Here is a 122,406-nt window from a genome sequence, read left to right on the forward strand (position 1 = left end):
GTTATATGGGTTGGTGATGGTGGCACTGACCAGAAAACAGGAGACAGAGCTGGAAGGTGGCAGAGTTAAAGATGCTAAGATTTGCACTGGGTGTGACGAGGATGGATAGGATTAGAAATGAGTACATTAGAGGGTCAGCTCAGGCTGGACGGTTGAGAGACAAAGTCAGAGAGGTGAGATTGCATTGGTTTGGACATGTGCAGAGGAGAGATACTGGGTATATTGGGAGATGGATGTTAAGGATAGAGCTGCCAGGGAAGAGGAAAAGAGGAAGGCCTAAGAGAAGATTTATGGATGTGGTGAGAGAGGAAATGCAGGTGATAGGGTGTAACAGAAAAGGATGCAGAGGACTGTAAGATATGGAACAAGATGATCCGCTGTGGCAACCACTAACGGAAGCAGCCAGAAGAAGAAGTTTAAATGATCTTTGTTAACACTAATTTAAATACACATACAAATGGTGAAGATAAGCTAACTGCCTACCTTTTGGTGATCCATAAACCCATTGCAAGGCACAAACGCCCAATCCGTTATAATTCTGAACAGTACATAACAACAACATTATGGATTACCGTTTTGTCATTCCTTTTAATTTGTGCATGCGTACTTGATACGTGCATTTCCAGTCTCCAAGGACCCAACTGATTCTGTCCTCAATTTGATTATTTGATATTCCAACCACATACTGTTTACCTGCTGTATCAATGAAGCGCAAAGCTGCGCACCTTACCGGCTGTAACAGATGGTCGAACTTTTAATACTGATTGAGTTTGTGACTCGTGGATATCAAACACCTTCATTTTCTGCTCGATCTTTTGACATTTGGCAGCACTGTGGCTGTAGATTTTCCAGCATACTTAGCAGTAGTATCGGTAACAAACCATCGCTAAAGTGAACACAGTTAGCGGCAGGGTTTTCACTCGCCTTTGGAGCGTCATCGAAATGTTCAGGGTCAGGATCAGCCTCTGGAACTTTTTGTAGTTCTGCTTATATCCTTTCGCTAGTAAAACCTAAAAGGGAGATATTGTTCAAACCTATCTAGTCATGTTCACATTTCCCCTCCAATGAGACCTATCTCTAGTAATAAATTCATTGTTACTAGTTGATAGTCTCTCCCTAAAGTCGTGAGTTTTGAGTGGCTCTGACTGGTAACATTTAAAGTCAATCTTATTTTCTAAACTTCGTTACTCAGATGTATCCTGTATAATCGCTATCAGAGATTTATTTATTCCCTTTTCAGCCACAATTCTTCCTCCATATATTCCAAATAATTTTAAAAGTTTAACTCTTCCAGTGATAAAGTTAACACTAGTGATTTTGCTATTTAAGTTTATAATCTGATATTTTAATAAACTATGTGGTTTAGGTTAATTTTCATTTAAGAAAAAAAATCAGAATGGGTGGGGTGGGCGCTATGGTGACGCCACGCCTGCTCCACACGCTCTTGCAATTTCCAGCCGCTGCAATGCTCCACCTCACGCTTTGTACGTTCTCTTTAGCTGCTTGGCCCCGCCCCTCTGGTTAATTTCGCGCATGCCCGAGGCTTTCTCCATCTCTCTCTCTCTCTCTCTCTCATAATCACTCCACCTCCGCAGCAAAGGTTTTTCCATCCCGGGCTTTTTTTTTTAAGTTGTGGTCCTTTATTTCCAGTCCGTGTTTTCACTCCCGCTCCCACTTCAGTTTCTCGGCCAGCCGCCGCGGTAGCGCACTTGTGCACCTGCCAGGATTCCGGCTCTTCAGCATCAGAACGGTTGTACGCGAAGATGAAGGCGTGAGTGGCGGGCGGAGAGATTCACGAACATGGGGCACGCACGCCTGTGGACGGGCTTCTGCGTGTTAGCCCTGCTCGGCCATTTGGGCAGCACCGGCAGCAGATATGGTAAGAAATAATAATAATAATAATAATAATAATAATAATAATAATAATGAAGCAGGAGCCTGCAGGGCGGATGAAGGGGCGCCTACTGGGGACCGTATGTCACCGAACCGCAGCAAGTGGCAGGGCTGTTAAAGGGCCGGAGTCTGGGGATGTGTCTCAGCGTAGATGGGAATCTGCACAGACAGACATTACCAATTCTGTTCAGTTTACAATCCACCTTTTGCGTGACCCGTGTGCATCCGTGCTGATTGGTAGCGCAACTCTTTAGCGTAGACATTCACTGACTGTCTCCTTGGTGACTTATTGAATGAGAGCAGGGATTTAAGTGATGAAAGGCAGAAGATGCTGGTGGGCCTGGCCCACAGTACCTGCTACCCAGTGTTGTCCCATCAATCCCCCATAATCCGGTGCCACTGACTGAAGTAGCTTAGGTGATGTGACCCTGCCAGCTTTGGTGAAGTACACAACAGATGGCTTTTGTGACACCTGCATGCTTCCCAGCCCTACTCCTCCCCTTGTTCCTTTACACCGGTTTCTACACCTGGGATACTTTTCTTTTCAGAGCAAAAGCAAACTCGGAATCCCTTGGATGTTAAGTCGGTTGTGCCAACTTTTGATGGTGCCAAGGATCGAAAATGGCTTGTGTGAATTTTGGAACACATGGGCTATGAGTTCACTTACTTTGATGATGATGCTGCATTCCTAATCAGTATTTTAAGTGAACAGAGAGAGATAACTTGCTTTCTAATCTGACAAATGTAATTGCATGACTGACCTACCCTGTTATCACCAAAACTCATATTCCATTTCAGGGTGGTGGGGAGGAGAAACTATACTGTTCGCGCTATGTGCCAACTGTTGGGTACGCTGTGTTGTTCCAGTGGCCCGTTGCTGTCTAAAATTATGTGTAACTGGAGTGTGATCTGGAAGCTACTTGAAGCTGAGCGTCAGTACGCGAATTAAGGTGACTAGTGTGGAGAGATGTGATCCGTACACCCTTCACAGTATAGCCAGCCCCTAATGACTGTGTTTATATTGGATTTTCTGTTTTACTGAAGATAAATGGAGCAGAAGGGTTCTGTTAGGTTATACTTGGGCAGCACTGGACATTCAATTTCTTATAACCTGGCAATTTATTATTGCTCTTCTTGCTCTAAATCTCAAACTACTGCTGCCATAGGGACATAAACCCTGGATTTTTATCTCTTCCATGTTGTGTTGTGCCATCTTTAATCATTTATGTTTTGAATGTCATGAGGTTGACCTGTAAAGTAACTCACTACATGGCGCTTTCTAGGGCTGGACAGGTTATGAGTATGGATTTCAGAAAGTAGCACATTTAAGCAACATTGACTGTGCCATTTTGGTTCACTATATTCAACTGTTGTCCTACCATGCGATGCGTGGGGTATGAACATAAACCCCTGGAATGAAAATTTCTGTTCTTTATCTAAGTTAGAATATACAGTACATGTTTGTGGTGGGTGTTTGAACATGTGCATTGGTGGCTAAGTTAATTGTCCACTTTACCTCTGTCTAGTTGTTCGGTTTTGGCCTTTGTGCAACCACCCTGCTCATTATACTGTACAGAAACTCATGCTTATTCATTACATTAGTTAATGGAAAACATTCTGTTTATATTCTTTTGATTAATGTACAATGGGATGGTGGATAGCACTCCTGCCACATACAGTAGCTCTTGAGTCCTTCGGGCACTGTCTCTGTGTCATTTGAATGTTCTCCACCAGTCTTTCTGGGTGCTTTCTCATTGTGCTCCACTTTTCCTCCTGTGTGTTAATTTAATTGATATCACTAAATCTGCCTAGTAGGAGTGAATGTGCCGGCAGTAAGCTGCCATCTCCTTCAGATCTGATTCCTGCCCTGTCTTTTCAGCGTAGTGTATTTCAGTAAGGTGGTTTGGAAAATAAATGAGTAAATCAATGCAACAATTTATGTTGAAATATATTTAAAATTTTAGTACTGAATTGGAAAGTTAAAAAAAAATATAGTGTTGAAGATATTTTGGTGTTTTTAAAAATGTCCCCTAACAGATATTCGAATGTGTCTGTCTTTATGATTAGATCTAAATGCTGTATTTCATTGTATTTAAGATGCCGTAGCAGGCAGAGTGACGCAAGCTGGTTTTGAATGAAGGCCATCGGCTTCTCCTCGCTTGTCAGGCTTGTGCAGCGCCAGTCTTTGCTTTCTTGCGTATGTTTGATCACGACTGACAACAGAGAGGGGAAGGGAGAGCGGCAGAGAGAAGACAGAGTGTGTGTGTGTGTGTGTGCGTGCGTGTGTGTTTAATGGACCTGGATGGCCTTGACGGGAGGTCTGGACTAAAGTAGTCCTGGGGTACTGCTCAGAAGGACAGCTTCTCATTCTGCATAGGTCTTTTTTTTGTATTTTTAGTTGTGGTTAATACTGTAAACCTGTTCTCTGACATGAAAGGTGCTATATGACCTGTTAAGCATTAGCTTAAACAAGGGAGGAAAACTACTTTGATTTCTTTGTATCCACAGTGTGAGAACATAACATTCCATTTTCATTGCCAGCTTTGTATTGCCCTGGTGGCATTGTGTTCAGAGTCGCTTTGTAGTTTTGCCTGAACAAGATGCTGAGACCTCTTTGGTGGAGGATCAGAAGCTAATATTCTGCACTCTGCTCACCTCACTGGAGTGCACTGCCCTTGGTTTTGTGAAAACATCAGTGGCTTGCTTGGGGCCTTTCTTCCTTGAAGCCTTGAAACACCCAGAGGTGGGCTCCTCTTGCAACTAAGGCATTTGTTTCGGGTGTTTACCAATAAAACACATAGACAAGTGGCTGAATCCTGCATTATGCTATAACTGTATCAGAACAAGTGGTTTATTTAAACTGGCACTCTGTATATCGGTAAAGAATTGTTTTTGCAAAATGATGGTGGATCATCATCTTGAACACATTGGCTCTGATCACCATGTAACAGTGTGTGAATATTTCTTCCAGAAGGTGTCAAATGATTGAGGGTTGTGATCAGATGGCTAGGCACATACTGGCAGAACTGAAGCAGAGTGTCTTAGCGGCTGTGGCTTTGAAATTTAAACCACAAGTTGTCAGCTCCGTCACCACCCTTCGCTTACTATGTGTAGCCCAGAACAAGTCATTTAACCCACTTGTTAAAAAAAAAACAAAAAAAAAACTTGCATCTATACTGTATCTCTGTACTTGGAAAGCAAATTATAGCAACATTTTATATAAAATAAGATTATACAGTATACAGTATATTTGAATGGGCTTCTGTCCACATTCTGCAGCAATATGGAAAGAAATTCTTTGTGTTAAGCTGATCTGTACTTATTCTGTACAAGATCAAGTGCCATGCTTTCCAACATCATTTGGTTCAAAAATGTAGGTGGCCTGCCCTTTGCCAGGGTCCATAGAAGTATCACCTAAAATTTTACACTTCTTTTGGAGCTTTATAAAAAAAAAAAAAATGAAAGCAAATGGGTTGTGGGATTTGGACAGATTGTTGGTCACATACAGGCAAAGAGCCAAATGTTTATTGACATCTGCTTGTTTGTGCTTGTGGTACTTGGGATCCTGGGTATCTGCCTAAACTGAAATCTAGAAACAATATGCAAATAAAGGTCATTTTCCAAGTGTAAAAGTTGCCTGGAAACGTTAATTAACTGCAGCCATATATTTTTATTTACAGATGGGTGAAAATTTGTTCAGTTTTACAGGAGAATTGGAGAATTGGAAACTACAGTCTTTATATTGTGCCAGGGTAACCAAGGACGTTGCTGAGCCAATCCTTTTTGTCGTCTGATTTTCCTTTAGGAGTCTCCTCATTTTTAGGTCAGGTCATCATTTGGGACCTTCATGTACTAGTCACAGACAGTCTTTATAAGACAAGGTTTCCAAATTGCTGTAACCATCTTACTTTACTGTATGGATGTTTTTTACTACTCCACAAGTCTCCTTTTTCAGTCGCAACATAAAGTTCCACTTTGTTCTCGTCAGAGCGCATAATCTTCATCAAATACAGTACATGGAGCGTTTCTTTGCATAATCTATGTAGAATGTCAAAATGCTTTTATTTGGCTGTGCCATGCTTCTTGCCGTCTTGCTTTGCTGACTGTGTTTTTGGGGTAATCTTGGTCAAAGGTTAGTCTTGATACCAGTGTAGTTGTGTTAGAAGCCTGTTAGTACTCTTTCTATTACACCTGTTTTGCAGTGATGGCCAGCAATGGTTTCATTTGACCACAATGTACCTAACAGTGACTCAAGAGAATTTTGGCACAGTCTTATTCTACTTTGTACCTTTTATTAATTTCATTCCAGACTTCCTTCTGCACCTTGTTTGTCACCATGCTTGAATACATAGTTTGGTTCTTTATCTTTTAGTATTCACATCAGTTGAGCTATTATGTGTAGACACTGGGGAACCATTAGCAATTAGATTCATAATCAACAGCTTTTTCAACTTTAATTTACATTTTAAATATTTCATTGACCATTTTCTTTTCAGTTGAATGTACAGATTACATAAATAAGTGGGACATGATTCTATATTAGGGCTGATATTTCATAGGCAGCAGTTTGTAAAGCCTTTGATAGATCCTTGTCTGCCAAATACCATTCATATTTGTGCCCTCCATCCTTGTGCAGTGTCCTACCTGTGTATTGAATGTGCACATTGAATTCTGAGGAACCTTTCTCTTTTTGATCTTGAGCTTGTCTGTCCAGACTCATTTATAAATTGTTGGTTAATATGACATACGGCCATGGGCATGCAGACATTTCAGAGCTACTTTTACATCCTAGATGTAGTTTGCAGGTTGTCTTTGTATCAGTGTGAATCTCCCATTCCCCAGATGTTTGTGAATGAGTGCTCTGCCATGGTCTAGTGTCTCACCAGATTTCATTCTTGGTACATTGCTAAAGTAGGAACTGAATGGATCTTTCTTCAAGGAAGGGTGGGTGTATTTATGTTATAGCAACATAGCATTCTCAAACATGCTGAATCTAATTCAGGTTCATTGGGTGATGGAGACTATCCCACCAGTGCTGAGCTTAAAGCAGAAAAGAGCAGCCTATACAGAATGCTAGCCCATCACAGGCCCACTCACACATGCACTTCATGGGCAAATTTTGAATCGCATACATGTTTAGGATGTGAGAGGAAACTGGAGGAAAATAATATAAAGAAATGATAATTCTGTTAAATGTCAACATAAACAAAAACTCAATGGCCACAGCTAGTTGTACATGGTGTTGAAAGTGTACATTTGCGGTTTTACACAATGTGTTCATTCTTAGGGTTTGTACATATTTTCTCAAGTGTAACATTTTTGTTCATGTTTAATCAATTTTCTCTTCCTGCACAATGCATATGATCTTAGTCCTTTGTTTTTTTGTCCTCAGATTCATATGTATTTGTAATAGCAGGGGTTCCTGGTGCACTTTGGGTGGGGGCATCAACTAAATTTCAGAATGAAACATAGCCTATGGTGTTCTCCTGTACAAATGAGGAATAGCAATGCACAATTTGGTGCATATAGGTTCAACATTGTGGATTTGTGTACAGGACAACCACACATTTAGATTTATAAAGTACATTATAATGCTTATGTAGCACCTGATGGCATTACAGAACTTTTCAAGCCATTGAAGGAACATGGAAAAGGGGGAGAAAAACCTGTGTGACCAATGGTCACACCAGAGGGTGTCAATGATAAATTATCTTATGGACAGGTTATAGGTAACTTCAGGCTTTGCCAATTTGGTGACCCTGGACACTTCAGGCTTTACAGTTTCTGTGACCCTAGAATTGTCAGTTTGATCAGCATGTCTCATGAGGATGATGATAATTCAGCCGTATAGTTAATTTCATTAAAATTCTGAAGTCTGTATGGTTCTAGGCATCTTCAGTTTTAATTAGCAGGTTATAGGAGTTTATTTGTAACATCTTTGTAGTTGGGACTGTGAGACCCCTGATAGAACTGGCTGGATCAGTAGGTCTATGGAAATCTGTTGCAGAGTTAGCCACACAGAAAGTCAGTAGCATCTTGATTCTGAACATCTGGTACTTCTCTGTAATTGTATGTCTGGCCCGTAGGTCTCAGGAGTTTGTTAATACCTTTAGCACTATGTGTTGGTATGAGAGATCAGTGATAACTTAGTTTCAAAGGTTAGGCCAGCTGGATACCTGATACTGCTACTCTTGGCTAGTAGTAACATCAATATTATGGTCCTGGGTGGGGGACAAAACGTATCATTATTTTGATCAGCAGGTGTGAGGAGGCCTATGGTACTTTTAGCTCTATGTTTTGGTCAGAAAGGGATCACTGATGTGTTCATTCTATTGTTCTGTTCTGTGGGGGATCCAGGTGTCTTCAGTCTGATAATAGATCCCAGTAAGCTGGTGATAACTTTAACCCCACAGGTAAGTATGAGTGATACACCAATAATATTTGCTTAAGAGATGAGTCTCAGATAGGCCAATGAAATCTTCAAAGCTTTTGACCTGTCATTATGGCCACTAGTATATTTACTCCCTAAAAAATGTCTTAGGCAGGCAGGTTTGGACATTTATATCACATGTCTGTGGAAGTTATTAGTAAATGTTGTTCTGTAAAAGAAGTTAAATTCTCTAATATTAATTTTGCAGTACTAATTGTTATTTGCCTTGTCTTCTGTTCTTATTGGAGATGAGTAAATAGTTGTGTGATCTGGTGGCAGGAGCATGTCAGTGTTGGACCTGAATACTGTCTGTATTTGGAGCCAAAGAAGCCACTTATGTGTGATTTCTGCCCTGTGATTCAACTTTATTATTGACCACTCCAAGTAATTCAGTGGGCTGGTACATTTTGACAATGCTTTTCGTACTCTTTCGTTGTCTCTCTCTGTGTCTTTTCTTACATCTTCATAGGAAATGAACATTAAAGACAAAAATGCTCCAGTAAGCAACTGAGGTACTGATTTCATGCTCCCTGTGCTCTGGGGCAGGTATACTTTACAGGCAGAGTAAGTGTAGAGCACTGTCCTACAAGATATGGGTGCAGGTTTACTTTTGGTCCTGCTTGGGATTTTGTACTTTTACCAGTGCAGTGTGCCAAAGCTATTGACAGCAAGAAATGTCTGTCTTTTGGCTGTCCTTAAAGGGTCCATACCGGTCAGTAATAATGAGATTTCCTAGTCATTTAGCCACAGCAGGTCATGTCTCTTTAATTCACTTAGTTGTGGTTTGCCTGTCAATACTAGAGCTTGAGATGCAAGGGAGAAAATTCAATTGAATTTGAAGGGATTGCTCATATGAGAAAAGATGACAGTCTCAAGGTGTATACAAAGGTGTAAAAATACAACATATAACATGACATTTACAATTGGGCAAAATTAACATACACAGGTGAACACATTTTTATAGAAAAAGGCACTAATGATTAAAAATTGGATTTAAATTTTGAGACTAACTGGAGGTTCTTTACATTGGTAACTGTGAATTAAGATGGACTGACTTGCACATCTTTTTATCTACTCTTCTACTTACGGTTCCAAGCTCAAAATGGACACTTTTACCACTGTGTCGCACCTCATATAAGGTGTCTGTTTGCTTTATTTTATGAACTACCAGCACTTTTTGCTTCTTCCTGAAATAATACAGTGCAAATTCACTCCATTGAGTCGATGAAGTCATTGTCTGCTGAAATATCTAGTGTCTCTTGAGCTTTGAGAGCTCTGTACTTTAAATTGCACTGTGAGCCTAGTGACGCAGTTCAGGGCCCCACAAAGACTTAGTAAGTAGCTTGACTTTCAAATGCTGGGCAAACCAGAGATATATTATAGAAGATAGTGGCTGGGCCAAGAGTAAAATAACAACATTCAGCTGACAATAATGTATGCCAGAGGCAACTTGTTGCTGAATTGCTTAAATTATTTATAAAACATTGCCATCTGTTAAACTAAAAAGTGCAGGACTAATGTAAAACTCTGCATGTTTGAACACTTTGCTCAAGAAAAGAAATGCAGGCCTGCTCACTGCGTACCAACTATAAAAATACTGTCCTCATCACTAAAGATAGAAATACAGTCCTCCTCTCTGAAGGGTAGAAAATAGGAAAACAGGTCTCCTTGCCAAGGGGTAGAGTACAGAAATACAGATTTTCTCTCTGAAAGGTAGAAACACAGACCCTCTTGAAGGGGTAAAGAGAAGCAGAAATTGAGTTTTTTTTTTTCCAAGAGAGTAGAGTTAAGGGCTACAGAGTATAGAAACATTATTATGTTCATAAAAGCAGGGTGAGAGGTAAGGAGTGTATAATGTAGAAATACAGGCCTTTTAATTAGATGTATAGAGTAGGAGTGATCCAGGCCTCCTCTTCGAGGACTACAAAGTAAAGAAATGTAGAGCTTTTAATGTAAAAGAATAGTGAACAAATGCATGCCCTTTTACCTGAGTAGGAAAATAGACTTCATCATGACAGATACAGAGTATAGAAATTGAGCCCTTCATTGTGAGGGTATAAATCTGAAATACAGGTCTTCATACCAAAGAATACACAGCTAAAGAAATATGAACCTTCTTACTAAGGGTTACAAATACGTAATACAGGCCTTCCTCTAGGGGGTTACAGAGAAGTAAAAATATAGTCCTCCATGTAGGGTGCACTAACTGGAAACAGAGCCCTTCTTAATTATGAGTTGCATAGTAGAAATATGCACTTCATCACTGAAGGGTACAATGTGAAAATTTAAGCCTCCACACTAAAGGTTCAGGAAAGAAAAACAGGCCTTTCATTCAGCGTTCCAGATACAGTATGTATTAACAATAAAGATTCTTTGTGTAGGAGGTATACAGTATGTTTTGTCAGCTTTCAGATGTTCAGTCTTCACTCATTTGTAATATCCATTGAAGATAATGAGTGACTTTGCCTGGGTTCAGATCTGGCCTGTTAATCTGATTTCTGTTCTTGCTGCTTTAAGTAAGTATACCTCTGAAGTCAGAGGAGCAGACTTGTATGGGACAGGCAGTAAAAAGTATCTGTGCCTGGGTAATTGGACTGTACGTTTGTTCTAAGCCATCTGCAGGATGTAGTTGGTTTAGTCATTTAATTCAGTGTGACCCAGGAGAATGCTTCAACAATAACGGCACAGCTCTGCTCAAGTATTTCTGTCAAGAAGAGGAGTGCAGAGCAAGAGAGAGGTGCTCTGTATGTGGGTTATTGGGACCCTATTGACTTATTGTGGCTTTGACATATTCTTTTTATGCAAATTCTACATCTGTGACATCTGTTCCATTTTGAAATCTGTTTCTGTAATGCTGAAGTAGCCCACGAATCAATTGAATTTTTATCAAACTATTATCAGTGGAATAATATAGTCACCCTGTTTGCACGACTTACTGGTTGACCTTTATCCCAGCATTTAATGATGAAAGGAATGTCCATCTCCAGTCCCCCCAAAAAAAGCAAAAACGTAAATGCAGTACATGAGAGAGAGAGCAGCCCACGCACTCCTGCGCTCTCAGGGGAGAACCTGAGTCAGCAGCTGACGTCTATATGCGCATCATTCTGCGGCCTGCCATTTCTCTTTTTTCTTATGCTATCAATTGAAATGATTCACAAAGCAAAATGAGTGAAGTGTCAAGAAGTGATAGGCTTACCTTGAACAGTAAGGCAAAAAGCAAGTCATGACTGAATTCTTTGCATTTGGAAGTTTAGAGATTTTTCAGTGCATATGCATGGCCAGATGTAAAGGGACTGGGCACATTGGGAAACACTTTTTCTTTTTTGAACCCAGGCAAAGTAGATAAAACTACTTTGAAATCTTTTTGATAAATTAAATTAATACGAGATGGTACAGTGGTGTAGTGGTTAATACTGCTTTTCTCACTGTATTTGTGTAATTAGACAGTCAGTGTTCCCATAGGATTTTTCAGGGTATTCTTGTTTTCTCACAAATTCTAAAGATCTGCACATTAGTTTACTTGGTGAACCTAATTTGGTCCAGTATGACTATGTGTATTTATTTGTGCCCTACCATGAGCAGGTGCCCTATCCTTTGCTAGTTCCAGTGGGGATAGACATTGTCCTCCCATAATTCATAGGTGAATTTGTAAAATGAATGTATGTGAAACATTTTGAGCATTTGTGATATGAATAGTAGGTATTAAGTATTCTCAAAATATTTACTGTATTCTGTCATCTATAATTATTTTTAAAACTTATGAACTGACACATGGTATACTGACTGCTGGTAATACAGTGAAGTTATTAGCTTTTGTGAGAGCAGCAATGCCCTTTTAGAAATCTTTTTCCTAGATGGACTTACAAGATAAGGCATGAATTAAAGAATTGTTTTTATAAATTAATTTCTTCATGCTCTCCTTATGTAGTAAATCTATAAACTGAATCTCAGTTCTTCCTATAAAAGTTATGAGTAGCTAATCAGGTGAAAGGTGTTCCCTGTCAAACTTTTCACATTGAAAAGGTACATGGCGAGTAGTGAGCATACAGTATACATTGTTAGGACTTAGGTGTCAGCTGGCATTCTTCTCCATAGCAAGTGATTCTGACATACGTCTCCTGCAACTTTTCATGCAACTTTTCACTCTTTTCAGGCTGTTTATTAACCATGTGGTCCCATCCTAATTCTTGTTAAATTTGTTTTCTCTTCTTTCAGCTGCCATTTTTAAGTGTGTTCACATATAATGCAAAAAATGTCTACTGTTGACATCTTGTCTGTCTGTCTGCCTTACATCATGAAACATCTTGCTCTCTCCAGTGGGTCAATGAACGTTATATTTTCATTGAGATATCTTGAATAGTCCATGCTCTATAATATTTTTAAATTGCAAAAATTCTCATAGGAACATATTGGCAAATTTTTACATTTGTCAGTCTTAAAACAAGCAAAGATTATGTACAACTTCAATTGTAGATTGGTTTACTTTTTTAAACTTACCTTGAGAGAGGTAGCTGCAACTTGTATATTTTCCTCTTTTACTTATCTGATATACATTCCTGATGCGCAACAGGTCCTTATCCTAATAGGGGATAGTAAAGTGCCTGGAGGGTCACATGCATGGTTGGAAGCTTGGAGTTACATCAATGGTTTGTGCCTGATGTTGCCTGTAAAAGCAGCTGAAGCAGCTTATGTGAACATCTGTCACAATAGCTTATTTCACCCACCACTTGAAATTGTACCAGGTAAATTACATGGTCTTCATGGCTGTATAAATAAGAGATGCAAGCAACCAGCTTTATCCAAACATGAATGGAAGAGGAAACAAGCTTCGTAATCATGGTTTTGTGACTTTGTAGGCTTGCAGTGAATAAACACATACTCACTATTTATGTTACATTAAAAACAACCTCACTGCTGCATTATCTGCACATTATAAAGGATTCAGTATTTCTTTGACAGTATAATTCATAGGTTCTTAAACTGTGTGTTGTGCTGTCTGAATTTGGGTTGCGTAGGGTCGTGATTCACAATTGTACTCAATGGGAAAGGGTTGGTTTACAGAGTGACTTGTGATGAGTTGCCTCAAGCAGTTTAAGCAAATAGAATTGCTCCACTATGACCTACATCGACGATTCTCTAAGACGGATGGGCATGATCATTGGTGGCAATTATCCAATACGGGATGACTGTCGGAGGCAATCCGGGGTCTTGAAGACACAAAAAAATGCAAAATTGCATCACAAGAGGAAACAGGATGCTACAGTGACTTCATATACATTACACACAACCAACAACTAACAAAAGTACATCAATTAATGCAATTGTTACATTTCTTGACAGATATTTTAGCCAGCAAAAGCCTGTTTTGCCACAATTTTAATTATACCTTTATAAAGTGCTGTAAAAAACATTTAATGGATGTACTCTATTAACACATAGCATTACATTCTACTCTCTTTGTAATTTTTGAATATGACTTATTGTTATTAAAATATTGAATAAACAAACATACTGGTATGATAACTGATTTATTGATAAAGTAACTGAACAAAAATTAACGTTAGAGTAAACGTTAGAATAGTTAAGTCCCTGAACTCATCTGAATGTTACACCATGTGTATATTTTCTAACTTGTTTTCCTTTTTGTTGTTCAAACTAAATTAGCTCTTTCTGTTTTAGAATGTCTAAGACCAGTGGTTGAACCATTTGTTGATTTAACCTGGCATTGTCAACTTGCCATTTTATGCAGCAATTTTTTTTAAGCAGTCAAAAACATGTACTTGTTTTATTGAGCATCTCTTCATATCCTATGTTTCTGCTCTATATGTTACAATTAAGATTCTGTTCTGTTCTACAGGCTCAATTTTGCTTGAAGATGGATCATTTTATGCTTCACAATGGTTTGTAACTTTATGAATGTACCAGTGGCTTTCCCAGTATTGCATACACTATTTGATATGTGTTGCCACCATCTTGCATGTTACAGCCCAAATAACTTTAGGCTCAGCAGTACTGTTGACTGATTTCCTGGGATTTCCAGCTACCATTATCTTGGTGTTGTGTCTGTTTAATATTGAGCTACTGTTTGTCTGCTTCACACAGCAGGTTATTAAACTCTGCTCCACATGTATGTTACCTGTAGTTATAAAAATGTCATTGGCATAATCTAGGTCTGTTAGTTTTGAATCTTGACACATTCTGTCCCAATTTTGCTCAGCATCATGTTTTACTTCTCAGTCTATGAGAAGAGAAAAGAGTAATGTGGAGAGAACACATCCTTGTTTCACATCATTTAATATTTTGGACCAGAGTGACAGTCTGCCTTCCCTTTAATGCAATTCTGTGATCCTTTATACAGGTCTTTTATTCCCTCAGTCATTCGATGTGGAACAAACCATTTGTCACACTACTGGTCTGTGCAGGCCATGAAAGTATTTCTTGAATTATGCAAAACTAATAGTTGATGTAACTCCAATGCTTTTTTAAATCATTTCTAACATTTAGATGTGGTCAATGCTGTTTTGGCTTACTCTGAAGTATGCTTCCTACTCATGTAAATTCCTGTACTAAAGCTGCAGTCGTTATTCTAAGCAACATTATACAGTAAAGTTTTGTTGGCACAGACTGCAACATGATTTTCCACCAGCTCCCAAATTCTGTTGCATCAATTTTCTTAAGAATCTGAATGATTATGCAGGGGGTCCTCGAGTTACGACACAGTTCTGTTCCTACAACAGTGATGTAACCCGAATTGTGGTCTCAACACACCCTAGCCTAAGTCACTTACCTATCCTAACACATTTGCAAAATCATAATCTAGAACATAAAAACACAACTAAAGCCACAGAAAAAGGAAAAAGACATAAATATTCTGTACTGTACACTGTACTGTAGTAACAGAAAAAATGACAAAAAAATGAGTGTAAAAAAAATTCCTTACCTTTATTCCTTCTGATCTCTTTACAATGTCTAATTTCACTTCCATCGTGATGGCTTTCCTCTTCTTTGAAGCACTACCATCTGAAGGCTCTGACTTTCATTTATGAGCCATAAGGGCCACAAAGCCGCCAAACAAAGCCACACAAACAGAACACTTCCTCCGCGCACAAAGAAACTAGTTTGCCAACTCCCTCACTCATACGCTGCATTACTGTGTATTCTTCCGCTGCGCGCAACCAAACTAGTTCGTCCACGTAGTCTATACGTACGATGCTAATGGCGTAAGCCGAAACACTCATGTCTCAATTTTTTTAAGTTTTTATGGGATTGAGCGTTGTAAACTCGAAATGTTGTATGTCAAGACATTGTAACCCGAGGACTCCCTGTATTTTGTTTCCAATCAGATGGGCATATGCATCCAAAATGCATTCTGATGAAGAAAATCAGTTAGACGTTTGTCTATAGGACTGCTTCCCTATTTCAATATCACAGTGTGAATGCTGTTTTATATCTCCCAGCTGACATTCCACTCTAGAGCTTTTTCAGTGGTCATGCAACTTCTTAATCTTTAATGGGCTTTGAATAGAGGCATATACAGTATATCCAATTTTGATGTTCAATGGACATGAAGGTTCTGCACTGTTTAGTAACTGTTCAGAATGCCCCCCTATCATCTCTCGTGTCTTTAATATTTTAATGTTAAATATTATTTTTGTCTTTAATATCTTTCCATTTGCATTCTTGGTTTATGCAGTTTTGCTCGCCATACCCCTTTGTGTCATCTGTATGCTTCTAGCATGTCTTCTGGCCACATGTTATCTGTTTTCTACTAATATTCAACCTATTTCTGTTTGCCTCTTCATGCACTGCATTTTATGTCATTGGTTTTGGATCTTTATAAAGTAATTTGAGTTTTTTTTGTTCTAAACATGGTTCATTGTCTGTTTCACTTTATGGCTCTGTTCTATGAGTTTCCATTCCTTTTCACTAATGTACTATTTTTCAGTATTTTACTAACCCAAAGTGTGGTCTCCAGCTTAATGTACTGCATCTAGGAATGTCTCCCATTTATATATAATGAGAACCATTTAACAAGACTAACTATCTGACAGTACATGCAGCCTATTTTTCATTTTAGTATTTAAAATTCAAAAAGAACTCTATTGATTACCATATTATAGGTTATTTAAACACATCCCTAAGCTAAAGTCTCCTTTTTGCATTCAAGTTTATTAAAAGCATTACTGTTTCGGACCTGAAGGTGAATGAAATAATTAGCAAGCTGACACTTTTTTGGCAGTAATGATGTCAATACTTAAGTGAGATTCCCTATTCCTTGCAAATGGTGGACTCCCTGGCAGCACTTTGGACAGGGCCTTCGTGATAAATTACAGAGCGTAGCTGCTGATAATAGTAAATGAGAATGCTTTTACAAATCCTATAATTCTAATTACGGTTGTACTGTTGAATTTCAGAAAGTCTTACAGTCATATTTGTCAATCGACTGGGTGTCCTCTTTTTTATGCTTTTACTTTCAGCCACTTGATTGCACCTGGCAGGAAGGTTAGTAATACTAGCGTGCCACATTTCTATTTGTTGCTGCATAAATAACCCAGAGGATCCAGTACTAGATAACCAAGTGATCATGTCCTCCTAATTTTAGCAAATTAGATAAACTGGATGAAATCCAAATGTACCTAAGTGTCTGAACAAGATTTGTGTTATATGAGAAGTCCTGGCACCTCACCCCATAGGAAATGCAAAGTGGCTTCATGGGTTGGTCCACTGTTTGGTAGAGATGTCTTCAGTTTTCACATGTGGCATATCAGCAGCTGGCTAGGAAACCCTTGATAAACACACGCAGCAAGTGCCAGGTGTACTCCAGATGCAGACAGTGAATAGATGAGGTACTGTTTTTTTTTTTCTGACAATGACAATCTACCATTAAATGAAACTCCTGCAGTGTCTTTGGATGTGCATTCAGAAAAAAAAAATGTCTGGTTGATTAATTAGCTATTGTGAGAATTGAGGAGCAAGACATGAGCTGTTGCAGCTTTTCTAGCTATAGACATGCAAAACTTTGATTTTGACTTTCCACCTTTACCCTGATATATATAGTATTCTTTAGTTTCACATTTGTTAATCTTTAGTAAATAGACAGTTATACGAGATTTCACAAGTTTGCTGAGTTTGAACATCTATGTGTAGTTGATTTACTTGTTTTTGAAGAATTGCATTGCCTATAAACATTTCTAAATAATAGGATCAGAAGCTGTTAAAATTTCTAGCCTTTTCAAAGAAACACCTTCCATTTTGGGGTTGAATGATGTAAAGTCATTAGACCTGCTGCTTCACTGCTCTAAGCACCTACGTTCTACTTATGGTCTTGCCAGTGTCTATGTGGTGTTTGTACATTATCCTCACAACCTTGTAATTTTACTCCGAGGACTGTGGTTTTATTCCCCATTCCAAGCATATGCATGTTGCGTTAATTGGTGACTCTAAATTAGCAAAGTGTACAATAGTTGTTTGTAAGCATGGTCTACCACAGTGGTTCTCAACCTGTGGGGCGGGCCCCCCTAGGGTGGTGCGAAGTAACAAAAAGGGGGGCACGAAGATGTGAAAAAAAGAAAACAAGAATGAAAAATATGAAAAAAACATCTGTTGAAACCAAAACAAATTAACTTAAACTACATTCTGATACTAGAACAATAAATATAGAGTTAGATAAATGTCGATAAAAGTTAAGTAGGTATAATAAAATAGGCATCTACATTTCAAAAAAATGTTAGTGGGGCGCGATTAAAACTGTTATAAAAACTTGGGTCGCAAATACTTCAAGGTTGAGAAACGCTGCTCTACCATCTAAGGTTGTTTTCTGACAGATTACACTGTCCTCTCTCTCCCTCTGTAATTGTGCAATGAAATAAGCAGGCTCAGCAAATAGATAGATAATTGAAGCCTAGACGTCACAAACCTGCAAACCGTAACTAGGAGATTACTACATGGTGTTACTCCACATACAAAATTATGCCACTAAAATCCCAAAGAACTGGTGTGTTCATTTCCAAAACACCCAGAGAAAAAATACAATGAAATGGTACCACAAATAAAATCCTGCACCCTGTCTGGGGACACACTTCTCCAGTATCAGGAAAAACACTGTTTGCTGCCATCTCTTTCTCTCTCAATCTTGGCATCTTTTTTCTCTCTTTAAAAGAGTCTGGCAGCAGACCTCTAGTGATGAACCCCTCTGTGGCTCCTCCATATGCAGGACTCTGTAACATAATTTAGGGCCCTATAACTGGAGGTGTGAAGTGGATAGTCTTGGCAAAGGGCGATCTTGAAAATGCTAAACAAATGCTAAAACATTTGTTTAGTGGATAAATGCACTTGTACATATAAAAGCAGAGAATAAATAAATAAATAAATAAAATATAAATGAATAAATAAATATGTGCAGCTTCATTTCACTAATAAAACTTAATATCTTAAATTAATGATTGTATGACTTCAGTAACAAAACACAGTTTACTGTTTCTACAATTGTACAGTAGCATGAATTTTTAAAACTGTTTGCATTGCGTGTAAGTATTGTCATGTTAAATATTGCATAATATTTCGATGTGATGAAGCCACAATTTATAACCTGGCAATATTCTTAAAAGGTAAATAAATATACTGTGATTATTTCCATACTTCTGTGGCTGAGAGGTGTCTGCCTCTGGATGCCTATGGGCAGACACTCTCGACTTTTTGTTATCAAGTTTCATACCAGGATTTGTTGCTATGTTTCTTGAGCATGTGTGGCAAAAATATTAAAGATGGTGTATTTAACAAAGTGAATTTCAATGGAACATTGTCTTACAGAAATATTATAGTATATTTAATATAAGAGTACTTTTAGATACTGGCTGGTAAAACATGGGCAATTTAACTAGGTTTAAAGAGATTTCTGTTACGATACAAATGTAGAAATGCCAAACTATTTTTTGCTATGAGGCTGTTCATTTGTTAATTTATGACATTAGGCTTTATTTGTGTAAAGTCGCTACACTTATTTATTTTTTTATGGTCAGCTTCAATATCTGCCTTTAAATGCATACATAACTTTATCCACCAACCGAATGTTGTATTTATTAATAACTACTTGCAACACATTTTCAAGATAGCTTTGTGCCAAGATTCCCCAATTCACACTTCTGGCCGCAGGCTAATGAATCATGTCTACCAATGGAGGTCTGCAGCCATACACTTCTGTTTCATTCAGTCAGGTTTCACTCCAACTCTCCTCCTGACTCCACACTGGGATTACTTCTAGTTACAGAAAGTTTTGTGGTTATCAAATCACAGTGTCTTCTGGCTGTCTCTGAAACCACAACCCTCTTCAACTATGCTCCGAACAAAAAGACCATAACTAAAAAATTGTAAGTGGGCCTCTTGTACTCTTAAAAGTACTATAGAACACTGACTCCCCAGTTCTACTTCCCGGAAGTGTGTGCTACCACTCCTGTAGAAATTAAATTGGTTTACTGCCTGCTCCCCAAGTCCTCCCTCTTTCTTAAGCTTGCCTTTGGGAATATCAACAACATCTCTTGTCTCTACCACCCTCTGGTGGCTGCTTTTTGCCCACATTACATCATTCATTTGAAGAGAGATTTCTGTTGACAACCAATTTGTGTTTTTTCTCATACTTTTCTCTCAGTATATCTTGGCATAACCATCCTTTGTTTTGTGTTACCTTGATATTATTTGTGTTTATGGTAATCTGTTGCCAGCCAGGTGATCTTCAATAATATGTTCTGACACAGTCACCTCAACTTGTCTTCAGAAACTATTAGTCTTTATACAGTATTAATTGAAATGTTCAGGTTAGTTTAATTATGGAGTCTAAATTAGAATTCAGTACAGAGCTACTCCCTAACTTATGGCATACAGTATATTGTAGTTTAGGCTGCATCTCCACACTATTAATTAATAGAAAACGTGAGTCCAGAAAAAAACAGAGGGAAAGATGGACCTTTGATTTTGCTCTTGCATTATAAGAACTGAACATACCTTTGTGGAGCTTCATTATTGTCATGTATATGGAAAGGATAGGTACATGGAACACTATAATCTGTTCACCATTTGACTTTCCCACCAACTCAATCCAAGTCAGGGCAAGACCTCACCACTGCTCATTCAAGGGCAGTTTTTGGTGCCAATTCAACTTTTATACTTATCTGTAGGATATGGGAGGAAAAGTGCATACTCTGTAAAAATATGAAATAAATAAATTAATCTACAGCTATACCTGAAATTGAGATTCAAAACTTCTGAATATCCTACTGTTTCCTTATATTGCCCAAAGTAACAACTGTATGCTCTGTTATATTTCTGATTAACTGTTTGTTAGTTTTGTATTATGTTTTCAAATACGTATTTTATACTGTATGTCAGTTTTGTCAGACGAGTGCTTATTAATTTGATGCTTATACTTTTATTTTCCGCCTATTTTTGTTAACTATAACACCCAGAAACACAGTCATTGTCTTCTCTTTGATATTGTACTTTGCATTAAAACTCCCTAGGTGTCACAGCTATTGGAGTGTCATTTTAGGCAAGCAGGACATGTCTAGACTTTGGCAGGTCTAGTATTTGAACAAGTAACAATTTCACTGCACTGGGCTAATGACAGAACACGTTTTATACTCTATAGTCCTGTCCAACTTAAAGAAGCAACTGCTTTATAAAAAATATTAAGGCTTCTTAAAATTAGATGAAAATTAGAATCATTGATTTGATGAATGCACATTTTTTATCTTTATTGCTTTTTAACCTTGATGGCCTTCTCACAAAACATACATATAAAAACAGATGATGGGGCGCATGGGAAAATCAATACATTTCTTCATCGAAGTACACATTGATTATTGATTTTTCAGTGTTGAAAATGTTCCTCCCGTATTGAAAAATAAATTAGAATTACATTGTTTAAAATGTCAGGTCTTAACAATACTACATCTTGCAACATAGTTTAGAAAAGGAAACGCCTCTGTGGATATTTTGAAGAGATAATATCAGTAGAAGTAGACAGGGTTTGCTAACAATTCTCTTTCAAATCGACTACTTCTCGATTATGAAGTAGATTTGGCCTTTTAACTCTTGGTCTATGTGGAGCATCATTTTGAAATAATGGTTTAATTGTTTTATTGTTTTACTTTTATCAGTGCACATCATAAATACAATTTCATTAAAAACATAATATGCAGTTGCAAGTATTGCGAACATAAGTGTAATGGATGTAGTAACCCAGTTCCTTCTCACTTTAAAGACATATGCGTTAGATGCATTGGTAGCTCTAAATATTAGTATGCATGTGCATAGCAATCTACTTTTATGCCATTCAAAGCTGGCTCTTGCCTTATACCTGAAGATACTGACGGACTCATGCATTCTGTAGGAATGTAATGGAATAATCAGTTTTGATAAATAGGTGGTTAGTGACATTGGCATGTCAATGCCTGCATGCACGAGATGCAACCTATCCACTTGTTCACCCTATGGTCTTCCTCAGTATTTCCAAGGCAAAACAGGAGAAGCCTCTTCAGTAATCACATCTTTAAATAAAGTGAGATTTAGTAAAATGGTAGTAGTCTTCTTTCATACAGGTCCCAAGGCTCAGCAAATACTTCGTAGCAGCCATTTTAAGGAATCATTTCTGACTGAAATTTTACCTCCTACATCTTAAATATTTGAGGTAGCCCACATGGTTGAAGTCCTTATTGGCATGACAGAATTACAGAATGAAGGTTCTCCCTGAGAGCCAGTAAAGGGTGATTGGCTGTAGCTTCTAAAGAAATGTGTGCTCTTAAACCATACTGAGAAATTGTACCCTACATCATTGTAGAGTCCATAGTTACTGGAACTGTAGGCTTGCTTTGGTATATTCCACATGTGCATTATTTCTGTTGTAAATGAAATTATAATGTTTGAACCAGATTACTTGAGTAGTCCAAGGTATTTTCTCTGTGTTCTGTTGTAAGCACAAACATGCATTTCTTCATGTAATGAGTGGTTTCTTTATTATCATACAAATATTATATCCTGGGGCCTCATGTATAAACGGTGCGTGTGCACGTTTCAATGCACACTTCGAGATGTATAAAAACTAAACTTGGCGTAAAGCCACATACATTTTCATGGCAGGGTCCCTCCTTGTATATGTATGTTTCTGCTAGGTTTTGCAAACTGGTGGCACCCAGTGTCAAATCAGAGCTACTGTTTCTGTGGTCTGCTTTTCTTTTTTAGATTCACACCTATGAGGTTTTTTGAAATACACCACAATTAATTGCATATTGTTTACAAATTTCCAGGACACCCCTTTGCTTTATGTTCAGGGGGGCAGCCATGGACTGTACAATACCTCCCCCTGGAGGCTAGATGGCCACCCCCCTGGGTTCGAGCGATGCCTTGGTTTCCCACAGGGCTCCATGGGGATTGGAGTTGGGTGCAGCCCTGTTGGGTCCTGTATGCGCCGCCAGGGGGTGCTGCAGCTGGGACATCTGAACCCGTAAGGGCAGCGTATTCGCCACACCCAGAAGTGCAGCCAGAACTTTGCAATCAACCACCTGGAGCAATGCTGGGTGTACTATAAAAGGGACCAGCAGCCACCACTCATGGCCAGAGTCAGGAGGAGGAGGACGAAGCTTGGAGGAGGAGTGGTGGTGCCACAGAAGAGTGTGTTTTGAATGCCTTATTTGTGTACTGGGGACTGTGTTGTGCCTGTGGGGGCCACAGGGAAGATGTGCCCCACAGGTGAAGAAAATGAAAAGTTCTTTTGTTTTTATACGTGCCTCTGGGTGTGAGTCTGTGTAAGGTCAGGCGCCTATGTAGCGCCTTTTACAGTAATCATTCTGTAACGATATAATGGTGCGCAGAATGGCCAAACTATTCCAACCACCATGGCTGCTTTAGTATTGTTAGAAGACATTGCGAATTAGAAGAAGAATTAGAAGAGTGTGTATTTACAGTTGATGACGACTGGGTTCTAGGACGATTTCAATTTCCAAGAGCTATCCTCATAGAGCTGTGTGCTGAACTGACGACAGCTTTACAATGACCGACTTTGAGGAATTGTGCTTTACCTGCTCAGTTGCAAGTTCTGTTCATTCTCGGGTTTTTATCCACAGGAATTTTTCAACTTGAACTTGCTGACTGATCGGTTATTTTACTGTCATCACTGAGTCACACTGTGCCAACTGTATGGGATAGTATTATCTGCTTGTCATCCAGATAGATAAGATTTCCTTAGACTGTGGTTGAACTAGCAAACATAAAAGCGCAATTTGCAGCAACGTTCTTTTTTCCAAATGTATTCAGAGTGGTCAGCTGCATGCACATTGCTGTTGCAATGACGCCGGACAAGTTACATTAGCCAGGGATGAATCACCAAAAGAATGAGCTGACATCACATAATATATATATACGTGGAACATCTAAAAATGGCAGCTCCGCACAGTCACAGGTGCTTTTTCCAACTAGTGCAGCAAAAGGCAAGCAGTCCTTTTAAGAATAACGAGTCACCAGAAAAATGCCACATAAAAAGCTGAGAATCAATCCCTTGAGGTGCTTAGCATTGATGCTACAGTATGAAAGTGCCTTCAGAGAATGAATCTGGTTATGTAAATAGAAAGCTTTTCCACTCAATTAATGTGTTGCTCTACAGTCCAAAGAAAGTGTGTTGCATTGTGCATCAGACAGCGTTACAACTGCCTTTGAGTGTAATTAGCAGAATGTAAAAACAGATAATCAGATACAGCGTTTATTTTTTAACCAACTCATTTAATTTGTGGTCAATATCACATAGTACAGCCTTTATAGTCCTAATTTAATTAGTCACATCTCTTACAGCATCCACAATTGCATTTTATGACTCCTGAACAATGTCTGTCAGCACACAGCCAGAAGATTGCCTGGCAGTTTCTGAGGCAGAGGTGTGTGCGTAGCAGCATCATTACTGCATGGATTTGTATCCTCAGCACAGTGGTTAGATTTTAGAATATTGTCTGAAAAAGAACAAACAGACGGTGGGCTGCAACTTGCTTTTTACTTTCTAGTGTCTACCGTATTATTCCATCAATTTTCTTTTGTTGTTTATACCACTGCTTAAGCCAACAATAGTATGTTTTTCCTCACCTCCACTTTGCATTTGCTGAAATTCTTTTTTTCCATGTGCCTTTGCCATTGTCTTTTAACAAAGCACTGAAGAAAAGGGGCTATTTAGATTGATTTGCATACTAAAATATTCAAAATTCCTGGAAGATTCAGGGTGGGGCTGTAGGCACATGTACGTGCATTAAATTTCATGTTCATTGGGATTTATAAAGGGGGAACATGGCATACACACATTCCATTTATTTGTATGCCATGTTTTACTGTGAATAATGTGCATGTCATTATACATGAGGCTTCTGGTCTGTAGAATTCTCAGTTCTTAATGAAACACCATACTCAAGGCCTAGAAATTCACAGCTGGGTGATTTAAGCTGTTCCCGTGTTTTATACTTGAACATTGTGTTCCAAGGATATGCTGTATAATTTGCCTTTTGACTGTGATGTCTTCACCTTAGATGCTGTTCATCATGAAACATCAACAAATTGAGCCATTTTGAGTCCAGAGCTCCTGTAAAACATGTTCCTAAAGTATCTCATTTGCCAAAGTTACATAAGTTAATCATAAGTAAATTTTGAGTGGATAAATATGACTGCATTTTGGGTATATCAAACTTATCAGGTAGATGGCATAATTCTGTGATCACACCGGTAAAAAGATATTCAGGCAAAATGGATTCATACATTCTGTGTGTAATATTTCTGAGTTTTTATCACTATATTTAAAGTTTTAAATTCCTTGCTTTATTTATTTTCACTGTTTTCTTGTCTACATTTTGTTTTATATTTCGGCTGCAATTTTGTGATATTTTCTGGCCATAATGCGGTAAGTGTTCTCGTTGCTACTTTGTGATGATTGGCAGTGATATGTTGTGGCATTATCACTTGAAGGATATTTAAGATAACATCAACTATTTTTGGCATCCAAGATTTTGATGGTGATTCTTAGTTTCTAAAAGTCTCTAGCATATCTAACTTTTGCAACTTTGATTATTTGGTTAGTGTTTTGAGGTTTGATGCATCGTTATAGTTTGACATCCTGGTTTTGACCTATACCTGTTTCAGACCTAGATTTTTTTCTGCTTTATTTCCTGGTCACTTTGCCTCAAGACTGCAAAAACTGTTGTGGCAGTGCACTGAGAAGGAAAGAAAAAAATAGACATGGAACAATGATTCTGTCTGCTTTGCGCCCTCCTCCACCATAACCTATGGTCTATGGGAATAAAGTGAAAGCTTTAGATCCATCAAAAATTTTGATCTCTGGTTTTTGATGGATCTTAACATTTTAGGGTCCCCTGATACCGAAAAACATTGATATCTTGATGATGGGTGTGTGTCTGTGCGTCACAGTCTCATGAGGATGGTCTAAAGCTAAAATGGCTGGACGGAAAAATACCAAGCTTGAAATTTAAGCCTGGTTTGAGATGACCATGTACTGATTAGTTTTTGAGCCAAATCGTTTCCAGTAAAAGACGCACTCTAGAGGAACCCTCAAATACCGTAATTCTGCAATTAATTATGTCATTTAATTATGAATCTGTTATGATCAGAAAGATCAGCATTAGAGCAGTAAATAATTACAGAAATGTTATAGAATAGTTCGGGTAACTTGGTTCCTAGGGCGCAAAACCTACTGACGGTCACATCCAAATTTCTTTTATTTATTTCTTAATGCAAATCACACATTTTTTCAGTTTGTGCAAGGCCAGTGCAGAAGTAATTAGAGATGACTTGCCTTCTTTATTAACAGAGTATAAGCATAGTTCAGTAAAATTTAATACATAAAATAAACGTTGTTATGGAATGAATTCCTGCAATCATGTCATATATCCAGTAGCAGTAGATGTCATGGGCATGACAGGAACAGAGGCCCCCTTTAGAGTCAAGATTTCTTGATAGCGTCCTTACAATTTCACTCTCATGATTGACACAGAGTCTTGAGCTAATGTTCCCATTTGGAACATTATATTGTATTTGTCTGTTTATGTCTAGTACTAAAGTTGAAATCAAACTCTTGATTACAATCCTGAAATAGTGTTTCTGGGTTATGCAACCCCGGCTGAGTATACTTTCAATGCAGTAGGCATTAACAGTAATTAACATCATGTATTCATAAAAAGTAATGAAAAACAGGAACTTTTACTGCTTGTTGCCATCTGTCATGTCCGGGATTTGTGAGTCAGTCAGCAAAGTGGCAGTGGAATACAGAAATGTACTGTATGTATACATGTGTGTAAGTGATTATATTTGTAGGTGTTTAATATGTGTTTACTTGTGTGAGATCCTTGTATCCTTTGTATACTGTATGTATCTACTCCAACCAGGTTTTTGCGGTTTGATAAGGTATTAAAAGCAGTGCCCCACTCACTGCTGTCCTTGGTCCTGAAGCAAGTACAATACTCACTCTTTTTTCCTTTGCCTCCCTTACAAAACTTTACTAGGAATAAAGGTGCTTTTGTTTTGATTTCCTACAGCATTGTATTTGCTTCCTGATTTTCTATGTAACATCTATGTGCTGAGCATTTTATGTTAGTCATTCACACAGAATCCTATGATCTTTGTCATTGGCCAACCACTGAATTTGCATCTACTTCAAAATCTAAGATTCTAGAAAAAACTGCTCATTCAAACTATTGATAAAATTAGTACTTATTATTATTAATCAAGTTTTATTTACTATTATGTGTTGTTGGTAAAGGACCTCCATGGGTTCAAATATAAGGTGGGTTGCAGTGGTCTCTGTCTTCTACGGAACAATAAATAAAAACAATTTAGAAGGCATCTATAGAAAAAAATCTTTGAAGAGGAATCCAGAATTAGGAGGATGTTATGGTGAATGAGCCTGAGATACGCCCAGTCATTCACTTCTGTCACTGCAGCAGATGTTCTGTGTTTATTTTGGAAAAAAAAAACACCTCTTGATGATGGGGTTTTCCAGCTTGCTACCTTTCCTTTTCCTTTTCTACATTCAGTGCATTGATATGAAATTACTGTGTATCAGAGACTTGTTTCAATTAGTTAACAAAGATGTTTTCCATTTGCAGGTTGTCTCTTTGAGAAACGCTTGTGCTCACGACAGGAGATCTGTCACAATGGTAAGAACAGATTTTTATTTAAATATGCAAGAGATACCTAAATGCTGTGGTATAAGCTTGGAGTAAAACCATGAGAAGACTGCTATGACTATGCCATCTGCTTCTGGTCATGCTCAGTGGTACACCCCCCTTCCCCCCAAAAAACCCCCATATAACACTCTAGTTAGATATTATACCTTTATCCTACAGTGCTTGACCCTCTTGCCTTTCAAGACACTCTAGTATTGTCCCTTTCAAATATTTCTCCATCTGCTTTGACCAAATGACCCTATGGTGACAAGCCTTCCAGTGGGACCTCTGTGCCCATGTGATATTCACATTACCTTTTCAGATGACAATGTAGTGAAGAATTCTAAAATTTTTATTATGCTGTCTTAAGGAATTGTTCTGTTGTGTAGATTGTATTGTATTGACCCCCTACTTTTGACACCTACTGCACGCCCAACCTACCTGGAAAGGGGTCTCTCTTTGAACTGCCTTTCCTGAGGTTTCTTCCATTTTTCCCTACAAGGTTTTTATTGGGAGTTTTTCCTTGTCTTCTCAGAGAGTCAAGGCTGGGGGGCTGTCAAAAGGCAGGGCCTGTTAAAGCCCATTGCGGCACTTCCTGTGTGATTTTGGGCTATACAAAAATAAACTGTATTGTATTGTAAACTGTAAGAATCTGTTAGCAATTCTAGCCTCTGACAGGAGCAGCCGAAAGAAGAAAAAGTGTTGAGCCTTGAAAAAGGAAGGCCTGCACAAAGTCACAATAGGAAATGTGTGAGAACTACAAAAAAGGACCTGTCAAGTTTAATTTATAGGACAGCAGTTTATATAATTTATATGGTTTATAGAACAACATGAGCCCATTTACCAAAAAAAAGTATGAAGACATAAAAAGGAAGCATAAGAGTGCAGTGTGAATGCTAGTGTGGAAATTAAGAAATGATTTTAAATAATTAAAACTTGTTTGTGCAAATGCCTTTGTGTTGGAATTTGTGACTAGACACACTTGAGTTAAAAAGAAGGTTAAAGGCAGAAGTCTTCTTGTACTGTTTTGTTGAATGTGAAACGTTCAACATGTTTTTGCTTACTACATCACTGCTGTGGTCTCATTTCTTTCTTGTTCACTTCAGTGTTCCTCAAAAAGACATTTGCGCCCAAGTTGTGTTAATGATAGCTCTGATTACACCAGTTCTTCTCTCTTTACCCTGTTCATCCAGACCTTCTCTCGAACTTCTTGTTGATCTTGACCCTTGCTATTTCTCATAAGTCCTTTCTGCCCTGTGCTGCTTATCCAACTTTCCCAATTCTTCTCTTGATGCTCTGTGGTCTTCCAACTGGTCTACTGTCACCATTCTTCTTGTTTCTCTGTACTCAAATGGGCACCACTGCCCTAATGCCAAGCATGCCTATGAAAAGGTCATCTCTGACAAAGGAGCACTGGAGTCATTGGGTAGAAAGGGTCCTTTCATCAGATTGGCCAGCCTACCACTGACTCAGCTGTGGAATGGCCAGTAGGGAGGAGCCAGCTTGTTGGCTGAGTTCTCCAGGACTCTGAACCAATCTGAATTGTCAAGTGTAAAATTATCTTCTCTTGCATTTTGTTTTGTAATTGTACTATCGCTATTGTACTATTGTATTTCTGAAGTGGCAATGAATAGATTGGCCATCTAGATCTTTGACGAGGATTACTTGTGTTCTGGTCCGTATATTGTTTTGTATATTTTTTGACACCCATTGCACATCCAACCTATTTGGAAAGGGTTTATCTCTCTGAATTGCCTTCCTCAAGATTTCTTCCCTTTTTTTCCTACAAGGTTTTTTGGGAGTCTTTCCTTATCTTCTTAGGGAGTCAAGGCTGGGGTTGGCTGTCAAAAACAAGGCCTGTTAAAGCCCATTGCAGTACTCCTTGTGCAATTTTGGGTTATACAAAAAATAAATTATTGTTCTTGTTTTAATATTATTTCCCTGCTTTCTTTGCCATTCTTGTCTTGCCCTTTTCAACCATGTTCTGATCACCCCAGATCTCTTTTGAATTTGTTCTAATCCTGATGTGCACTCCTCAATGCAGCTCTTCATACCATACCCTTTCACGCCACCCCATCTTTTCAAGTCATGTTTACTATTGCTCTGACCTCTGCTAGCTGTACCTTAGCTAAACCAGCACTGCTCATTCAGCATTTCTTACCTTTGTTCCACTCACATTCTCCTCCTGCCCTTCTGCTCTACCTACTTTGTTGCTTCTCACATTGTCCTCCTAACCCAGACCTGCTTAGTCCTGTTTGTCTGAGACACCATCTCTCATGAACTATTTCTTACCTATGCTGTGCGCTCAGCCCTCCTCTTCCTACTGATAATGCTCTATCCTGCACCCCTTGATCTGCTTTCCTGCATTCCCCCTCACCTGGCACTTTTGCACTACTTACTCCAGTTTTTTTTTTTTTTGGTGCTGAGGAGTCGTTGGCTTTTTCCACCTGCCAGCTTACATGAAGTGTTTAACCTGTGCATGTTTTTTTAAGGACACAGCAGATGCATAGTGTGTTCGAATTCTATCTTTCTTTCTCTCTCTCTCAAAATAATAAAAGGTTCACATAGTTAATATTTTTGTAGCTAACTGCTTTAATCTGAGGTCTTTTACTTGTAGCCTCCCCTAGAGGTTAGTGCAGCATTTCCCCTTTTTCCCAGTCCTCTTTTTGTGGAGCTGTTATTTTGCCCGTAAGAGGTGTGAATGAGCAAGTTGGTGTCAGCCTGCAGGCCAACATGACAAAGGACAGACCTGTCTAATGGCACTATTCCCTTGGGAACAGAGCAGCCGTGCTGGAGTACTTTTGTCAAATAGATATTCACATATTACCAGCTGCTCTTTCACTGGGTCTCCCTGGCAACAGTGACATCAGCAGGCTCCCACTCAGTTGACTCAGCCTGCTTAAGATGACTCACTGGCCAGGGTACACCAGAATTGGACAATAATTTAAAAAAAAGGCAACTGGTGACCGAGAAGCCTATCATTCAGTCACAGTACAGGAGTACTTAACAGAAGTGTGTGTGTACAGTATATATATATATATATATATATATACACACCTGTATTGACCTCTATGTATGTATGTATGTACCTGTATATATATCTTATATATTCTCAAGCTGCACTAGCAGTCAGGGCACATGACTGGACAGACATAGTGTGGGGTCTACTTTGGCTAAGAGGACTATCAGTGAGGCCAACAAGCACTGAGGCCTGAATCCTTTACAGAGGTTGCCAGATAGTTGTATTGCTCCATTGTATAATACAGTTGTGAACACAGACTACTTTTAAGGATAGTGGTCAATATTCATCTCCTCAAAGAAGCCACTTGTCAGCACATTTACAAAGCCTACATCGAGTAGTCATGTCCAGGCACACTTGATCAATGCATCAAAGTGAGCAAAAATGTGTCTATGGACTTAGCAGTTTACACATTTTAGGACATACAGTATGTCCAGGCAGTAACTTGGCCCAATGGATAGCACATAATAAATATATATATTGATTGTGAGATGAGCCTCGGACACAGACAGACGGACAATGTTTGGTCACCCAACACACACATATTTATTTACACTACAGTTTCACAGTGCACAACCCAGTGCCTCTGCACCAATCCCCAAAAGTCCAGGTATCTCTCTCAAGTGCGTTTCTTAAAGCCGCCTCCACTCCTCTCTCGCAAGACTCCCGTCCACTTCCAGTCGACTCCAGTCCTCATATGGAGGGAGGCGGCCCCTTTTATACAAGCCCAAATGGGCTCCAGGTGCTTCCTGACACTCCCCTGTGGTCACTCCCCTGTGTGGCGGAAGTGCTGGCTGCGCACCCGGAAGCCCTCCGGGTATCCCCAGTCTTCTTCCCCCCAGCACTTCCTGGTGTGGCAGAAGTGCTGAGGTCCAGGGTGGCTGCCCCTACATTGTCTGAAATGGGCGCACGCCCTCTTCTGGTCCTCCAAGGCTATATATATATATATATATATATATATATATATATATATATATATATATATATATATATATATATATACAAACACACACACACACACACACACACACACACACACACAGTGCATCCGGAAGTAATGTTACAGCCTTATTCCAAAATGGATTAAATTCATTTTTTTCCTCAGAATTCTACACACAACACCCCATAATGACAATGTGAAAAAGTTTACTTGAGGTTTTTGCAAATTTTTTTAAAATAAAAAAAACGGAGAAATCACATGTACATAAATATTCACAGCCTTTGCTCAATACTTTGTCGATGCACCTTCGGCAGCAATTACAGCCTCAAATCTTTTTGAATATGATGCCACAAGCTTGGCACACCTATCCTTGGCCAGTTTCGCCCATTCCTCTTTGCAGCACCTCTCAAGCTCCATCAGGTTGGAAGGGAAGCGTCGGTGCACAGCCATTTTAAGATCTCTCCAGAGATTTTCATTTAGATTCAAGTCTGGGCTCTGGCTGGGCCACTCAAGGACATTCACAGAGTTGTCCTGAAGCCACTCCTTTGATATCTTGGCTGTGTGCTTAGGGTCGTTGTCCTACTGAAAGATGAACCATCGCCCTAGTTTGAGGTCAAGAGCGCTCTGGAGTAGATTTTCATCCAGGATGTCTCTGTACATTGCTGCAGTCATCTTTCCCTTTATCCTGACTAGTCTCCCAGTTCCTGCCGCTGAAAAACATCCCTGCAGCATGATGCTGCCACCACCATGCTTCACCGTAGGGATGGTATTGGCCTTGTGATGAGCGGTGCCTGGTTTCCTCCAAACGTGACGCCTGGCATTCACACCAAAGAATTCAATCTTTGTCTCATCAGACCAGAGAATTTTGTTTCTCATGGTCTGAGAGTCCTCAGGTGCCTTTTGGCAAACTCCAGGCGGGCTGCCATGTGCCTTTTACTAAGCAGTGGCTTCCGTCTGGCCACTCTACCATACAGGCCTGATTGGTGGATTGCTGCAGAGATGGTTGTCCTTCTGGAAGGTTCTCCTCTCTCCACAGAGGACCTCTGGAGCTCTGACAGAGTGACCATCGGGTTCTTGGTCACCTCCCTGACTAAGGCCCTTCTCCCCCGATCTCTCAGTTTAGATGGCTGGCCAGCTCTAGGAAGAGTCCTGGTGGTTTCGAACTTCTTCCACTTACGGATGATGGAGGCCACTGTGCTCATTGGGACCTTCAAAGCAGCAGAATTTTTTCTGTAACCTTCCCCAGATTTGTGCCTCGAGACAGTCCTGTCTCGGAGGTCTGCAGACAATTCCTTTGACTTCATGCTTGGTTTGTGCTCTGACATGAACTGTCAACTGTGGGACCTTATATAGACTGGTGTGTGCCTTTCCAAATCATGTCCAATCAACTGAATTTACCACAAGTGGACTCCAATTAAGCTGCAGAAACATCTCAAGAATGATCGGGGAAACAGGATGCACCTGAGCTCAATTTTGAGCTTCATGGCAAAGGCTGTGAATACTTATGTACATGTGCTTTCTCAATTTTTTTTATTTTTAATAAATTTGCAGGCGGCACGGTGGCACAGTGGTAGCTCTGCTGCCTCGCAGTTAGGAGACCTGGGTTCGCTTCCCGGGTCCTCCCTGCGTGGAGTTTGCATGTTCTCCCCGTGTCTGCGTGGGTTTCCTCCGGGCACTCCGGTTTCCTCCCACAATCCAAAGACATGCAGGTTAGGTGGATTGGCGATTCTAAATTGGCCCTAGTGTGTGCTTGGTGTGTGGGTGTGTTTGTGTGTGTCCTGCGGTGGGTTGGCACCCTGCCCAGGATTGGTTCCTGCCTTGTGCCCTGTGTTGGATGGGATTGGCTCCAGCAGACCCCCGTGACCCTGTTCGGATTCAGCGGGTTAGAGTATGGATGGATGGATGGATAAATTTGCAAAAATCTCAAGTAAACTTTTTTCACGTCATTATGGGGTGTTGTGTGTAGAATTCTGAGGAAAAAAATGAATTTAATCCATTTTGGAATAAGGCTGTAACATAACAAAATGTGGAAAAAGTGATGCGCTGTGAGTACTTTCCGGATGCACTGTAAATATATATATATATTTTATTAAAAAAATCCTGGAAAAGAGAAGCAGGGCGACGAGACGTGATCTTCACGGAACACACTTAAAAGACCCACAAGACGCAAACAATATCAAGTAAGAGCATGGACAGCAAAACACTCAGTCGTGTAAAGTCATGTAGCACACACAAATCCTGTGCTCTTAGCACATATAAAGCGTATAAGGATAATATGTTCAAGATGAAATGTCAACGACTAAGCAAAGAAAAGAGACCCAAAAGCGTTGGAGAGAAGAATAGACAGATAAGAGGTTATGAAAGCATTTGAATTCGAAAGGCTGAAACGATGGCGCGATACACATGCAGAGAAAGGTAAAGAATATGAGAGCAGTAAAATTCGAAAGTATTGTAGCATCCCAGCCAGGTTGAAGCCTTTTTTGTTTTAAGTGACTGTTAGGTCCAAATGAGGGAGGGCGGAGTATAGCATTGAAGACTGATAGCAGGGTATTGATTGATGATGTAAGGGGGTCTAAAAAGTTAGTTAGATTGTCACGTGTCCTTGATACCCATGGGGATGCCTGCTTTCTAGTACCCTGTAGGAACATATGTTTTCAGAGCTTACCATCCCAGAGCTTCCAAACTGGCAGACTGATTTAATACTGTGATGGATATGGGTGGGCTCCACACTCCCTGCTGTATGCGACAGCCTTTGATCCCGCAACAGTCAGTAACAAAACCGGGACAAGCGAGGCAAATGAGAATGTACACAGCAAGGGATAGGTATTAAGTTGCCATAGTGCTTTTATTAAAAAAAAAAAAAAATCAAAACCGTGTCCCCAATTGCAGTTCCTAAATATCTTCAATAAATAAATAAGTGAAATCCATGAGATCAAAATCCAGCTTTAAAACAAGGAATGTGAAGCAATAGAGTCATTGGATCTTTAATGTACAGACAAACAAGCCCAGCACAACTCCATCTTTGTTTCCCCGGCTCACCCATTGCTCGTTCAGCTGGCAGTAACGTTAACAGCCGCAATTTTCATCACCCGACTCCCGTCTTAGCTGCCCATTTGGCTCTGGCCAGACTGGCTGGGGTCGGTCCTCCTCGTGTCATATTTTACACACCCACAGTTACACCTTGGATCCCTAGGGAGGAGTCCTCCATGCTCACATACCAGCCTGTAGAATGCCACTCCATCGTTCCTTCATGAGGCACAAGATTGTGCTGCCCTTTCTCCAGTAGCTGTCTGGCCCGTCTCTTCTCTCCACCTAATGCTGCTCTCTCCACCCACTGTTTCCATTCTCTCTTCCTGTTTATTTTTTTCCTCCCCCCTCACTGCTGTGTCAGTTCCTTTTATATTGACACTACCAATGGGGTGCAGGTTTGCATGTACTGCTCCCACAAAGGAACTAAAGAGGCACCTGCCTGCCACATGCACTTGCACATGCAGGTAACCCTCCCATCAGTTACTGGAGTGAAGCATGTTCACACACTCACCCCTCGCCTAAATAGAGACAGCACTTTGCAGGCACATTTATTTAAAATCATGTCATCGCCACAGACCACTCTTCACTTATACCAGCTGTCAGTGTGGGGTTTTCATTCCCAAAAATCTTTCCTAATGCATCTGAGTTAGTAAACATGTACAGTAAATGGACTTCTACAAGTTCCAATAGTTGATGACATTGTCTGAGCAGATGCTGTAATCATTAAACTTGTTTAAACAGTGACTTATAGCATATTTGTATGTAGAACACCTGACTAGGCATACTCTAGAACTAGTGACCAGTATTGTTGTCCATAATAGATCCATTGATCAGCACATACTTCCAAACAGGATCATTCTAAAGTAATGGCCAGTGCACACATTAAGACTTCAAATGTCTTAGTGGAGAATTAACGTGTTGGGAACTGGTTCACACTAATGTTGTTAGTGCCCATCCAAATTCATAAGAAGCCTTCTGTCGAAAATATTGTGTGATTGATAAAACATGCACACTGGATTCATCTTGTGATAAGTTAAGATTGTATCAGAAAACACTACTGGGGAATCTTTATACCGATGGCAATATACCCTTATAATGCCTTAGTTGGACTGTAACTGTAAAGTACTTTCTACATGTATGTATCTATGCATTGTATTAATTATTTTGCTTGGAAGATAGTCAGCTTTCCTCCCACATCCCAAGGATGAGTGTCTCTGTATAAATTGGTATTGGTGAGTGTGCACTAAATGCACAAACATAACCACACTCTCATAAAGACATCAGTTAACCTTTCATGTGTATATATGGAAGGAAGCTAAGAAACCACATTCAGACATATATGATTGACCAGCCTGAGGACTGAACCTGAATTGACAGAACAGTGACATATGAGTGGTAATTATTGTGCTAACCCTTTGCAAAAAAAATTATTTGGTCTTCTATTTGGATTTTCTTTTGTAATCAAGTTTATGATTTGTACAAAGAGAAAAAAGAAAAATAATTCTACTTAGAGAAAAATAACTTGCTGGATCTAGGATATGCATAATTTGCTGAAGTGTACTGTTATGCAGAATTCTGTTCCATAGTTTATTCCAGTTGTTTTCTCGAAATTTGCTGGCCCAGCACCTTTGTGTGCTGTTCATCTAGGCATTGCAACCTTTTTAATAAACACAAACCATTACACAGTACTTAGATTTGCTCATTTGGAAGCCATCACTTTAGTACACATTAGAACAACTGTCATGAGAACAGAGAGTGGAAGGTTTCTTAAGTCCCATGCTCCACCATACTACTGGGTAATTTATTTCTTGTGTCTCTGGTTCTTAACATGGAGACAAACTTTCTAACATTAGTGTAGTTTTTATCCAAAGGTATGTGATCAGTGTATAGAGAGATCATCATCTGTCCCAAATGTTTTCAAAGATCTTTCACAGAGCAGGGTGGTCAGTCACCTTTCAGTACCAGGTTTCTGCTAAATGAATATTGATTCAGTTATTCCCTCTTGAGAGTCTGAATGGTTTCTTATGTCAATAAACATCAACAGGAGGCTGGTCATGGATGGAATGCTTTCATCTATAATGGAGGGTGTGCCTTGGAAACTGCAGCAGTAGATTCGCAGTGTGGTCAGGCAAGAAGATTAGATTCAAACTGTAAAGGAACATACATAGAAAGCAGCATGTTCCAAAGCTGTTGTTAGAAAAAGCGAGTGAAGCAGAAGGCAGATCCTGTTAATAACTTTGTCTGTTCTCTGCACAGAAAATGGCTAGCGTGTGCTGGCGTTACTTTTGCTATGGCATTGTAAGTGCCTAACAGGATTGAAAGGTGTTTCAGGGCAGCCTAACATCTCAGAAAATGGTGGTATGTGTACAGCACCTTGTTCAGTCAACTGATATACACCTTATGCAACTATTGTTTCCCTTGGAAAATAATGGCATTACAAGAACAGAAAGTTAATGTGAGAGAAAGCTATTTGATATACAAACCTGGAGTACTTGTATAAAGTACAGAAGGAAGGGCTAAGTTCAATCAGTAAATTCAATAAAGAATAAGCCAAGAGAAAACAAATAATTTATTGCCCAATATGCCTTCCTTTCAACACATGGGGTTCCAAGAGAACTTCCCCAGCAATGTATTTCACTAATACTCCTTGAAACAACCTCCAATACAAGCTTTACCACCTCTGGCCTCTGTTCCTTCTTCAAATGTACATATATTTATTTGACTACCACCTTTATCAAAGGTGACTTACAACATTTGGGATAAAATTGGATATATTTTTTTTGCTTTTCCAGTTGGAACACTGGCAGGTAAAATAACCTGCTAATGGTCATACAGTGCCAGTATCAGAATGTATTCCCACAACCTCAAGTTTTGAAGTCCAAAGTCTTAACCACTCCACCACACTATCCTTTTGCTTTATTTAGTATTTACCACCAACCTATGAACTTTAGGCTGACTTGGCCTTTTACTTGAAGAACGTTATAGCCCCTTCCAGGCTGACATCAAGAGCCACTTCTGGAGTCAGAAATGCCTTTTGAAACCTTGGTTCATTCTTATAGAAATCCCCATAGCAACTACAGTTTTTAGTATTTAAAGGGCCTACGGAGGCCTGTTTAACATCACAGACGTTCCTTCTGGCATCTGTTGACAAGGGATGGCTACTTTATTGACCAGTGTTTGCCCACGGTCCTTCCAATATTTTATAATCCTAGAAATACCAACTTCTGGAGATCCTTCCTTTATAAGAAGACCAAATAGATAGAGGTGGCTACACAATTTTCCACTGTTAGTGTCCTTATTGCCAGGTTGACGTATGTCCCATCATTGGTCCCAAAATACTGAAATTTACTGCAGTTCTGGTACCAACCAGTCTTGACTAACACCTCACAGGTTTTAAAGAGTCTCTTGTTACTATCTTACTATATCAAGTATTTTTGCCCCCTGTAGAGTGTCATAGTTGACTTTCAGGCTATAGTGGGATGAGGCTTTAATAATTATCACCAAGAGATTAAAAGTATTTAATTATTCTACTGGTTCAAATGTGTTAAAGAAAAGTCACTTCAATGAATCCCAGCCAATAAAAGAGAGTTCTATGTGTTACAGATGGCCTGTTTGGCCAATGTCAGGACCCATTAAAACATGACACTGTTCTCTACGAGGTGTCCATCCCTGATCTTCAGAGACTGCAGCAGGTTCTCAAGCAGCTCATGTTACAAGGTGGGTATAAAAGTGTCTGTTTGGAAGTTGTCAAAGAATGAAGAGATTATTGGGGGAGTTGGGGGTATTTAGTGTAATTCCAGCACTTTGCTGTTTCTAAAAGGTAGAAACTAATGAAGCAGTCAGCTTTGCTCACCAATTCCAGTGTCAATAACTGTCATAGGTTACTAAAAGTGAGGCAGTGAGAGAATTGTATGGGAGAGTGTTGTTATCAATATGGATGAATTTACTGTATACAATATATTAGACTGTAAGCTGAGTGAATGATCGTAAAGGCACCATTTAACTCTATATAGTGCCATTCATAGTGTGCCTCATCACAACGTGCTTTGTAGACTAAATAAGAAAGCAATTTATTTTTAAATCTACGAGGAAATTTGATAGTAAGTTAGTGAGAATGTACGTCTGAGAACATCTGAGAGAATGTATTGTGTAGTGCAGGAAAGCAGCTGTTAATGTCTGTGCAATTTGGTGTGAGTTCAGTGTACTTTGTTTTGTGTAATTTCATCTTTGGTGCTTTACATTATAATATATTACATAAATATGTGTTTAGCCCTTACAAGCAAACAACCTAACTGACTCACTTTGTGTTATATATTGAAGCATAGTTAATAATTAACCCTAAAACGTAGTTATATGACATAAGACTGTAACTGCTAGTCCTCACTACCTTAGTTTAATAGATATCTGTGAATGTATTAAATGAGGTGTGCATGTGGACCTAATGTAGTTGTGTTTGAACGTTATTAGAGTTTGAGTACAGATGTATTCAAGATGCATCTGAAAGAATGACATCAGTGAGTAAAAGTGCAGCAGCAGCATATGTGAAGCTACAAGCCTGCTCTTTTAATATTAAAGCATGTATGTGAGTGAGCAATGTCAGTAGGTGTGCCACATTCATACAGTAGCTATGTGTTTGTGAAGATGGTGCATTTTAGGACATATACCAAAATCAGTATTTTGTATCCACCTGTAGTTGTGCTTATGAGAACAGCATGCATGTACATGTGAATAAGAAAGGTGTGACAGCACATTCATCTGTATGGTTAGCTCCTTACTGACAGGTATATCTTCTTTTCTTCTCATCTCTCTCTCATGATTGCAGGTCTATCCTGGCAAGATGACATCACACAGTATATCATCTCCAAGGAGATGGGCCGACTGCCCCGTGTGTCCTCTTCATCTCCACAGAAGGAGGCGGGTCCAGAAAAGTAATTTGTCTGAGCAGTTGTTGGGGTGGAGAATGGCAATGTCAAAGAGGAGAAAATGGTGTGATGCTTGGCCTGGCCAACTTACTGTGTTTCTTTAGCAGAGTGTGTGTGTCCATTAGGAAGAGATGTGTCAACTCTCAATCAAGCTACATTCTATATACCATGACTTGTGCTTTCATTTATGTTGCATCAAAGGCAAACAATATCTACAGTTTTCAATACCTTCAGTTTTCTAGTATGCCATCTGATCCCCTGTACCTCTAGGATGAAAAAGATTTCTGGCTTTAGAGGTGAGGCAATTAATAGATGAATTAATAAGTGGATAATATTGCTTAAAGTGTTAGGATAATTTGTGCTTAACCAAAAAACAGGCAATTTGAGAAGTAGTTAAAAAAATAGGGCAGATGCGGGCAATCAAAGATGGAAGGAGTATCTGGGAAATTTAGGTGAAGCAGTTGCAATAGTTTAAGCAGTGAGAGATCATTAAAAGGGCACTTTGTCAGAGTAATGTAGAATGGAGCAGTAAGAAGGCATGGAAGAGAGAGAAGGTAAGGATGGATCAGATCACAGAGCAGTAAGCAATGTCATGACAGCATTTGCTCATTAAGGTGTATATAGTAAGAAGACTGGGGGATAGGATACAAGGAAAATTTGGGCTGAAGTGATATGATGGCACAGGGAGAAAGCAGTCAGAGAAGGGACATGAATAAGATGATAAAGGGGTGGTAAGGGCATTCAGGAACGGAGCACTGAATAGGCATTAGGGAGAGGGCACATTGAAATAGAACAGTAAGAGGATCATAGCGCGTTATCTGAAATGTTTGTACTCCAATGGTATCATTACTGGGGTATATTTATAGGGCGGAGTGGTGGCTCTGAGGCTAAGGATCTGCTCTGGTATCCCGAAGGTTGCCGGTTCGAATCCCTGTCACTGCCAAAAGAGATCCTACTCTGCTGGGCCCTTGAGCAAGGCCCTTAACCTTCAATTGCTCCAGGGGCGCTGTACAATGGCTGACCCTGCGCTCTGACCCCAAGGGGTATGCGAAAACTAACAAATTCCTAATACGAGAAATTGTATAAGGCAAAATAAAGAACAAAAAAAAGTATAGAGGCAATTAGGAATGCATCAGTATGGTTGCATTGGAGAAGGACAAGTAGAGCTGGAACAGTGAGAGGACTCTGAGGGGACCATAATTAAAGTTTCTGCTGCCAAAATCAAATACATGAATGTTTTGAAGGAGAGGTTAGGGATAAGGATCATGAAGTGATATAATGTCAGGGCAATCTGGAATGGAGAAATAATAAGAAATCATGTCAAAAATGGGAACCAGAGATAGAACAGTAAGAGAATCATAAGGTCGGTATCAGGAAATGTTAGAAGAAGCTGTATGATGGCAATGTTTATGGCCATTTGGAGGAGAAGCTGTAAAAAGGATTACTTGTATAGTACAGCACACCTGGTTGATTGAAAGGACACCCAACAATATCACAGAGTCTGTGTTTTACTTTCTGTTTATGTGGTTCTCTGCATTGAACACATGCAATTTTACTAATATACTAAAGGCAAGTGGGTGTAAAGTACCTTGGCTGATTAACTGAGTCCTCTGATATTGTGCATATGCACAGATTTGGAAAAACAAACAGTGGGCTTTATTTTTTGAGCTGTTGACTTTTATCTATCAGATCCAGAACACAAGCTGCCATCCCTGTCTCTCTTATCTGTTCAATATGGACAAGAGAATTGTTTTTCTCAATATAATTCTCTTGTTCTCCCTCTCTCTCTCACTCTCATATAATATATATACAGTATATATATACCGATTTATATATTCTTATTCTATGTGATCTAATAATGCCTCTTTCAAAGCACTCTATAGAACAGATGGCAATACTACATTATAAAGCAGGGGTGCTCAGGTTCTGTCCTTGATGGCCACAGTGGGTACGTTTTTTTTTTGTTTTTTTTTTCCTCTACGCCCAGTTGCTTTATTAGGAGCCAGGCATTGCCAATAATAAAAGTTGCTGCTTCATTTTATTTCATTTTTGAAATATATCAATATTTCAAGCTTTTTTTTCAAATTTATCATCTAAATGATTTACAGGCTAGAACAGATTTGATGTTTTCACTTTTGTCTGTTAAATTTATTTTCAAACTATTCTGTTAATTCAGACACTTAATGATGAGCACACAAAGGTATAAAATGGGGCAAAGTTAGATACTGAGCTACTGGTTCCTTTGTTATTTCCATCTGTTTACTCTGCGTCTTGTTAAGAAAACAAGATGCAATTAAGAACCGTGAATGTGACTGTTTTGGATTAAAAGAAGCAATTAAGTGTTGAGAATTATAATCAGCCATTTAACAAAATGAAGAAAAAAATGCTGCATGAGCAATAATAGGCTTTTAATTAGGAAATTTGGTTTGAACAAAAACCCTACAGCCACTGTGGTCCTCCAGGACTGAACTTTAACACCCTAATACAATAATGAATAAAGTAAAAGAGGATACAAAGCAAAATTTAAAACACTAACATACTTACAGACTGCTGTCTCCTAATATTCCGCCGTATTTATTTACAACATGGTGCTATATTAGGATCCTGTTCAAATCTAAACTGCTTTCTGTCTGGACTGTCTGCCTAAGGCATTTTGGCTGAGGCATTTGAAAGTGACTATCATGCTGTATATGTTCTACAGGATTAAGTAAATTGACACTTAATCTGTTGTCTGTGTTATTTCACATTGACAATACAATTGTCACATTTAATATCCAGGTCTGCCCTATTCTGGTCTCTGTTCACTTCCAGTCTGTTATTTTTTATTCTGAATCTTTACATATGTGCTATGTGGTGTGGAGTCTGTGATTTAATTCCCTTCAACCCAGTGAGTTCTGAGCTTTCAGTGATGTTCTGATGCTCAGTGGCCGGATAATCTATGTTGGGACTCCTCTCTTGAAGTGCAGGATATCAGTCTTTCCCATATACCCATATTGAAACTACAATTGTAATGCATCTATGACATGCCAACATGTCAAATAATGTCAAATAAATAGCAAATAAAATAAATAATACACAAGTAAACAAACATACATTATTAAAAGCAAAGGATAAGTTTCTTCCAGATTACAATACATTCTGTCCCTTAGGGTCTCAGGAACATTTTCCATTTTTAGGGTTTTCAGTGTCTCCACACTCTCTTCTCATGTACAACAGGCCATTTATTGTTTTGTTATATTATTTTCACTTTTTTATTTTATTTAAATTTGGCAATTTGTAGAATTTGTAGTAGCAGTAGTATTGTTAACAAAAATATGAATGTATTAATACATATTTTCAATTTATTTAATAGAAAACACAAATGATCTTGCCCGATGCACTTCATAATGTCATTTAAGACAAGAAGCTAAAATTTGTATTTCTATCTATGTTCCATTCGCCTATTTTGCAGCGATCATAAGGGGGGGGAGACCGGACCCAGCTGCACGGGTCAGCTATCGAACTATTGAGTTGGCGCACTAAGAAGCTTGGCGTTGGGCGTGAAATGACCTAGCACCGGCACTGAGCATCTTATTACTAACAACAAACAGTCTCCCAAAAAAAAAGAAACACTAAATGGCAGTGTGATATCATTACAAGTATAAGCATAAGACTTTGTTGGTCTTTTATGGAATATCATGCAGTTGCTTGCTAGTGTAAGTGCCCAAGAAAAAGAACAGGCATCCCGGCCAGGATGGAGTATAATTTCTCCCTGTACGGGAGACCAGCACGCTGGCTGGACAAGGAAACGTCTTCTTGCCTGGCTGGAGTCATATGTATGAGGGCTAAACAGAAGCAGTTAACCAGCATATAACAGGTGGCAGTGGTCCTCCCAGGGATACATGGGAGTTGGAGTCCAGAAATGCAGCCCTGTTGTGGTCCCAGGGTGCTGTTAGAGGTCGCTGACAGAGGAGGACCTCCCTGGTTTTCTTATGACCTGGAAGTGTTTCTAAGAAGACACGTTGTGGTGCTGGAAGCATTCCTGGGTCTGACTTAAAAGGAGCCTCAGAGTTGGGAGGCAGCAGGGGACACTCTTGGAGGAAGGAGGAAGAACTTGATTTTATTGTAACTGATCTTTGCATAGGTGATTATTGCAAGGGTGCTTTGGTTAAATAAAGATATTTTATTAAACCCAGAATCATGTTGGGCATTGCTGTGTCATAGCCAGTTTTCTCATATTTCTCAGCATTGTGTGTATCACACTCTTCTGCTTAAAATGATATTCATCTTTCTCAGCATTGTTTGTATCACAGTCTTCTTCTTTTAAAATGATCAAATGGCAGCTGTTTCTGTGATATACAGTACTTGTCCTTCTGCAGAGTAGATCTAATAAGATTTTTCAGTGTCAGTTTCTTGGATGCCTGCTGCTGGTTTTGAGCTTAGCATTATTCTCAGTTTACTGTATGGACTTCTTTTAGCTTTGCATCACTTTGTATACATGCATGCTCACATCTTCACTCAAACACTGTAGTCTTGATTTTGACAAAGAACTGTGCATCTACAAAAAAATGTTTTTACCCAACTTTCACATGATCTTATGATTGTGCCTCTGAAACTGAAGTGGCCTTTTGTAGCGCTGCTGCTGCAAAGCTTCTGCTGCTACAAGTGGTTTGAATATCATGAGTTTGAAGGGTTTTTAATTGCTGTCTACAACGCATGGCAATTTCAGATATTATAAAAATAACAGAGAAATGTAAAAAGTGATGTGGTTAGAGATGGGAAAACCTAGTTTGTTGGTGTACTAGCACATAGCTGGATGTGGCTTTTGCACATGTAGTAGTTAGTGAAGAGTTACCATTAGTGAAAAGGTGTTACCATTTGGCCTAGAGACAATGACGAAATAGTCTAAGAGCCTAGCAGACTAGTAGGTGGGTAGTGGGCAGAGTCATAATGGGGTCACTGGTTTTCTGCCAGATTCAATAAAATAGATTGGTTATAATTATGGCATTCATAGTCATAACTCATGTTTCCCCCACATACTTCCAATAATATGCTTTTGATATTGTGGAACATTGAATACTACATGCAACTTTTTTGGTTTTAGCGTGGGCATACATTATTTTATAATCTGTGAGGATTTTGGATGAATAGTCAATGGGCTTTTTACTCCAAGTAGAAGAGCATCTAACATAGACTGTGATGTGTCGGCTTTAGTTTTAATTTTTTTTTGGGTCAAAACTGAAGAACACCACGTTGGTAATGATGTCTTTCATCTTTTGGAATACTGCAACATGCTGAGTATCCCAAAAGAACTCATGTGAAGCTTTTAATAGATACTGCAGGAGAGCTTTGACCTCTTATGAGGTTTGACACAAACTGTGACAAATAGTTTAACATGCCTAGTGTTGCTTTAAATTTCCTTTGTCCTTGGGTGGTTCTCTTTATTCATGGAAATACCTTTGACTAAATCTGGCTTTGATAATATTGCTAACCAAAATAAAATTTGTTGTTTAAATATTTGTGTAATATTTCATATTAACTTGTTATTGTACTTTACATAATTATGGATTTTGATGTAATAATTTGAACAATATTTTATCACGTCTTTTACCTGTTAGTGGTCTCAATGAATATTGGTGCTCTGAACTGGAGATTGGAGATGTATAATTAGTGAAGCAAGTTCTAGGAACGGTTACAGTCTATTAGTGGAGCAAAAGCAACTGGTCTGGATATGCAGACACCAGAAAGGTTTTAGGACAGATACAAATGAATAATTAGAGTAAACCATCAAATAGCCTTGACTTATACTTTGCTCACATCTGAATACAGTAAATACAGTAGATCATAGTGAATTTACCATAAATCAACAGATTAGAAAATGTATACATGATATAGCATTCAGTTGTGTTTAAGGACTTTGTTAACTGTTTGAAAATTGGAGCATTTTGCATTTTTTTAGTTACTTCATCAAAGAGTCAGCTGTCACATTTTTATTTATTAAATATTTTTGCTGCAATGAGCCTTATGCAAAAATATCAGTGATAACAGAATGCAATTACATGTGTTAGTGGGCTTCATTAAAGACATGTTTTTTTAAGATTTTATTGAATTTATTAAAATCAAACAACATTCCATACAAGCAAGTCAAATTTTACAAAACTAGGTTCAAATCAAGTGAGCCCCAACCTTTTAAAACATGCTTTTAATACTAGCTCACAATATCATGTAGTTAATAAAATATCCCAAATAGACTTGTGGTCTCATAAAACACTTTCATAGACAGTGTATTCCAGTTTAAATGATGTACAAATACCATTGATTGATATCCTATTGCAGTTCTTGTTTTGGGAGAGTCTGTGACCAATTCTAGTTCAAATTTTTTAAATGTAACATTTTTGAAAGATGTAACAAATGGAGTTAAAATCTCTGTTTAAGTCTCAAGATAATAGTTCTTAACTTAAATCTACTAAAACTCAATAATAATAATAATAATAATAACATGACAATTTAATATTATAATTAGTGCTGGAAGTGGGCTGGTAGTACCGGCACTTCTACATTTTGCCGATAAGAGTACCAGGATGGTACTTGATACTTCAAGAATAAAATCCATGAATTCTGGCGCTTGTATGTCTATGAGGGGGATCTCTGGATAGCTGGCATAGGAGAAACACCTTGAGCACCTACTCTTTCTTTCACTTCAGCCACTGACTGTAATGATAATTAATTGTATAAAGACATTGTTAGTAGTAAGTAAGATTAAACATTAAAGTAAAACTTATTTTAGCCACATTTATGTAAAAATTATTAAACATTTATAAACAATTTGAATATTTGCTTTTGTTCAATCTGGTACTACTGTTGATTACTTCAGTATAAAATGAACAAAAATACTTTCTGAAGTCTGTAACATTACTTTTTTTATTTCTTAAAATTTCTGCTCATCTTTCAGAGAAACTTCAATGTGCTTTTTATAACTTACTGACAGTACATGAAAACTGGTGTGTAGCACTGATGACTTTTGATTAAAAAACTATTTGATAACACAACAAAATAATTATTTATAAGTCTAAGGTAGAACTACATGTGATTTTACTAATACTGGATGAAACCTGGATGGTTTTGTAACTGCTCATCTAAAAAGGTAATAGTGTACAAAGGGGATCAAATAAATAGTAGTCAGTGTCCTAGAATGTTCACATGCTCAGCAGTCTAGTGACATGGCTTGCCAAGGAAGTGTACTTCTGATTGGGTATGTACCATCCTGGGATGGCTTTCATGTGTGGATGGGCATTGTACTTTTGGAAAATTGCATGAGGTAGGTCTGTTAGAAAATGTCATACAAGATTTCTTGATTTATTGTCATGTGTCACATTGCATTAACAGTCAACAGAGTTTACCAGGTTTCATAGTTAATGAATCTCATGCCATGATTCTCTCTGTTCTAACAGCTTGTTGCTTTGGAATATTACCTTCATTCAATGTGTGTTTATGGCATCTCCATGTCTGGTACTGTTCTTTTAGAATATAGTACAGGGTAGAAACAAAACTTATTGGTGAAGGTGACCCAAAGCCAATGCACAGTTGTCCAGCCTGCTTGAGCTCAATACCTGGTGAGACGTAGTCAGAAATTGTGAGCACTCAATGTTATAATTAATATCAAAAAAAGAATCGGTCTTCTCAAGATATTATCTGGCAATCAGTGAGCACCACATCACTATAGGTGTCATAAAGTGTAGGTATATGCATTATAATAAACTTTTGCATGATTTGGTGGTCTGGGTCCTTCCTGAGAATCTTCTTAAAACCATCATCACTTGTATTAACCCTTTTATCACATCAATACAGCCAACATGTACAGTGACACATTAAACTTACCACTTGGTTTCATGAAAACCAAATTTTCATTTTCTTTCATATTCATTTAGTAGTTGCTTACACATAATGAATGCATCATTAAGACATTTTAGGTGTGCTTTATCAGCAGTGACCTGTAATCACCATAATCTAACCCTGTCTGGTTATAACAAGCCCACTGCACAGCTCATTGTCCGACCATACCAATTTCTAATGTTAGTTACAAAAGTCAAGATGTGTTTGTATTACAGGGTAAGCGTTGATGACAATGATAAGAGATTGAAGGTGATTTTTCTGTTGGACTGTGAGCACATAAATTAAAAATTGATACTTTATTGTGTTCTCCTTAAACCAGGGCTTTGACGCTAGAATTTTGGACCAGCTGCAGTCTTTTAGTACTTAGGCAGGAAAACAAAAAAAATAAAGAGAGCAATTTGGTGGATATGTAAAGAGTGTGAAGACAGCATTTGTACATTTCAGTGGTTTTATCTTACATATGCTGGTGTATATTAATATTTCAAACAGTGTTGATCTGTCTTTCTCTTCTAGATCATATCGCAAAAGGGTATCTTCTGGGAAGCTGATGTTCCCTGGGGAGATTTCTCGTCCAAGCTCAGACCAGCTTCCCCCATACTTAATCCAGCGTTACTTGGACTACATGGTGCTAAACTCTCCAGCACAGGCCCCTGTCAGTCAGGATGGGACTCTGTTGGACCCTTACACATATAGAAAGGTGAGACTAGTTCTCCAATTGAAGGTAGGACACAGTTATATATCTAGTATTCACCCTTAGGCTGCAGACATCAATATGTTGTGCTTGCATGTAAACAGAATTATGTTTTTCTTCTGATGTTTTCACTACTGTATTATCTTTAGTTTGGTTTATTCCTACAGCACCTTTTAATGTCTGTTTGTAAAGAAGGCAGAGTTCCTATATTAGGGAGTCTAGTTGCTGAAACCCTGCATGCTGCCAGTTTTAATCATTCAATAACTGCAGATTTGCTTTGGGATTTGGGATACTGCTGATTACTGGTAGACTCTGCGTGGAGTACTTCCATCCCTGTCTATACAGCCCTGGCTCTACATTGGCAGCAAGCATGCCCACAAAGAGACTATTTTTGGCATAGATGAGTCATTCTTTTTTTGTGGCATAAAGAATGTGCTCAAATTAACAAGACTTTCTGACGTAGATGTCTTTGCCTGGGGATATTGTTATTTTTTACCATTATTTGAGTGATTCTGCTAGAAAGTGAATGCACTGACCACCCTAAAGTGAAGTCCCTAAAGTATTGGTTACCCTGGAGACTGCTCCATATGATGAGATGGCCATGACGCATAATAAGAAGAAGCTGACAAGACAATATAGTACTAGAAACTGCAAAAGGTCCTAGGGTGATTTATGTTTTACTTATACCTACATATTTTTGTTTGTTTCTTGCAGTATGGCCTTCAGGAGAGTCAGAGGCAGAGAGGAGCTCTCAATGTTGGTTTCCCACGTGCAGTTTCTCCTTCTACTGTCTCCCGGAATGCTGCCCATGACCGCAGGCTCCTTGAAGATCTTCTCATGCTTTATCTGTCTGGTGGTCAGGTCTCTCGCCAACCGGGTTCAGCAGCAGCAGTAACAGCTTTCTACCAAGACAAAGACTTCCCAGACGATTATTTTGAAGATGATGAGCTGAGCACTAGGAGGCACCTAGCCAAAGATTATGGCGAAGTCCCATCTGTAGATGGTATGAGTCAGCCAGGGGAATACATAGAGGAGAAATTTAAATAATTGAGAGTGCAGAAATCTTCTGACTGAGGTTGATGTATAGATTATATCTGAATTACTTGAGAAACTTTTAAATGGATTCACTTGCAAGATAGTTTTAGCTGGCTGTGCTGAATACTGGAATGATGATTACTTGCTCTTTGTAAAACATCAGTAACATCTGCCTGGTTTTGATGCCTGACATGCTTTCTGACAGAGATAATGTTCTAGTCCTACACACATTATTTAGTAGTAGTATGCTAGTCCTCTCCACCTTCGTCTGTGCTAGCATTCAATTCTCCTCTTCCTCCTCCAGCATTTGATTCTATCCGAGGCCCTCACTCATATGTCAGTCACTAACAGTATCTCAGTACTGGCCTGATTTAGCTGGAGTAATTTGTGCACCAGTCTCCTCACAAGCAATATTTTAAATACTATACAGTTTGAGCATATTTTACTTCCTTTTTCTGTCTAGGTGATATGCAGAGATTAGAGGCTATTCTGGATAAGTATAATGTAGATGTCCATGATCTCAACGACCAGCAGCTAATCAGCCTATCACAAGTGCTCCAGTTGATGCCAATGAAGTCACAAGACTCAACTGCAAAAGATTCAATAGGTAATTCTAAGAAGAGTAAACATTTTAGAATAGACATTTTAAATTTTAACTTGAACAGGTAGGTGGTCTTTATAGACTCTCAGATGACTTATTAACAGAGCCATGATCATAGCATAGTGGCACAGTGGGTGAATTCTTTCCTTGCACCTCTAAAGATCATAGCCTGGAACCTTATGTGTAAACTGTGCATATGCACAAAAATGTTGCATATGCCCGTTTCCATACTTACTTTGAGATGTATAAAAACTAATCTTGGCGTAAAGCCATGCACATTTTCATGGTAGCCCCTCACCTTGCGTATGCCCTTTTATGCTCAGTTTTGCAAATTGGCGGCACCCAGTATCAAAACAGTGCTACTGTTTCTGTGTGGTCCCCTGTTTTTCAGATTTGCATCAGTGATGTGGGATTTATCAAATATATCAAAATTAATTGCATGTTGTTTAGAAATTCAGAGCACTTGATTGTAATCATTCTGTAAAAATATAATGGTGCATGGAATGGCTAAACTATTCCAAATACCATAGCTGCTTTAGCATTGTTACTCTCAGTGCACCACTCATTTTAACCCATTGTATCTGCGTTTGGAATAACAGCTGTACAGCAGCTGATTGGAAAGCTCTGGAGGACATTTATAGCACATGCTTGCTCAGGAAAGCCACCAGCATGGATTCCACTCAGCCATGCCACAATCTATTTTCACTTCTCCCTTCCAGCAAACGCTTCAGAGCTTTTCCTGCATGGACCTCGAGGCTTAGAAACAGTTTAATCCCAAGAGCTATAAATGTACTCAGTCAGTCCATCAAGTGCTCCCGGCAGAACTGTTTGTAATTACAATTACAACTATCTCACTGTAAACTTGCATTATAACTGTAATATTGCACAAACTGAGCCACTTTATGAACCATCTACAACTATACTGTATGCACATATATATTGTACTTATGCCTTCATATTGTATATTTTTCATTTTTTTGTATCGTATTATTATTATTGCTATTTTATCATTTTATAGGTAAATAAGTTTATGGAGGATATGCATATTGAATCTCATTGTATCATACAATGACAATGAAGGAATTCAATTCAATTCAATAGAAGAGTACTTGTATTTACAGGTGATGATGACTGGCTTCTAAGTCGATTTAGATTTCCAAGAGCTATCCTTTTGTAGCTGTGGCTGTTAGAATACTAGCATGTATGTATAGTACATTTTAAAGATAAATTGTTAACTTCATTTAAATAATGTATACTGTTAATAATTAAACATGTGGGGGCATGGTGGTGCAATGGTAGCAATGTCCAGGGATTGTTCCTGTTTCGTTCTCCATGCTTGCTGGGACTTATGCGACTCAGGATGGATGGATGGAATAATTAATCATATATATATCTTATATATATATATATATATATATGTAACATATATATATATATATATATATATATATATATATATATATGTAACATATATAATAAAGATTTTTCAGTGTTCCTTAAAAGTTTTGAAGAATCTGCATTCTAAGCTTACAGCTGGTTTTACATTTATTGCAGAGTTTATATTGTGGCGGTTGGTTACATGGAGAAAAAAAATTAAAGGATAGGAATTGAGGGTTGATACATTTGACAGACATAGTCCTGTTGCAATAAATTATTTCATCCATGGTCATACCCGTCCCAACAAGCATCTTGTGGGAGCCAATCCCTTGATTGGCTCCAGCTCATCGCTACCGCAGTGCCACCATCCCCCTTGTTTAATACGCGCTTTAATGCATTTCATAATGAAAATTATATCAAGTATACATGTTAGTATTCTAAAACATTCAGAGATCTGTAATATCATGAATATAATGTATTCTATGTTGTGATCACTGCCTGTGCGCTCCTATTAGCATAAGAGGAACCCTGTTTGAGAAGTATGTAGTGATTCATACACATAGAACACATTGAATATGAACCATTTAATGTGCTACTTTAGTTATGATGGGCTTTGAGAAACTCTAGTGAATTTAAACATTGATTTAAGATAGAGTTTATGATGTTCTACTTTAATGACAAAATACACTATGAAATTAAAGTGGAAATTTCAAGATTAAAGTTGACATTTCAACCTTTTTTTCTTCACTGTGTCCCTTTATATTTTTTCCTTTCTTTGTGCCCTAATATTGTTCTGTATGACACTCAGACTGTGGGCTAAGACTTGCCTTTTCACATTGACTTTGATATCTGACCACTTCTTTTTTTATTTCAGGCACTGTGCTGCTTTCAGAACTTTTCCTTTTGTTGCTCATACCACTGCCAAAGCTACCAAAAAGTACATTTTTTCTTGCCTACACTTCACTAAGTAGGACCTCAACTTTGCATTCGTTGAAATTCTTCTTTTTTCCATGTTCTTTTGCCATTGCCTTTTAACAAAACACCAAACTGAAGGGGCTATTTATATTGATTTGCATATACAAATATGCAAAATTCTGTGAGGAGTTGGAGTGCGGCTGTGGCGTGTGCACATACGTTAAAGTGACATTTGCAAAGGGCAAGTGCGTGGAATGCACAGTTTCATGTGTCCCCTGGTCACTGGCTGTCTGAAGTATGCACATTGTCCCTGTGTTAATGTGAGTTTTCATTAATTACACTGATTTCTTTTTACACACCAAAAGAAACATTGGTTAATCTACACAAAGTCTACATTGGTTAGCAACTCTGAATTAGCCATGTTTAAATAAATGTGGGTCTGTCTAAGAATGTGTCCTTCCAGGGTACTTGCCTTGTGCCAGATGCTGTTCATATAACTTGTGGCTCTCCACAACAATTTAAAGGATAAAGAAGGTTCATAAAATGAAGGGATAGTTAAGTAAATTTTATTTGGTTTCTATAATGCTCTTAGTGCTGCCGGTATAAGTTGTGGAACCCTGTTACCCTTTGATGGAATATGTGAAGTTGCAGAAATTGGATAGATCAGTACATAAATTAGTGTGGGTATGCATGTGAACTGTGATGGATTAGCTTCTTAAATGGACCTTGTACCTGCCTTAGTGTTGCTAAACAGACTCTGATTTATAACAAACCTGAAGTAGAAAAAGTGGGTTCCAAAAATTGCTGTTTTGAGCTTAAAAAAATCATTATATCTACTAGTTTGTAGAATTTTGCTGACTTTAGTGATGGGAGAAATAATAAACATCCATCCATCCATTTTCCAACCCGCTGAATCCAAACACAGGGTCACGGGGGTCTGCTGGAGCCAATCCCAGGGCACAAGGCAGGAACCAATCCTGGGCAGGGTGCCAACCCACTGCAGGACACACACAAACACACCAAGCACACACTAGGGCCAATTTAGAATCACCAGTCCACCTAACTTGCATGTCTTTGGACTGTGTGAGGAAACCCACGCAGACATGGGGAGAACACGCATGGGGGACCCGGGAAGAGAACCTGGGTCTCCTAACTGCAAGGCAGCAGTGCTACCACTGCGCCACCATGCCACCCGTTATCAAAATTAATTCATCTTAATAATAAGGAGATATTTAAAATAAGTGAGTGGAATAAATAATATGTGTTGTGTGATATTTTCTGATTGCATTGTTAATCTTGCCTGAAATACCAGTGTTTTGTTTGGGATGGGAGCTGAAAATAAAATTTGCTGGCTATACTGAACTTACTAATTGAGTATGCCTTGCTAGATGAATTCAGTCAGTGCTCATTAGTAGCTCTATTAGATCAATATTTGGATGCAAAACTGCCAGCTGCTAACATCTGGTTAGCCTTTTACTAGATAGGACATTAGTCATGTTGGGTGTGAAGTGATAACTAAGTTCACTCAGAAATGTTATGTTGGATTAAAGGGGCTTCATTTCACAGTCTGTAGAGAGCAAAATTACAAAAAGTGGAAGTGCTGACTGTGGTGTCTCTTTGTCTTTCTAGAGCGCCTCGAGGATATAGTGACAGATATTAAAAAGGTAAGTGCATCGCTGGCCTTCTGGCAAGCGACTGTTGATTCTGGCTTTATGGAACTCAAAGTGAAGCTTAACCTCCAGAAGCAGACACCATATATTTCCTGTGTAAAAAAAGCAACTGCAGTTTTGGAGGGAAATGGAATCAGAAGATGGGAAGTAACTGGTTAGATAAACTAGAAAAAGAAAAGCTGAAGAAATTAAAATGGAGTGTGATGCCTCCAAAAAAGCCACAAAAGCAGTCCAGAACCTTCACTGGCTGGCCCGGAACAGGCTTAGCCCAATCCAGCTAGTTCCCCCGCTTCTACCTTCCGAGTTCAAGGGGAGCCTTACCCCAAATTATAGAAGCAGATTTCTGGACTGAACAAGCCAAACAAAAACACTTAAAATACTTCAAAAAAACTTAAAAAAAAAACTTAAAACAAATCAGCTTAAGAAAAGTGTACATTTTTACCAACATTGTTTATAGTGATTGGGTTTTTATTTTAACTGCAGAATAGTGACTTTATTGTGCAACATTTTATGTATTTCTTGTATTCATCATTATACAGTGATTTTTATTTGATTTTGGACTACTGTTTTGTTAAAAGTTTTGTGGATTGTAAAGGTGTTTTATCATTATTATTGTTATTACTGGCAGCACTATGACTTAGTTATTAGTACTGTTGCTTCACAACTCTGGGTAATGTATCCTTTATAAAATGTTCCAGATTTAGTACCAAAATGACCTTTTTTTAAAAGGACATTATAGGCAGCTGAAGAGTTTTTTTTTTTTGTTTTTTTTACACTGAGGAGGGGTATTGGAACATTGCAAACTGTTTTGAATGGAGAGAAAGACAACTGACTTGAATGGGTAGCCTTTATAGCAAGTCAGTATTGTACAGCCTTCAGTTAAAGGAGCAAGTGTGGTTTTTAAAGTACTTAGTAATTTTCTTGTGTACTATCACAAATATCACATAGTTAAAATAAAACACAAATATATGAAAATACAAAAAAACCCAAATATAGTATGTACTGTACACAGAAATAAATATACTTATACAATTCTATGGACTACATTATCATAAAAATAAATAGATAAATAAATGTCAAGAGGATAGAAAACCTAAATTATAGTCCTCGATTACAACTGTCATCTTGACACTTTGCATTGAACAAACTACAGCACAGGCAGACATTCACTATTCTTGTGGAATACAATTGTGGCTTAACATTTGGACCGTTATTGGTAATGACACATACACTATAAGGTTCTGTTCCAAGATTAGGAGGACTAACCTGATCCTGATCAAAAGGGTACCAACACCACATGCTACTCCTGAAAAACTAGGAAGAAAAGAAGACACAGTAACACCCAATCAAAATAATTGCAACTTAAATGTCTTTGCATTACTAAAATAATAATGCTTCAGCCCTTGAATGCTGAAACTGAAGGAGCCTTTTTCTTCCAGAATTTTAAAAGACCTGAATCTTTTGACCAGAGTTTATTTTGTGCAGTATCACTATTAATATATTATTCTAGTTAACCCATTTATGTCTTTATAAGTCAAAAACAAGACTTGGCTATAAATGTAACTAGAATTCAATGTGGTGATTTATGAGCTGTACTTCTTACTTAAAGTAATGATCCCTGCTGCCATTATTAAAAGAACTGTGAAGAGAGTGATTAGAACAGTATAGCAATAAAGTATTATATTATGTAGTTCTGCTTGACATGAGTGAATGAACTAGCCTTTTCACATTATACATATTAAAAAAATCTCTGTAATTTCCTAAATTTTATAAGTTGAAGAAACAAGCTTACAATATTATGGAGATGTCACAGTTGCATCAGTGTCAATAAATGTTGCCATATATACACTTTTAAATTTAATTTGGCCTATAAACGTTATTTAAACATTGGCAATATACAGTATACCACATACTAAATGAACTACTGTTTTTTTCCAAATTCAGAAACAGATCATTTTTACTAATCTGCTTTTTTAACCAAATAAAGTATTTAACTAAAGACTTAACTATACAGTAGAAATGCAGTTTGTTTAATTGATAAGAAAGATGATAATCATCAGCAAATAAAATGTAATATATTTTCAAATGATACATCCTAAAGGCAAAAATAAAGGTGAAAAGAATTTCTTCCAACACTAAATGCTGAGAAATACCGTATAAAAGATAAGAATGAATTGAACCAGCTAAGTACAGTGTCTGCTAGAATAAAATATAATGGGCCTTAAAAACACATCAGTTTCAATTATAAAATGTTGAGAAGGAACTTTAAAATCTTCCCACTGATGAGTAGTTCAGCCTGAGGACAGGATTAAAGACATGGGCTACTGAGGCACTAGAGGCATCCCTGAGTAAGGCTCAATGATTAATAAGGAGAAGTGATCTCCATTTCCCATGATTTCATTTCTATTGTGTATACTTTTTTGTTTTTCACAAAATGTATTACAAGCTCTGGAATTTGAAGTGTCTGATTTATTTATAACATGTCCAGAAGAAGAAAGGGGGACAGTATGGTTCAAAACAACAGTGATGAAAGAAAGCAGAAACTTTTTTTTTTTAACTGAGGCAATTAAATCTTAAAGGGCAAGACATTACTCAGTGTTAAACAAGGAAAAAGTTTAAAAATCAATCAAAAGAATGGCCCCTAAACTTGCTTGGGTATTTACCCCTAACTAAGCTAAAGAAATGCTTTTTTAGTGCTTTTTCTTCACTCCATGTTCAGATACTTTGCAAGTTAGCCACCATTTTATACAGAAAGGAGTGTGACATCTGTGTCACCAAAATGGGCATGGAAGTTTGTGAATAATATGGCTGTGGCCTTGCAAAAGATTCACACAAAACGGTGGTGACCATATCACAGTAAGAAGCAACATGGCTGTTATTGTGTAATGTAAAAAATAAACACGTTACGAAAAATAATATAGACACAAAAAATATAAATGAATTTCAAAGAATAGAAACTACAAAGCAGCCTTTCTGACAATAAGGACCCATTTTCAGTTCACATTTATCTGTGTATTTCAGTTAACAAAAGAAAAAGACAGTTTTTGTAATTTGTGTACTGCTTTTTAATTAAAGGAGGAATTTGAATTAATTATCAGATTTGTTTGATATGAAGCTATAATGTATATTTAACAGTTAAATAATTAAATGTGACACAGTAATATGAGGCAAATGTTAGCTAAATAGTAGGAGCAAAAAGTGGTTGGACCTCATAGAGTGTAGTTATAAAATATAAGGAACCACAATGTTTCTAAAAACATTTTTTTTGTTTGCTGCATGGCATCTGCAGCCAACAAAATACATCCTGATACAAAAGAAAGAGGTAATTTGTATGAGCTCTATCAATCACCTTGTCCTGAAACTGTAAATGCTTCCTTTTACTAACATGACAGTGTACAAGATTAAGTACTTGAATGATGTTTTATTCTTTTTTGAAAGATGTAGAAATATCGACTTGATATTCATTTAAACAGTATCGTTATATAAAGGTGATTCCACTGAAAAAAACAATGCAATTGTGAAAATGCAATATATTCCCATCTGTGGAAGAAGTAAGTTCCTTCTAACACAGCAGACCCTTTATAACTTCTGATCTCTCTGCTTATTTGACCTGTCATCCCCTGCAGGTAGAGGGCACTGAGGGTGACATGACTCACTTTGGTGGGAAAAAGAAGATACCTGAGTCCTCTGCAGATTTGCTGACACCACTGGCTGAATCAACACAAGAACCTGGTACAATTACAGAAGTGGGAAGTGAGTCTTTGGCTGAAACCAATGGTTATCCCACATTAAAAGTGACAGAAGTAATGAAGAAGAACCCCCAGGATTCTAGTATGGAGAAGACAGGGGATGAGCACCAGAATCGAGAGGAGTATGGCTACATTGTCACTAATAAGAAGTGAGAAACCTTACTTTCTATAACATCCTTTAGTGGTGGTAGTGGGATGGAGCTGTACCTGCATGTCTTGCATATTGTTATCTTCACAGAGTAATTCAGTCAAAGTATTTATAGTGATCTGTATTTAATAAGACAAGTCTATATAGCGCATTTTGAAAGTGTGTGATATCACAGAAAACCTTGTAATTCGGTAACCATAATCTCACCTCTAGAAGTGTCCAGCAGTGCAGCAGCAGTATTAGCTGTACATTTCATGAGTCATATCGCACCTTGGGATTTCTTTCTGGCTGCATTTCTTATAAAATACTGTATAAATAATGACAAACATTTCAAGATAGTATGTGCCATCAAAGAAACTAAGTTATGTTTGGTGGTATATATATATTTTTATTTATCATTTGGAGCATGACATGCTATTAAAAAAAAAAAAAAGTGCCAGACTGTTTTAACCCTAGTCAGAACAACACTGTTTGGCAGACTAAATGCATTTTTTATACTGTATATCATCAATTATATCTTACTGGAATATGGATCATCTTCATATCCAGTATTCACCTTTATGTCTGTTAAAGAACCTGTGTATCTGAGAGGACTTAATCCAGTTTACTATGTCTGATAGTGCTTGCAGATGTCTTTACATTTGTAGAAAGTTTTGGATATGGTAACGGGTATCTGTAATTTTTCACTTTGGTCTACACCTCTTTTTTTTTATTTTGCTAAAATCTCTCATTTCAGTTTTTAGTACAATTTTAGCCAACTTATTTTTCAAATCTAAGGGGAAATGTCAACATTTTTATGAATCCTGGTTGACCTCAAGAGCTGCTTTGTTTCAGACCCCTGAGCCTTTCTGATGGAATTCATTTGCTGGAAACTTTGGCTGAAAGGATTCATGTAGGCACTAGCACCTTCATCAATATCAGGTATGATATTTCCTAACTGGAGTCTCTTAATTTGGTTCATTAGATACTTAAGAGATGTTTGGCTACAACAGAATAGGAAACGTCACTGTACACATGTCTGTACCTTAAAGGTAATTTCTAATAGAAATTTCGTAAAATTATGTTCTAAGATGAAACACATGCTTGCACTCTGCATATTTACCATTTTGTTGGAGTATCTGGAGAAAACCCACATGAATGTACAAATACCAGAAAGCAGGTACCTTTCAGGAGTTGTATCCAGTTTCTTGGAACTATAAGATACTAGGGCAAACTTTTGCGCCATTGTGCAGTCCACTTAACTCTACAATAATGGCAAATATGCTGCGCAGAAAAACCCTGCTCTTTGGATGCACAGTGGACAGTGAAGTTTGTCATGTGAGAAAAGTATCACCATGATGAAAAAAACATCACTTTTTATTTTGAGGTACTGTCAATAACTATTTTACAAGCAGTCTTTTTTTATTATATTGTTGAGACTGTATTCCTGTTAGTAGTGTCTGAAATGTTCTGTTCAAGATAATTCTGGTAACTGTGCTGAATCCCCCTGTTCCTGTATTTCTTAGTGAATAGCTTATATGTATTAACTGTGTTGTTCTACTTTGTTTAAAGCTGTATCTAGCCATTATCAATCTGATCTAGCCATTATCAATCTGATGACATTATGAAGTTACATTACATCTTAATATTCAGTTATTGTCAGTCCTGTGTAGTCTTCGTAACACAGCTTATATGGTTAAGTATTCCTCCAGTTATCATCAAAACCATTGTCTTTTGTCTTACTCTGTTAATAGTAACAGCTAAACTAAGTGTACGTGTAAATCACTTTTGTTCTGTTTATTACATATAGGACTTTCAAAGTATTTTTATTATGAATAGAAGTCTCTCCCACTGTTGTAGTCTCTATCTCAAATCCTCCAACTCTCCTATGCCAGTCCCATGGTGTTTGACCTTGCTTTTGTGCCCCAGGGCTCCTTTTCTTTTGGTATTATGCTATAAGAAATCATCTATTTTTGCCTTTGGCTGCTGTGTTTCTTCAAATTTTCATGTCATTGCAGTGTTGTGGGACCAGCTCTGACTTTTCGTGTCCGACAGAACAGTCAGAATGTGAGCATTGATGATGTGGCCAGCAGAGCAGGTGCGTGACTTGGGACTTTATGGGGTTTCATGGGGAGATAAACATATTCTTGAAGGGAATTAGACTGAGCACATCTAATTACATTGCGGACAGTTTTGCCACTTGGATGTGTGAAGAGATGAATTAACAAAAGCAGCAAGGCCATTTGTGCCCATTTGTGTGCCACTGTTTTCTTCTTCATACTACATAGACAGCAGTGATTTCATTAAAAAATATATCAATACTGTATAAATATATCAATCTACTATGCTAACAGACTAACTGAGCACAGATTGTTGTCAATTTCCAGAACTCTTATAATCCGCATTGGAAGCAGTTTTGTTTGTGAGAAAGTCAGTTAGTTTCTTATACAGTAAATATCAGCTTTGGAATTGCTGTCTTTCCAGGGTTTTATATAGTGTGACAGTAGAATCTTATTATATATATATATATATATATATATATATATATATATATATATATATATATATATATATATATATAAGGCAAGACACCCATGGAAAGGCAAGACAACCATGAAAAGCACGCGGAAGGGCGTGGATTCACTAAGCCGCCGACAAGTGAGACACCTATGGCACACACAGGAAGGAGCCACGCCCACCAACTTCAAGACCATTGGATACGACGACAACTCGCAGGGCCACACCCACCAACTCGGACGCGACGACACAGAAAAAATGGCGTCATTTATATTTGTCTGTCGTAGAGGGCACATGCAGTGCAGGTCAGGTTAATGTCATGTGTATGTCATGCACCTCCGAGTGACGTTGACTGTTCATAGAGGCATGTTTCTCGCGGAGGTGAATCGCCATATGCAGCATGTGAAACGGTTTGCGAAGGGTATCCCATGGGATCCTTAAAACAATTCTTTACAACTGAGGTTAAAGCACAATGAAGTAAGCAGTCTTTAAAAACCGACTTTTCGGTTACGACGCACGACCGCGTGCACCATAGCAAACTGTTTTACACGCTACATACAGCTATTTGCATCTGCGACAAACATGCATCTTCTTAGATGCTCCTGCACTTTGTTCACACCCCCGTCCCACCTCGCTACTACTGTGGTCGGGTGTCTTGGTGGATTATATATAGAAAGGCAGCCAAACCCGCACAGAGCAATCAAAAGTCTAGAGTTCCATCTTTTCATTCACTTTCTGTTGTATCCTCAAACCCTCCCTTTTTAGACAACTGTGTCTTTCCAGAAGTGTTCAACCATCAATAAATAATTATGCGGTGTTTGTTATGCCGCGGGTTCACTATTGTGTTGTATTTTGCTCTCTCCATTGTTCCATCTTTTCATTCGCTTACTGTTGTATTCTCACATCAACCCGTTTTAGACAACCGTGTCTTTCCAAAAGTGTTTAGCATTCAATAAATACTTATGCATGACATTGAGCGTGTGTCTACCCGGCGGGGTTAAGCCGTTGAACCCAATTCGGGCTGCAAACCATGGAATTCCCAATAAGTACGACTCATACGCTCCCACTGGTTGCGTCCCAACCCTTTGTACACACCCCCCTCCCACCTCGCTACTACCGTGGTCGGGTATCTTGGTGGATTATATATAGAAGAGCGGCCAAAATCGCACAGAGCATTGAAAAGTCTACGTCAGTCACAGGTACATCTGGACTGTGTAAAGACGACGACTCAAGTGACGAGTTGGAGGTGGGCACATGAGCGGGCAGTGCATACTGAACGAGAAATCAGCAGACTAGCATGACGGACGGAGCTGAATGGACGTCCTTCTCCTCTCCTCCTGTTCCAAACTCCGCGCCGTGCACCCGCATCCCTCCGTCTGGCAGGAGAAGGCGCGAGGACGGTCCGCCAGTTTTCAGTCACGAACGATTGTGTGTTGGTTCGTTCCGTGCATTGTTACAATATTGCTTTTCTTGCTGATTTATTACATTACTGATTTTTCAAATGTTAATTTTCTCCCTGTGCTTAAAAATCGTTAAAAAACCGGCCTGATTATGCGGCGTATGGTATGCCGCGGGTTGGCTACTATATATATATATATATATATATATATATATACACACACACTGTATATATATATTTGCTTGCCAAGAAGTCTGCGCTATGCACCAGCCCCTTTGCATCTCTGCCGCTTGCATTTTGAAGAGGGGGCTGAATGCATCCCAAGGAGAAGCGGTCACTCTTAAACAGTGATATAATGGGAAACAAATACAGTTTTTTTTCCCCCTTCTCTTTTCATGATCAGCTGCTACTGCTGCTGTGCCACGTGATCTGCATTTCGCACAGTGCTTCAAACATTTAAAAGCCTGTGCAGCAGTTGTCCTACTCTTTGTCTTTAATTTCCGGCCTCGGGCTTGGTTAAATCTCTTGGCACAAAGTCTTGTCTCGTGGGATGTGAGTTCTTGATATTTTTTAGTTTATAATTTAAAAATGGAATAAGAATCTGAAAATCTAACAACATCACATTAAAGTTCGATAAATTCTGAAAGAATGATACCAAACATATAAATGTAGGTTTTAAAATAAGCCCAATTTAAAGCGTGACAAAAATGTGACATAAAAACGTGACATACAATCGTTACACAAAATCGTTGCACTTTTAGGCTTAGGATTTTATATATATATAAATATAATGCCCAGGAGGACCAGAGGAGGGCTTGTACCTCCTCCAGACCGCGAGGGGGCGTTCGTCCTGGTTACGCTGGTGGCCTCGGGTAGGGGGCATGGAAGCCCAGCCCTGTAGGGGCCCGTGGCCACCGCCAGGTGGCGCCCCAATTCCAGACCATCATCTGCCACATCCGGCCGAGGCAGGAGCCCGGCCGGGACGCCCAAGAGGACCGGAGGAGGGCCTGTACCTCCACCAGACCACGAGGGGGTGTCCGCCCTGGTTACGTTGGTGGCCTCAGGTAGGAGGCATGGAAGCCCAGCCCTGTAGGGGCCCGTGGCCACCGCCAGGCGGCGCCCCGCTGCCTGAACAGCCCTGGAGCCCAGCACTTCCGCCACACAAGGGCGTGTCTGCGGAGGAGTGCCGGGAAGCAGCTGGAGCCCATCCGGGTTCCCATAAAAGGGGCCGCCTCCCAGCAGTCGAGGCGAGAGTTGGGAGGAAGGAAGACGGAGCTAGAGCGAGGATGGGAGGCGACCAGGAGAAAGGCACAAAGACTGGAAGAGTGTGGCCTGGACATTGGGGAATCGGTGCTGGAGGCACTGGGGTATGTGAGTGCATGTAATTGAAAACTGTAAATATTGTAAATAAACGGTGTGTGGTGAAACTAAGATGTCCGTCTGTCTGTGTCCGGGCCAGCTTTCACAATATACATATATACTAGCAGAATACCCGCGCTTCGCAGCGGAGAAGTAGTGTGTTAAAGAAGGTATGAAAAAGAAAAGGAAAAATTTTAAAAATAACGTAACATGGTTGTTAATGTAATTGTTTTGTCATTGATATGAGTGTTGTTCTCATATCTATCTATCAATTGCAAAAGATATAATTTTAAAAAGTAGTATCTGTCTGTATAATAAATTAAATTTTTACATGTATAGAGTGTCTATAAAACAAATGCCACCTATTAATATCTATATATATAATTTACTAAGGGCATGCAAAACACTGAGCACAAGCAAGACACTGAGGGCACGCAAGACATTGAGCACAAGCAAGACAGAGCCCCGCCCGCCAACTCTAAGACCATGAGATATGCTCAACAGAGCCCCGTCCGCCAACTTTAACCCTCCTACCGCGTCATGGGATACGTACGACAGAGCCACGCACACCAAGTGTAACCATCCTCCCTGTGACGATGCGGGTTCTGGCTCCACACTCCCATTGCTGTTTGGAAGCACTTGAACCCAACACCGTCGGTAATATCACCGATGAGCTAAACAGTGAGACAACATTTGAGCAAGGGGATGGTAAAAAGTGCAAAAGTGCTTTTATTTAAAATCAGGCAACAAAAACAAAGTGTTCAAATAAAGTGTAGTGCTTTCATAATTGTTCAAATAAATAATCCATAAAAAAGAAACGTGGAGATAAAATCAATAAATAAAACAATCCTTTTAAAACGAGGTTAAAATGTTCGTACAGGAAGCAGTCATTAAAAATCCACAACAAGCCCGGTGCTTCTTTTAACTTGTGACTCCCCTGCTTCTCCCTGTCCAGGCTTCACAACAGGGGAGCCACTCTCTCTTTGCAGCTGCCATTTTCCCTTCACTCACATGAGACAGGAGACCTCCCGATCCCTGGCTTTGTTCTGGCACTCATCCCAGTCCCTGAGACTTGGTTTCGACCAACAGCCAGGTCGCTCACATTGGGGACTCCACCACCAAGCCTCCCGACTTCCTCTGCCTTTACGGCCTTCTGCGGCTCGTCGCCATCCCCTGGTCACTCCTGCTACCTCCTCACTCAGCAGGAGCAACATCAACTCAAACGCCAGGGTGTAGGCCCAACACCCAGGCCCTCTCAGCTGCCCGCGAGCGCTCGTTCGCTCACTCACCCGCTCTTCGTGGCTCTCTCTCTCTCTCTCTCTCTCTCTCACCGACCTGCTTCCCCTTAACCTCCATCTCCTTCTCTTTTCTTTTTCTGATCTTTTCTTCCTTCTCCAAACTGACTCGCGCTTTTTATAATGTGAGGGGCCATAGCAGCTGTAGCATATTAGCCACGGGAGCAATCATGGATGTGGGCAGTCCCTCACCTGTGCACTCGGTGAGAAATGCCCACACCGCAGATCGCCCCGTGGCTTGCTATGGCCCAACGCCCCCTTGCTAAGCCGCCGTGAGAGCGGTGATTATTTATTTAAAATGGCCTGTGCTAAACGAGCTGTGGACCTACAACACCACACTCCCGAGTCCAGCGTCACTCTCAAGGCACGCAACAACTCACCAAACACAGCCTCAGTCGCTTTCGTCTGTGCAAAAGTCTACATACATCTCTGAGTCACGTTGTCTTTACACCGCACGCAAGACAGAGAACCACGATCGCCAACTCACAGAGCCCCGCGCGCCAACTCTAACTAAGGGCAAGCAAGACAGAGAGCCCCGCCCACCAACTCTAAGGCCATGGGATACTCACACATTTAGTGTATAAATGGATATAAATAATTGCATGTAAACGATTTGCCAAAATCTGTTGTATGTAAACGATGCTGTTTAAAATGTTATTGTTTTTTCATCAGAAAACCCGGTTTCCACGTCTACCTGTATTAGTTTAAATGGCACTTTTACCACTAGGAATAGGGCGGATGCACTGACTTATCGTGTCGACTGGGCAACACAGTGAATGCGGCGTCTGTCTATATATGTCTATGTTTTCCGTAGCCTGCTACTGGAAGGTACTCTCTCGACCATTGGCATTAGTTTCACTCCTTGCTATTTTTGTTATACTGCAACGGTGGTTTCCTAAGCCTTTGTTATACTGAATTCCTTTCTCACCGTTTTCCTTTCTTATTCTTACACCGCTGTATGCTACGGCGGGATTCGGCTAGTATAATATAATTCTCTGTGTGATCTCTTTTATTACTTCTTCAAGCAATTAAGTAGTGGATTTTTTTGCCAGGACTTTGTACCCCCATGTTTGATAGTGCACAAGCCTGGGTAGAGTGATCTTTCTGGTTTGGCCCGAGGCATACTTCATGCTGAGACGAAGTCCAGCTGACCCAGATTAAATTCAACACTGTGCACAGACTGAAAGTTTTCAAAACTTCATGTTCTTTTGCTTTCAGTTTGCATGCATGATCAACCCATATCCAGTATGGACCAACAGAAGAGTTTCCCGGGCATCCTCTTGTAATTTGTCTAATTTTGTCAGAAAAAAAACATTCTGGTACCAGACTGAATTGAAGAAATGGAAAAAAATGTTTTATCGATTAACTTAAAATATTCAGAAAATACATCCATCCATCCATCCTTCCATTATCCATCCATCCATCCATTGTCTAACCCGCTGAATCCGAATACAGGGTCACGGGGGTCTGCTGGAGCCAATCCCAGCCAACACAGGGCACAAGGCAGGAACCAATCCTGGGCAGGGTGCAAACCCACCGCAGTCAGAAGATACATGACTTTTTTAATCTTTTTATGTTTTTTTGTCTTTATGAAACTAAAGGTTATCATTAATTTTTTTCTGAATATGGTGCTGAAAGATGAACTGCTATAGCTAGGGATCTTCAGATTCTCCAACTGGTAACTGCCATGTGCAAGGCTATTGGCTTAAAACCTCTTACTGGAATATTTCCAATAGCATATAAATGAAGTTCCAGTTGAGAAATTCCTGTCATTTTTTTAAGAGCCATTGCCCCATCAACATACAATACCATCCTTTAATTTGTTAGATTAATCACAAACGATGTTGAAGTTTATTAGATTTCTCCTCAATGACTGTCATTTATCTTTCTCCAGGCCAAGTAAACATAGCATATCTGCTAAATGTTTTATGTATTACCCCACTAGGAGAGAGGACTAGCTTTCGAGCCTGGATCTGAATATCTGTCATCTCATTACCAGATGGAATAATTTATGATGCTGTTTCATTAGGCACACGCTTTGATAAGTCCCTTTTTTGCTTCTATTAATTTTTTTGCAAAGATTTCCTAGAGCTATCCGTGAAATTTCATGGCAATGTTATGCTGCTTTTCCATAAGCAAACATGAATCATGTTACCATTATGACTTTTTTCCAAGTTTCCAAGAACAAGCTCTACCAGCATGGTTTGTTCCTGCTCTATTTGTGGAACCTATGTCACATACTGTAGTATATCTCCTTGGTGAGATCATGCGCAGTTGTAATCTCTGATTGATTTCAGAGGCAGTTGCTGTGCGCTCCCATGACTGCTAGTCATATAGTCTGATATATTCAGTGACTGACCTACAGGTGAGAGCTGAGAACCATGAGTGCTCAGCAAAAAGCACAATACATTTAATGCAGCTGTGAGGAATATGGAATGCGGGTGTTTGGCGCATCACAAAAAAATAGAAGCTTGTGTGTCTGATTTCTTGTGTTTTACATACCACAACAGAATGGAAAAAATAGAAAAAAAGTATGGCAGAGATTGCAGCTGATATTGAATGCTTTTGGCTGTTAGAAAGATGATCTTTCAATAATTTGTAAATGTGAAACTGTGCTGGAAAATTGTGACAGACTCATGTAATTTGCCACACCCTGCAATTTCTAGTGTTAATTTAAAATACTGGGGGTGCGAGATCAACAACTGCAGTCATCAAGTTTGACATCCCTTCTGGCTAGAAGTCATGTCATGTGCGACTGGCTTTAATGTTTTTAAAAATGTATTTATTTATTTGGATTTGGATTTTTTGTGCTGTATTCGGCTCTTATGCAAAATAGAGTAAAGACTGTAAAGGACCAATAATGAAGTGCAAAGACCTATTGTGACGATGTTGCGCATCCTGAAAACCTTCATCAATCGTGAATCACTGCATAGTTGTGCATTTAAAAGAACTTGCTTGAAACAGGCAACACACACAGTTTAAAATTAAAAAAACAGAAGAATAAAAAGGCAAAAAAGATCACTTGGCATCATGGTAATTTCTTGCTTCTCGACTATGTGAGTATAGAATGCAGTGTCTAACTAATTAATTGTACACATGAAGCCTCCTATTGTCTCCCTGCTTGTAATGGAAAAACACCTGGAACTAGACTGTCAGTTTGTTTCTGGTTTCTGGTATAAACAGAAAAGCAGGCTTAGATTTCTACTTGTTGTATGGTTTTACATTTGCTAGGTTGGTTGAAAAATATATAGTATATCTTACTACATTGAATCTTCTCAAGAGTCATGGAATTGTTTTATTTTCCTCTGGGTATTTGCCACTAGAATAAATGGAATGTTTCTTTACATTATCTGGTTACATTAGTTAGTAGCCATTCAGCAGAGACACAAAACAGTCCTTGTTACAAACACTGCAGAGAACTTTATTGTCTGCTTATTTCTAGATAGTCGATAGCTTGTCACAAGAGGAACAAAAAACATACCAACTATGTTTAATGACACTCATAGTCTAACAAGAATTAGCTTCAGTCTTTCAGAGTTTTGAGGATATAATTAATTAAAATGAATGTAATACCTTCATTTTTGGCTATTCCAGTATAAAATCGCATTTGCTCCAATGGTAAAATATGTGTCTGCAGTTATTTGGCACCAATAGAACCATATAAGTAAAATGATGTGTGAATATTCACCCCAAGGTATGAAAACAATTATCAGTTAAGTCTTATTATTAAAAAGAACAGTAATATATTCAAAAATTATTCTGTCGAGGAAAATTATTTACAGGTAGCATCATATATATGTGACCTCACAAGGGAGCAAGAGCAAATTAACATTTTTAAAGGAAAAAACTTGTCATCTGACACACATACACAATGTAAAGCCACTCCATACTGAAAATGTATAAATACCTCTCCTGCCTACCCACCTGCATGCTGACCCCAGAGCCATGGTGAATATCAGAGGAGCACATGGTACAGTCTAGAGGTTGCACTACTTTATGTTATGCTTTTTTAACTAAAAACAATAGTCATATCAAAAACTATTATTGGTAAATAGGGGCCAATAAATTAAAATTTACAAAATTTTTGATCCAATTTACAAATATAGTTTTTCATTCATCTTCTGATCCCATTTAATTCAAAGTTAGGGATTATTGAGAGAAAGATTTAGTCTTGTCAGCAAGTCAACAACCAACACAGGACAGCATAGACCAGGGGTCTCCAACACGTTGCTTGCGAGCTACGGGTAGCTGGCAACCCCTTTCCAGGTAGCTCGCCAAAGGGCTAATGAATCCTACATAAATTTGAAAACTTGATTAGTCAAATAAGTGGTGGGCAATCTTTCCAAGAAATCATATGAGAGAAGTCGCAAAATCAACCAGAATGTTCAAGCAAATTATAGAAAAAAACCCGATCTAAATCCATTAAGTAATTCTCTTGTGAAAAGCGGACAGACATACAGACAGACATTGGATTTTATATATTATATATTAGTAAACCTTCAAAATATTGTGCAGTTAAAGCCTCAACGGCATTCTCAGCATTTCTGGAGCTTAGTAGAGCCAGATAATTATAAGAATCTTCACCAAGTAGCTCTGAAAATGTCTGCTTTATTTGAGTCTTCATACCTCTGTGATTATGCCTTTTCTGACATGAATGTTATAAAATCAAAGTTCAGAGCAAGATCGACAGATGAACATTTAAATGACTCCATATAAGTGAACCAAAGTGGCTACACTCCACCATATACCTCTCTTGTTGCCTCCATGCAGTGCCAGTCATCTCACTAACTAAAAAACACATCACACATGCAACTGGACATATGAATACTCTTGTGAAGTGAAACAGTGACATGTAACAAAATGACGAAGAAATAACATCTGTGTATTTGTAATTGCATTGTTTTGTTTTGACAGCATTCATGTTTTAATTCAATGGTGTGAGTTACAGTGTGAGATACACTAGAAAATGCATACAAAAACCACTTGCAGGTGAACTGAATATTTTTTGTGATGTTTTAATGCAAAATGTGAGTCGTGGACACCAACATTTTGTAAATGTTCAGGCAAAACAAGCTTGTTCAGTTTGTTTGGGTTGAAATAAGCGATGACAATAAATGTTAAAAAACATGAGTAGCTCTTGGCCATTTTCATTTTGTAAAAGTAGCTCTCAGGGGAAAAAAGGTTGGAGACCCCTGGCATAGACCCTAAAAGAACATGTAAATTCTACATAGACAGCAATTTTCGGGAATATAAACCTAGTCTACTCGAGTTGTGAAGTAGCAGGACAAAACACCTCACCTATGTGCCAACTTTAAAATAATATTACATTTTAATATCATGTACATAATTTTTTAGAAAATCTGTCAGGTGGCTTAGGTGTGGATGCTATTTGTTGGTAAAGTATCTAGTTGTTAAGGTAAATGGGAGAAAGGTGCAGAAAACCAGTCAAACCTCTCATTTACAGTGCTTCTTTTTCTTTCTTTCTTTCTTTCTTTCTTTCTGTAGTTGCAGAGAAGACTTTCTTGGAATCAGAAACCGGGCTAAAAATCGTGCAGACTGGCGTGGGAGAGGTAGGTGAAGCTGCAGAGCTTGTTTGCATATGTTAGACTGCTATTGTGTCCTGCTGTTTGCATTTGCTGGTCAGAGATGTGTGAAATCTGTTAAAATGATTCATGCAAATATATATGCGGGTAATGGAAAAAAAAGAAATGGAAAAGAAGTCTACATCTTGTTTCAGGTACAGCTTCCTATCTTTGTTGAACATTTTTCAAATGGGGAATTTGTGCCCAGCTTGGCTTTTATAATCCTGCTTGAAGATAGTTAGACTGAGTGTCACTGGGAAGCTGCAACCAGACAAGAAAGACAATGAGTTGATTCCTTAGGGTTCTCCTAATTTTGACCAATTAGCACTTGTACCAATGAATAGTATCTTTTTACATTTCTAATGACTTTCTTTTCCGTAATTGTCACCTAGCTGCCAGTTTTTGCCAGCTTATCTGCCACTAAGCTCCCCAGTGGGATGTGAATCTTTTTAATATTTTGCCTTTTTTGCCTCTTTTGTTAATTTTTTTTTCCATGAGGTTAACTTATTGTAGTTGATTGAGCCAGGGTGTCATGTCATCCAGGCAGGTTAGTAGTTTTCCTTATTAGAAATGCCTTATTGGGAAAAAGAGTGTCATTTGCTTTAAAGCTGTCAAAATGCAGAATAGGGTAAGATAGTTATTTGAAAGACTGAGCGGCTCTGAATTTGGTCAAGAGCTTACTGTATATGTGTTTGCAAAGAATCAACTGATGTGTTGCATTGAATATGACAAAGCTTCATTGTATGCATATAAGTCACAGTCGTAAGTTTTTAATGTAGACTACCGCATACTTACTGGATCTGCTCCGTAAATTAATTACATGCCATAACTCTCCTTTGCTTTAACAGGAAAAATAAGGGTCAGGTTTGCTGCTTGAACACAATATGGCCTGATGGCCTGTGCAATGTATTGAATAACAGTTAACAGTGAACCGAACCTCAAGGAGGTTTAAAATCTGCTCAGCATCAATTCATTGTGGGGAATTGAATGGGGCTAAGGAAGAAGGAGAGGTTTTAATTTTGGAGAATGTGATAGACTTTTGAGGTAATGGAACATAGGAAAGTTTGGAAATCAACCCACTTGGTAGACATGAACAAAAATGTTAATATAGTTTGACCTAGGGCATTGGGGTGGTTTTATTACAATTTTCTTATGTTTTTGCTCACACATTCCCACTTAAGTTTTGATTATTCTTAAAGCTCTGTGGCATTTTTTCCCGGACAATAAGATCATATAGGAGGTGTTGGTTTTATACTGAGTATTTTTCTTCCAGAGATTCTACTTTTCACCCACTGTTCAAAGCCCTGCTATCAGGATGATAAATATCAGCAAAAGGCTCAATTTCAGCATGACAGTAATAGAGTATGTTTGGCAAAAGACTACTATCCAATCTAGAGAGTTTCCTGAAGTCACCTTGACCTACCAACCTCCTGTAAATGATGAGAAAATAAAGAGATGGATAGACAGACACTTTAAATATAACAAGATAAGCCTGAGCTCTTCCCCCAAAATGCTGATTTGTTTTTGTTGTAATGGAGAATATTGGTTAACTTACTTGAGCTGCACATATTAAGGATTTTTTTCATAGTTTTTAAAGCTTATTAATTTAAAATAAATGAAAAAATGAACCCTGTGTAGAATAAATTATGGAGCTATGGCTGAAGCTGAATTAAATTATCTGCTGACTCGCGCAGTTTAGGTTGCAGTAAAAAGCAGAAGGCACTGTCCTTCTAACAGCAGCATTACTAGCTGGTATGAGAACAGTGTACAGTTGCATTAACCAAGCATTCTCATTCCAAAAGACTAAATTTGGGTGAGTTACAGAAATGCAAACTTAGCATTCTTTGTGCCACAGGTGTTTTAGACCTTTCTTTCTCCATATCATCGACTTTTCAAAAATATCTATCTACTTTATTTGGAGCCATTTCTTCATAATATACAGTATTTATCCATTTAAATGGTGAATTTATGTGTTTCCAGTACTCCGAGGTGTGAAGTTGAAGTTGGAAGTACCCTAGTAGTATTTTATAAAAGCAGATGTTTTGATGTAACAAGAGTTTTGGAGTGTAGTGACAGTAGGCAACCCTGTCTAAACTGCATGATTTTTATGCCTATGGGAACCATTTTGCCATGATTATAGGGCTAGAATTTTGTGAAAAGAGTATACAGAATCCAAATAGGAGCATTATTTAATAGATACGAATGGCAAATACACTTTTCAAATATATATTTGTTGAGAAGTCCTTTTTGTTTTTTTAAATTATCTTATACAGTATATGGTGTGAGTAATTCATTTCATTAACACTCTAACATTGCAGTAACCTGCAGCATGGAATTGAATCACTGTTACCTCTTAATAAATCATATCTCAGTGGTAATTCATGCAGATTTACGTGGTGTATTCAAGAGATGTGAAATGGCAGAAAAAGATGTTACAGTGGTATATTTTAAGTACCTTCTAAACGATTGGCTAGATAACATGGCTTGGTGGCTAAGAAAGTATACTGCAAACCTCAAAGCTCAGATTCATTATCTACTAATATCTACTTACTAATACTCACCGTTGAGAGTGAACAAGTTATTTAAACTTTCTGTGCACCTGCATAACAGATATATCCAAACAATTGTTCTGTTCTTTATTCTTGTACTTGTAAAGTGCCTTGGCATGGTGTTCATTATTGAAAGCTGCTACATAATGTGAAGTTTGTATTTTCCACCTCTAAATGGGGAAACATGCTTTTTAATTGTGTTGACATCACATCAGACCAATTCACGTCTGGCTCCTGTTCTTATTTTGTATGCTATTTAGCTCTCAGCTGCTTTAAACCTCTGAAGATCATATGACTTTGCCCAAATGTTCAATCATTTTGGGTGCCATTACCTTAAAATGACCCAGTTTTTATACTGCACAGTTTGGTTAAGCAGATGAGGCCCCTTTAAATAATATGACGACCTACAAAATCTGAAATTTTCTATAAAAGAAAAGAGTGAATGAGTCCCAAGTTATAGTTTTTATTCCTATATTAAACTTGTGCATAGGTATAATACAGGCAAAGTATACTTTTTACTGGTTTGAATAGTATTTATAAACTACCATATTGTGTTTCTGGTCTGCATATAACTGATCGGCTATCCACTTTACACAACAAATACACTGATCAGCCACAACATTAAAACCAATGATAGGTGAAGGGAATAACACTGATTACCTCATTACATTGACACCTGTCAAGGGTGAGATATATTAGGTAGCAAGCAAACAGTCAGTTTTTGAAGGTGATGTGTTGGAAGCTGTAAGTGTAAGGATCTAAGTGACTTTGACAAGGGCCAAAAGGTAATAACTTAGATGACTGGGTCAGAGCATCTCCAGAGTGGCAGGTCTTGTAGGGTGTTCCTGGTATGCAGTGGTTAGTACCTACCAAAGATGGCCCAAGGAAAGACAACCAGTGAACTGGCAACATGTCATGGGCGCCCAAGACTCACTGATGCATGTGATGAATGAAGGCTAGCCTGTCTGGTCTCTTCCCACAAATTGCTGAAATATGTAATGCTGGTTATGAGAAACAGATATCAGAACACACAATGCATCATGGTTTGCTGTATATGGGCCTGTGTAGCCACAGCCCAGTTAGAGTGCCCATGCTGACCCATGTCCACCACTGAAAGCTCCTACAATGCACCCTTGAGCATTAGAACCTTGGCAAGCATGGTATTCCCTGGTGGCAGTGACCTATTTCAGCAGGATAATGAACCCTGCCACACTGCAAAAATTGTTCAGGAATGGTTTGAGGAACATGATAAAGAGTTCAAGGAGTCGACTTGGTCTCACGTCACAACTTACAGACATAAACTATTTACTGCTAACGTCTTGATGCCAGCTACCACAGAACACCTTCACAGGTCTAGTGCAAGCCATACCTCTATAGGTCAGAGCTGTTTAGGTGGCACGAAGGGGACTTACAAAACATTAAACAAGTGCCTGATTGGTATATGATTGAATGAAGAGAGAGATATGAAAAAGTAACTGCTGTTTTTTGTATATTTTTTTATATTGGCAATAAAAATCCTTAAATCCATTCATTATCTTAACTGATTATCCAAAGCAAATCTTGGTGAATTCACAAGCCTGACAGCCATATACCCTCCCCTAATAACTTCACAAATTGACCCTATATATTGTGATATTTAATTTAAAATCCTATACTGAATGAGGACATACACCAGTGACTATGCTTGAAGGTGTGCTGGACACCCCATTAGTTTATTTGGTGAGTTCACTTTTTCAAGTGCAATGACTTAGGAGTAAGATGTTTACCTAGTTAGAGTGTGATTCAGGATAACACACCAGTCCATCAAAGGGCACACTTATGTATTCACCTGCACACTGACGCTTAAGAATCACCAGGTACAGTAAATAAACATGTGGGAGGAAACTAGAATATGTAGGTAAATGCTGCAAGAACCATAGAAGAAAATATCAAGATGCTATGCAGTGACTACACTGGATCCCTGGAGCTAAGAGGCTGCAGTGCCAACAACTGTGCCAGGTGGCATGCATCATTCAATCCATATTCAGTTTTGGCTTTAAGTGACTTGTATGTACAGAATAATGCATCTTTCAAAGATTTGTGTTTTGACATTTGGTGCACAGCCTACTCAAGAAACTTTATAGAATTATGCAATGTAACCGTGCAGATTTTAAGACCTTGTTTTTAAGAAAATAACTTTTTACACATTTTATCATTTACTTTGCTTAAATGGCTCGTTTATTGGAATTTATGAAGGCTCTCCCCATTCTTTTCGATCTGCTCCCGGATTGGCGAAGAGTTCAGACAGAACTGTAGCAAAAAATATTTAGCACGGCCGGACTTGTTAGTTTCACCACACTAACTCATACCCCACCGCCTCAAATCCACCCAACTGCCGATGCCACATTCCATTATTCTTTACCTAAATTAATCGTTTCTCGCCTTAAACAATTGCGTTTTGGGCTGTTGTTATGTATTCCATTTATCAGGAGTGCATTACGAGATAATAATGGGCGAGCTTAGATCGCTGCTGTGTGATGTACGGCTATAGGGTCTACCTAGAACTACGTAGTCAGTCTGTCGGGTGAGCATGTGTCTGTCTGCTTGCCCCGCTCCTCGGTAACTGAGCGAGCGAATGGCAGAGCGACCACCCCCACCAAATCCACCTCCTGCTCACATCCCCCCTCCACTCCCCCTCCGTCTATCACATCAGCAACATGTGGAGCCATCACCAAGGCAACGCCTTTTTGATGTGACAAGTGGCCGCGGCGCGTGAATGTAACCGAGCGACGGGGCAGAGTGATGCTGGTTGGCGCAGCAATGCGGGCCAGCCCGAGTCGAACCCGGCCTTTCAGCTCCTCTCTAGCAAGGCAAAGTGTTAAGCGTGACAGACGACGACAAGCATTTCAGAGATATCAGCATTCTATCAGTGCAGCTGCAATTCTGAATCGAGCCGAAATGGAACTAGGTGAGTGTTCGGGCTTCCGATGGTACTGTATCTCAAAGTTTGTCGAATGGACATGGCTGGTCAACGGTGCACAGCGTGGCCTTAGGCTGCACGGATGTCTTGTCCTTTTTTGCCTCCGCCAGATATTTCGCTTTGCTCATAACTTCTTTCACTTTTTCCTGCCTAGCTGCCTTAGCTTGGGCTGACGATGTTTAATGTCGGTAACCCCACGTCTTTGTAAGAAGCTGTCGTCTACTTGTGTCTCAGATTCCCGGGAACGAGCGAGCGGTGTGCAAGATCCAGGAACCTCCTGCTGTTAGCGCGTCGAAAAAATTAGTGTGTGGTTTGTCCGTCTTAAAAGGAAACCGTTGAGTGAAATGCAAAAACACATACGTTTAAGCAAAAAAGTATTTTCATTGTACCGTAAATGAGCTCTGAAATGCGATGAAACTGCAGACGTTTAACTCTCGGTGAGCTGTGTGTAACACCGACAAGAATGGATAGTTGACATAAAATCGTAAAAAATGTGTTCGCCTTCTCAGTATTTTTTTCTTGCACATATTTTTTAAAAACTTTTTGGAAAAAAACCTTGATTAACTGTAATTGACACAAATCTGTTCTTATTGCAGTCTTAAACTGTCATTTTTTTCTCTCCAACATATGCTCAGAATTTTGCAAATCTATTTGTACCAAAAATAATATGCATTTTTATTTATCATGTAATTCCAGCCATTTGGACTCATGTAGGCAAACTATATTAAATAATTTTCAGGTCATCTGGTCGTACTTATTTTAAACGGAGCTGTACATATTTTATATTTTATTATTTGTACACTTAAGGAGTATTATATAGAATGATACTATGCGTTCTTTGTATTTTGGTTACATCACAGTATGTATATTTAAAAAGAAAATCTTGTCAGTACGAGTATGTATGCCTATTAGAAATAAATTGTTGCAGCCGGCCATTACACTGTTTTTGTTTTTCTTAAAAACTATAAGATGATTTTTATTTAATCAGATCCTTTTTGTTTTTTAAGGAATAAAATTAATAGAGGGGCACGTTTTGTAAAAATGATTACCATAAATATGAAAAGTACACAAAAATTGTGCCCTAGTTTGGTTTCTGTGTTGTCCCTGATACTCCTGGGATAAGCTTATGTTCTTGCTCTCCATTAACCGTTACTAGAGAGAGGGTAGAGAGAGTTTGTTAAATGAATGGTTGATTTCTTTAGTACAGTTGGAAAGATTACTTAATCATTTCTCTTGATTGTGAAAGAGTCTATAATTATAGTTCTTTGTGCAATATAAAAATATAAAGAAATATAGACTGATGGAAAAATAATTTGTGTCAGACTAAAAGTACAGTCTTTCCATAATTAGCAAAAAATTGCATTTGTGTAGTGAATGTGACTTGAGTATTTACTCTGTATATTCTTGTTTATATATGTAAGTTTTATTTTTGACTATTAATGTTTTTGTGCAAAAATGATGTTTCACTACCAGTGGCGTTATTCTCAACATTAAGCTACAATGGTAATTATGAAATATGTCTGTGACTTCCGTTTTTCTGGGAAGTAATTTAGATACAGTACTGTGCATATACTTACATACTGTATATTCTGAAACCTGCTTAATTGTATTCAAGGTTGCCGGGGTATTTATCATCTACAAGAGCAAGATGTAGTTTATTTTCTGGACAACAGCTGTGAAATACATTGCCTTTGTGATAACATGACTATATTTTGGTTCTATGTGGCTGTTGAGGTGATTTACAGTTTCATCATTTAATTTGTCCAGAATTGCTATTTCTGGTTTCTTGAGCTGTGCAGTGAATGGTTATAATTTAAATGAACATTTTATATTGCAATTTCAGTGATCTTTTTCGACTCAAACTGCCTATATAGGTGTATGTTTTAGCACTTATTCAAGGCTTGTTAGTTTTGTTAGAAACTATACCCCTCAAAGTCTTAACCTGCTGTTATGTCACAGTATGATTCCTTTAAGCTTTTTCTCTACCCTAATGCCACAGTGCAGTTTATAGAAGGCTTCTGTCCTATGATGTCACAGCTTTTCTGCAGTGTTATTGCTTTAATCATTGAAGCTTGTAATTCGATGGTGTCACAGCATATATTGATTAAGTATTCTCTGTTTCTGGTTCAATGCCTAAACTATTAAAACCTTCCTTGTTGTGATTGTCTAGCAGCTAGGCCATAGCAAAAGTCTTACTAGTTAAAAATAACAGTGCAGCTTGTTTCCTACTCTTTAACTAACATTTTTATACCTCAACTTCTCCATTGTCTCTCTGTTTAAAATTGCTACAAAGAGATATCTATACCTTGATTAACATTACATGCTTGTTTTCTTTTTTTTATGGATCCACCCTAAAAATCTCTCCTCTGCTTGTCTTAAAGTTTTTTTTAAAATGTTAACATTTTTTTGTTTTCATAATTTCCTATTCAAGTCATATCAGTTTTAAAATGTGCATAATGTATGTTGCATTATTCCCACTCTTAAAGATGTGTCTGTTCAGTACTGACAAGAAGCCCCTAAAGTTGGATGTCATTTCTAGAGTAAAAGTCAACAAAAGAGTCTACTTGTCCACTTAAGCAATGACTAGGAAAGGTGTTGACATTTCACCTTCCTGAAGTGTTAGTGTATTGTTTTTGCCATGACCAGTTTATGCTTCAGAATTTACTAGCTAGTTTTCAGCAGTTTCAAATCAAAGAATAAGCCATTCTTAGCCACTGGTTGGTGTGAGTGGGTCTTGTTTATAATGGCAGCTCAATGCCCACTCCCCCACACTCTGATTATCACACTTGCTTCACCAAGAGGGAAACAACTTTGACAACCGTTCCACTCAGTACCCGTTTGGTGGATTGTGAAAACATATAGGGGACAAAGTGGGTTGCGACACTTGAAAGGTGGATAAGCATTGACATTTTGGAAATATTTGAAAAATCTTGGCTGGACTTTAAATTGATTATTATTAGACCTAGGTAATGCAGAGATACATTCTGTAGTTCTGGGTGTTGGTGCTAATGTACAGTATTACAGTGTAAATCAATTCCTGATATGAGTTTTTGACATGTACTGGTACTAAAGTGTAACTTACTGAACTGGCTCATTATTACTTTTCATCAGGTATCTCCCTCATTGTATTAGGCTTATCAGAGATGAGATCAGCTTGTAGTGTGATATTTACATTTACAAGAAATATTTTAATTTTGGGGTTATAACTTTCAATGCTTAACTACGTTTTTTCATTTTAATTAACTTTTTCTTTGGAGGTTGCTCTCTTAATTGTTAATTAATTTGCTCTCTTAAATGCTCTCTCTTAATTAATTCAACTCCTGACAGCTAGTGATGAGCTGTGTAGATGCAGTGCACTTTAAAGTGTTTACTTCACACTTTATATTGACATAAAAAAAGGATTATCTGTAAATCTTTTTGTTCAGACCAACTGACAAATCAGCAGCCACCTTGCGTTTCTACCAACAATCTGACCAAAAATTTGCATGAATACAGCAAAGTGATAAGGTGAGACATCACAAGTCATAGCCGGAGATAATCAGAATCATGACACAGTAGTGGCACAAGTTTGACTGTCAACATTGAAAAACATGTTTTAAAGTACAGTACACTGGCAGGTTTAGTTTTAGTATTTATGTGTCTGTACTGTTTTTGAGAGAGATGAATGATTTACTTTCATCCATTTTCAAATTCCCTCCCAATTCCCACACAGGCTTGTTAGGAGGAACGGGAGTAGTGGATTTGGACAGAGACTACCCAGGCAGCATTTGGCACAAGGCAGGAAAGAGTATACAAGTGAACTGCTCAGTTTCCTGAAAATAGATGTAGCTGCAACTAAGGTGTATCTAAGTCCCATTCTTACTCTCTCTCACACTCTGAGTGCATATATACTAAGAATGTGCAGTATTTATTTGTATCTGTATTTGTTCAGACAGCAAATTTATTTGTATTTGAATAATAGCGGAAATAGGCATAACAATCATGTTTGTTTTTGTTTTTCATTACACTTCTAATTTTAGAATATTAAATTGTAAATACAAGTGTTTTTCAATAAACTATTATAATTGAACACTTAAAAGTATTATTGGTTTATGGTTTTCACAAGCCTAGCAGTAAACAAATAGAACCTTAAACATCATTGTAAAGAAAATAATTTTAAAGCCAACATTCAGTTCCTAATTCACACTCAAATGTAGACCCTCTTACACCCTGAGCATCCCGTACTGGGCCGCGTGATCTTTCAAAAATCTTTCACCATATCATACAGGTGAACTATGCCACACTGAGCCCAGCAATACCTCTTTTGTAAGTGATGGGTGTCGACTTCACACTCCTAGTAATCAAATTGCTACAATATTTATGGTTTACTTTTTTTTGGTATGAAATCTTATGTGTGGTGTTTCATAAATTGTTACCAAAATATTTGAAAAAATCGTAGCAATTATTCGTAGTAATTATTACCCATGGGAGGATGCACAAATCAGTGTACTTCTTTGTGTTAGTCCCAATCCCAGACAAATGGAGAGGGTTACAACAGGAAGGACATCTGGTGTAAAATTTTGAAAGATCAAAATGTGGACAACCATACAGATTTCCATATCAGATCAGATGAGGCCCAGGTTACCAATGCCGCCAACAGGGTGCTTGGGAAAATTGGGCTACTGTTGGTTGAAGCAGAAATAAAGGGGTAAGGTGTGTCTAAAGGCAGGAGAAGAGGAGGAAAGTTAAGAGAATGGAAATGAGGATAGAAACTTTGAATGTTGGTAGTATGACTGGTAAAGGGAGAGAGTTAGCCGATATGATAGAGAGAAGGAAAGTTGATGTATTGTGTGTGCTGGAGACCAGATGAAAGGGGAGTAAGGCCAAGTATATCAGAGGTGGGTTCAAATTGTTCTACCATGGTGTAGATGGGAAGAGAAATGGGGTAGAGGTTAGATTCTGAAGGAATAGTATGTCGAGAAAGTTTTTGAGTGAAAAGATTGTCAGACAGAGTGTTAATTATGAAGTTGGAAACTGAAGGTGTGATGATGGATGTTATTAGTACATACGCCCTTCAGGTTGGGTGTGCAATGGATGAGAAAGAAGATTTCTGTAGTGAGTTGGGTGATGTGGTGGTGAGTTTAGCCAAGGGAGAGAGATTGGTGATTGGAGTGAATTTCAGTGGACAAGTTGGTGAAGAGAACAGAGGGGATGAGGATGTGTTGGTTAGATATGGTGTCAAGGAGAGAAATGAAGAAGGTCAGATGGTAGTGGATTTTGCAAAAAGAAATGACATGGCTGTGGTGAATACATAATTTAAGAAGAGGTGGGAGCACAGGGTGAAGTACAAGAGTGGAGGAAGATACGTACAGGTGGATTATATCCTATGCAGGAGGGTTAGTCTGAAGAAGATTGGAGACTGCAAAGTGGTGGCAGGGGAAAGCGTAGTTAGGCAGCATAGGATGGTGGTCTGTAGGATGACATTGGAAATCAAGAAGAGGAGGAGAGTGAGGGCAGAGCCAAAGTTCAAGTGATGGAAGTTTAAAAAGGAGGACTGTAAGGTGGAGTTCAGGGAGGAGGTAAGACAGGCACTAGGTGACAGTAAAGAGTTACCAGATATCAGGGCAACTACATCAGAGCAACTGCAGTACAAGTAGTAAGGGAGACAGCTAGAAGGGTGCTTGGTGTGACGTTTGGACAGAGGAAGTAGGACAAAGAAACCTGGTAGTGAAATTGAAGTACAGGAAAGTATACAGTGCATCCGGAAAGTATTCACAGCGCATCACTTTTTCCACATTTTGTTATGTTACAGCCTTATTCCAAAATGGATTAAATTCATTTTTTTCCTCAGAATTCTACACACAACACCCCATAATGACAACATGAAAAAAGTTTACTTGAGGTTTTTGCAAATTTATTAAAAATAAACTGAGAAATCACATGTACATAAGTATTCACAGCCTTTGCTCAATACTTTGTCGATGCACCTTTGGCAGCAATTACAGCCTGAAATCTTTTTGAATATGATGCCACAAGCTTGGCACACCTATCCTTGGCCAGTTTCGCCCATTCCTCTTTGCAGCACCTCTCAAGCTCCATCAGGTTGGATGGGAAATGTCAGTGCACAGCTATTTTAAGATCTCTCCAGAGACGTTCAATCGGATTTAAGTCTAGGCTCTGGCTGGGCCACTCAAGGACATTCACAGAGTTGCCCTGAAGCCACTCCTTTGATATCTTGGCTGTGTGCTTAGGGTCGTTGTCCTGCTGAAAGATAAAAAGTCGCCCCAGTCTGAGGTCAAGAGCGCTGTGGAGCAGGTTTTCATCCCGGATGTATCTGTACATTGCTGCAGTCATCTTTCCCTTTATCCTGACTAGTCTCCCAGTTCCTGCTGCTGAAAAACATCCCCACAGCATGATGCTGCCACCACCATGCTTCACTGTAGGGATGGTATTGGCCTGGTGATGAGCGTTGCCTGGTTTCCTCCACGCCTGCCATTCACACCAAAGAGTTAAATCTTTGTCTCATCAGACCAGAGAATTTTGTTTCTCATGGTCCGAGAGTCCTTCAGGTGCCTTTTGGCAAACTCCAGGCAGGCTGCCATGTGCCTTTTACTAAGGAGTGGCTTCCGTCTGGCCACTCTACCATACAGGCCTGATTGGTGGATTGCTGCAGAGATGGTTGTCCTTCTGGAAGGTTCTCCTCTCTCCACAGAGGATTTCTGGAGCTCTGACAGTTTGACCATCGGGTTCTTGGTCACCTCCCTGACTAAGGCCCTTCTCACCCAATCGCTCAGTTTAGATGGCCAGCCAGCTCTAGGAAGAGTCCTGGTGGTTTCGAACTTCTTTCACTTACGGATGATGGAGGCCACTGTGCTCATTGGGACCTTCAAAGCAGCAGACATTTTTCTGTAACCTTCCCCAGATTTGTGCCTCGAGACAATCCTGTATCGGAGGTCAACAGACAATTCCTTTGACTTCAGGCTTGGTTTGTGCTCTGACATGAACTGTCAACTGTGGGACCTTATATAGACAGGTGTGTGCCTTTCCAAATCATGTCCACTCAACTGAATTTACCACAGGTGGACTCCAATTAAGCTGCAGAAACATCTCAAGGATGATCAGGGGAAACAGGATGCACCTGAGCTCAATTTTGAGCTTCATGGCAAAGGCTGTGAATACTTACGTACATGTGCTTTCTCAGTTTTTTTTATTTTTAATAAATTTGCAAAAATCTCAAGTAAACTTTTTTCATGTTGTCATTATGGGGTGTTGTGCGTAGAATTCTGAGGAAAAAAATTAATTTAATCCATTTTGGAATAAGGCTGTAACATAACAAAATGTGGAAAAAGTGATGCACTGTGAATACTTTCCAGATGCACTGTATAGAGGAAAAGGTCACACACTTGCATACTTTATACCATTGGATGGCAGCAGCTGTGATGTCTTCAACGATACGTAGATGTCCATATATGAACATAATGAGTCACAGCTGACAACGTGCGTAATCAAAAAATACTCTAAAAAATACTCTATCTGAAGCAGGAGCAAACAATGTAAATATACTGCTCAAAAGAATTAAAGGAACACTTTTTAATCAGAGTATAGCATAAAGTCAATGAAACTTATGGGATATTAATCTGGTCAGTTAAGTAGCAGAGGGGGTTGTTAATCAGTTTCAGCTGCTGTGGTGTTAATGAAATTAACAACAGATGCACTAGAGGGGCAACAATGAGATGACCCCCAAAACAGGAATGGTTTAACAGGTGGAGGCCACTGACATTTTTCCCTCCTCATCTTTTCTGACTGTTTCTTCACTAGTTTTGCATTTGGCTACAGTCAGTGTCACTACTGGTAGCATGAGGCGATACCTGGACCCTACAGAGGTTGCACAGGTGGTCCAACTTCTCCAGGATGGCACATCAATACGTGTCATTGCCAGAAGGTTTGCTGTGTCTCCCTGCACAGTCTCAAGGGCATGGAGGAGATTCTAGGAGACAAGCAGTTACTCTAGGAGAGCTGGAGAGGGCCATAGAAGGTCCATAACCCATCAGCAGGACCAGTATCTGCTCCTTTGGGCAAGGAGGAACAGGATGAGCACTGCCAGAGCCCTACAAAATGACCTCCAGCAGGCCACTGGTGTGAATGTCTCTGACCAAACAACCAGAAAGACTTCATGAGGGTGACCCAAGGGCCCCATGTCCTCTAATGGGCCATGAGCTCACTGCCCAGCAGCATGCAGCTCGATTGGCATTCGCCATAGAATACCAGAATTGGCAGATGCACCACTGGTGCCCTGTGCTTTTTACAGATGAGAGCAGGTTCACCCTGAGCATGTGACAGAAGTGAAAGGGCCTGGAGAAGCCATGGAGAACATTATGCTGCCTGTAACATCATTCAGCATGAGCAGTTTGGTGGTGGGTTAATGATTGTCTGGGGAGGCATATCCATGGAGGGTCACACAGACCGCTACAGGCTTGACAAAGGCACCTTGGCTGCCATTAGGTATCAGGATGAAATCCTTGGACCCATTGTCAGACCCTATGCTGGCACAGTGGCTCCTGGTGCACGACAATTCCTGGCCTCATGTGGTGAGAGTATGCAGGCAGTTCCTGGAGGATGAAGGATTGATACCATTGACTGGCCACCACACTTTCCTGACCTAAATCCAATAGAACACCTCTGGGACATTATGTTTTGGTCCATCCAATGCCACCAGGTTGCACCTCAGACTGTCCAGGAGCTCAGTGATGCCCTGGTCCAGATCTGGGAGGAGATCCCCCACAACACCATCTGTCATCTCATTAGAAGCATGCACCGATGTTGTCAGGCATGTATACAAGAACACAGGGGCCATACAAAGTGCTGTGTACAATTTTGAGTTGCTGCCATTAAATTTTGGCAAAATGGACTAGCCTGCCACATCATTTTTTCACTCTGATTTTTGGGGCGTCTTTGAATTCAGGGCTCTGTAGGTTAATCATTTTCATTTCCATCAAACGATGTGGCATCCTTTCGTTCCTAACACATTACCCAGTCTATATCAGTATAGATATCCAGGAGGATTTCTTTTTCCCATTGAGATCTGATGTGTTTTCAAAGTGTTCCTTTAATTTTTTTGAGCAGTTTAGTTTCATGTAAATGTGTAGGTTAGGCAGGGGTGTGCTTGTGTGTAAGAGTGTATTTGGGAATGGGGTTCAGGGTTTTTTTATGATTCACTCTTTTATGTGCAATAAAATTGTTCTGAATCTGGATCCCAATCTGGAGAGGTTTTGATAGGGTAGGGGGGAACATGGTGCCAAATGCTATTACTATTTAATTCTTTGTGTTATCAACATGAAATGTTAGACAGGGAAGAAAAAATATATAATTTGTGTACACTTACGCACATCCAGCGAAGGCTGTGCAGTCTTCTTGCACCTTGCAACTGATCAGCAATAAAGTGAATACCTTTTTTGATACTGGTATAGCGTCATTGCTAGAGCCCATTAGCCCTGAGAATCCTTTGCAGTTGCTTCTTGCCCAGAGTGATGCCCTGTAAGGCAAGGTTAAGACTGTTGCAACCAGTGACGTTCACAGGCTTTTTGGTGTGCAGCAACTCAAAAGGGAAGGAGGGACACCATATGGGATAAGTTTTGTTATATTTTAATCCTGGGCACGATTTAGCGTCCATTTTTATTTCTGTGTTTTTAATTTTACTGGAAATTTGACTGTAACTTTGAAGCCATTATAATATTTTCACACTCGGTGAGAAATGTTTGACCATGATTACTGATTATGTCAAATTATCACAAAGGACACTACACTCCTTCTCTAGTTCACATACTATATACTTTATTTTTCTAATACAATATATTTTAACAAGATACAAGAGCAAAAGCAATACTTCCCCACTAATTATATGAACCTTATTAGTAAGAGTTCACATCATAGCACATCCAATAAAAGATTATTTATTTTCTCCATAAATTGCCTATTGTGGGTCAAATATTCAGGAAGCTGCTAGAACTGATGTATTTGATACCGTATACTATATCAGCATTATATTTTTAGAAAGAAATTATTACAGTGAGATCTAGAACACTAAGTACAATGTAAAATTATTTTATATGTACTATAAACAAAAGAAAATAATATTACTCTTTTGCTTTCTAGTGTTCTAATCTTTTGGGTTAGTAGTCCTGGCTTCTGTCTTCTTCTAGAGGAAGAAATTGGTAAATATAAAGAAATAAAAAACAATCTAAAAATAATTAAGAGCATATTTACTCTTTCAAAGAGGACCCTTAGAATACAAGGCAAATAAACCGGTCCAGAAATGCATCCCGCAAAATGCGGCATTTCTTTAATTTAGGATTTAGGAGCACTAAAATAGCCTTGTAAATTTGTCACTCGGCAATCTTTTGAAGATGATCACAAATTGTTTATTGCTGTAGGAGTTGGTGTTGTTGCATTATAGTGTTAGTAAATACAGTATACTGTCAACTTACCAGATTTGTTGTACACATATTTTAAAGATGCTTCTCTTTTTCTCAGATTACAAAAAAAATAAAATCTACCTACTTTCAGTATTTCAATAACATGTTTACGCATTACCTATTATTTAAAGTGAACTTTTACATGTAACAGTGCTCAACAGAGTGAATATCTTCCAGTGTTTAATGTGTAAGTGATACCACTCCTTGATGTTAAAAGCCCTCATTGTCACTCATACTAGTTTACTGTGAAGGTTTAATTTTTACTACCTCACAAGGCACCACGAGGAGGACACAGCAATTGCTACTTTCAAAAGTGGTGTTCTTAAAAGCAAGCATGCTCAGTGTAGTTAAGCAACTGGCCTGTCAAAAAGTAATCAGATTGGTGCTGACTTGTTACTGCTGAGCTATTCAGAGGACGAAGCACAAACATCAATGGCTGAAATACTTAAAACTTGTCACAAAACATACAGATCTTGTTATGAATTGGCAGTCAGTGGCGCTACAATGAGTACATTTTTGTTGATCTTAATTGCCTGGCAAAACTTGACTTTTTGCCTTTCCATATTGAGGACACGGCAGCCTTTACAGCCTTTTTGTGCCCAGCTGGAGGTGTGTGCTCACCAGTGCTGCACAGCAATAAAGATAATAAAGGAAGCTATAAAGATTTCTATAAAATAATATGTACGAAATAAGTATTTGCAGAAAAAAAAACACGTTTTACCGAATACCGTATTCAGCCGCACTTCTCATATCGCTCTGTCTCTCTCTCTCTCTCTCATTCTGTCTGTCATTCTTACCTTCTCCTCTCTCTCTCTCTGTGTGTGTGTACAGTATGTATGTCTTTGTATACTGTGTATAGTATATAATTGTCTATAATTATTAGTGTTTTTATGAAAAAATGATCAGCTTATACAGCCCTTTGCATCTTTCTGAACATTAAAGCCAATGTCACATTATGCAGCATCTAGTTGGAGGGGATGTCAACCTTGACGACTAAAGTTGCTGATCTCGTCTCTGAAGCATGTCAGTTTACACAACTAGGAACTACTGGACATGTCAAATCACTTCACTATGTGACAACTTTCCAGCATAGTTTCACACCTCTGAAGAATTACGTGCTCACATCTTTTTCTAACAACTAAAGTGCTGTCTGATGGACCTGGTGCTGTATGAATGGTTTTCAGGTAAGGTGAGTTTAATCACAATTGTTTCTGCTTTCTTTATTTTTTCCATTCTGTTGTGGTATGTAAAACATGAGAAATCTGCCAGATGAACCTCTTTTCTGTTTGTGAGGTGCAAAACACCCACATTCCTTATTCCTCGTTGCTGTATTATATGCAATTGTATTTACTGGGGGGGGGTGATCATTGGTTGTCAGCTCTTGTGCACATATAGGTCAACTCCATGACTTAAGACAAAATTAAATCTGTTTGATTCTGTTGAGATGAGTCATGGATTAGTTGGAGTATGTCGTTGGATATGTTGGACTACGAGACTGGTAGTCATGGGAGCAAGATTATGTAAATGAAGTCTATGACTGAAAATCTCTGGAAAAATCGTGCAATGTGACCTTATTCTGCATTGATTTCTGAAGTGTGTCTGTGTTTTCTATTTTCTGTGAAGTGATTCCGATATACCGTATACTATTTAGTGCATATACTTGCATTTGTTTTTAAACCTGTTTAATCTGAATCAGGTTTACCTGTGTGTTCAATTACAAATGCAATATATAGTTTATTTTCATGACAACAGCTGTAAAATTCATTGTTTTTTCGATAACATGACAAATTTTCATTTTTTCTGGCTGTTGAGATGAGATCTATCTATCTATCTATCCAGTATGTATATATATATATATATATTATGTATATGTATATACAGTGGTGTGAAAAACTATTTGCCCCTTCCTGATTTCTTATTCTTTTGCATGTTTGTCACACAAAATGTTTCTGATGTTGGATTTTTTTTTCTCCCTAAATAATAAAAACCATCATTTAAAAACTGCATTTTGTGTTTACTTGTGTTATATTTGACTAATGGTTAAATGTGTTTGATGATCAGAAACATTTTGTGTGACAAACATGCAAAAGAATAAGAAATCAGGAAGGGGGCAAATAGTTTTTCACACCACTGTATGTATATATGTATATTATATATATGTATATGTATATGTATATATATATATGTACATTTATAGATCATAAATAAAATAAAGACATTCTCTACATTCTGTTCTTTTGAAAAAATAATTTAATCCCTCTTTAATAGAATATTTTGTCAGTTTGAAGTAGTCACATCTTGAACTATAGTATTAAAATATGATTCACCCTTCAGTACCTTGGAGTACCTTGTATCAAATGCATAAAATTAAAAATGTCAACCTGACCACTGTTCTTTGAAGAACCCTTTGCAACTGGTACATTATTGGACTGGATTGTTAACTATATGTAGTTAGATGTGCCTGGCATTAGCCTGCAGTCTATTCAAAATTCATATTGTTCTGTTTAGTTGTTCAGAAAGCTGCAATAGGGCTCAAACACTTATATTCTGGACAGATTTATTGTTAAGTATTACAGACACATATTGGTGGGTGATATGATTTTTTTGAGCATTGCAATTTTTATGCTTTAAAATATAAAGGACTTTGATCTAACTCTGCAGTACTCTATATTGTAACGTATTATTTCCTTTTTACATTACAAAACTGAAAGGTTAAATACATATCTCTAAAGGTAAAATGTGTTAATCTCTTATAACTAATATGAAAAACTATTTTGATTTAATGAATTCCAAATTGTTGTTTTTCAGTTGTTGAAGTGAATTTCAGGTATCTGAGCAGTTTTCACAGTAAGACTGGAAACACTCAGTTAAGGCACATAATGCAACAGACATATTGGTATATCTATACTAATAAAAGGGAATGCCCCCACTGACTCACTCATCACTAATTCTCCAACTTCCCATGTAGGTAGAAGGCTGAAATTTGGCAGGCTCATTCCTTACAGGTTACTTTAAAAAGTTAAGCAGGTTTCATTTTGAAATTCTATGCATAACGGTCATAACTGAATCCTACTTACGTACATGTAAACGTCCATAGCCTGCAGCTCGGTCTCCGTGTGAGGCGGCGTTGCGTCCCCCATCCCCACGCCTCCCATGTAGTTGGCTGCCTGCCTATATTGCGTCCCCCATCCCCACTTCTTCCACGTAATTGGCTGCCTGACCATATAAGGCCGTCCGTCGCTCCGTTCTCTTCATTCCCTTCCTTGCTTCGCCACGGTATTCATGTCTCCCTGCTGATAACTGCAGCCTTTTTATTTAATCCACGGCTTCTCTGCTGTTTTATTGTTCGTTTATTATGATTATAGTTACTGTGTAGGTATTTTAGACTTAGTTTACTGTTCAGATACCCATTTCCTTTACCATTCCAACTGTACCCCCATTAACATGTCTATCGAGGTGATCACCATCGATCAAACAACTGTCACTTACTGAAACTCAAACCGATTATGACAGCAGCAATCCAAGCTGTGAGAAACCAGTAAAAAGGAGGCTTGTCAGACTTCGTGGTCCATTTTCTGATGCAGCTAGACGGAACAACTTTGTGACACTGCCGCCAAATACTCGCAGAAAAATCCACAAGTTAATAGACACTCTGTCGCTAAATACTCACAGACAAATGCACAAGTTCATAGAGACTCTGTCACTAAATACTCGCAGGCAATTCCACAAGTTAATAGAGACGCTGCCGCTAAATACTCGCAGGCAAATCCACAACTTAATTCCGAGAATGGCTGTTAAACATCTTGGATTCACGAGTACCGATTTGGGTAGTGAACACTTCGATAAACGAAACCTGTTATCTTTACAACGGTTGACAAACACGAAATGTAACTTGAACACAACACGTCCTCCAAATGCGAACCTGATTGAAAGAAATAATGATAATCAAATCCTTGATGACAGCAACACTCATAACAGTTACAAAACAATTACATTGATAATCATGTTACGTTATTTTTAAAATGTTTCCTTTTCTTTTTCATAACTTCTTTAACACACTACTCCGCTGTGAAGCACGGGTATTTTGCTAGTTGCATATATTTAGCAATGGGTGAATCTTTATGAGATGAACCCTTATGTTTGCAGCGACACTGTCAATAAATGATTGAATCTAGATTATTTCATATTTAAGTATTAACAGGCTATATATAAATGTGTTTAAAATTCTTTCTGCTTCTCGAACATAATTACAATGCTGCTGGACAAGTTACATCAGCCAGGGATGAATCACCAAAAGAATGAGCAGGCATTACATCATTTATAGCAGTAGCACCTATAAAAACGGCAGCTCCGCACAGTCACAGGTGCTTTTTCCAACTAGTGCTGGTAGAGTTAAGCAGTCCTTTTAAGGATAGCGAGCCATCTTAAAGAGCCATGTAAAAGAGCAGAGTAACAATCCATTGTGTAGCTTTGCGCCAACACTACAATTTGTTGCCATGACAAATATTTAGATAATCAATGTCCTGTTTTCATGATCATTTATTTAACTTTAAGTCACAAACAAGTTGTCAAATACTGATAAAATGTGTAAGTTAACTAACCATAAATGGGAAAAAAGAAAAATCCTCTTAGATTTTTAAATTTTTTTTATTTTATGGGCATTGGTCTTCTTTTCTTTTGCTGAATGAGTTTTGTTTTAACACAGGACAGTTGTTGAAGTTAGCGTGTGTCACCTTCAACTGTGAAGAGAAGGCTTTGAGTTGCTGGTTTGGCAGTTCGACTGGAATTAAGAAAGCAATTGCTAAATTTACAAAATAAGAAATAAGGTGCTTACATTGACCAGGAACCAGCATCAGTCTAAATGTATTCTGAAATTAGAGCACAGAGCAAGTATACAATTGTAGATATGAATACTACATAGTAGGGCTAAGATGATTAGCTGGGAACATCGTCAATGTAAATGAACATTGTTGATTGGCTCCAAATGTTTGCAGAAATATCCTCAAAGCACCAAACTGCAGTTGTCACTTTTTTTGATTTAATCTTGTGCACCTTACAAGGAAGCTGAAGGAGGCATGTGAGATTTCTGACTTTAGCTAGTCTAACAAGAGTGTGCTGTAGCTCAGGGAAGGCAACTCGATCAGTGTGTCATGCACAAAATTTGAATTGGAAGAGAGCAGATATGTACCGATGCGGAGCTTGCAGACTCCAAGTGTCCATGGCTTCTCTGTCTTTTACACAACTCACTTTACTTAAAATAGGTGCTCACTGTGGACACACAGGTTAGAATTCTTTTGAGTTTGTCTGATTTGTCTGTTTAAAATGTCCGCTGAAGCCACTCCTTTTTGTAAAGAAATGTCAGCTCATATGGTGGGTGGCTGATCCCATGGCTAATACAACTTGAAAGCAATGTCATAATATTTTACATTCACCATCCGTTCTCCTAACCCGCTTATCCAGGGCAAGGTCATGAGGCAGCTGTAGCCTATTCTTGTGATGTTATATTTTACATAACATATGCAGTGAGATGCGAGCATCGGTCAAAAAAGTGGTGGCATGGTGGTGCTTATTTGGTCTTGTGGGCAGTGATTAAAGTGGGCCGGTATCAGTGCCACCTAATGCTTTTTGGGGTTCCCCCTCCCTATGATATCTTATACTAATATACATACACAACAGCCTCTAAAGGGGAGCCTCCCCTCCCCATCGTATAAAAGTAATAATGAATTAGGAGGTTCCACTTTACGTGCTGCTTGTGGGCAAATAGGAATGTAATTGTACTGGGTACACAAGATAATAAATCTGATAATAAACTGATTATATATCAAAGCAGTGCCTTACAGTTTTTTAAAAAGTCAGTGCTGTTGCCCTTCTGCATGCATATCGTACATTGCAAGCTTGCAATACCAGTCACCATTCAGCTTTATGAACTTTTTGTGACGTGTTATTTGCACTCATAATACGAAAAGGCAAAATATGCGTTATAGCCAAGCCACGGCAAAACAACGCAAGTGCAGTTTTTTTCTATGACAAATGCCGAGTCACAACAACTCAGAATGCAGTGCTTGAGTGAATAAAAGTAATTAGTATTTTTTAGTTTCCTGCTGGTAGATATTTATTTATGTCCATATTATGAGGCATATCTAATTTTAGAGTTTTGTGCCGTCATGATTTGTAGCAATTTAAAATGAAATTGTAATAAATCATTTTAGAATCATCATTACTGAATACTGCTGTGTATGCTAATTTGCAGCAATCTGAGAGACAACAAAACTAACTCCTGTGTCCCAGGCTAAAACGTCTGTGGCACCCACCATTCCCCCACCACTTTCCCAGCACTGAGTGTAGATGCTTTCCACAGTACGCGGGTTGAGCAGCTAATTACGCACAAGCATTAGTCTAACCACTTTCACCCTGTGATGGTATTGAGCAATATTGATGTTTTGAAGTGCTGATGTAAACTTTGTTAAACAAAGGGTGTTCAAGAGATTGTAAGTACTGAGGCCCATTGTAACAAACAATTTCAGCTGAAGTTTCTTTCGTTTTCCACTTTCTCCTTGTGAATTCTAGATTTAGTGTAAATCAATCATAAATACTGCTGTCAGCTGAAGTTGGATAGACAGCCCTAGTTTGTGTTATGCTGGCATACTTGACTTTTACATGGCAGTGCTTGGACACTGCATGCTTCATATTGTACTTCAATGTACTGTTGTCATTCTACATTGTCATTGCATTTGCAGAAGTGACCAGGTATAAAGAGGTGGAGCCCAACAGCATTTTTTGAAGACAGTCTCCTTGGGTTCCCTTTAACTTTGTTTTTTAAATGTGATGATACTTACGGCTTTACTCCTGATGTCACACTTGTTTAATGGGTAAATCAAGGAGTTTGGATTTTGGAAGTAATGGCAGACTGGCCAGCAGGGTGTTTTTAGGAATTATTCGTGTGATGAAAAAAATGGTTACAAGTGTTTTTGCCGAGTTTGGTAGCACTATAACTGTTTTTCTTTTTAAACAATTTTGTGTTGATTTTTTCTGATTAGTTCCATTATGTTCTATAGTCTTTTAATGTTGTTTGTTATTGCAAGTCTTTAAACTTTAAGGATATATGTCTAGGTGTTCATCTTATGGTTTGAATTTCATAATGCAGTCTTACTGTCATATATGCTTTTTTCCAGCATTGTATATTTACGATTTGCATGTAAAATCATTTAAAAAATGTTTAAGTATATTCAGTTCAAATTATTGTTATAAAGTTGACTTCCACTTATAAGTTCAGCCAGGGCTTGCTTTGCCATTTAGTCAAACTTGACCTAGAGGAGGAGGAGGAGGAGGTTGGGAACCTGATTAAGCTGAGTGGTTTTAGAAAGTTTCTGTCACTGTTATGAATCCTCACAATATTTTTCTGCCCAATTACAGAACTAGTCACCAGACAATTCACAACTTTGGCAATTCTTGAATTAGATATTTAATACCATGTATACTATGCTTATTTTACATTACTACAATGTTATATAATTGTCATTATTTAGTAGGCAGCAGACTGAAGCATTACTCAGTCATGTGGGGCTACATATCTAGCATGTTAATGCACGATGAGGCACCAGGTTGAGCACTAACTCCTCCAGAAGCATCCTGTCTATTCCATAGCTCAGGCTATGTAAACAAAAGTGCCTCGATGGTGTGGGGGTCTGATTTTTCTGGCAGCAGGCAGTAATGAGCCCTGATGATTCATGTGCCGAAAAAGGGTTTGCAAAGTGCAGGCCACATTTAACCAGGGACACAACTGAGAATGGCAATTTATCCCGAGTGTGTGTGCAGTGGGGACAAGGCAATGTCAGAATCAACCTTTCCTAATGTTCCTAATCCTAATGCATACTTGTTTTGGTGATATGCCCCTTTGCTACTAACGTCAGGGAAGTTTGTATAGTCTGAGTGTCTGTCTGGTTGCCATGTATGTGTTTTATACATATAGTGTAGTGTGTCTGAATCTTAGAGGTTCATGCATCTTAAGTGAATGAGACCTGTCCAAGGAGCTGGGACTACTTGGAAAAAGTGACATACGCTCCTTGAGGGGGACTGGGCTGGAAGGTCACAGACACATCACTTAGAGCACACTTTGGATGCATCTCCTAGCTTTGCCTCAGATGCAGACCCTGGACTTGGTTCAGCTGGGGAATAGTGTGGTCGAGATTATCTCTGACCCCAAGGGAGTGAAGTGAGGTGAAGCCGGATGGCGTGTACAGTATAAGCAGACAAAGGGACAAAGCAGCTGGGTGCACGCATGCCACAGATGAAGAACTGAGTGGTGTGGCAGAAGTGGCCGTTGAAGAAGACAAAGGTCATTTTAAGGCCACTCACTAGCCTTAAGTAGCTCATTCCATTTTTCTGTCTCTTGCCCTTCCTGGGTTGTTTTATGATGTATGAGGGTAAATGAAAAAGTAAGGGAAATTTGGTAAATACAATGGATGGAAGCTGATGAAATAGAACACATTTGCAATGGCTTATGTGTAGTTCAAGCATGCACAATACTGTGCTTTACTGTCAGTCTAGCTGAAGACCAGGTCAAATGAACATGAATGCTCCACTGTACTGTAAAATGTGCTGTAGTGAGATTTATTTGGGCAGAAGGAGTAATATCCATTGAACTTTATCTTAGTGAATGCTATAATACTACATTTCCTGTATGAAGTGGTGGTAAACTTTAAAGCAAAGTCTCGAATGAGTAAAGTAAAAGCCCACATCTGAAGCAGAGTTTAGTTGAAGAATCACACTTCGCTGTCTAGCAGTCTGATAAAAAAATATGGGTTTGGCAGATGCAAGGAAAATGCTATCTTCTAGACCGCATAAACTGTCAAACTTTTTTTCATGGTTTGGTCTAGAGCACTTGGTTCAAGTGACAGTTATTGTTAATGCTACAGTATACAAAGAAATTTGAGACAATTATGCACTTCCAACTTTTTGGTAACTGTTTGGAAAAGGCCCTTTTATGTTCCAGCATGACCTTTGCCTCTGTGTACAAAGCTAGGTTCATAAAGACATGGTTTAACAAGTTTGCTTTGGAGGAACTTGAATGGCCTTCATGGAGCCCTGACTTCATCCCTATTGAATAACTTTGGGATGAACTGGAACACAGATTGCAAGCCGAGTCTTTTCATCCAACATTAGTACCTGATCTCACAAATGCACTTTTGGCTGAATAGGCACAAATTCCCACAGACACTCTCTAGAAACTTGTGAAAAACCTTCTTAGAAGAGTATACTGTAGGTTGTTATGGAGGATATGGGACTCCATATTAATGGCTATGGCTTTGGAATGGGATGTCAAACAAGCACTGGTAAATTGAACGAGCAAGTAATAAAATGTTGTGATCCAGTAGTTGATCTAGAAGCCTTCTGCTCAGTCTGTGGTCTTGCAGTATCTTGTCTAGTTTATTATTAACAAAATGAATAACCTTATTGCTACTATTAGTAGATGGAATTGTGCCAGAGAGTTTAGGATTCTTATTTGTCATTTTTGCTGTTGTACTAAAAAATAAAGTTGATGTTTGTCTGTGTTTCATTACCAATTTAGAGGAATACAATTATCAAAGATATGACACCTGTACACATTTGAAAAATGAGAAAATTACGATGACAGCTAAGAAATGGCGTTCAGTTAAAAAAGTGCAGAACTGGGGTATATAAGGAGCTGAAGCATCCTTAGGTTTGCTAAGTTATTACAGGGTGCTAACCTACCTATAACCCAAGACCTGTGAAGTCAAAATCAGTACATCCTTTCCATTTGTGGAAAAAGATACTTCATGCCAAAATAGAGAAACTTGTGCATGTTCCTGTAAAGGAAAGTATGCATAAGGCTTTTCTATATTTCCAGTATACCCAAGACTAAGACTGGATATCTGTTTTTGTTTATTTTTTCAGTTTCTTTATTACTTTTTATTATCAGTTTTTGAATAAAATGTAGTTTGTTTTATTGTCAAAGACAATAACATTTAGTACCATTGCAGAAGGTATTGTGCATATCACAGAAGATAATGATCCATTTATATAACTAAGGGGCTACAGCCCCCTGCAAGCTTCGCTCACCAACTGGGGCTGGGGCTCAAAGGGCATTGGGGGCGCCCCTCAGTTAGAGAAGCTGATTGTATTTAAAGTGGTAGTATATAGAAGAGTATGCAGGGTGCAGGAGGAAGGCAATTTGGTCTTTAGTTTTTATAGACAGAAAATCAGTTACTTGAGCATTTTACTACAACTGTTTTAAATACCAATGAATAATAAAACATACTAAAAAGAAAACGTAAAAAAGCAGAAGTAAAAAGTAAAATTTAGTAAAACTAAATAAAAAATTAAATTACATTAAGACCTCATCAAAAACAATATTATGAATTTCTTTATCATCTGACTTACATTCTATAAACATTGCTTTTTTGCATTTCTGTTTGCATATTGTTTGGGACATTTTTCTCTTTCTCGTTTATTGGATGAATCCTTTTGTTCTTGATTTTTATTATACACAGCTGTTGTTATTCATTTTCTTTTTTTCGACGTTCATTATCAGCTCTTGCTGCTATTTTTGTATCGTGATCTAAAATTCGACATTCTTGAATAGATAATTTGCTTTTCTGCCTTGCCATTATAACCAACTGTGTTGAAGGGAGACTTAGTAGCACCACTGAGAGTGTCACACCGTGGTACGGAGAGAGGATGTGCACAGTAGGAGTAATGATTGGGTGAGTGGTGTGGAGGGGCGTGGTCACAACTGAATAACATAGACACGAGGGAAAAGTTTTTAAATTAATAGACAATTGTATACAACGTTGTATTATTGTAGGATATCTTTCCATTTGCCCATTTTCTTTAACCAGTTCAACCAATGTAGATCAATGGTTGTGTTTGAGAAACTCTCTATAGTCACTTAATGAAACACTTGTCGGGCAGCAAAGGAGGTTACATTGGCTAGTTAACCCTGACAACATATACTGTACCTGTATTCAATGATGGGAGAGAAGTGAGTACTTATGTTGTACAAATAAGCAAATATTCTGTTGCCTTGTCTGGATATCACATAAAGGGCTGTGCTGTTTACTCTGCATAATGTGGATGAGAACACCTGTTTTTAGTCCCACAAACAATTACAGTATTAACAGCATAAAAATGCCCTTTAAACAAAAAAAGAAGCAAGTTTTAGGCTAGCCTATTCTTTGGGGACATATGTATAATCTAAGCTCTCGAATAAAGCACAGATGTCCTAATGCTTTTTACACATGTAGGTGTTTGTTTGAAATTTTTTACTTCTCTCTTAGTTTTGTTACATTTAACACATAAATGCTTTTCACTGTTCTTGAGTAGTGTGAGTTAATTTCAATAAAATGAAAAACCTTTATCAATCAGTCTAATAATAACAGAAGATTAGCAGAAAATCCTAGCTGTTACTGGACTGAGAAAGTGCCTGACAGTAACACGGTCTCTAATACTGTGTATTGACTTCAACCTCTGGAAAATACTTACTGCCTCGTTGGCTCAGCCCTTCATGTGCAACTCTCTTGGGAGGAAGATGCATCTGTAGGTCAGATATGCTGACCTGTGCTCACCCCAAAATAGTTCACATTTAGTGAACAAACTTTTAGGCCTGCTTAAAGAACTGATATTACATTTTATATGTACTACATGAAAAGTTCATTAATAGCTCTGAAATGCATTTATTTTTTTCTTTTACTTTTACATGGATTTGATTAACAGACACTTTTATCCAAAGAACTTACAAAGAAGGTCAATATATGAAAACAAAAATGCAAGTTTGGGTAACTGTTTAGTTGCAAATGTTGCAGGACACGGTTACAAAATCTACCACCACAAGTGAAGATCTCAGAACAAAATACATGCTAGTTACAATTTATAAAACCAATGGATATTGAAGTCAGGATTTTGAATGGAGATGGGTAGCCTGTTCCACTAAGAGACACCCATGAATAGTTGTTTTTTTACCCTAAGCTGGTTACTTTACAGCTTAACGGTACTTCTACTTGCACAGGAAGTCATTGTACCTAACTGCAAAGTGCTAAAAATACCTTACAGAAAATTGTATTTATATTCTCACACTTTGCACGATCTCTCTTGATATTTTTTCTGGGTAAATTCTTGGCTCTCCCAATTACTGTATAGGAAAAAGGCTGTCTAGATCGAAATTTGCCTACACCTGCTATAGTCCTAACTTCCTTAGTATAATATTTTGCTGTTCCTCTTTGAGACTCTGGTCTTAAGTGGCAGTCTGTTTCTGCAGGAGTTTCTTTTTTCCTTCCATCTACTTCAGCAACAGGTGTTGACTGTGGTCCAGTTTAGATTGGCTGGCTGGTAATCTATAGTCTTATATAGTAGTGGTGCGCTGTAGAGGTCAGCTATTGTCAACTCTTTTGGGAAAGCTTGCATAGATCACTCAAGTTCTATGGTTTTCAGCATGTATACTGTACGTGTGTAATGAATAGATTATGGATTTTAGTTATTAGCATTAATAATGTAATGCATAAAACTGTGACTTTACAGTGTCTGCTTGCAATCACACACTTTTGCACTGTTCAAGACTGGTGATAATGATTCTCTTTTCTATAATATCTTAAGAAACTGCTTTAAATGGATAAACGCAACCAGTGAATGTTTTTTTGCCTTCGTGGTCCACAGACGTTAGTGTAATGCTGCAAGTGCAGTTTATTGTCTCTTCATATAAAGGATGCATCTCACAGCAAACACTTGGTTTTAAGGTGTATCCTCATCTATGTTTCCTGTATTCAGAAACTACTGGAAAACCAGATATTAGGAACATTTGTTGTTTTAAACAGGAATGATGAGTATTACATCTTAAGAATGTACCCGAGAAAGAGGACTATGTCCAACCTTTATTTGCCTTTTAGTGATTGGCTAAGGCCAAGTAGCAAGGTAGGAGAGACAGATAAAACTCTGATGTAATGGATTTACGGTAGATCTAATTATTTGCAAAACATATAGTTAGTAGTATATATAATCTTCTGCTACCAGTCTTCATTAAAATCTGTATTTTATGATGCCAGGTACGAAGTATATCCAAGTTGAGGTCTGTTCCCACACACAACATGTTCTTTCATATAAAACTTGGCTAATGAGTAGAACATAGCTAATTAGAATAGAACTCCTTTGCCTCAAATATTGTATCCCTAGTTTATCCTCTTTTAAGCTTTTGTCCATTTGAAGCCCCTTTTCCGCTAAAAAAAGTTTTCTTTGTCTTCTTGGTCAAAATGATTGCCAGATATCCTGCAGGGTTCCTTTTCAGTGCCACTGAGGGTCCTGATTGCTATTATGATCTGTGATTAATACCACAGAGTCCACTATCAATCAATCAATCAATCAACATTTATTTATATAGCACATATTCATACAAAAAAATGTAGCTCAAAGTGCTTTACAAAATGAATAGAGAAATAGAACACACAATAAAAGATAAACATAAGTCAACATTAATTAACATAGAATAAGTAAGGTCCGATGGCCAGGGTGGACAGAAAAAACAAAAAAAAAACTCCAAAGGCTGGAGAAAAAAATAAAATCTGTAGGGGTTCCAGACCAAGAGACCGCCCAGTCCCCTCTATACGTAGAAATTTGCAGAGATTAATAAATAGATGCAGTACACATTCCGTTGGTTTGCATTCATTAGCTGAGGTACCCTAACTGAGGTCAGCAACGAAGAGTGGCCTTAATGAACCCTGCTGCTAGGGAACCAAGTCTCCATAACTGCTTATCAAAATTTCTGTCATTCCAAGATCCCCGTGTTTAAGTTCCAAATATTTTTAATGGAAAATTCTTAAAGGTCAACAATCATAGTCTCGTACCTGTCATCTCATACTGACTTTTGGCTTTTTTAGGCAGAACATTAGTTCTTTGAAACAAAAAGGCAATCCAAACCTTGGCTAGGTGGATATGTTGGTTATGTTATTTATAAGTGGGTAAAGACTTTCTGTTTCTATTTCATACCCCTCAGTGAGAGGTTTGGAGAGGTTTATTTATACTCTGTTCTCATCAATGAGAAAGCCATATCTGTATCATTTATTGTTGTGGTCTGCAAATCTGTTTTGTATGTTTCATTCTGAACTCTTTAAGCCTGTATTTATAATACATACCCTCCCTTCAAACCTTGTTTCTGTGCTTTATCATTCTGTGGAAACTAGTATTTCCACTCTGTACTTTACAGTTAGAAAGTCTGGACTACAGTTCCACTTCTTGAAACCCTCTTCACAATTGATTTGTGAGAACTGCTTAACATGTGCCTTTATACAAAGAATGTTTTAGAATGTGGTAGCAAAGTAAGATTTCTTTAACCATTCAAAACAATGCGGTCATAGGGATTCATTAATTGATTAAATTTCACATTGATTGTATGGATTGTGAATCACAGAGTGAGAGAGGGCAAAGGGGATATGAAACAGCAGAGCCAAATGTTTTCTATAAGTTGTTTTACTTTGAGTTTAAAGCATAAATCAGTAAAATAAACATAATTTAATTAAGCATTATTTCTCAATTGTTTAAGCTGTACCATTTCTTTGGTTAGATATGAAGTCAGAGGACTGCTTTGTTTTGGCCTTGCTGCACGTTTCAGCAGGCAAACTAAACTACAGCTTCCATCATGCCAAGTACAGATCCACAGCTTGCCTTGCCAGTTGCCACAATATGGCAGGCGTTTTTCTTGTGGGTTATTTTTGTGATTAGTGAAGATCTTATTTATTTCATTATTTTAGTTGTGTGATTTCTGTAACCAGAAAAACAATTAAAATTAAAAGAAGTCATCAGCAGTATTAGTGTAATTCTTAGAGAGTAAAAGGGTGAATGCAGTTATTTTGGGGTGGAAGAGAGGTATATTAAAAAACAAAAAGACTAATCATGCAGATCAAATCCTGAATGAGATTACTTTCTGTTTCTGTCTCCAAAGGGACTTGCTCCTAGCATTCTGTTGTTCCCATGGCAACAGGAAAGACCCATTCTACTGCACCCTGCTGATATTAGGATTCACTTCCTTGCGTTGTAGCCCAGTTGCCACGGAAACATCAGCAAGTAAGGGAGGTGTCTAAATTGCCCCTTCTATTCCTGCAGCTCCCCCATTGGACACTGTGCAGTCAGACCCTGGTGACCATGACAGAGAAAAGGCTGCCCTCATTAAGTCACCAGTGGGACTTTCCTTAATCGTTTACACACACCAATTAAGCGAGGCAGAGAGAAAGTGTCCTCTGCTAATTTGGGGGAGTAAATTAGTCAGTGCTTTTTTCTTCATTCTTTTGTGGCAAGTGCCAGCCAGCTAATTAGGGGCTGTGAAAGAATAACTTGTTTACTGAGGCAGCCTGAGAGACAAAAGGGTCATGTACTCCCAAAGCAAACAGCCATGTCACATACTGCCATATCACATTCCAGGAGACCACACAGCAGACAGTAAGGCATGAGGTTGAAGACAAGAAGCTACCAGTACAACTTTCTGTAAGACCAAACATTACCTAAAAATGTGAGGACTCTGCCCACAATATCCAATGAAACAAGCATCTGCTAAGATGTGAAATGTTTATGAAATTATATTTTATTAGTAAGGTTCGCTTACATTGCAAAATCTTATTCCCCTGCTTACACTGTTTTGTGTTTCTCTCAAATTTAGAAACTTTGAATGCTGTAGTCTGTAGAATGCTGTACAGACTAGTAGTTACAGTCTCTGGTCCTGTTGTCTGGTGGATTTTAAGAGAATAGAATAAGGATAGTGATGGAGTAGGTTCCTTTAGTATGTATATACTGAACCAGTGCTCTAATGGAAAATAGTATTTGATGATGTATTTATTGTATAGCCCATTGCATCCTGACTCCATACCAATCGATAGCCTTTTGAAATGTTCTAAACACACAATCTAAATAACAAAACAAGATAGATAGATAGATAGATAGATAGATAGATAGATACTTTATTAATCCCCAAGGGGAAATTCACATACTCCAGCAGCAGCATACTGATAAAAACAATATTAATTAAATAAAAATGCAGTGCAAGTTAAAAAATGTAAGGTGGAGAGTGCAAAGGCAGGTATAACAGTCAATAACATTGTATAATAATGTTAACGTTTACCCTCCCGGGTGGAACTGAAGAGTCGCATAGTGTGGGGGAGGAACGATTTCCTCAGTCTGTCAGTGGAGCAAGACAGTGACAGCAGTCTGTCGCTGAAGCTGCTCCCTGTCTGGAGATGACACTGTTCAGTGGATGCAGTGGATTCTCCATGATTGACAGGAGCCTGCTCAGCGCCCGTCGCTCCGCTACAGATGTCAAACTGTCCAGCTCCGTGCCTACAATAGAGCCTGCCTTCCTCACAAGTTTGTCCAGGCATGAGGCATCCCTCTTCTTTATGGTGCCTCCCCAGCACACCACTGCGTAGAAGAGGGCGCTTGCCACAACCATCTGATAGAACATCTTCAGCATCTTATTGCAAAAACACACTCTTTTATTGTTCTTCTTCCAGTACAGCACAAATCACTCACAGTCCTTATTACTTTCTTCTCCTGCCGCCTCCACTCCTCTCTCGCAAAGCTCCGTCACACTACCTCCCAACTCCAGCTCCTTGAGTGGTGGCTGCAGGCTCCTCTTACAGCCCGGCCGGAAGTGCTTCAGGTGATAATTAGCTTAAATAGGCTTCACTTCTGAGTGTGGCTGCATCATAGCCCAGACGGGCTCGTTAAGTCGTTTAGCTCCCCCTGGCAGTGGCCACGGAGCCCAGAAGGCATGAGCTCCGGTGTTCCTCGATTGTGGTCATCCAGGGGGGCTGCCACCAAGTGTTCCGGGGAACATAATGAGCCTCCCATGGCAGCTTCCCCAGATTCAATGCCAAAGGGGCATCCCGGCTGGGGATGGGTCCCAGCCATCTTCCACTTCCACCCTATGATTCTCACATGTGTTCAACACAAAGGAAATGTCAGCTTTAATCTTATAGTGCACATTAAATTGAATGAACCTCTTTTACAGCTAGGTCATTTTCAGCATTTACCTGACTCTAGTATGGTAGATAGTGTTATAAGGCTGGAAAAAAACAATGACACTGACTCTGATGCTGCATTATAGCAAACTAAAAGTATAAAATGCTAACTTCTGACTATTAGAACCACTAAAAATCCATATTCTAAAATGTTCAAACTACTTTAAGAAATCTGTAATAGGATAAGAATGTTCTAGTTATTGTAGGAAGGATGCAGGTTAGGTGGATTGGCGATTCTAAATTGGCTCTAGTGTGTTCTTGGTGTGTGGGTGTGTTTGTGTGTGTCCTGCAGTGGGTTGGCACCCTGCCCGGGATTGGTTCCTGCCTTGTGCCCAGTGTTGGCTGGAATTGGCTCCAGCGGACCCCCGTGACCCTGTGTTTGGATTCAGTGGATTGGAAAATGGATGGAAGGATGGATTTGAAAATATTTTTAGTTTATTTTGTCAGTTTACAATGCCAGCCTATTTCATGTGAACTTGAAACAGACTCATTCTACTATAGTTCCAAGTGCTTTTCATGTGATGTTTCTCCATTTATTTAGACACTTTTAGGCTCTATAAAGATCTACAATTCTTCCAGTGATATGCACCCTTTAACATGTTCAGACCTTGAAGTCTTAGACTGAGAGACAGATGGCTTTTCCTATAGATTCAGATAGTGGTGATTTTGTGTAATGTCTGTTTTCTCTCTCCTTCCCTGTGGTCCTGACTAGAATGAAGTGATTACTAGACATTTAATGGAGGTACTGTTTGAATTAACAGTCCATTTTTCAGGAGCTGGGTGAACTCTGTGTGTTCTAATTCTCTTAACACTATGAAAGACCCCTAATGTCTGAATTTCTTATGTTCTTCGATTCAGGCTTTATGCACACACTGTTCAATATGTCTTATTGGTACACATCTTACAACCTATAGAGACTGCCATGTTTAATTATTCCAGAGTCACTTTCAGAGTAACATTCTAAAGCACTTTATTGATTTTGAGAACCCTCTGTCACCTCCAGCTTATTGATGCTCTAGTAATTTCCTACATTTAGATGTCCTAGTATAAGCTGTAAAATGTGCTTAGATACTGGCCATCACCAGAAAACAACTGGCTTTATTGATTCTATAAATATTTTTGTTATATCTGTTCTGTATGTGATTTGTAAGCATCAAAGTATGACATCAAGGCCAGTGAAGTCATGTCTTGTGAGAGGCAAGATCTTCTTATATGTGAACCTTCAAAAGTCCAGCGTACTCCTTTTGAAACGTGCCCTTGATATAGCAGTTGTATGCTCCATAATGTTCTTTGCATTGATTAAAAGCAATTCTGATTTTTGTCTTGTTTCTTTAAAACAGGAAATTGTCTTACTTGTGAATAGTACACACTGCACAGCATTCATTGTATAAATAACAGCCACTTTTTTGGTTGTGTAAACTCCGTGAAGGTTAAGCCTTTCATTTCTATCTGGCTTTTTTTGAGGATTGAGTGAATGTTGCAAAGATCATATTTTGTAATAACAAAAATAGCTAAGAACTTGATATGGCATACACATTTTAATTAATATAAAATATTTTGTTGCTTCCTGGGAATCTAAGGGACTCTTCATTTATACTCACTTTCTTCCTGTCTTTTGTTTTCCACAGCGAAACGAGGGCCTTGCCTTGCCACAAACTGCAAGAGCTCACGATTCATCACATTGGGTCTTCCTGATGCTGGTGGGAGTCGCATGTGTAGGGGGCACTCTTATTGCAGCTCTGACTATCGCTTGTGTTAGGCATCACTCAAGGCAGCTTGGAAGTGGCAAGCTTGGATTGGGACCTGAGGGAGGCTGTGACACACATTTTGAGTATCAGGTATGAGACTGTAAACCTTAATATACGTGATATGTTCTTGTCCTTTTTCTCTGAAATTATTTTCTTTAGGGATTTCTGTCAGACGATTCATACTTCATGCTACTTAAAAACAAATGAAATATCAAACTCATAATTTCTGTAATGTGCTTTTGCTCCTTCATGTTTTTGTACCACATAAGAAGCCACAAGTTAGTTAGTGCTGTTGTTGGTCCATTACTCCCATTTCACTTTCAGGATCTGTGCAGACAACACATGGCAGCCAAAGCTTCATTCAGTCGACAAGAGGCAGGGGGAACAGAAACGTCAAGGGTGAGCAGTGTGTCATCTCAGTTCAGTGATGCCCCCCAGGCCAGTCCCAGTTCACACAGCAGTACTCCTTCCTGGTGTGAAGAACCAGCCCAATCTAACATGGACATTTCCACTGGGCATATGATATTGGTGAGTAATTTTTATAGAGCAAGGGTAGGCGATAATGGCCTTGCAGTGTAACAGTAACTAAAAGGTTTTACAGTATTTCCTTTTATTTTAATTGTTGGTAAATCACTGTTCTTAACCGAAATTCTTTTTAAATTAAATAACTTAACTTACCTTTCTGTCTCCATTCTGAAAATCACCAGTGGTGTCAGTGCTTTTGCCTGTGAAACCCGTATCAGTGCTTAATGTTATTATAGTGATAACAGCACAGATGTAAATTTAGTTTTTCTTTCTTTCTTTCTTTCTTTCTTTCTTTCTTTCTTTCTTTCTTTCTTTCGCCAGGTACAATTAAAAGAAACAAGGAAATTACTAGCTAAGTAGCTTACATTTTTGTCTCAGGGTTTCATTATGAATTATCTTCACTTTTAATGTATTGCAACTGAATCACCTACAGAAGTAAAACAGCAGAGATTTTGCTTTCAATAAAAAAATTAAACTGGTTGAAATGAAAATCTGCTCATAATTTTAAACTTCAGGACAAAGACAATACTGTAATATACTGGAAGAGCTGTTTTGTGAGCAGACCCCCGTGACCCTGTAGTTAGGATATAGCCATTTGGTTAATGAATGGATGGATGTCTCAATACCTGGTGTAAATGTTCTTCTTTTATAACAAACCGAAGTATGCAATTTGCATTTGAAGTATAGAAAAAAGTGTAATTTGCAAGACCAAATATTTAGCATCTTCACTGTATAAAACAAGTTACAAGTTGATTTATTTCAGGAGAGCAAACTAAGTGCACAAAGCTTAAACAAAACAGACTATAAACAACTTATACACTTATCTGAACTAGTGGTTCATTGGATTGAAGAATGATGCCATTAGTTAAAAATTCAGATTTTAGGAAGCCTACAACCAAGTGCCATATAGGCAAAGATCATCTTTGAGTTTTGATTAAAACTATTTTAAAAAGATAGTTTTCTTCTTTCTTCCCCTGTTTCTAGGTTACTCACTATAACAACAGATTAACATTTTTATTCTCACAAAAAACTTACAGATAGAAGGTCGAAACAGTGCTTGCTAGGCACCAACTTATGTTTTGGCCCCTGTAGTTTCATCTTTGGGTTTTTTCTTCTCATTTATCATTACCTAGTCTGTCATCATGAATGCTTTTGCTGAAAGCTGCCTTTAGCTGGAGTTAACACAAGTAAGCGTATTCAAATAGTTAAAACAAAACAGTAACTGATGCAGTGAGAGTAGAAATCAATGTGTACAGAGTACCACATATAAGTGCAAAATATTACAGTTTGTTGTAATTCATAACAAAAGAGTAAAATGTTTTTCTTTTAAGACCTACATGGAAGACCACCTCAAGAATAAAGACCGGCTGATAAAGGAGTGGGATGCTCTCTGTGCCTATCAGGCTGAACCCAGCACATGCTCAGTAGCTCAGAATGAGATTAACATCAAGAAGAATCGAAACCCTGACTTTGTACCCTGTGAGTTCTTTTAGGTGCCTGTTTTTTGGTGAGGGCAACAAAATCTGTCCCTCTGTGGTTTGTGGGATGCAGAAGTAGTTGAACTGCAGCCTGAAGTTGTGTATTCCGTCTTTCTAGATGATCATTCTCGAGTGAAGCTGAAGCCAGAAATAAACCCATCTAGGACTGATTTCATCAATGCAAGCACCATTGTAAGAATGGCCAGATTTTTCCTAGATACTAGCATAGTGTGCTCTGTGACATCAACTGGTTACTTCTTAATATCTTCATATCTACCCAGTAATGTCACTTTGCACTTAGTAATATTATTTAAAAACGTTCTCTTTTCTGTTCCTTCAGATTGATCATGATCCTCGGATGCCAGCATATATAGCTACCCAGGGGCCACTGTCACACACAATTGCTGACTTCTGGCAGGCATGTATATTACTACTGTGTGTTAAAGCTGAGACTTTGAGTTAGATGAGTTAAATGAATAGTCCACCCCAAAGTGCTATTTTTTTATATGTTCACTGTAAAAAACCTGACACTGTTCCAGTATTGTGCTTAGGGGTCACCCGTTGCAAAGCTGCAGTTAACTGTAATCAGCGCATGCTCCAACCTTACTTACCCATTTGGTTAGTTTTTAGTCTCACATCTCCAAAAAGAAAGGAGATAACCATGTTTCTTATAGGATGAGAGCTGGAAAATGAAAGTAGTCCACAAGTAGAACGTCTCTTCACATGGGATTGTGCTTTTGAATTGAACACAGGAGAAATGAATAGTGAGGGAGAGGCATGTCTTCAATTTAAAAGCACAATCCGATTTGAATGGACTTCCTAATTGTGTATTACTTTTATTTTCCGGAATTATGTATTTAACAATATTTTTGAAGACTGGACATGTGGATTATGTGACACAAGTAATGTGAGATATTTTCATGTATGTTTTTGATATTGTTTGCGGTTTCCCAGCAGTGGTCACCATTGGCACCCTTTCTATCAGAACGATTGTTGTTTCTGTTCTGCATTAAAACATGAGGTTAAAAATTTTATTTGGCAATCACCACAAACCACATGGTATAAGTAACATATAAAAACATTATTTTGGGGTGAGATATTTCTTTAAATGAATGGCTTACTTTTTCCAAAAATGGGTGTTAGGTGTGCTCCTTTATGCTGTTGAACACATCACTCTTGTGAAATGAATGAACCACTGCAGCTGACACAAAATTAGCAAATATTGAATGTGAAATAAACTCATATTACCTGACTATATAGTTCTATGTTTTACACTAGGAGTATTTAGAAGGTAAACATGCCACCTTTACATTTGATTCAAAAGTGTAGAGCAGATTTTAGTTAAAGATTGTGCACAGACTGGGGAAGATACAGTAACTCTGTTAAAGGCAAGTACATGTTAAATTGTAGGGCTGATGGCAATATGGTAGCCCTGGTTTGGAGATGAATTAATACTTTGGTGAATAGTGCCAGTATACTTGGATGTGTGCAGTAGATTTGAATGAAGTACTGAAGAAATGGTGACACTTCATTTGAGTTTATAAAATGTTTGACTGTTTTTGTGCCAACGTAGTCTACCAGAAATACTAATTCTTCATCAATTTAATGTTGCCTCAGTTTCATCTGAAAATGGATAAATTAACTGACTGTGCTTCTGTTTTCTAAATTCCCTGTTTATTTATCAGATGGTGTGGGAAAATGGCTGTACTGTCATTGTCATGATGACTCCACTGGTGGAGGATGGGGAGAAACAGTGTGATCGCTATTGGCCAGATGAAGGCTCCTCTCTTTACCATATTTATGAGGTAATTATTGAAAAGGCATGTTTAATGCTGGTGTTTGGTAAAGAATCCATGTCTACTTGTGCAGCCTTTATCCTGCTTTAAAAAAGAGCACTTAAACAACTGAGTGTTTTTATTTTTCTTTCTTGAAGCTACGTGATGATATAGCTTAGTATGAAGCACCTTGCTCACATACTGTATGTTGTCTTATTTCTTGGATTACTGCAGAATTTGTGCACAGTTTATTTATAATAAATGTTAAGAATCATGTGATGTTCTTTTGTTTTAATAAGTGTCAGCAAGTTTCCCTCCGGTCATTGAGATCCATTAAAAAGCTTCTATTCTGGAATGTTCCAAAAAAATTAAAAACCCACTATTCTCGAAACATCATGGACTTTTCTGGTATATTATACTTTTTCAGTTAAATTAGTGTCTCTACCCCAATCCCATATGCCATCAAAACTTCTGACTGTTACTCTGGGCTTTTTGTTTATAATTATGCATTGGAATTGGGTTACCAAAATTACTTCCACATCTGCTATCAGGTAGCAACCATTTGACATTTTCTTTAGTTTCTTATCCTTGCTATGACTGTAGAATGCTGGATGCATGTAAAACTAACTAATTTCTTTTAATAACAGTGAACCAATTTGTTTATCAAGCTAATTCGGGACTATTTGTCACAGTCTACTAATTACAAAGCTAAAATTCATAATTCTGTGTTATGAGCCTAGTAATCAAACCAAACTCTGAAAGTCTACTTTAACTGACTTGAAACATGCAACACAGAATTCACGTGATACTAGTGAATATTACATTTGAGATTTGGCTTCTTTTTTGTATGTGTTTATGTGTATTGTACTTTACCTAATGGTATCCAAAAGAATGCAAACAAACGTTCAGCACACATGTATTCTCCTGCAGATGCAATAAAGAAACAAAAAGCACTTAAAAAGATACTTCAGTAAGGGATGTTGCTTCATTCCAATGCTCTTTCTGTCTAATACACCTGGTGTAGTGAATCTCAGTTTCTAATTTCTTCTCTGTTTCTGCAACTGCACCTGAACAGTTTGAATCTCTGATCTCTAATGTTGTTGCAGCTGCCTGTAGTTAGTAATGGGATGTGAGCCATGCTGGCTGATTAGCAACATTATGTCTTTACTCCACTTTAGTAAATTTTTCTTTTTGTAGATGCATGGTGACACTGCCCTTCACTAGCTTAACTAATTTATATATAATTTATTGATTTTTAAATTTTTTAAATAATAAGCCACTTTATACAATATACCTGATTGCAATTTTAGGTCTTATACAGTTTATGAAGATTAGATGCTTTTGAGGTTTTCCTGTTACAGTCCTGTGAACCAATATTTGCTCCCTTGGATGTTTTTTACAGATAAAAGCCAACTGATAAACAGACTAACAGCTTTTTTATTCTTGTCTTTTTATTGAATGAACGAAGTAATCCAACACCAACTGACACTGTGTGAAAACGAAATTGTACCCTTATTCTTAATAACTGGTTGTACCACCTTAAGCTGCAATGTTTACAACTAGACACTTCCCAGAATTTAATATCAGTCCTTCATGATGCTTTGGAGAAACTTTTGTTCATTCTTCCTTGAAGATCTGCTTTAATTAAAAAAATTCTGATAGGATTTTGAATGTGAACTTAATATTTCAAGTTTTGCCACATCATCCCTCTTGGTTTTTCGGCATGATCTTTAACTAGGCAAGTTCAAATATTCATTTTGCTTCTCCTTAACCATTCTGATATGGACTTGCTTTTGCTTTTTTGAACTGTTCTCCTGCTTCATGGCACAACAACATTTCAGATCATAAATGAATGACAAGATATTCTTCTTAAGAATTTTCTAAGAATATTAATGGTTCCTTCAGTTTTGGTAAGTTGTTGCTAAGACAGCAAAGCTTCCCTACATCACCACAACACAACAACCATATTTGGCTGCTGGTATGATATTCTTAAAGTGGAATGTGACGTTTGCTTTATACCTTGATATAATTGGACCCATATTGTCCATAACATTCCACTCATGTGTCATCTGCCCATAGAACATTCTCCCTAGTAGCTTGGGGATCATTCTAGTACAAGCAGACAGAAATGCACCACAGCAGTGATAGGCAAGGTGAGAGATGCATGGAAGATATTCTTGTGGCTGTTCCTGGTCCAGACTTCTAAAAGAGACTCTCTGACATTAAAGTAAAAAGTTTATAAAAGCTGCTTGAGGAATACTGTGCTCTGTGCACGTGACTGATGAAGGAGGTACACGAGAAAGTGTTCATGAATGCTGAGTTAAAAGAAGGAGTGGGTGCAAAGGTGATTGGTATTGTACTGAGGAGAAACAAGCTGGTCTGGGCATGTGGAGGAAAAGGCAGAGGGGGATTTTATGAAGAGGTGCATCAAGATGACGGTTTAAGGCCATTGGTGGGTGGACGGCAGAAAAAAGTCATGGTTGGAGGTGGTGGAGAATGATATGAAAAGAAAGTTCTCACCCTAAAAGAATGCCCAAGACTATGGAGAGCAGAGAGAAAAAATATTTGGTAAACAACTGGCTAATCTGGATACATCTAGAAAATAGCTGTTAAACTGATAATGATGATGAGTCACAATTTTAGCTAACAATTATTTGAAATATATTTTTGATTCTAGTGCCTGACCTGTATTCCTTTTCCCAGAGATAATTGCTCAGATTAATATGTCTGCTAAAAATCACAGCATTGTTGATCAGTCTTATGAATAGTTTGAAATCACTTGTTTTTTTTTATTGTCCAGCATCTCCTGATTCATTGGTATGAGAACCCCCCACAATATAAGATATCCTTTGACCCATCTTGATGTCTGGTTATGTAAGAGCTGGAGCATGTTTGGGGTTTCCCCTTCTTTTTCACCCTCTAGACTAAAAAAAACAAATTTTTGGATCATATTTTGTGCAGGAAATTACATCCTTATGATGAGTAAAAATGAGCAGAAGGACTTAAAGTTGTGTATGCCACATCCCAGGGGTTCACCCCCTAATGCAATATGAGGGTTCAAAATGGCTCAGTTTTTTACAAAATTGTGAAAAAATGTGGATTGGTATATAAACATGTGTAGTGTGGTCCTAGCCCTCTAAAAGTGATTTCCAGAAGGTTACAAATGACAAATTTTAAACATAAGCATGTTGCGGTGTCATTTTTAGAGCATTTCAGAGTCAACAATTATGAATATGATGTTATTTTTGATTATTTACTAGGGATCTTACCCCTCTGTGGACATCCATCACAGGGTGTAAAAATGACAAATTTCAGTTACAACTGAGAATATTTAGACTTTAAATATTTAAACTGCAGCACACACCTTAGGTTGTCTGTGACAAAATCTTTGTAGTGATTGTAATGTAATTAAAACAAACAGTATGACCAGTCACCTGACCACCTGAGCGTCTGAATATTAATTTAAATGAAAACATATTTTCTCTTTGTGATTATGGGTTATTAAGTGTAGATTGATGGCCAAAAATGGCAAATTTATGAATTTAAAATTAAATGTACTGCACAGTAAAGTGTGCTTAAAGTGGAGGAGTCTGAATACTTTCTGAATCCATTGTATGTGTGTGTATATATATATATATATATGTATACAGTATATATATATAAAACATTCTTTTTAAGTCTGAATCACAATCTGATATGCTCATAAACATACAGTATTTTTATATATATATATATATATATTAAAGACTTAATTTTTTTCTTTAAACCAAATTCAAAATGGGATAAGGATTTGGGTGACAACATTGTTAAAGCAGTTAATGTTTGTTAAGTAAGTTTTGCGTTTTGCAGTTACAAAATCTTCCACTTCAATTTTGCACAAATTGTATACAAAAGGAAAGTCAGTTGTTTTTCTCACTTCTACCCATTATTTTGTGATCATCTATATACGCAATTAATGGAGCAAGATTTAGGCCACAGGACAAGGACAGTGGCAGCCTGCTTTGTACTGGTAAAATGTGGAGATGGAAATGTAATTGCACTGTATACAAATGACAATAACTCTGAAATGAACTGATGAGACTATTTTTTATGACAGAGAATCCTTACATTTTTGAACACACCAATGCTCTTGAATACCTGCAGATCGTTACTAAATGCCATAGAGTTAAGCCATAATGAAATGCATGCCGAGTCACTGTTCAGAATAAGGTAGAAAGAAAAGAGCAAGAATGGTGTTTTTAAATTTTACTGTTTCCTGAAGGTAGACATTTATTCAAGACCATTTTATGGTGAGGCAGTTTTAATTTTAAGTCTTGAAATCATTACAGCATTGTGAATTACAGCAATTTTAAATCAATGTTGAATTATCTTTATAACATTATCGAAATACTTCCATTGGTCTGTGGGAAAAAAAAAAAAAAACTTCTGTAAATTCTTTCTGCAGTCGATGGATTCAGTTATTGAATTAGCTGTTCAATTTACCAATGTGGGATTAAATGTGCATTTGTGAAGCCACACTAAACTAGGAAATCCAAAGTAGTCACATTCACGGTACCAACCTAGATTAGGAGTTATTGCAGTTATGGAATACAATCATACAGTTGGCACACAAGAGCAGAGAAATTGATAGCAATGTATTGTAGATGATTGATGAAAATCCGGCACTTCGGCCAGCAATGACAAAGGGTCAATATTTTGAAAAACACATACATTTTTCATTTTTTATTACCATGCAACTCTGGGTGCTTCCACTGGACTTCTATATAAAATATACAAAAATGATAAATTCAATATATACTTTTTGGTAAGACCTGCATCACCATTATTATTGTACAGGTGTACCCCCTTGCATATCACATTGATTGTAATCTATCCGGAGAATAATTTTACACACTTATTAAAAGGTAAAGGTACATATTTAGTTTTTGTATCTTCTTATATGTATGTGTTTGGTTGTTATTAACGATATAAAAGAAGCAGAACAAAGCAGAAAGGTTTGGGGGATCCACCCCTTATATTGTTGTCGAAACAAACAAAGAGTCGAATTTAGAGTGATCAACACGGACTGAGTCAAGCATAAGAGTGAAGTGAAGGATGGAGGGATTGGTCTTACAGGAGCTGTGCAGGAGGAGGTGGGTTTTAGGTGGAAGTGAGGTCTGTAGGACGGCATGATCTGGCTAAGGAGGTCGGTGGAGTACTAGGTTGGCTTCGCTTCTGCTGGTCTGTGGGAGAGGGAGAAAAGCCATTAGTGCAGTTTGTTATCCCCCATGCACACATATGTGACAATGAGCAATAATTAATAATGGTCATTATCAATAACATAAGTCCATAGACGGCAGTGACAAGCAAGGTCTCAGAATTGATATTTGTTTTTAATAGGGCTGGGCAAGTTAACTCGTTATTATCGCGTTAACACATTAATTAATGAATTAACGCCGACAATTATTTTATCATGCATTAAGGCAATTTTTTAATGATTATTATTATTTTGAAAGCCTCGGTCTCGATAGAGATCAGTGATCTTTTTGTTACAGTGCTTTTCAATATTCTTTTTCTAGAAGGAAAGTTAGCTTTGTTGATTTGACCTCGATTTCCTGCACATGCATGAGTAGCGAAGAGCAAACAGCTTCTAAAATGGCATGCGGAGAAATACCAAAGCGAATGCTAAAAGCAAAATATTCCATGGATGACTTTTTTCGTATTATTGCTGAATCAGACTCTGATTTGTTGAATTCTGATTTTGATGCAAGTGATCTGGAGAAACAGATCAAAAATGAAAGTGAGGTACCAGCATCAGCTGATTGGTCCTCAGCTGATCTTGGTGTTGAACACATTTGTGTAGCTGATACACTTATGGCAACGTTCGCCTGGGAGGACAGACACTTACGATGACAGGAGGTACAAACCACATTGTGTCTCACTGCAACTGCCACCCCCATGGACCCGTCTCACAAAGACAGCCAGCCCACTGTGCATTGCTGCTGGCCATTGAGCCGCCACAAACTGCAAACAGGCGCCAACAGCAGGCACAACAGGCAGCAACAGACTTTTTATGTTGATTTATGTGTGAAACCATTATGTTGTGTGCTTTTCAGACAACTGAGTTTTTTGTAAAAAATATTAGCCCTCAAAGAGTTGCTACTGTTTATGCTGCTCCCTGATAAAAGAAAATGTTTCTGTTCAGTTAAAAAAGAAAACAGATTTAGAAATGTTAACTTGCTGTTGCTCGGAAGGTGCCTGTTATAATGTTGTGATCGTGGCACCGGACTCTGAGGGTAACTTGTTTTTCTATAACAAACTAGATAAACCGTTAATGCCGTGACAGTGGCAAATAGCTTTGGTTTTATATTTGATTGGATTAAATTAATGTTTAAGTTGAGAATTACAAGAATTATTTTAACTGCTGCTATGTAAAGGGAATACTGCTGTTAAAGTGTTTGCAAACCAAATAACGCAATACACTTCTTTTGAGTTCATTTTTGAATTTTGCACATAACAGTGTGATTCTTATGATTGTCTGTGATTAATTGCGATTAAAAATTTTTATCTCTGCCCAGCACTAATTTTTTATTGCCTTTTTGTTTTGTTTAGTCATTTTAAATTCTATTATAGATGGAAGAAAGGACCTTTTTAAAAAAAAGATACAAATTATACTTTATTTTGAAACAGAACCAAACTGTTTGTGTGCATAATTGTCACATGCATACATATGTTCTATGACCCTTTCTCAGGTGAACCTGGTCTCAGAGCACATCTGGTGTGAAGATTTTCTTGTGCGCAGTTTCTACCTAAAGAATGTCCAGTCCCAGGAGACACGAACTCTCACACAGTTTCATTTCTTGAGCTGGCCAGCTAAGGGCATTCCAGCCTCTACTCGTCCTCTGTTGGATTTCCGCAGGTACATACTCTTTTCCACCCGTGGTGTCTAATGTTTTTTACTGTTATACTGATGTATGCTGTTCCCCGAATCTATTGTCAAAAAAAATTGCAGAATTTTTGTCGGTCATGTGGGTCTCCTCAAGTATAATTTCATGCATTCAGTATACTCTGATGGTCATCTTTTCCTGTAAGGTTAGAAGAAGCAGCACAAAACTGAGTCATATGCAGGAAAATTGTGCACTATTTTCCCATTTTCATGTGTGAGGCAGACATCTTCTATATGTTGCTGATTAGGTTAGGTTATGTGAAGAATTTTGCTAAAAATCTGACTGCCCAAAGTTAATTATCTCTCATAGAGAACTAGTTAGAAGATTCAGCTAACGTGTGATTTGTGATCCAATATTTGTACATTTATCTGCATTTTACTGCTTATAAATAGTATCCATTCATCACGGAGAGTCAGTGGAAAAACTGCCGATGGTTTCACATGCTTTGCAAGGAGTGTAAATGTGAAACTACATGTAAAGTCTAGCTGGAGGTCTGCAAGGGTATACTATGACTATTAGGAGCAATAAGAATCTAAAACAAAAATATGCCTATATATTATGTACAAATTGCATGTTTTGTGTATACTATTTATAAATGCTTTCAATCTTAAGGGTTTGTCAATATTAAAATAGATTGAGCCAGAATGAGTGAAGGACAGCTGCTTTTGTGTATGCAAATTAAACCTACATCCTTTTAAGGGTTACTTTCTGCTGTGAACCTAATGTTGTTTGGTTAGTTTAAATTTCTGTAATTTTGAAAAGGGAAATAATGTGTGTTCAGAAAATAGATGTTGGCTGTTGACAGATGAAACACCTGCTCTTTGCAGTCTTTATTCTTCCTCAGTTTTCACACTTTTGGTAGTACAGGTAGAGTTCTAGCAAGGTACTCCAGTGCCCAGTAATCAGTCAGAATGAGCACAAGGGTTGTGGCATTTCACATGACTGCACATTTAATGGTTTTGAGTGCTTCTAAGGTCTTAACACTTGTCTTAACTAAGCCTTGACCATTGACTCGCATTCCCTTTTTGTACCTTGATGTCCTCACTGATCTCACTTCTTATCTGTTATTTTTCACGTGTGTCCACCCGTCAAATACCTTCCTTCTTCTGTTTGTTGTGTCTGTTTTGCTCTGTTCTTCATAACTTCCTGCCTGTATTTTCTACCTGCCCTTCATACACCCTTTCTCTTATTACAACCAGTATACTACCTTGCTTCCATTTTTCCCTCTGACTTTCCAGTTTAACCAGTGGGAAGCTGGCTCTCTGATGGAGGTCCTTTCAGTACCGTCAGACGCACAGCTGTCAGTGTCATTTTTGTGATTTGCAGCTAGTAATCAGAGTCCAGTTGCATAGTCACAAAAGTGATCATTGGCAGCTGTGGCTGCTGCATGGAGCATCACTGGAACTTCCTCCTGGTTGACGACGAGCTCTTACTCATGGTCTCCTTGAATTCTATTTCCCTGTGCACTTTCCTCCTCAAACCCCTTTAGGTTTAGAAGTGTTATGTTGTACTGAGGTTTCTGCTAGCTCGGAGTATCTTGTGAAAATGAAAAGCCCTTCGCTCACAGTGGCCTAAGTAACCTAGTTAAGAGAAGTACTACAAGAGCCTGTGTGAACGATGCTGTCCTTACACAGACTTCAAGCTTATGCAAGAAACAGTATCGAAATGTCGTAATTGGTGGTATTAATGCCATCCTGTTATTTGCTATGCTGAAACACCAGTCGTATTGTTAACTTGTGGATTGCAGCTTTTGAGATGTCATGATCTGTAACTCACAAAACAATACCTGTGTCTTTTTATTTGATGGTGTAAGATGATCATCAGAGCTAATGTCTTATATTTAGATTGAAAAGATTTCCAGGTCCACAGCAACAGCTCATGTGAATGGCAGCCACACTGAGCCTTTGGAGAGGCAGGCTGGCATTTTTCTGGTGAAAATGCAGTCTGTATTAGGATTTGATAGTGTGATGTCTCCATGCTGGTTTTCTGTGGCAGTGAAAAGGTATATAAATGGAGTTCTTCAAAAATTTTAAAACGCAAACACAGTAATGTGTATGTATGCATTAATTCCTTATGTATTTAAGTTCAAAATGGCCAGTTGGCTTTGAGAAAAAGTCAGGTCTGGAAAACCCCATGTCAAGGTCATTTGTTTTTAACTAGTTAAATGTCTCTTTTACATTAGTATTAGTGTTAGTAGGTGGAGGTGGAGACAGTAGCAACTTCATAACTTCAATATAATAACTGCTTACACGTACATGTAGCATTATCGACTAGTTTTATTGAGCTCATTGAGGTTCCTTCATGTGGAAGTAACTGACTTCTGTTTCTCTGTTTCAGGAAAGTAAATAAATGCTACAGGGGCCGATCCTGTCCGATAATCGTACACTGCAGGTAAAGTGGATCTCGTCTCTTGTCTCTTGTATGCGAAAAAAGCTCAAGACAGTGTGAGATTCTGCCCCACCCCTGCCACTCATGCCTATCTTTAGAAGAATGACTTCTTTTTATCTGCAATTGAAGGGTTGCCTTAAAAGACTTGAACCAGCATACAACTCATAGGGAATGCAAAGCTCCCTTGTATAGAAATAAACATGGATTCTTGCTAATTGCTTCCTTTGTCAGAAGTGATGGCTCCCTCATGCATTCCTGACACTGTGAGTTAAGCCAGCAAGGCCACTCTCTGCAGCACTGTGGTGGTAGCCTTTACCTTTCACAGTCCAGCCATTTTCATCTGGATGCCCGCTGTATCTGGATGGGTCGTCTACAGTTTAGCTGATGAGTCAAACGCTGCAGTTCCTTTGGGTGGTCCTGCAGGTCATTTCTTTGGCTCCAGCACTTTTCCTTCTGGCTTATTTAATTAAAATATAGCTTTTTATGTATGGCCAAAAATGGAGGGTTTGTAGGCATTACTGTTGGCTAGAGCAGCGGTTCTCAAACTTTCATATTTCGTGCCCCCCTCCCGTTTCTACCTGGAATAATTCTGTGCCCACTGCATCATACAAGATAGATGAGAATAACCCATGATGCAAACTACAAAGGTATGATACTCGTGCGGGGTCGCGGTATCCTATCATTTTTACTTCCATACGATTTGCATGTGTTCGGCTAACTTCGATGAAATATTTGCAATTTATTTTTTTTTTAAAGTGCTTTAATAACTGTTAAAATGCCTTTGTGTGGTTTTTGGTAGTAATTCTAATTCCAAAAACAAAGAATACATTATTTATTCTTATTTAATTATTTTTTATGTAAAGAAATGATTAAATATGTTTTAATTTTTAAAAATCGAGGACACCGATGAAGTCAATCTGCGCGAGACGAACGTATTTTCATCCGACAAATATTATACCGCTGTTAGTTGTATCATGAAAATAACCCAATACGCAGTCAATTATTTAACTCAATTTGGCAATATTGGCTACGCTGCCAATGTGGAGCAGCCGCGCCGCATTATCACCTGATCTACTGTTACCCAAATGTTCGTGACAGATACCAATACGTCTCAAACTTTCTGGATTGAAAATACGCGACTATAAAAGCAGCAGCAGCAGCGGCGCCGCTCGTCACAGAAACAAACTTCAAATAGAAAAGGAGCTCAGAGTGTCGATCTTGAATATCAAACCAAACCTGGACAGGCTTTGTACTTTTAAAGAAGGCACATATTAGTCATTAGATCTATGCCTTAGCAATGTTTTATTTTAATTTTAGTTATAATGCATTCGTTGTGATTATATACTTGCAAATTTAAATTTGAAATAAAAATGTAAAAAAATCATTTTGATGTCTTGTTCATTTATTCGATGCCGGCGCGCCCCACAGTTTGAGAACCGCTGGGCTAGAGGAACTGTAATTAGCTACTTTTGGTACAGATAAGCACAGAGCAGTGCTCATGAGAGAAAACAGAAAAGTATCATTTTATTTTATTTATTCCAGAGTATTTTAAATCTGAAGATGTCTGCTGTTTTCCATGGCACTGTAATCAAATGTTCAAGTAGAAGTGATTGTGTCACCCCCCCATTAGAGTTTCACTTACGCACAATTCAAAATATGATGACGATGATGATGCAGTGGTGAGCCGAGTTTCTGTTAACTGGAAAGCTGACTGGTTTGTTTCTTATTCTTCAGTGATGGAGCTGGGCGTACTGGAACCTACATTCTGATTGATATGGTCCTCAATCGCATGGCAAAGGGTGAGCTGTTATTTGTAGTGGTATTTGCCCAAGTCACCATTTTGTACTTTCTATCTGTGTGATGTAGATTGCCGGGCAGTGTGACCACATGCAGCAGGACTCCCTCAGCAAACTGAACAAGTGCTCAGAACGAATCTTTTCTAAACACCTTCTACTCAGATGGTGTTTGTGCTCGTAAGAAAACCTGTCAGTAGAAAGTAAAAAATGAGCAAGTGCGGCTGCTTCAGTTTCAGAGTCTGTGCTGGTTAGCTGGGAGAATTCTAAGGCTTATGATCTCTTGTTGTGCTCTGTTTGTAGGTGTTAAGGAGATTGACATTGCTGCAACCCTGGAGCACATTCGTGATCAGAGGCCTGGCATGGTGCGCACTAAGGTGCGAGTTCCCTTTTTGTCAACACGAGCCATAATTCCTCTTGCATTTTTATGACACGATTGTGAAGCACTGTTTTTCTCCCTTCTGTAGGACCAGTTTGAGTTTGCGCTCACAGCTGTCGCAGAGGAGGTGAATGCCATTTTGAAAGCCTTGCCACAGTGAAACCAACACGGAGTGGAGGGGGACCCATGCTGTACAGTCCCATACATCCATCCCAAAGCATATCTATCTGATTTCTATTCTCCAGCCGTCTGAACTCTAATGGAGGAGTTTGGAGGAAAATGTTCTGTAAAATCCCACTGCATTTTTTTTTTGTTTCAGATTTCACAAAATGTCAGAATAAGGCTTGTGGTTGTTTTAGGTTGATTGATGGAGTACACCATGAAATGCACTGCTAAGCTTGGTAGGTTGATTGATTGACACAATGAAACACCTTAACCCCTGCCGGTGCCGTTTATTACTTATGGTGAAGGAGCCTACTGTGTGCAGAAATTACTCCAAATCATTTAACATTTACAGTAGGATATGCAATTCTAGACACTACAGGTCGTTCCTTGCTCAGTGCCTTGCAGGGTGTCAGGAAGTTTCTGCCGTTGGGTTTTTAAAATTTCTTTGGCTTCATTTTCGATAAACAACACCCGGAGCCTTTGGGCACGCTGTGTTTCCAGCTCCTGTTACATTATACTTGCTTATTTTGCATTGAATAAAATATAACTGGATTTTTTTTTGAAGCACATAAAAACAAGTGGAGCGCTCTGAAAAAATCACAATGTGTACAGTGGAGGGAGGATACCTCTTTAAAATGTCCAGCTGGCATTTCTGGGGCATAATAGGTTGAATTTACCAGCAGGCACTTTAATGCTTTAAGAGGTTGAAGTTTGGTCATTTATTGTAATCTTATAAAGTCTGGAGAGTCGGGCAAAACCGTTAGTTACGTTTGCGCTGTAACATTGAGGTGATTGGGCATAGCTTTGAAAGCAGTGCTTTTCAGGTGGTGCAGTTGAAATGTTTGGGTGCTTCAATCTTATTGGTCTGCCTTTAAAGCTCCTGTAGACTGTGTGACAAAACTTAATTTTTCACGGACCCCGGCATTCAGCATAAAATCATAAAATCCGGTAAAATCCCTGCTGGCTGTTGGGCTTGGTGGTGTGGACGGCAGCCTTGAGCCATAGGCTTTGAGAGTAAGACACTGGTGACATCTTCTCTACCAGCTCAGGTTTAGCCCTTTAAGTCAGAAGCAAGTCTGATGCAGGTGGACAGCACTGCTCACGGTACTGGCAGGTAGTCAAGAAGCCTTTAACTGCAGGCCACAGCTCTGCTTTTTCTTTGCCAAGCAACACTTTTGGCAGCCCCTGAACTCTGGACATACCATAACCCTTACAATTCCACTCCTTCACATTGCAGGACAGCCTCTCCTTAAGGGTGCAACACTCCTGTAGTGGACAGAAGGCTGACATTTTCATTTCTTTAGCTGCTGGCTCTTTCAAGCCTATTTCTGTACAGAAGTCCCTTCCTCAGCATGTTAAATCTAAAACACTGTGGGTGCCAACACTGAACTGCAGTCTTTGCCGACTGGATTGCTGACTGTGGTGCCAGTCGTGTATGAAGAGGTAGTCGGCAGCGGCACAGATAATAGAAAACGGGACTGGAGCCACAAAGGCCGTCCATCCAAATGGCTGCCCAGCACTTCCCACTTTGTTCAATCTCAACTTAACCTTAAAGGCTGCTTCCTTGGTCCCAGGGTCATTATTAGTGCTGTGCTCTTCTAATTATTGTGGAGGTTATTAATGTAGTATTGCTTGCTGTATTCCAGTAGCAAACAAATGGAAAAATACTTCTATAAAAAAATATATATATATATATATATATTTATTTTGTATCTTGATGTGAATAAAGTTTATTTGTGAAGTTGTGCAACTGCAGAAATGACTTTCTGTTCTTGTTTCTTACTGGCGCAAAACAGGTTCTTTGATGAGACTAACGCTGATGAAATGTTAGAGCCCCCGAAATAAGGTATGTGGCTAAATGAGGCCAGCGGCCTGCAGGCCTTTCTGTCCCAGTAAGACGCTTCGATCCCAGCCTGGCTGGCATATCTGTCTGCACTTACTGCTCTCCGGAGTACAGTAGCACAGCTCATTTGTAACTTCATGGATGTCCAACGTGCTTTCCGTCTAGACTGTTCCACAGGCTGTTTTCAGGTATTTCTGTTTTTCAAGCTGGAATTAATAACGACACCTAGTACTGTAAATGTCCACACACGCTTTGTGCTTAAAGTTGAGAATATGCAACATAATATGACAAGTGCCACAGATGTGAACCAACCTTAAAAGCGGTCAGCCTACTATGTTAACAATTTAGTATTGAGGTGGCCAGGCTGGTTCAGGAGTACCACAAAAACCCTGCTTAAGCCCCCTGAAATTAGGAATAATTGAGATCACCCTGACACTTATTAAGATCCCGACAGTTATTACACGTGCTGTGCTGTTGGAGACATCATATGAAGCACTAAATTGTGGCCCAGTTTGCGGAAAGCAAGAGAGATTTCAGGATAGCAACTGTGTTAATAGAAACAAGTGAATCAAACTTCTTGGGCTGAGCATTTGTACAAGGGGCGTTCAGTTACAAACAGGAATTTTTATGCTCTGTTCTTATAAAGAGTACAAGGTAGATCTGACTCATTGGACAAACACACACATACTGTATATGAACTTGGCGTTAGTAGTGCTAACTGCTCGACCCCCCACACCTTCCTGTCAGTTGTAAGCAACATGTCGGAGCAGGAGGTACACAGTAGTGTTGCAGC

The 122,406-nt window shown here is 38.5% G+C and overlaps 1 protein-coding gene across 1 annotated transcript; it reads left to right on the forward strand.

The window, feature by feature from the left end:
* The first annotated feature begins 1,612 nt into the window (after positions 1–1,612).
* Positions 1,613–121,517, forward strand: LOC120531269 (receptor-type tyrosine-protein phosphatase-like N). The gene is made up of 23 exons (XM_039756525.1): positions 1,613–1,879; positions 27,463–27,513; positions 38,115–38,228; positions 39,334–39,439; positions 47,819–48,002; positions 48,711–48,999; positions 49,495–49,638; positions 53,554–53,588; positions 57,221–57,492; positions 58,326–58,412; positions 59,489–59,568; positions 69,546–69,610; positions 104,222–104,431; positions 104,666–104,869; positions 106,198–106,345; positions 106,463–106,536; positions 106,685–106,762; positions 108,030–108,149; positions 114,851–115,017; positions 117,383–117,436; positions 119,168–119,232; positions 119,530–119,603; positions 119,694–121,517. Exons 1-23 carry the CDS (start codon positions 1,801–1,803, stop codon positions 119,763–119,765), a joined length of 2,772 nt encoding a protein of 923 aa, XP_039612459.1. The 5' UTR covers positions 1,613–1,800; the 3' UTR covers positions 119,766–121,517.
* The last annotated feature ends 889 nt before the right edge of the window (positions 121,518–122,406 follow it).

This window comes from Polypterus senegalus, chromosome 6, assembly GCF_016835505.1.
Source record: "Polypterus senegalus isolate Bchr_013 chromosome 6, ASM1683550v1, whole genome shotgun sequence".
Lineage (NCBI taxonomy): Eukaryota > Metazoa > Chordata > Cladistia > Polypteriformes > Polypteridae > Polypterus > Polypterus senegalus.

Bases quoted from the DNA above. Each gene is read 5' to 3' on its own strand.
- LOC120531269 (XM_039756525.1), top strand. From the start codon at position 1,801: ATGGGGCACGCACGCCTGTGGACGGGCTTCTGCGTGTTAGCCCTGCTC. The intron at 115,018-117,382 runs GTACATACTCTT...TCTCTGTTTCAG, and splicing joins CCTCTGTTGGATTTCCGCAG to GAAAGTAAATAAATGCTACA. The intron at 117,437-119,167 runs GTAAAGTGGATC...CTTATTCTTCAG, and splicing joins CCGATAATCGTACACTGCAG to TGATGGAGCTGGGCGTACTG.